Raw genomic sequence first — 144,179 nt, 5'->3', positions numbered from 1 at the left:
AGGATTAGAAGCGAAAGAGACGTAGTCATCCAGGGCCAGAGGAGGTGGCCCACCAAGGCTCTGATGGTGGGAAATCTGAACTGAGTAGGATGACATTGGGGACAGTGTTGGTGCAAATAGGAACTGAAAAATGGATGTAGGGGATCAGATTCCAGGTTTTTCTCATATCTCCTCCAGAGTTCTACTAGTTTCTATGATCCAGGTTGGGCTTCGGTGCGCTAAGTTCAATGGGAAACACCACCGAGCACATTAAATAGAATTGGGTCTTGTCTTCTATGCATTCTACTTTTACCCATCACTTCCATAAATGTGTGAAATCAACATTCGACCCTGTCATCCAGCTAGACTTGCTGAACTCCGTAAACTCTACTAGTAAGCCTGGCTCATTTTAGTCAGGATCTGGGACTGGGTGAAGAATTGGGAACAAGAATGGATACAGGTTGAAATTTGATATAAAAATGACTAAATTTAATCATAAGCCCTCATCATCACCATCCTGAACCTGTTATCGCAAGTCCACAAATAATTATTCTCACTGCAAAGGAAAAATCAGAGATCTTGTCAGAAATCATTTTGGGGATTCTGAAATGAAGATGTTTGAAAACAAGACCAGCAGGGTAATTAAATGCTATCCTTTCCTTGACCCTTGTATTACAGAAGCAACAGCTGATATACAATATTACCTCGGAGAGGAGGAAAAGACCTTGGAAAGTTCAATCCTGGGTATCCTTGGCCTGGCGTTGAATACTGAGGTGGAGCCCTGGCCTGCCCATGAGTTCTGCATGTTAATCCCCAAGTACTGCAACCACTCAGCCTAAGTCATTCCCCTGGTAATTACACCTCCCCGCGGCAGCGCCCGGAACTCACTGTTACATTAGGCAATTGCGGCAAGCCGGTAACCTGATAGCAGCACATTATGTAGTTTTGTGGGAACTCTGGTTCCTGGAACAGATTGAGGTTCCCAAGCTCTGGTCTTGTGCTGTTCGGGCGGGTCTTTCACGAAACACTCTTTCTGTAGAAAACAGACTAAAACTCTAACACCAGCTTTGGGATGTTTTTCAATAGCAGCGTGAAACTGACTCATTTCTTTCAAAGCATTCTTGCCAAAAAAGAGAAAAGTTGCTGAAAAGAATAAATAACTCTCTTTTGGGTCTGACATTTGTCACGTAGTTTGTTTAAATACTGTCCTTTTGGGTAAATTATTTTTTTATAAATTAAAGTGTAGTAAAATAATTCTCTGTCATCGACGCTAGTGGTACTTTGAACTCTTGATTCTTAAAGAACCCATTGAACCTGATAGGAAGGCTAAGTGTAACATTTCGGATTTAATAATGAAAATGGGCGGGGAAAGTAACGAAGGCTTAAGTCCCAGTTTTCACGCTTGTGATAAGAACCAAATTCCCTGTGCCTAGTCATCTACTCTTTACAAAAGCTGGCTTCAAAAAAACAACATGAAAGAAGGGAGAAGAAGCGTAGTAGAGCATCTTCATTATTCAACCTGAGGGACTTGTCATTCGATACTTAGAAAGAGAAGGAAAAGGAGAAATTGGATGTCTCGTCCCAGCGGCAGCCACATTGTCAATTTGGGTCTTACAAGTTGTACTTTCATGTTCCCAGAGGGAGGACTCTGATGATTTATGGAGATCTGGCTCCAGGAAGGTGACTCCTGAAGCCATGCTTGGGGAGTTAGAGAACATGGATTTACCATGACCAAGTGGAAGTGGGAGCTTGGGGAAGAGGACGAAAGGAGAGTGGAGAGATGATGAGAGAGAATTGCTGAGAGAATTGGAGGGGAAGGACTCAGAAAAGCTTGAGAGATTTTACTCTCTCTCTTCTGGATATGTGTAGAATTTTAGGCATGATTTGAAACATGAGACACACAATCTGAGAAAAGATAATTTCAGACAATATGTTTAATGTTTCTGTCAACAATTTGGCTTGGTCACACAGATGAGGAAGTGCCAGGTCCCTGGAATAGAGGGCAAGACCTGTCTTGGTCTACTTTCCTTGGGAGCTCCCTTGTCAAGCATGATTGTGCCTGTGTGTGGGGTGTGTGCAGGTGACACGCCTGAAGCTTGCTGCTCATCAAACTCTATGTACTGGTAAGATGGCTCCATTGTGGCACGTGACCCTTGGCAGCTCCCTCTTAAATGAGCTGGGGAAACAACTTGTGCTGCCATATCTCAGGAGCTTCCAGAGGAGAGATTTTAAAGTTTGGGATGATGTCACTTCAGAATTATTTGCCAACAGCTATCACATACAGGAAAATTTCCCAAGGAATGAGAGTGATCACTCAGGTACCCAAATTTTCACTAGAGGAAATTTCCAAGAACACTTTATATCATAGAATGTTATCTTTTTCGGACATATTAGTTGTATTTTTTTAAATTTCTCATTTAAAATAAGCATCCCAATATTTATATTTTTTATCAAACCCAGTGTGCTGCTGAGTTTGGAGCTATAAACCCTGGTCTACCTGCCTCCTAAGAGACGTATCCTTTAGTTGGTAGTGGCAGGCCCAGGAAGCCACAGAAGTTCCAAGTGGTGTGGCACTCCCTGCCACTGTCCAGTTGGACCAGCATGGACTCTGATTAAGGACAGCTCAGCCACAGGCAGCCCAGCGACCTATGGTCTGGTGAGAAAAGAGGTACTGGTCCCATTAGATTCCTTTCTTGAGATTTTTGGACTTGGGAAACTGAGATATTGACTTCCTAGCTATAAGAAGGTCATGTAGAATGGGGGGCTTGGATGTCCATTATGGGGCATGTGCTAAATGAGAACAAAACAGATGTAGAGAAAGGGAAGGGGAGGGGAGAGACAGGAGAGGAGAATACTCCTAAAAAGAGTGGATTGGGTTCCCAGTAACATTCTAGGCCATGAGTTCTTGCACTACTTCCTTTCTTATTTGTCAGTTCCTGGGACTCTCTTTGTTTCCTATCATCATGCTTCCCTGCCACCACTCCCAACAACTCTCCTTCCAAACTACCACCACCTCTGTGAGCGGGCTTGCCCGGCTCTCTATTCCTTCCAACCATGCAGACGAATGCCTGAAAAAACATCTCTCAAACACTGTCTGGGATTACCTTTAAAGCCACCAAACCAAGAGAAATACAAAGAGCCAAAAAAAGAAGAAAAGAAATATAAGTGAAAAAGAAGGAAGTAATCATAAACTAGCTGTAAGAGATCTGACCAAAACTTAACTAAATTTTGTTAAATTTAAACTTCTAAAGTTACAATTTAAACTAAAAAATGTCCCCCCTTAAAAAAAAAAAAGGAAGAATAAAAGAGGACAGAAGAGTAGAACAGGAAAAGACTGAAATTTTTTAAAAGAGTGAACAGTAAAAGAAAATAACTGGAGAGAACTCCGACATTCTTTCTGAGAGGAGAAATGCCAAAAGGAATACCTACTGTGTGCTGGTTGCTTTATGCACATTATCTTGTTAGATTTTCATAACCAGTCCTATTTTATAGGATTGCAGACAACAATTCAAAATACGTAAGTAACCTGCCAAAGTTGGAAAGCAAAAAGGAACAAAATCCCATGTCTGGCTGGCTCCAGAGCTGATGCTCTGAAGGAACGCTCTGGAGGAAAAACGTGTTTGTCTTAACAGTCTCCAATCGGGCAACTGTCTGAAAAGGCTCAAGCATATTGAGATAAAGTACCCTGGGAGGGACTGATCGTTAGCAGGTTTTCCCACCTGAAAGTCTTGGCAACAAAGAGTTGCGGATTCTAGTTGATGGAGTGTTCACAATTGTTGGGACTTTTCACACAGCTGGATCTTTTACAAAACAAATCCTGGCCTGGGACATGATTACCAAGAGAGACAGCTGTGGGGTGGGACGTGCATGTAGCCTCATCTGAGGTCAGAATTGAGCAAACAAGATCAGGCAAAAAGGAGGCATCTTGTAAAAAGCCTTGGTGATATTTACCAAAAGAGGAAACTGCCAATGAGAACAGCACAGCCTCGGTGGTGGGTAGCTTACAGTGCCCGGATGTAGGACATTCATCAGTGGAGGTGTCCTTCCTTTCTAGGCATTTGAAAGGGCGGATGTTATCTAGCACAATTAGGAAAACAATTCAGCTACAGAGTTGGAGACACAGATGCCCATGGATTTATCATAGCTGGTCAAGAGGCTTTACAGCTCAAAGCAGTTTTTTAACCCCTCTCCAAAAAATGATAACATTCTGTGAGATAGCCCTACGCTACAAGGCAGCAAATTGAGAGCAGAAAGATGGGAGTGAGTTATGCTAGATTATATATTGCAAGCCCAAGTCAGGCAAAAGCCAGGACCTGGAAATTCTGACTCCCAGGTGAATGTTTTGTGCTTTGATGCGCTTGCTTATAACACCCAAGGGGTCTTGCATGATCTCTTCCTTATTCTTTCGTTGGTCACATATATGTCTGGGATATGGAAGACATTTTGCCAAGTGCTAAAAAGTTCAAAGAAGAGGACGAAATCGTAGCCTTTGAGGGTGGATATTATGTACAGTAGTCCTCTATTACGAGACTGAGAAATACCACATCTAAATTCTCCATGGTAGGACTGGGAAAGTAGAAATGATTTTATACAAGTGTATTAAGTGCTATGTGAACACACAGGAAGAGAATGACTTTGGTCTGGAGGAGGCAAAGAATGCTTCATAGGGGAGGCAAAGAATAAGTCAATGTTTCATAGGAAGAAGAAAAGTAGATTCTAAATAACAGAAATAGTCTATGCATGGCTTTGAAAACAAGAAAGAGCAGGTATGTTTGAAAAATAGCAAATAACCTCATATGATGAATTATCATCATTGAGTTGGGTTGAGATTAGAAAAGTTACCAAGAGTCAAATCGTGAAAAATTTGGTGCGCTAACAGAAGGTTAGAATTAATGCTGTAGGCGGTGTGGTTCTATGAACAGATTTTAGAAAAGGGAGTGATATGATTATATTTTAGCTTTAGAAAACAATTATGATTCTAATTAAACATGAAAAATTAAAAATAGGCATTTATATTAACTCTCGATACGACCTACTGAAAAGGACAGGGAGAGAATTAATAAAGGTGTAAACCCAAGGACAAAAAGAGCTGTAGAGCAGACAGCAGACAAGAATTGTCAATGGCATTTTGGAAGATGGGAAGCTGAGAGAAGAGGAGTAGCTGACTGAGCAGAGGAGAGAAAGCTAATAAAAGCTAAAAGCCTAATAAAATCTAAGAAGGGGAAGCCAAGAAGCAGCAAGATGTGTTGCTCTAAAGAACTTTGGAAAGGTCAAGAATTGATGGTCCCTGGTGCTTGTGAAGATGAAGGGAATGGCTGGAGCAGAAAACAAAGAATTTGTTGAAAGTCTGCATAGTTATAGACCCTTCCCTCTGCCCAACAGCTGGGTGGGTGTCTCCCCCTTGCCCTGGTAGAAAGCAAGATGTTTGCTCTCTGGAGATGTTGAACCATAAGGGTTCTAAACTCAGTGATATGGGGGAGCCAGACAGAAACAGGATTAAGTGAAAGTCCACATTCTGCAGAGTGAGATTTGGAAAGCTTCCCTTAGCTCCATGAATGTTGACATCCAAGCTTATACTCCCCATGGAGGAGACAGGAAGGTCTTCTTTGCAGAAAGTGATCAGCCTCAAAATAAAACTCCTACCAATATTGACATGGGAGTCACCCAGAAAAATGCTTGGGTCCTACCTCATCACACTACAGAGAGGTTCACCAGCCAGTAAGTCCCACTGTCTCCTAAAAGACAACAGAGAAATGACTTTGAGATTCCATGACATTAGAATAGAGGTATTGTCAGATATGTCAAGTGTGGTAGACATTACTTATGCTCACCAGTATTTGTTTTTTCTTTCCTTCCTGGTGCACAGAAGCATTGAAGAGAGAGTTATGAGCTCCACGCTTTCTGCAGAGGTCTCATGTTGAGATGGTGGAGCCACAGGATTGAAGCAATTTGGGTCACTGAATCGCCACATGAAAGACAGCTGCCCTGGAGAGTTACCCGACCTCCAGCAGACCTGTGTGAACCAAAAGAGACTTGACATATTAAACCATTAAGATGCCAGGCTTGTTTGTTACTGTAGCATAGTTTAGCCTAACCTAATACACAACCTACCAAAAATACTTCTGACTGCACCCTTGCTCAAGAAGAAATGGCTACCCTATAACCCAGCAATTCTACTCATAGATGATATATGAGTACACATGTCCAAGAGAAGACAGGTACAAGACTCCTGGCAGCAGTTATATATCTCATATCTAAATACTTTACATTCATACACACACTATAGCAAAAAACAAACAAATAAACTACTGGTGCATACAACGGCGTGGATGACTCTCCTAAGCATAATGAAGCGTAAAAGAAAGCCAGATATAAAAGACTACATACTTTATGTTTCTCTTATATGAAGTTCAAGAACAGGCAAAACTAACGGATGGAGATAGAAGTCAGAACAGTGATTACCTTGTTGGCGGTGGTGGATGGTGGAGGGTATTGATTGGGAGGAGGCATGAGGGAGCCTGTGGAGTGCTTGAGATCGTCAATATCTAGATCTGGATGGTACTTACATGAATGTATATGTATACAAAAATGTGTTGGCCTGGACACTTAAGTTTAGTACATTTTACTAAATGTTTTTTATACCTCAATGGAAACCAAAAAACTACTGGATTCTGTGATTCACCAAAATGAGGATATAAGCCATAAGTAGGAAAGCATGGGATCCAGGCAATAGGAAATCCCCCAGAGGACTGAGATGAAAGGAATTCCTAAGAAGATGGTGACTCCCAGGATGGCAGCTGCACAGGAGGCCGGACAGCAGTCAGTCACAATTGGAGTTGGAGGCAGAGGAATCAGAGAGAAATGTCTAGAAAAAAGGAAAAAGAAAAGAAACTGATAGATTATCTTAGTGTTCAACTCTATTCAAGAGAGTGTTACTATTCTATCAAAGAATTTGGGAAGGAATTAATGATAAACACATGAAAAACTAAGCAACAACAAAAAAAGAAGCTATTATTAATGAAAAAAGTTACAGAAACATGTTACCATAGTATATGATATGGCTGAGCTATACATTTAGCCAAAATATTGTTACACAATTGCTTTGGGAAGATGGGAAGAAGGAAAGTGGTTTGGGAAGAGTGTGTGGCAAACGGATATGGTGAGAAAGCTGAATTCCGATCAGCTGCAGAAGAAAACCAGCAGAGAGGGCCTAAATTTGAGGAAAAAATAAGGAAATAGCTGCACATGCATATTACTTAGAAACATGAAAGCAAAGAAAATCATAAACAATTGAAAGTGCTTTAACTCAAGATGGACAGGGGTAGGCAGAGGACTGCTACTTTTCATCGCGCACCTTGTTAGGTCATTGACTTCTAAAGCCACATCATAAAGTATTTCAGCACCATGCTGAAGCAATTAAAAGACTCTCAGAAAACACTAAGAAATCTAAAATAAAATAATTCATTTCCAAGCACATTTTGATTCCAATTAATTTTTTTAAAGACACATTTATAGTCCCTAGTAATTTTCATTGGTAGAGGAGGGGTTTGTGAGAAGTTGTAAAATTGTGATGTAATCCCTTTAAGGATCCAAAAAGCTGGGACATCAAATTCTATCAATGCCAGGTATTTACTTCAAAGAAAACAGGGTCCTCAGAAAAAAATAAGTTCTGTCGGCTATCGGCTCTGTCATAGCTAACAGCATGATAATATTGTACCAGGTTTTAGAATTTTGGGACATAATCACTTTTCATCACTATTTGAAATCCTGATTGTGCAATTTAAATGTGCTTTAAAAAAAATAGGTTCTGTTAAAGGGAGCATGGTCCCTCTAAAACAAGGCAACCTATACCTAGAAGGAGCTAGTCTTGCAACTTCTGCGGGCCTATTAGAGGCGCCAATGTGGAAAAAAATAGGTACTGTGTTAGTTAAGAGGCTAAGAGTAGCGAGTAACCAAAAAACTCAACTCAGAGTGGCTTAAACAATAAAAAAAGAGTAATCATTCATCTAAAATGCTCAGAGATAGATACCAGACAAGGCTTCATCAAGGACGTCACCAAGCATCCAATTACCTTCTCTTACTTTTTGCTTCACATGCCACAGCGTCAGCGCCATCCTAGCCTGGCACCTCTCTTGGTTTTAAGATGGCTGCTACTCTCTGCTGGGGCTGATGCTTCCTTGTTTAAGTCCATTGGGAAAGAGTGAGCATCTTTGATAATTCCCTGCAGAAGTCTCAAATTTGCTTGCGTTGGACAAGATTTGGTGACGTGCCTACTGTTGAACCAATCATTGGCCAAGAGATGAAATGCACTGGAGTGCCAGGTGGACTCAACCTCCCTAGAGCCACGTTGATGTGCAATGGAAAGCAAGAGCTGTTGGGAGAGAAGGAGGGGTGAGATGGAGGAAAAACCATAAATGTCTCCAAAGGTACTTAAAAAGGGAAGGAAGCTCAGGATGTGTTGGCAGTTGTAAATGGACTGTCTTAAGATTGCCATGCAGGCCATATATCGCTACCTCAAAATTCTTATTTTTAAAATTCTTGTTGAAACTTGAAGAGAAAGTCAAGAAGAGCAAAATGTTTGGAAGGGCAAATGGGGACTTTCTCATGATAAGCTGTGTGTAGGGAAGAGCGTGTCTTTCATACTCAAATAAATACAAGGATACTGTAATGCTATGGTAAAACAAAGGCTTTGGGTTTTTCTTATTAGATCTAGTGATCTCAGAATAATAGGCAAACCCTAAGAAAGTCCCTAAATCAACTCAGCCTGGGGGAAAACCATGCATATCAAGCCATAACTTAAGAGTAGTTATGGCACAATCGAAACAGTTTGTTCAAAAGGTCAAAAGATGTAGGATTGGATTCTGAGATTCCTAGGTTGAGTTATTTATATTAAAAAAAGGGATAATAATGTCCAGCATACATAGTGGTCATGAGGATTAAAACAGATATTATTTGTTTTAAGTATGTATGAGGAGTAAGTATGAGGAGAATATGGATAACTGTTGAAGATTGAAAAAGCTAAGTTCGTAGTTTAAGATCTTTCTCTATTTTTTATATAGTAGGAAGTCTGATAAATGTTATACTTAGCTGTAAGTATGAGGCACTTGAAATGTAAAATTGTGTAACTGAGCGGAAAATTATACCACCTTTGACTCCTTTTATCACTCCTGAGGCAGGCCTGCCTGTGTAGACATTGACACACTATTTCAAGGGGCACGACTGCATCTATCCGAGGTCCACTGGAAATTCAACCCTAGTCCCAGCAGGAAATAAATCATATCTATAACACTGGCCTGACAAACTCAAATCAATGGGTGATGGAAAATGTCACACAGTGGAGGAAAAACACAGAAGGATTCGATAATTTGAACAAACACGAAAAAACACTATTCTGGTGTGCATATGTGTTCAAGAGAGATTGAGTGATCATTTTAAGATGTCTGAATTTTGTCATTTTATTCGGTTTGCACTACTTTGGTGAATGTGTTTGTCGTATATACTGCCGCTGAGTGTTTGGCTAGTAGCCCTGTTGTTAAGGCTGGCCTCTTGCCGCAGTAGAACCATAGCACTTAATTTGCCCTACTATTAATCAGATTATTTATATTAATCACATGACCTTTTAACCCATTAGCATTAAGACTTCTAGGCAATCTCAAATATGGTAGCAACGAACAAGGCTGTCCTGGGAGTATGTTGCATTTATCACTAGTCAATGCTTTACAAAATAATGGGGATATTTTAGACCAATTTTTAAAAAGGAGAGAACAAATGGCAAGTGAATACATTTCATTTTGCCCAATATCCCCTTATAGTCTCTCTTAAATGGGCAAATGCTTAACAATTGTTTTGCAAAATATCCTCTAGATTAATAGATGTTCTAAAGAAATTTTAAAATATTTTTATACCTATTACAAATATGAAGAATTTATAACAAGCAAGTTCATTGATTCTCGGGTTTGTATTAAGGTGATAGGACTAATCACAGACTAAATTCAAGATATATTTTCAGGTGCTTTAGTGACATAGCAAATCAACCCCAAATACTCAATTCTTTGCAAAGTTCTCATCAGACAAATATGACAGATGATATAAAAATGGCCAAAGATTTTAAGGAAATAATTGTCTGGTTTCATAATGATGATTATGATAGTAGATCCTATTAAACGCTTACCAGGGACTAGGCCCTGTGCTAAGAATTTTGCAAAGAGGATTTATTTACTCTTCCAAAAAAAGTAACATAAGCAATATAATTTCCCCCATTTTACCAGAAGAGGATACTGAAGCACAGAGAGGCTAATTAACTTACCCAAATACACAACTAGTAAGTGAGGGAGCTAAGGTTTGAACCAGGCAGTCTGAACTCAAAGCTCATACGTACAACTACTCTACAATAGAGCCAAGACTGCCATAACTTATGGGTTTTATTCTGAGTTTTCATCTTTTTCATTTGAAGGGTGTTTCTTTAAAACATGCTGGCTTTTAATTTTTTAATACTTTTCATTTTATTATATTGTATTATAGCTTTATATTAAAAAGTGGAAAGGGTGGTAAATCAGTTTCTAGTATTACTGCACTTCATTTTTATTTCTGTAAAAGGAAGACAGTAAAATAGCGTTTTGGACTACAGTATAGGAAAGAACATGTGTGTGATATAAATGCAATAAATCTTGATAATGCTATTTAAATCTCTTTAGATTCCACCCTGGAAAAGAAGGAATATCTCACGACAATGGGCAATAGGGGGAAGTTTGATAACCATGTTAGATTGAGTTTATAGCTGTGTGTTTCAGACCTTTAGAGAAAAAGTATTCCAGATCAGGGTGATGAATGCGTCTTTTCAGTCCCCAATTTTTTCTTTGTTACTGCCTATCACAGGCTCTTTATTAGAACAATATTTCTAGACTAAAGAAAAAGAACAGAGAACTACTTGATGGTAGTATTTTTATCAAATTCCGTCTACTCCAAATATTTAGAAAATTTTCATTAGCTGAGACTTTCAGAAAATTAGCAAAATTAGTGCTCTGAGATTACAAAAATTTATTCTACGACATCTTCAAATCAACCCGATCTACTCTCTTCAGGTTCCTATTCTCAAATTTCAAGATAAATATTTAGCAGTTGTCGATCTTTAAAAGCAAGAGATGTTCAGCGAGGTTTTTATTCTCATAATCGAAAAATACATTATGGAAAAATAGAAGTTAAACCAAAAGACAGAGAAAATGCTATCAAATAGCCACCTTTTTGGAAAAAAAGGGGACCATTGCTTGAGATTTTTTATTTTGGTGGTTCTTATGTTGCAGAATCGTTTGACAACCATTTAGATCTGGACATGTAAAGATTAGGCAACAGATATTTCTTCTCTTCTTTTACTTGCAATAGCAACACCATCTCTGCCACATAATGTGCGTTAGTTTGAAAATATGTTTTTTAAAATATGAATTATTTAGATAGAACACAGTAAATAAAAGCACATACGTCTTTGTATGGCTAGGTCAGTTTGAGAAATTATGTAAGTTTAGTAGAAACAAAATGGTCACCAAGTATTCACCTGTTTAATAATTTTAGTAACTTAGTAAAAAATCTCTTCCCGTTTATTATTTGTGACATTTGGGGAACGAACATGCTGCTAATTCTTTCGCAATGCTAACATGTATGCAGCAGGACCCTTTTCAAGATTGGGACCCTATGAGGCAGTAAAGCAAGCATTCATTTCTCTCACACTTGAGGTCACAAATTTTTGCAAGTCAAAAATGTTGAGCATGCCAAAAACATCACTCCGCACACTACCAAATAAAAGAACACTGTTATTCTTACAAGGAGAGGTTTGACAAGACAGGAAATAGGCAGGTCAGAGAAGTTTACTTAATACTGAGACACATTTAACCATCGTGAAGCCAAAATACAATGACAGTTAAAAAAAATAAACAAATGGCTGTTCCACAAAACAAAACCCCAGGATATATGCTCTCTACTGGAACTGATTATTAGATTTTTAGCAACTACAGGAAGTGGATAACCCCCAAGAACCCTCACAAAATTTCTAGACATCTTCCCCATTTCCTTTTGTTACATGCCTTCCACAGAGATAATGTGGATGAAAACAATTTTAATTGTGGGTAGATAGTTGAACAAAGAAAAATTGGTCTTAGAATGCTGCAAAATAACTTCATTAAAAGGGCAATCATTTTAAATTTGCATTCTCCTAAAAATGGGGAGCAAGAAAGAAGAAAAAAGAAAATGGAAGATAGGAAAAATCTAGCTGTTCATTACAATTTTCCATTTTTTGTTTAAACACAGCGGGAGGGCAAAGCTGCTGGCTTCTCTTCATCCTTGCAAATGCCAGGAGGGATTATGCAAACCCCGAAACCACCCAAATCTTATTTAAAGTTATAATCATTGTTCCCATTTAATGACTTTTGCCTGCTTTCACTCAAATATTGTTGCATCTTGTTTTCTGCCAGTTTGGACCCACTGGGAGTTGTGGATTCATAATTGCAGATAAACCTTTTTTTAAAAAAAAGAAAAGAAAAGAAATATGTTACCTTTACAAAAAAGCAAACATCAAGTGACATCTAGTGGATGTCTGGATATTATTTTCTAAGGCCTCTGAATAGCAACGTTCTCAACAATATATTGTCGTAAGATTGCTGACAATTTTTGTTTCCCAGATAGAGTCTCTGCCTTTTCCTCAGATAGAAAGACAAGTTATCCTATCAGACAGACAGGAAAGGTGTCATTTTCTGTTCTCAAAGGAAAAAATCTCTTTCATTAGCATATGAATAACAATTCTCAAGATAAAGTATCTTAGAAATAACTCACTTGTAACTCATAAACGTGCAAAAAAGCTCTTAGTACATCTAACATTGGAAATATTTGAGCAATTATCAAGTGTGAGGATGGTTCTTAAGAGAAGATGACATTTCAAGTCCCAAATTCCTCTGTTTATCTATAAACTTAAAGAGCATTATTAATTTGATGAATCTATATTTAGTCCAACTATGTCCCAATTTCCCTTGGAAATGCTGTGGGAGAATTGTGCAACTATCTAGGTCCAATTACCATGACCTTTGGTCATTTTTGCTGGTTCACCACAAGTTATTAAAGAACAGTGACTTAACCAGGGCTACTCAGAAAGAGTTGAAAACTTAATTGGGACTGGGATTGCATAACAACGCCTCTCCAGCGATTCCATGTGTCTTGGAGGCACTGATGTGTCGAGACTGCATTTGTGAAAAAGACAGAAAGGGAAATTACTGAGAAATTGAAAGATGGTGTTTAAATTTAGTATTTTCTTCCCTTTCAAGGAAAGGAAACTTGGAATATGCAACTGTAACCCAAATGCCAGCTGTCTGGCTGTCCCGAAGTCTTCCAGTCTTTTAGAGTCACTCTTCATTTTAATAATAAAACACACACACACACACACACACACAGCCCTGCATGAGCCCTCCTCCAACATCCTGTAGAAAATCTAACATCTGGGGCCAGCCTCGTTGCGTAGTAGTTAAGTTTGGCGTGCTTCACTTCAGCAGACCAGGTTCGTGGGTTGGGATCTCGGGCATGGACCTACACTGCTCATCAGCCATGCTGTGGCAGCAAACCACATATAAAACAGAGGAAGATTGTCACAGATACTAGCTTAGGGCTAATCTTCCTCAAAACAAAGAAAGAGGAAGGTTGGCAACAGATGTCAGCTCAGTGCAAATCTTCCTCGGTGAAAAAAAAAAAAAAGAGAGAGAGAGATAAAGAGAAAGAAAATCTAACATCCTCTCCTTCTCCATTCCCCCAATCATTTCAAGAATTCTTGGGAGCTCTGCTCATTCTTAATCTCAGCTCTGCATCAAGCTTCATACTACTGTCTTGTTCTTACCCACTTTGGCCCAAATGCAAACTTTTTTGCTTTCAGTCCCCCTCCAAAGTACCACTGACACTAAAGCAGTGTGTGTCATCAACTTTTTTGAAGTTCGGGTAATAGGAGGGAAGCTACAGCACAGATGGCTCGCTAAACAGATTAAAATGTAATCTATGCAGTGATACAATGTCTGGGATTTGTTTCAGGATAATTCATTGGGGGGTTGGGGATGGGGGAGGAGGTGGGGATATAGAAGAAACAAAATCAGCTATGAATTTTATCATTGTTGAAGCTGAGTGATGAGCACATGGGGTTCGTCATTTACCCACTCGACTTTCATACATGATTGGAATTTGCATAATAAATATTTAACAGAATAAGTTCCTTGGCGATCCCTGACGCAGGAAATTCCTCACTGGCTCTCATCCCTTCTCGGAGGAGCCTCCTACCACATTTTGGGACCCCTTCCCACAACTTCTGCGTCGCCCTGCCTCTCCTTGTTCTCAGGCTGCCCAAGCAAGCCTTGAGCTCTGGGGCTCCCTCTAATTCTTGAGTAGCCCATCAGAATGGCTGGCTGCCTCCCTAAAAAAGAAACTAGTTTTCTCCCCAAGAGGGATTCTGCCCCAGCTTTACAAAATATTCTGTCGAGGCAAAAACAACACAACTAGCATAGCACCCCAAGTAGAGAGCATTTCAACAGGTTAGTTCTCCTCCTCCGACTATTTGTATGCTAATTGCAGTTCTGACACTCAATTCTAACAAAATTTGACACAGATAATTATCTCAGGGCAAAGCAGTTTAAAAGATGATATTCTATGCCTACAAACAAGTCGGGGAGAAAGCACAAGCAAAATGTGGCAAACAGGTGGTTACTTTTGCCTTTTAAACAAAAGATGTTCCATGTAGACATTGTGTCATACATAAATAAAAGTATCTTTAAAAATAAACATATAGGTTTCTCTCTGCTACTCAACCGTACTGCAGTAGCCAAGGGCCGGCAGCTGTCACAGCTGGCTCATCGGAGGAGGTGCGCTGGGAGTCTGAGGAGTCACACTCCCCACCCCCCCAACACTATGAACTTGGGGAGAGGGGAGCGGGGAGCGGGAGGCCCTCGGGCACGCAGCCCAGGGTGATTAAGCCGCCTTGCTCCTATCTCAGTCAGCATCAACTGGCAACCGCTCCTTTAACTTGACTTTGTCTACTTTGGCCTAGAAAATGCAGGCTTAGCGAGCGCTGCTCTCAAGTCAGCTGACGTTAATGTTCAAACCCCCTAAAATGTGTGCTTAAGAAGAGAGGAAGTGAAGTTATGTAAGGAAAAAGGTTTTTCACTTCAAAATACAAGTGCAGGAAGAATAAGAGAATTCTCTCTGGATGATTATGCTAATAAAACAAAGGTGGAAACTGTGCCTGTTGTCCCCTTTTCACGTTCCCAAGCGTGAGGAAAAAGGATTCACAGATTTGGGGATGGGGCGGGAGTAGTAGCTGTGGCTTCTGCAGCCACTTGCCAAATGCCTCTGAGCAAGGGACTCGGAAAAGTGAACGTGTTACCATTGGCATGTGCCATTGTCCCCAAACACATGCGAGAAGATGTCAGCACTTACTTCTGGCTCTAAATTGAAAAAACACTTCCTCTCTTTCTGCCAGCGCCATTTTCCCTCCCACTCACCCCCGGAGTCTGACACAGTTTCCATTCCAAGGAGACCTGGTAATGATTCCAAGGAGACTGGGTAACATATTCCAGTGAAAGAGCTGGCGGACAGCGTGAGACGGGCACGGGGATCAGTTTAGGCTGAAATGAATCAGGAAACATTTTTAAGTTGCCCTTTGAAGTTTTTATTGCCTTATCATCAAACAGCTTCTCTTCTTTGGCTGTATATTGATTTTTCTGACTATGAAAAAGTGTTTCATCTCTCCTGTGATAACCAAACACAGTTTCAGTCAACAGGCACCTTCTTTTTTCTGCACCGTATTATTCTTCTTATCATGGAATTATCTTACTCTCCCCGATCAGACAGGACCCCTGTACAGCATTAGTCTTTTCCTGATATTATTTTCCTATCATCCCCAACAATATAATGTTTCCATTCCAAACATAGAGCTGCAGGGGATTATATCATTATTTGCCTTTGCTCTAGTCAAAGTATATTTTATGAGAGTTTCTTGTCATTTGTCCTGATCTATGCTACTATTTGTCAAAACATCACCTCTGAAATTGCCTGCTTCTCTAAGATGCCAGAAAAAAAAATTTATGTCAACTAAAAGTTAAGCCATTATAAATCCCATGGGGATTTCAAAATGGGGCACCCTTGGGATTTTATTTTCCTCTAAGTAAAATGCAGTTTCTAACACTCAAAGTGAGTGGACTTGTAGAAGAGTGGATTGTCATAAAATGTCCCCTCTAGCCCCTGGCACATTAGAAAATAGTCACAAAAAGTTTTTCTTGCCTATGTACTTGTATGGAGTGATGAGAAAGCCAATCTCATATTTGGTTCAGGGTTCATACCTGAGTGGAAAGTTAGGCCAACACGTTGCCTGGGTGGAGAAGACGTATTAAACCCTGACTCAGGAACCCTAGAGTCCAGTCCTACAACTGCTGTGGTTGGTTGTGTTCATGACACCAGCACGTCTTCATCTCCGTTTGTCTCAGGTAGTTCATTTGTAATCTAACAATGTCTTAAGTCATCTTAGACGCATTCTCAGCTTCATTTTTGCATTTCTCAGTGTCATTTCCACGCATCTTTCCTTTGCCATCTTCTGTGCTCATTACCTGGCTGTTTTGATGGTGGTCTCTTAACCTCATTGGCACAGACACTAGATTAATATCTATCTTCCCGAAGGTCAGCTCTGGGGATGTTACTCTTTGCCCCAAACTCGTCTAAGGTCGGCCATTGCTTCCCTGGTATTTAGGACCCTCCAGAGTGGACCTGCAACCTACCATTCCAGAATAATTACCAGCAACTTCCTAAAAACATATGTCTTTTATACTCCAGTTTGTTGGAACTTTGGTTTTGCCATTTTCTGAACATGCTTGTGCCTTGTTTGTATTTTCAAGGCATATCACAAACTGCACGGATTTCTGTATTTGTCTTATTTCCCCTACTGGATGGTAACTTTCCTGAAGATAACTGCTACCATTTATTGACCAAATGTTCTTTGCCATGGACTGTGTGAGATACTTTACATCCACCATCTCTAGATTTTCCAATAATGTAAGATGGATATTGTTTTTCAGATGGGAAGACAGAGACTCAAAAGTGACTAAACGATGTCCTCAAGGTCACGCAACTAGCATGTGACAGCTCACGTCTTATTTGTTTTCACCTCTATCATGTAGAAAAACACTAAACTGAATGAATGATGATGCTGGCACTTACCCAGCATATAGATTTAGGCAAATATAAACATGAATGAATAAATGACGATTTTAGACCGCAAATACAGTCCCCTCATGTTAGATAACTGCCGCTAGGTGGCAGTAGTTTGCTACAGCCATAAAGTCTGATCTTAAAATTCACAAAACAGAACAGAAGAGCAGCAAAAGACCCTGGAGATTATCTGATGTGCTCTCCTTATTTTAAGAAAATTGAGGCTCTGTAAGGTTATTTTATTTATTCAAGATCTTTTAGTTAGTAAAAGAACAGAATTTCAACTCAGGTCTAAAATTCCCAAAGCTAGTGCTTTTCCATAATACCAATGTGCATATGTTTTCTTCAAAATTTATAATTTATAGTCATAATTTTCCCACATATTTCCAATATTAAAAATACTTATTAAGATAGTGAATGTGATCAAAATTAAACAAATATTTTATCATAAAATTTTAAGCTTTTTTTTAACCTAGTAATATAGTTTTCATGTTAAAAAATGTTATAGATAATGCAAAAAGGAAAAAATTACCAGTAATTCCAACAGCCAGACATAATCATTATTTTGGCATATATTCTCTCAGAGGTTTCTTTACTCATCTGCTAGACCCATTTTTAAAAATTACGATCAAACCAAGACATTATTTAGTAACTTGTTAATCTTAAATTTTCTCTATAATTTACTTTCATAAATAGTAATTAGATATTTTGTTTAGGAGACCTTCTGGATCTTTTAAAATTCTCCCAATTTAACCATGCTTAGTTGCTAATAAGGGGAATCATTTTTAATATACTTCTTTATCTTTTCTTCATATACTTCTTGAGACTATTTCCTCAGTGGAAATTTTAGTTTCATTTATATATATTTTTCTCGTTCTCCTTTCAATAAGGAAAAGAGCAATGTCAAAACACTGTGTACATAATCCATCTCCAAATGGAAATGCGGTTTTTCAGCAGGAGAAATTTTATTTTCACCTTTGAGAAGTTATTCCTGCCAATCTCACCTTTCTTCTTAGGATGATTATACAATATAGCGGGTATTTCTCAGCTAAAAGGATCAGGTCAGTTATATAAAATAGCATATTTTACCCTACTGAAGAGAAGCTAAAATGGCTTTAAATGCCTGATCAAAGACCACACTATTATCGTTACCAGAATGATTGTATCCCTCTAAGCATGGGGTTTGCATGAACAGCTTTCTCCATCTCCAGGGATGCTCTCTGACTATAAATATTACGATGAATGTTATCACTGAATTTCGGCCCATGTGATTTCGATCCTCCTCTGCAAGCTGCCGTCCTTGTGACTGACAGTCTGTCACCATTGCCTCAGAGTATGCAGCAGACGTTAGCAGCAGGGAAAGGAAGTGGCGGGGCGGAGGTAAGTACAGACTATTGGTACTCTCCTAACTGGAGCCGCCGCTGGAGTTGAAGATGCAGAGGAAAAGAAGTGCAAAGAGAAACAGGACTGAGGGAGATCTGGGGATAGTCAAAGCAAGAGGACTGGGGTTCGAGCCTTCCTGAGAACGTTCTATGTGATAACTTGGACTCAGTACTCATGTACTTATGCCAATAGTGCAAGGCCCCTTGACCCGAAACTCTGATATATTCACTTCACAAAACTCCAAGTGCCTGCAGAGAATTAGCCCTCCAGCCTGCTGCCATTCTGCCATTCATAAAATGGAAAATGAATTTGAGGAAATTATCATTTGATATCTCCTGCCAGGTGGGATGGAGAAGCCATGTGGCAGGAAGTACTGTGCAGGGAAGGCACCCAGGCCCCCCATCCACCTAGGCCAAGGGTTAGTATGTGACTTCCTCTGCAGATAGCCACCAAGCTAAATTAACTGATGGAGCACCAGACTAGTTTGTAGGAGTCTCCCTGATTATTTCTCTTCTGATGTACACAGTAGCAAGGACAGGAGTGGACAGTGGGCATCATTAGCGAGTGAGGCAGAACTGTCAAGGAACAGGAAAACTGCCTGGTTTCTGCCTGGGAGGTTACTAAACTGATAGAGTGGTAATTGCTATTCAATTTGTAGTTAATCTGGAAATCATGAGGTGCAGCCTACATGTGAAAATGATGCTTCTCTTTGGCCATCTGTAAACAATTTTGTTTTCCTTTCTCATGGGGAGGAAGAACTTGCCCTTGTATAGGGATGCTCCCTGGTTTCCCTTTACCACCAACTGATTCCAGCGGACTGGAAGAAAACAAAGCTTATCAGCGTAAGGCTTTCGTCTCCTGGCAAACCAAACTAGAGCACTATTTAGGTGTGTCTTTTTTTTTCTTTTTTGAGGAAGCTTGCCCCCTAGCTAACATCTGTTGCCAATCTTCCTCTCTTTCCTTTTTTTCTCTCCAAAGCCCCAGGACATAGCTGTATATCCTAGTTGTACAGCCTTCTAGTTCTTCTATGTGGGATGGCTTGACGAATGGTGATAGGTCTGCACCCAGGATCTGAACTGATGAACCCTGGGCCACTGAAGTGGAGCGTGCGAACTTAACTGCTGCACCACTAGGCAGGCCCCTAGGTGCTTCTATTTTTGTAGTTATTCACTACATCATACTTTCCTAAATGTTATATTTCCCAATAAAACGAAGTAAAACTACTATAAAATATTCAAACTTTGCATATATAACATAGAAGATAGTCTCCAACAATCCCACTCCAGCAGACTGTATTGTACTCTTCCATATGGCATAGTCTTGCTTTTCTTCATTGAATTTGCTGTTTTAGAGAACCATGAGTCTGTCCTTATGCCACTGTAAAGGAAAAACTCAGCTTTTTTCCTTCCTTTGTAGAGAAAAACCCAATTCTTCCCTACTATGTCTTTCTTCCCTGTGAATCTCCTATACTACTCATATAAAACATTTCACTTCTGATCACCAAATGTGTGGAGGCTTTCTCCACACCAAACAATTTTCTGCAACACAAGTTGGGTGTCCTATGATTTCACTCAGTTCTGAGACTATCTATCAGAGATAGCGTCAGATCCCAAAGGTTAAGGGCTCAGTCCTAGACTGTTCCCTTCCCCACTTCAGATGCCAGCTGCCAAGTCCAGATTGTCACCTGTGCTTCTGACCAACTGGCTATCGATCGGAGATTCCAAACACCCTCTCCTTGTGTTTGGTTAATTTGCTAGAGCAGGTCACAGAACTCGGAAACTTACTTACAAGTTTATTAAAGGACATGATAAAGGATACACTTAGACATCCAGATGGAAGAGATGAGTAGGGCAAGGTAGGTGGGAAGGGGCGCAGAGCTTCTGTGCACTGTGGGTGCACCTCTCTCCCAGCACCTCCATGCGTTCAGACCAGGAAGCTCTCCGAACCCTGTACTTCTGAAATTTTATGGAGGTTTCATTATGTAGGCATGATCATCAATTCCATTTTCAGCCCTCCTCCCTTCTCAAGGAAAATGGGGGCAGGGCTGAAAATTCCAAGGTTCTAATCATGGCTTGATCTTTCTGGTAAACAGTCCTCATCCAGGAGCCAACCGGGAACCCACCTAGTCACCACATTAGGACAACACTCCCATCGTCTAGGAAATTACAAGGGTTTCAGGAGCTCTGTGTCAGAACAGAGGTCAACGACCAATATTAGAACAAGAGATCGTCCTCGTGCTCTTGTCACTTACTTAAGGAAATACAGGGGCTTTAGGAGCTGTGCCAGGAACAAGGGGCAGAGATCATTACATTATTTTCTATTCTCACTGCCACCATCTTGGTTGATTAAACCCGAGGATCCTAGTTCCAGTCCCTCAGGTCACAAATGACAATGACAATTCCGAGTCTTTAATATCTAAGAACATCTGTCATATCCCAGGGACCTTCTCTAACCACCCCTTCCTCCATATTCCTTGGATTCCCAACACACACACTTCTCGAAACATCCCCCCCCCAACCCCATCCAGGTCTCTCATCTATCCCCCAGGGATGTGGTTCCAAGCCTCTTTCAGAGTAGCTTCAGAGCATCCTCCTTTAAGTATGGTGCCCAGATGGAAATATATTCCAAGTATGAACAAAATAAGAGGACTTTCATTAACCATCACTTCCATTCTGTATTCGCTCTACCACTTGGAAAACTGAAGATACCACAAATACAATGGGCTTTGAAGCCATGGGATCCGAGTTTTAATAGTGGCCATCATTAACTGAAATGTGAAGCAAGTTACCAAATGTCTCTGAGCCCATTTTTGTCATCTATAAAACAAGTGTTTTATCTGTTCTCCCACAGGTATACTATGAGAAAGAAATAAGCAGGTTGTAAAAGTGCTTAAGGTAGTCGACTTTCAATAGTGGTAACTAACACTAAGAGAGTAAGCTAAGGCCGTATCTCTCGGTAGTTGATCAGACTATTTGTTCTTACTCATTTGTTAATATGTATTGGTCAGGGTTCAGGGAATAGAATCATTCTGGCTAGTTTAGCAGAAAAGAATTTATTTACATTTTATTGATTTCAGAAATAATTTACATCATGACAGTACACACGGGCACACATAAATGTTTAATTCAAACAATCTTCACAGTATTTACCCATCTGACATGTTTCTGCTTTTTCTATTCAATTTTTTTAAATGCTAGCTATGACCCACTGAGTTGACTTCATGACTCACTAATGAATTCTGACCCACAGATGGAAAATACTACATTGCAGGATATTAAATGGCCCAAGAATCACCGGAAGCACAGAAGACACTAACTCCAGCCTGTGCTTCTAGGAACTGGGTGGCCAAGTGAGCTGCCAGCTCCAGAAGCAGAGTCTTCATGACCCACCCTAGCAAAATGATGCTTCAGGAGTCTCACACTAGAGCATCTGATTGACAAAGCCTTAGTGATGCCCAAAGCCCTATGCAAAGGGGTCTGGGAAATACAGGAGAGGAAAGCACACCTGGAAGGTGATAACAGATGTTAATCAAGCTAATCCAGGGAATCAGCCCCTATCCACAATGAAATGCTGCTTAAACATATTTATTCAAAAGTAGCTGGCCTCGACATACCTAGTGGCCTAAACATCTATCATTACATGTATTTTATCCCTATTCAATCCCTAATTCAATATTTTCTTGGATACAGCCTATTATCGTTACTTCAGTGAAGGAAACTCATACAACTACAACTTGTACAATTTACTTGATGGAATGAAATTCAGAGGAACAAACCAACCGCAAATTCCCAAACTACATTTCCTTTCACAAACACACCTCTCCACCAGTCAACCCGGGGTCCACCGAAAGGAAGATTAAAAAAAACAAAGAGAACACTAAAAAAATACACTGAGGATTCTCTTCCTCCCACCTTCACAAAGCATCTTAAATACATAACAAAAATTGTTTTAGACCAATGAAGAGAAAAACAAAGAATAACTTTAACTTCTTTTTGTCATCTTTTAGTTCAGTTTATGCAATAAGTTGCATCTGTGAAAGAAATCAAATTTGTTGAATGAAAGGCACTGCTTATGATTTATAAAGCAATTGAAATAAAATAGCTTGCTGAAGTGAAGGGGTAGCATTCAGTGAGTAAAATCAGACAGTCTTTTTTGGATGTGCAAATAATGTACATCTGATTAACAAAACTGTCTGCATTAGGTCGCCACAGAGATTCATACAACAACCAAATGCAGAAAAACACAAGAAAGTAAGTTTCTCTGTGATTCCAACAGAGGTGCCCCTTCCCTGAAAAGAAGAGAACAAATATCTTTAGAAGTTAAAGCTATTAAGTCTACAGAAGTACAAAACACCAAACACGCTTTAAGAAAAAAGTACGTTTTCTCATTTTCTGTTCTTGGAATTTTAATTTTTTCCAGTGGAACCAAAACCTCCTGACCCCCTTTCAGTGACATCCAGAACCTGAAAAGACATAAAGGTGGTAAGCCATAGAGTTAATTTCAGACCCTCTTTCAGTTCTCTCCAGGGCCTAATTTGTAAGACTTACTATTGCTATCATATCTTTTCAAAAAGGAGATTACAAAAAGAAAATTAAATTTTTAAAAAGCTCCAGAAATTAAAATACTGGATAATTTTCAAAAAAGCCAGGGAAATCCTACAATTTCACAGTATAAATGATTATCCAAAGTAATACTATACAATAGCTATGAAAAACATTTCAAGAAATTCTAAAACTAAGATTTTAATTTTGCTTAAAATAGGACTAGTCCTATACACTACTATTTACTTACATACAGCATATAAATCCTCAAAATTATACTTTTCTCTTCCCTTAAGATGTTGCGTGGTTCATTCCCTACTCAGCTTTAAGATACTTACTTGAACTTCCTCTATTTCTGGATAAAAAATCCGTTCACAAATGAGCTGTGCAATTCGATCACCCTTTTTGACTTGAAAGGAAAAAAAAACCAAACAGTTTATTAGTGACACTTCATTGATGCATTCTCTATATTCTGCTTTGTGCAATGAGAATTAGGAGTCAGTATGTGTGGTCTATAGATACACAACCCAGAAAACTCACTGTGTTTACATGACTGTACGTATTTAACATACCTTCAAACTTTTCTTTGCCAAAATTAAACAGTACAACACCAACATTTCCTCTATAATCTTCATCTATGACACCAGCTGGGGAAAAGAAAAATATTAGTTTGATTTATGCTACCAAAACACTGACGGTGTAAGATTACCTCAAAATCATTCTTATCTAAGATTTTCATCCTTACAACTGAATAAGTGAATCTTGCTCTTGTACTATGTAAAGTCTCAGAGCTAAGAAATGTTATTACTAAAATGCAAATAAGAATTTAGAAAATGGTCCTAATTTTCCAACCTGTCATTCTTACACATGGTGACCATTTCCTACCCTAAACCCAGAGCAGGCACTTCTCATCTTGGACGGTTGTCCCAAATTGCTCTCTCTAAACCTACTGTCTATCTGTTGCGCACCTGCCAAAGACCAGAGATCTGCAGTGGAGTAAGTCAACGCTGACACTGTTAAGCAGCAGTCTGGCAAGTATCACAACGCTCATTTTTATAATCAAGATGGAACTGAACTTTTCAGTTCACATTCTTCCCCTCCTTTTAATCTGAGCCACTATCCCTTCTTAGAGCATGATCTCTCAGAAGACATTAGCACAAAGCTTAATAACGAGCGCACTTACAGAACTGCGTGTTATTAGTACCTGCTTGAGTTTATAAACACAAGGGCAGCACTTCTTTGCAGGAGAGAAACTGGAGCCAGGGCCCTGCCTTGGCCCAGCGAGGTATGTTTACCAGACTTGTTAGCATTTTCCTTTGTGCTAAGAACTTAAAATGTTTCCATAAACAGAAGCACAGATAATAGAGGTGCACCAGGGCTTCTCATTTCTTTTAATATTGAGACATAATTCACAATTCAACGGAAGTGTATTCAGAGTTGTGCAACCAATTTTACATTTTCATTACCCCGGAAAGAACCCCTCTACCTATTAGGGGTCACTCCTCATGCCCCTCCCCTCCACTGCCAATTTCCTTTCATACATGTCAATGCTTTTCTCTCAGTTTGTAAAATGCTGGATAGGATTCACGTGAACCTAAGTAAATGTAGCTTCATGTTACATCTTCTTATTAACACCCCATTTCCTAAAAAAAAACCCTTATCAAAAAAAAAAAGCGGGGGCCGGCCCTGTGGCCAAATGGTTAAGTTTGTGCGCTCTGCTTTGGCAGCCCTGGGTTTTGCCGGTTCAGATCCCCAGCATGGCCATGGCACTGCTCATCAGGCCATGCTGAGGCGGTGTCCCACACAGCACAAGCAGAGGCACTCACAACTAGAATATACAACTGTGCACTGGGGGGCTTTGGGGAGAAGAAGGAAAAAACAAAAGCTTGGCAACAGATGTTAGCTCAGGTGCCAATCTTTAAAAAAAACAAAAAGGAAATAATCAGGAATTTAGCTCAACCGGTACTAATGCTAGTAGGCCAGACTCATATTTGAAGGTCAAGTGAAAAGAAAATTTTTCCTTTTTACAGAACAAGGGTAAGTACTCCCTTTCAATTTTCTCATATAGGGAAAAAAAGCAAATTTTAAAAAAAGGTCTATCGTGGGGAAAAATACTCAGAAAAGCCATCATTTTAGATTTTTTCCAGTGGACTACAGTAGAAGTTTAAAAGGACACCTGTGCTTTATGAATGAATTACTAGGGATAAGTGAAATTGAATGTATGCACTTCTTAAAAGGCTCCTGACACATAGCTAAGAGTTTGAGTTAAAGATAAATAACTTTTTCCCAGTAAGAAGGGCAAGTACGGAAGCGGCTGAAGGGCAGCAGAGGTGGTTCCTGTCACGTCTAGACTGAAGGAAACTGTCTATTCTTTTCCAGTTGCAGAGCAACAACACTTTCCCGATCAAAGAATACTGAAGCCTGGTTCCTTTCCCTACTGCCATCTGACCATTAAATTAGTCCCTCGTATTTACTCAAAGAATTGATATAAAGATAGGACCAGCGGTTTCTACATTATCTATATGGAGAAAGTTCTGGCTGCAGATTCAAGGAAGAAAGCCCTCAGCAGAACACGTAACTCTATGCTGGAACAAACGCACAGAAGACATGGACTCTCCACGCTGGGAGAGCGGAAGCACAGCTAGTACTCATTTACCTGGAATGTGTTAGAGGAAGACTGACTTCTGAGCTCTTCTTTTTCTACTTTATTAGAAAAATGTTAGATTATCCAAATAGTGGAAATACATGTAAAGTAAAAGCTAATGATGTTCCCCTGCCCTCCCCTCAGGCAGCCAATGTCACAGTAATATATTTTACATATTACTTTCTTTCTTTCCTCACTTAATTATCATAAACACCTTTTGAGATTACTACATGTAAATCTTACTCATTCTTTTTAGATGCAAGATGTGGAAACACAGTACCAACATTTCCGTGTACGTCTTCTCTTACATATTATCAGACACTTGGGTTGCTTTCACGTTTTGCTATCATAAACAAAGCAGCCCTTTACCTATGTCCTTGTGTATCAGTGCTTTTTATTCTCATCAAATAGGTTCTAAAGATCACTTTGCTGGGTCAGAGGGTATGTACATTTTAAATTTTAATGGATATTGCTAGATAACTTTGCAAAAATGGGGTAGCAATTCACATTTCTATCAGCGATATTTAAGAATGCCCATTTCCCAAGTCCTTGCCAGCACCAGGTGGCAGTGATCTTTTTAATTCTGGCCAATGTGATGAGGGAAAAAGGGCATCTCACGGCTTTACTTTGCATTTCCCTGATGACTAGTGAGGCTGGACTTTTTCCCTCCATACATTTGTTGCACATTTGCATGTCCTCTTCTAGATTTTATGTTTTTTTAAGTCTCTTTGGGTATTTGACTCTTTTTCATGACTTCAAGTGTTTATTTTTTCACTTTATGGTATCTTCTACCACACAAAAACACTCCCTTTCTGTAGAGACCTTTGCTATAAATCTGTAAAGCAGTCCTATCCGGAATACTCAAATGGGTGAGTGTCTTGAATTCTGCAAAGCCAGGTGATCTACCAAGATTTTATGCTTGGCACACAGAAAGGTGAAAAGCTTTTAACCAAAAGAAACGAAGTCATTTGAAGTCAGTTAAAATGTATGGCAGAAAAAAAGGCCCTCAATTAACACTTTTTTTTTTTTAGCATGAATGCCAATAGTATAAAAAATCCAATAGTTCCAAGTTCATTTATTACTCAAAGGTGCTTTGACCTTCCAGAAAAACCCAAGGCTTATTCTTTTTCTATGTAAGGGGCATAAGCGTCAGGGATATTTCTCTTCATGAGAAAGCAGAAAGTATTTTGAAGTTATCACTGGAAAAATCATGCATTGGAACTGGCAGAGTGATTAACTGACTTCAGGCAAAAGTTTTACTGTGTCAAGACTTTGGCATGTCACTTGTTGGAAACCTTCTTTAGTGAAATCCATCCACACCTACCAGATGTGAATTCTGAACAGAATCCTGCATACTCAACTTTTCCCTTTGACCCTTATTTACAGCCTGGGATTCCTAACCTCTCTCTTCTGAAATAAAAACTGGGGCCAACTATGATAAACTTGTGCGTAAGAGACATTTTTAAGATACTCTGCATCCAAGAACACACCACAGGGCGATTTTATGAATAATACCACACCAACCACCAGGCAAACTAACTTTCCATGTATTTTACATGAATTTTTTGCAGAGCGTTGTTTTAGAGCAAAAATTAGTAACAAGGTCAGAAAAAAAGTTTCCACATTAAAAAAAAAAATCCATGAAGTCCCTAGGGGACAGCAAATACAACTTACAGGGTCTACTATGTGTCAAGCCGTGTTAGATGCTCCACATTATCATTTAACCCTCCTGCCCTTCAGAGACAAGCAGGCTAATTTTCATTTTACAGAGGAGGAAAGTGAGACTCAGAAAAGTTAAGTAATAACTAGCTAGTTGGTGACAAAGTTGGGACTCCAATCCAGTTGTTACTCCAAAGTCCATGTTCCTTTTACAACTCTGAAATTTCTTTAAAAATATATACAATCATTTATATCCTTAAGTTATAGTCCTAAATTACCATACTTGACCTTGTAAAAGTGTTTTTGAATATCAAGCATAACTGAGCCCTGGCGATGCTCAACCCAAGCGGGCTGACCATCCCTGCTGGGTCAAACTCAGCCCCTCTTCAGCCCCTAAGAACTACTTTTGGGCTCCTGTCTTGCCCCACAGCACCACCTAGTGACATCATAGGGGGACTGAAGGGCAGGCTGGAGACAGCCCAGGACAGGCCTGAGCCTGTGCTTAATCCCTGCAGTGCAGGTTACAGGGAGCTAACTGAGGACAGTGCTTGACTGCTGGAGCCAAAGGGCAGGGTGATCCACAGCCCTTAACTGCAATGCAAAGACCCAGGGGACTGGAATCATATGCATGGAGATTCCAGTTTTTAACTTGTCAACTTGGGCTCATTTCTCAGCCAGTTTCCTCATTTGCTAAAAAATAGCTTTGTAAAAACGGCGGCAGGCAGAGAATCCAGCATAGCCACTTATCTGAGGGCCAAGACGTTTTGCTAGTGAAGCACTTGCCATCAATGAGGATAAAGAAGGGTCAGGACACGGGGACCCCATCAGTGGGGTCTACACTCCAGTAAGGAGGGGATCCGAAGCAAGGAAGCCATATTAGGAAGGTGAGCATTTCGCTACAGTAAGGGCAGTTCAAGATCCTGCAGCAAGGGTGGCTAGCAGAGAAGGCTGGGACTCCTTCAGGAAAGAGACCCCGTGAGGAAGTAGTAAACTCTGGAAGACAGGAGAAAGGCTTGTTATAAGGGAAATAAGAGCCACTGAGGACTTGCTCAGCAAGAAATGGAGATGGGGGCCGCCCAGTGGCCGAGTGGTTCAAGTTCCATGCACTCTGGTTCAGTGGCCCAGATTTGCACGTTCAGATCCTGGGCGCAGACCTACTCCACTCATCAGCCATGCTGCGGAGGCGTCCCACGTACAAAATAGAGGAAGACTGGCACAGATGTTAGCTCAGAGCTAACCCTCTTCAAGAAAAAAAAACAAAAAAAAGAAATGTAGATAGGGAAGCACAGTTTTCTCTCCTGACTTTATGGAAAGATTCTCCTTTTATATTTTGCCAAACATGGCTGGCTTTCTTAGAGTTAAGAAAATTCTTACAACATAAATCTGCATTTCCTAGAACCTTTTGCTTAATTACTTAATAATTAATTACTATTATTAATAATTACTTAAGGAAAACACAATTGCTTAAATAATGACATAAAAGCTTTTTCTTCCCTTACAATAACAACTTTCTTCCATGAATAGTCATTTTTGGACTAAATGCAGATTATCACTAGACTAAAAATCTTACCCATCGAATAGTGTCTAGTTAGCCTATCAGTAAAATAACATGCATGTCACATAATGGTCACTTAAAATTTAGACATAACCAAATAGCATTTGAAACTCTATCATAATTGTCTTACTTCAGAGATGGAAATTTCTAAAAGCTAAGATACAACAAAATCATTTCCTTTTTCTGAAAATAAAAATAAAGTTTGTCACTTGATTACTACCTCTTAAGCAAAGATAAAGTAAATACTTACAAATATTTCCAGAATAAAAATGTAAATGTATTACCTCCTACATCTATGAAGTGTTTTGCAGCCAAGCCAGAACGTGGAGCTGAAAAACAAAAAGGAGAAATTGGCTCTTAAGGGGGAAGGGTGATATTGGATCCAAATGAGACAATTTAAGCGTGTCACTCTCATCTCCTGTAACACCTATGTCTTCTTCTTAACTTTAGCAGGTGGTTCCAAATTAAAGAATGTATTTATCACAATCTATCATCAAAGTAGAAGACAGTTTAGAAAATATTGACAAGGTTTAACTCAAAAGGAACTTAAATCACTCCCCCATGGCTGTAGTCGATGGAGGGCCTAAGGTGGTGCAGCCGTGGACTCTGGAATGAACTGAAAGGTGAGCAAGGGAGGACAAGCCTAGGCAGCTTTGTCCAGAAGGCTGTCCACAAAGGGAGGACTGTGGCTGGCAGGGACACAGGACTGAGGAAGAGGACTTTTGTTCTGAGACGGGAGTTCTGAGCATGTTGCACTGTAGATGGGAAGAAGTCAGAGAGAGTCAGGCACAAACCCAACCACGAGGAGCAGAGCTTAGCCTAGAACTTGGGACCCCTACTCATGATTCAGACGCCAAAAGACATGTCTATAGGAAACAAATGAAGCAGAAGAGAAAAGGCCTAAAAGCAGTCAAGCAAAATGCCAAAAACTCAACTTTAAACACCCAATTCCACTATGACTTTTTCTTTTGGTGAGGGAAATTGGCCCTGAGCTAACATCTGTGCCCATCTTCCTCTATTTTATGTGGGATACCCCCACAGTGTGGCTTGACTGAGTGGTGCCAAGTCCACACCTGGAATCCCAACCTGCAAACCCTGGGCCACCTTAAGCAGGGCACATGAACTTCACTACACCACCAGGCTAGCCCCAATTCCACTATGCTTTTTATTCTTAAAATGAAAAAAATAAAAAGCTAAATCTATAACTGATACTTGCTGACTTGAGCATTGGGCCTACCATTAATTATCCTAACTTCTAGTATTTTATTACGGGATAACTTAAATGAGGCACTTTGTCAATAAATGCTGCCCCTTCCTGCCTTTACTTTTATTTCACTCCATCTTCTGATTACCCCCGGCAAGAGACACTAAAAACTCGGTCAACGCTGCCAAAGAGATACGAAGAGAGAGCTCATCTTGTGTCTCTAAAGGCCAAAGTATCAGCAGTTCTCGCCCTCATGGCTAACAAGACAGTGGTAGTCTAGCCGCACCCCCACCCCCCCGGCTCACAGTTCCATTTGCTCCTTTACGTTTACTCTGAAGTTAGCTAGAAATTACACCCTTGAAAAGAAGTTCTAAACACTCTCGCCAGAGACAACTGACTCGCTCCAGAAAAGTCAAACCTACTGAGGTGCACTCCGTTTTGTCCTGGCCACTCCCACTCTGAGGGAGCTAGCACACTGAAGAGTCTCCCTTCCCCAACACCCCAGGGAGGACCCACAGCAGTTAGAAGTTTTACTCTTGTGATATATAATGCCATGTGCCATTATCCTAAGCCTGTGTCTATTCTTTTTTTTTTGCTGAGGAAGATTAGCCCTGAGCTAACATCTGTGCCAAATCTTCCTCTATTTCGTATGGGGGATGCTGCCACAGCATGGCTTGATGAGTGGGGGCATAGGTCTGTGCCTGGGATCTGAACTGGTGAACCTGGCCGAAGCAGAGCACACGGAACTTTAACCACTCAGCCATGGGGAGGGGCCCTCTATAGTCTCATATAACAAACATTAGCCATTCTCATCACCATCTTCACAAAGAAATTTGACTTCTTATGCAATCTGATTCTTGAAGGGAAAGTTAGTGGTTAACACTGGAAAAAGCTCCAGTTAAAAATCACCTATTTATATTTGCAGTTTTTCTCACAGCAAGGAGTTATGAGAACCTCCTGGGCCAATGTGAGCCTCCTAAAAGCTCAAGTAAGTAATCAGAAGGAAAAAAAGCAAAGAGAAGCAAAAGCAAACACATAAATGAAAGTTTTCAGATGGCTGCATTTGCCATCACAGATGACACCTCTTTATTTTAGGACACAGGCAGGGTCATATCCCTTCCTTCCTTTATAGCAGAAATGAAACTAAGCTGAAGGAATATATCACAAAGGAAGAGCCTGACACATAGTTACCTGTATCTTAAATCACTTACCTACTCTTCCATAGCATCCAGACGGAAGAGCTATCTGAATGTCGGTTTTCACAAGGGCTTTCTCCATAGGCGGTACCGTGTAATCATAGGCACTAGGAAGACAGTGGAAGAAAATAATTGGTAGTTAGATATAGTTAATTCTTTGTGAACTTGGGGGTGAACAAGGTGTCAACATGTAAATGTATTCTCCCTTGCACAAAATTTTGTTGGGAAATGGAGGTAATAATCTTGCAGGAGGGGGCAGAAAGGCAGAGACTTTTAAAGGGTGCATGCTTCACTAACATGGTATGAAAAGAGGAAGATAAAGAAAGAACCAAGAAAGAAGGGGAAATAATTGCTAATAATAGCTAACATTAAGCCCTTACCATGTGCCAGGCATAGTTCTAACTGCTTTATATAACTCATTTCATTCTCACAACAATCCTCTAAGCGATTAGGGAAAAACTGCAGAAGGAAAGGGGAAAATGAGTGGACAACACAAGGGGAGGGAGAAGCGTGTTGCGTCTACTCTGCTGGTCTTTGTAGTTTACCAAGCTTACCATGCTGTGGCCATGAACTTCACTGGCTGAGGAAGGGTGGGTCTCTGTGAACCACTGGAGATGGACACTGCTGAGGAACTGATTCTCTAAGGTCCACCCAGCAAATGCTGCTACCAGTGCTATTACTGTAGGCCCCTCCTTGATAGAAATGTACGAGATTTCACAAAAAGCAGGACTCGAAGTTACTTTGGAGACCTTAAGTAAGACTAGTAAAGGGGTACTATATTTTTACTTATTTCGTTAGAATTTCCTCTCTTCAAATAGCTAGATCCTAACTTATTAAAAAGACCGGTTATTATCATGTTTATTTCAGTATGCAGAAAGGCACCTGTGTTTTTAGGAGGATCCTTAAAGCACATTAAATCAAAGACTCTCCTAAGACTCACAACAGTGTTCAGATATGGTGTAGTAAAATTCCATCACTCTACGTTTATCCATGAAAGTTACAGCACTGAACTATACCCCTTTCAGCCACAATAGCCTTTAGCTCAATTTTGTTTTTCTTTCTTGTCTCCCTTACTATCATCACACACTCCTTTCTCCTTCTTCTGACTTAGACCGGTAGTTCTCACATTAGCATTACCTGACATGCTTTAAAATACATCCTAAGGCTCAGGATTTAGTCATGTAATAAACACTTTCTCTCTCCATTATCACTTTTCACCTACGTTAAAGGTTCTAAGAACTGGGCACAGTAGCCAAGAGGAAAAAGCACTGAATTCAGGGTCAAAAATTCTATTACCTTCCAGCCCTTGGGCAATCAATTCAACTCTTCACAAACTCCCTCATCTGTAAAAAGTAACACTCATCTTCTTCAAGATTGTTGCGAGGATTAAACTAAAGACTATATGGGGAAGTTTTGAGTACACGTAAAAAGTGCCGTACAAATGAAAGGGTGTGGTGGTATTATCAACATCTCCGATTTTCACTGTCGGACCCCTTGAAATTCCCAGTCCTTGGGATAAACTTGAATATGGACGTATAGAGAAATCTTACTAATCCTTGAAGCCAGAAGCAGTTGAGGTATTTTCCTACTCGTGGCTTTTCTTTCTACTGAGCACAGGATCACCCTCTGGCCACTCCCTGAAGGCCAAGGCGGGCCTTACTCATCTCCGCCTTCCGCGTGGAAAGGAGACAATGCATGCTGCAAGACTAACCACGTCTCAGTGCACATTTATTGATATTTAGCTACCAGTCTACACTCTTTGCCCAAATCCCTATTGAATTATGCTAAAAAGGAATGCTAAAATTTCCAACACCAAAAAGGGCAGAAATCCTATATATATCAAAAAGCGTTTGTTTCTGTGATCTTTGAAGAGAACGTTTCAAACCGTGGCTGCAGAGGGCCTGAATGTAAGCTACCAGGGCTGAGAGCTCTAGAACTCGGGAACTGGGCTTTCTCAGCGGGGGACCGAGATAGTAGAGGCGTAGGCAGCCGGTGGTCCCCACTCACCTGTACAGGTCGTAGCCCGCGGCGCGCGCGGACCCCTTGGTCGGGGCGGTGGCGTGCTCCGACAGCCGGGTAAAGCGGAGCCGCATGCCGCTGCCCTCGGCGGGCCGGGCCCGCTTGCTGGGGGAGATGGCGGGGGCCTCTTCAGAGCAGGGCATGGCAGAACCCGACGGGAGCCGAGGCGAGAGCGAGGGAACAAGAGAGCGCAGAGCGAGCGTGGGTTCAGGATCTCAACGAATTTTAAATTTCCCGCCAGCAACTCCCCGCCCCGCCACCCCCTCCTGGACGAGCCCACCGCTGTGGTTGAGAGGGGAGGCAGGATTCAAATTTGGGGCTGGAAATCGTTCTCAGAAAGCAGATTTGCGGTGGCAAACTACTGAGGCTTTTTACCCTTTCCAAACTCAGCGCACGGGTCTAATGTAGGCGGGCAGCTTCGGTGGCCTCCCCCTCATACAACAGAAAGCCACCGTGCTCCCTCCCCCCAACGAGGGAGCCCAAATGGACTCGCTCCCGCGCCATAGGGGCTGCGCGCCCTCTCGCATCCCCACGTCCCACACGCCGCGCGGCTTCCTGGGGACCGCCTGTTGCGCTCGTCTCGTCCCAGGCCTCGGGCGGGCGCGCGGACCCCGGCCGGCCTCCCCGCCTGCCCATGCCCTGGGAAGAGTGTCCTCCAGCCCGGGCCCCGACGTTACTGGCGCCGTGGCAGCCTCGGCTCCGGCTGCGCGCGCTGGACGGCTGCCGGAGCGCCCGGAACAGCGCAGGGCCTCTGGCAGGTGGGGCGAGGGGCGGGCCTGGCCGGAAGAGCCCCGCGGCGTGGGCCCTCGGCCGGGCGCCGGGCGCGTCTGGAAACACGGAACGGAGCAGAGACGGAAGGAGACGGCCGAGTGCGGGAGCAGGGCGGAGGGGAGGCATGGGCCCCGAGGTTTGAGCGCCGGTGGGCTCGTCCCCTCCTGCAGGCGCGCAGCGGGCCTGCGCCCTGCAGCCGCGTCCGGGACGGTGACCTCGGAAGCAGTCCCGGCAGCCGCCGGACGCTCAGGGGCGCGCAGAGGCCGCCCTCCCCCCCGGCGCAGGCCTGGGGCGTCGGAGCGCGGCGCCCTGCGTCCTGAATGCCGCCGCCGCGGCCGCCTCTGCATCCCTCCATCCCTCCCGAGACTCTCATCTTTGCTTTGGCGCGCGTTTTCCGAGACTGTCGGCGAGGCCCGCGGCCCCGGCCCTGCCCCTCAGCTCATTTACCTGGGGCCACGCCGCCCGCCGCCATGACGCCCCAGGTTCTAGTCTCAGCGGCCTCAAAGCAACGGAACCGACTTACGCTGCCGGTGACAGTCGCTACCGGCGACAGTTCCTGCGCTCCGTGCTCCGCCCTAGGCGCAGCAGCGTGTTCGATTTCCTTACCACGCCGAGAGCGTGAGACGGTGCATTGTTTCCTTTTAAAGCGGCGCGGGGGGCAGGGTCTTCGGCACAGTCGCCATGACAACTCAGTTGCAATCCTAGCACTGTTTCGGATGACCCCCCCCCCCCCCAAGCACAGAGGGGACCCCTGTGGCTGTGATGCGAAGAAACATCCTGGGCTACGCTGGTATAACTTAGAGTCGGGGGGAGTAACCTTCTAGCTAATTGTAAATGGATTTTTCCGGGATACAAATATCTCCAGAACTGAAGCAAAATCTGGAAACTAAATTGTAATGCACTTTGTTTAAATACACACTATAGGGCAGTTTTAGAAAAATGACACATAAAAATGTTAGGGAGTTGTTGGGAAGTCTTTGGACTTCCTTGCTGTGCCTTTCTTTTTCAGGCCCTACCTTTTCAGTGTCCTTTACTGACTCCTCCTGTGAGATGTTGGAATTCCTCTAGAGGAGGTTACGGGTTATGCTCTGTTTACACTGTCTTCCCATGGCTTTAAATATGTCCTAAGGCCTCCCTAAATTGATACCTCTAACAGGATCCCTGGTACTTCTCCAGCCTCACCGAGAGCCATCATTTAACAGTTTCTAGACTCACCAGACTTTCCTGCCTATAGAGTCTATACACATCGTTTCTTGGTTTACCCTTCTTGTGTTTCTAGTCTCAACTCGTCACAGAAAGGCCTTCCCTAAGTAGCTGCCCTGTCTTCCCCTCAGCACCATTTTCTATCACAGTAATTAATTTTTTTCTGTTCACACCACTTATTACTACCATCTGTGCTGCTTTTATGTGTTTATTTTCTTGTTCATTGTCTATTTGCTCAAGTAGGCATTGGTTCCCTGAGAGTAGGGACTGTGTATGTCTTCGTTCACCGTTGTATTCCTGGGGCCTAGCTTAGTGTCTAGCTGGGAAATGGAACGGTGCTTGATACATATTATAGGAATGAATGATAGACTTCTCGTCCGTTCCATCCTGCCCCTGTATATATCACTTCGCAAAGTCTTTTGATATTTCCGTCCACTCTTTTAATTTTTAATCAAAAGCTTTCTCCGTATAGTGCTTTTTCAAGACCTACAGTGAAATGCAGCAGTCCATGCCCTCCTTGTCCACCATCCCAGCCTCCCTAAGTCTCACTCCTCGGGCAATACTTCCAGCTTTCTTTGGCTCTTTCAGCTGGAATTTACCTCCGTTTCTACGTTGTATGTTGTTTTTTACGTGGCATAGAAGTTATCTTCTGAGTTAGAGTAGTTGGGGGTTAAGTCTCTGACCCCTCTGTCTACCCCATTCTGCAAATAGGTTTGTAATGGTTTTCGGATAAGTTAGCAGTTAGTATTTACTTCATCATGACTATAAATACCATTCACTGCTGGGAAAAGTAGTGTGATGTGATTATTTTTTACACCTGTCCCCCTCAAGTTAATAATTGCCTTGTTTTTGTCTTTGTCTTAGTACTGGTGTTTTTAATTCATCTATTGCTTGCTTTTTTCACTTCCTCCAGTGGACCCAATACCTCTCTTACATCAAATGAAAGACGGCAACTCCCGCATCAGTTCCTTCTTTCCTCTCCCTCCCTCCTCTAGCCTCTTGCTCCAATCTGTGCGGTGACCCTGCAGTCCTGCCGGATAGCTGTCATCCTGGGACTTCCCTCTGCCGCTCTCTTGTATTGGAATCCTGGTTTTATGGATCTAGTGTCTTCCGCTTAGTTTACGCCCTCATTTTGCTGAAGTGCTTTCTCTAGTAATTTCCTTCTAAGTTGATATTATAAATTGTTTTGAGTCCTTGCGTATCTTAAAGTAGAATGACAATAATGACTCCCTTTACCTAGACCCAGATAAAAAATCTCACTTCGTTCATGAAACTTCTTTGCAACCAGTAATGAGCTCTGCCTTATCTCTTATAACACTTACCGTATCATTCGTTAGCCATATACTCCCATTGTGTAATCGGCTCATGTGTACACATTTTATCTTTCATGTTAGTGAGTCATAAACTTTTATGACGGCTTCAAAGCATTTTATTTAGTGTTTTACACAAAGAGTATGCATTTGGCTCCATATAATATCTAACACCAAGAAGTGTTCAGCTATTTCTTCTGTTAAGGTGGATACAGAAAGTGTTTATTGTCATTTTTCATCTGAGGTTATTTTAGATGAAAGAGAGAAAAAGGCATAATCCAACTGGAAAAGAGTAAGAGGTTATGGGGCCTGCATGGTAGCACAGCGGTTAAGTGTGCACTTTCTGCTTTGATGGCCTGGGGTTCGCCAGTTCGGATCCCGGGTGTGGACATGGCACCGCTTGGCAAGCCATGCTGTGGTAGGCGTCCCACATATAAAGTAGAGGAGGATGGGCACGGATGTTAGCTCAGGGCCAGTCTTCCTCAGCAAAAAAGGAGGAGGATTGGCAGCAGATGTTAGCTCAGAGCTAATCTTCCTAAAAAAAAAAAAGAGTATAAGGTTAGAGTTCTGAACCAGTAAGCATTTAATAGGAGATTCCTTATGATAATTGAAATATAATCTGATTTAAGAATACACCTTAAATTCAAGATACTATAGTAAGAAAGAACTAGACATGTTCCACCCATAGTTTATTTCATGCTGTTTCTCCATCAGAAGATAGTTATGCTATCAGTCGTGCTGATTAGTTCAGTTACGTAAGTCTAGTGCCAGTTTGCACCTGCTAAGAATTCAAGTTGGTACTTTACAAGCAAAGTTGTCCTTCCTACCTTTGCCATTATGGGGACTTTTCTCTCTCCTTTTAACAAAGACGTGTTGATTACTTTATGCCAGGTATAATCTAAGTGCTTTATAAATACTGACACATTTAATCACAACAGCCAGAGGGAACAAGTGCCAAATATCCCCATTTTACACATGGGGAAACCAAAGCACAGAGAAGTTAAATAATTTGTCCAAGATCACACAATTCACAGCTAGAAAGAGATGGAGCCAGCACTCAACTTCAGGTAATTTGGCTTCAGAGTCCTTGCACTTAGCCACTCTACTCTGTAGGTTTATATGTGTCTATTGAGACTGTGATAACTGTTCTTAAGACTGAGCCTGCTGCTGGCGGTGTTCTTCAGGTCTAGGAAAAATGTTTGTAGTAAATTAACCAGGCTTTCTTAGTTTCACAGTTGATCACGCCGTCTGTGAAATCCATCTCCACCAGGCCACGCTCTGGTTTTCCTCCCGCCTCACTGGCTGTCTCTTCTCAGTTTCCTCTTCCCTTCTCAACCTCTACTTGCTCAGGATGAAAACCTTGGAGTCTTACTTCCTCTCTCTTTCCCTCAAATCTTCCCTTATTTGAAAACACTCTTTTCCTGGGCACCACCTAATGCTTTACCCTACTTGATTTTCTTCTCAGCACGAACTGCTGCATGAAACCACTTACTGGTTTCACTTGTTAGTTTTATGTTTCCTCCACTAGCACATAAGCTCCATGATGGACTTAAATCTGTCTTATTTGGGTTCTTTCCAGATGTTCTGCATTTCTTTCTACCTTTTCTTGCCTTCTTTTAAATTTTATTATTTGAAATTAATTATCTTATTTCACTTTTCCCTCAATTAATTTAGAAGTTTTACTCTCTGATTCTATTGTTTTAGATAAATTGAAACATGCATGCTGAATTTATCAGTATCTAAAATCTAAAACAAGATTATTGTCTTTCTCCTGGATAATGTAGGGCCTCAGAATCCTTTAAGTCCATGAACCTTTTGCTATATACGCAGTTACTGTCTGGTATTTAAGTGTATCTTTTTGAATCTCAATAAGCAGTTTTATTATCACTACTTTTTGCAGTCACTTTTGAAAATGTTTACCCAGACTTTTGTCATTTTCTTTGCTTTTCTTTCTGCAACTCAAACTTATATCTGGGAACGCTGTCCTTTTGCCCAGACTTCCTATGGAGAGGTTCTCCAGTAGGTGAACTTTCTCAGTTTTTGTCAGTTTGAACAAAACTCTTGAGGTTTTCCTCAGGGGGTGTGCATTCTTTGACAATCATTCAGGTATGGAAGAGGTGAGACCATTGATGGAAAACTATCATAATTCCCCATAACTGCATGGTTGTACTGTATCTAAATTGAGAACATTCCAGCATGGGCCAAACTGCCTCATTTATCATGCCAGAGTTTACCTTTACCGGATATATGTGTAAGCCAAGGAAAGACAGAAGCCATACTTTGAGTTCTGACGTAAAAATTGAGAAGTTCTCCTTTGTTTCAAGCCCAGAGTTTTTTACACCATGGACAAAGCACCAGAATAAGACTGAGGATGGATGAGAAGTATATCCATCTTTTGTAAAAGGGCAATTGAAATAAAAGATAGAAAAGGAGGACTACCACACAGCCAGATCAATTTCAGTAAAAAGTATATATGCATGTTGAAAGTTCATTTTTTAAAAGTCGTTTGGTCCAGAATACCATCAGGATACCTCCTGAAATGTCTTGTGTTTCCCCAGGAGTATCTGTAGGCCAATTTGAAAACACTAAAGTAGCATACAACTTGGGAAACCCGCAGAATGTTCCTCCCAGGCTTTTGGAAATAACACAAAGATCCGATAAATATGTGTGGCCTTTCAATTTCCTCTGAGCAGCACGTGTATCTTAAACCAGACAGGTAGCTCAGGAGATTGACACTAAGTTGAGTAGCAGTTAAACAGGTAAGGAGCTAGCAAATAGTCAACAAAACAAGCATTTATTGCTATAAAACTACTTTGGACTAACTCACAAATTACTGCCATATCATACTACAGAAGGTCAAGGGGATCGGAATAGTTAACATACAAACTCAGGACTACAGTTCTCACTAATGCACTGAATACCCAGTCTCTTAACTAACATAGTCATAGTGAAAAGCTGACTGAATTATGCCAGTGTGTAGGAGTACCAGGAGGTGAAATTTCTGTAATTACAATCTAGAGAAGGGCCATTGTTATTTCTTTTTAAAGCATCATTGAGTTTTCAGGAAGAAAATAAAAGCAGATGGCTTCAGAGCCAGAGTACATGAGAATCACAGAGAAAGCTTGGTTAAATGCACATGTCCAAACCCCCCTTCAAACTGACTGCTCGGACTCTCCAGGGTGGTTTTTATTGCCCACACTGGTTAAGGACCACTGCTTTAGGGGGTTTATTTCTAGAGAAGCTGCTGGCGTCAAGACAAGCTGGAAAGAATTCTTTTACATTTAACCAATATTACCAGCTTTACCAAAGCCACTATAGTCTGGACTCCATTACGTTAAATATAGAGGCATCCAGGGCCTCTGTTCTTAGCAATACATTCGTAATATAAATTTACTAAGAATAATTGCAGACGGGGCCGCATTCACAATATCTGCTTATTTCTTGGTTAAGCCAAATGGAGACAATTAAAGCAAGTCACAAAATGTGGCCCCACCAACAGTTAGGCTGAAACTTACTGCAGAGTATAAGTGAAATTTGGAGCAATAAGAAACTTGATATATTTGACAGATTTCATTGCAAGACTATACAAAAGTAAAAGGATTAGAGAGAGGGGGATTATATGGACTAAACTGGAAAGCTGTTCAAGAACTAATCAGCTCTTGACTTCCACCATCTCTACTGGCTCACATGACCGCTTTCAAATCATGTCTCCCTCTTTCATCTTTGAGAAGCATCCGACTGGACTGAAAATTAGCCATATAATTTATTTTAGTGTAACCATGTGCACTGACTAATCCCTGTTTCAGAGATTGTGTGACCCACTGGGACCAGAGTGGCAGAACTGGTTTCACTCCAGCACACCGACTGTTTTTATCAGCCGGGCAGTGTAACTGGCAAACACCGCAAGACTTCATAAACCGTCCAGTGTATTCCTATTGTTAAACATGTTTGTTGATGAAACACCTGGAAAATTCTGTTGACCAGTCTCCAAGGAATCTTTTCAGGTCATCAGCAATATTCACTAACTTTCCAGCCTGACCTTTGGCCAGTCCAGAGGAGGCACCTCAGATTTTCTGATGGTCGGAGGAGCTTAGTTTGAAAAAACTGCCGTTTGCAGGCCCTTGAATAGGGGAGTCAAATGAGTAGAGAGACAGTTGACAAGAGTTTGGTGGAATAAGAGTTTCTAAGGTGACCCAGAGACTGGACAGGCTGGAGAAATTAGAAACTTTTTATTGTGCTAATCCAAGCTTGAGGTGATGAAGACTATACGTTTTCTATTGCTGCTGTAACGAATGACCACAGCAAATTACCTTAGTGCTAAAACAATACGAATTTATTATTTTACAGTTCTTTAGGTCAGAAGCATGACACAAGTCTCACTGAGCTAAAATCAAGATGTTGGCAAGGCTACAATCCTTTCTAGAGGCTCTAAGAGAGAACTCGGTTCCTTGCCTTTTGCAGCCTCTAGAGGCTGACCACATTGCCTGCCTTGTGACTCCATCCTCCATCTTCAAAGATAGCAACAGCAGGTTGAGTCCTTAGGCTGCTGTCTCTCTGGGTCTCTGGTCTCTGATCACAGCTGGGAAGGGTTCTATGTGATTCCTGTGATTAGATTGGTCCCACCCAGATAATCCAGGATAATCTCTCTGTCTCAAGGTCAGTAATCTTAATCACCTCTGCGAAATCCCTTTTGCTATATAAGGTAATGTAGTCACAGGTTCCAGGGACAAGGTGTGGATGTCTTTGGGGGCTATTACTATGTCCAGCATAAACACCTAGAATAGATATTTTAAGCAATTAATAGGACCTCCCTTTGAGCTGGGTTGACGGTCCATAAAGTCAATTTGGTGTGGAAATGGGGTCAAAGAGGTAGAAGAAGATATTGAGATCAAGCATTAGTCATTTGGGTGCTTTTACTCCTTTTCAACCATTCTAAGACACATGAAGTTTTGTCTGCCTGCTGCCTTTAAGAGGAAAAACCTTGTAGTCACAAAACCATGCATTTCTTGGGGAAGCTTCTAGATCTGGGACCAACAAACCTTACAAAAGTGGGCCTGGTCTGTTCCTGAGTGTTCCCATGGATAGGCTTATTTTCTCACCTTCCCTGACAGCACTGGTGCCTCTCCCATGGCTCCCAGTTACCAGGGACCATCTGCCTCCTTCTGCTCTTCTTCCCCGATATGGGCCCCGTCTCAGTCAGGCTCACTTCCTGGATGAGCAAATGGAGCCAGGAAGCAGGTATGGAAGATGATTGCGGAAGCAGAAGCCAGTGTTGGAGCCACACTGTAATTGGTATGTGAGTGGACGCTCACTGGGTAGTTGATTTGGGTGCATGCAAACGTTGGGGCAGTCATTCTGAACAGAACGTGAGCATGAGAGCCTTTCTATACCATCGGGGGTGGCTCCGGGAGAAAGAATGCCTAGTTAAGACACTACCTCAGACAGCTTTGATCTCTTTATTTCTCAGTCTCATTGGTTGCACCTGATTTCCTCCATGACATTAACAACTGTTGTATGATTTTTTCTGTTGGTAGCACACAATTTTTCCAAATTAAAAAAAAAAAAAAAAGACAGGAACAAAAAGGTTATACTTTTCATCTCTGTCTGTGTAAACAAACCCAGTAATTACCATAACTCAAATTGCTGCTGAAACTCTCCATATTTTAATGTGCACACTGTCACTCTTGCTACTAAATCTCTGCATATATCCTGGGAAGTTAATCCTGAATTAGGAAACAGAAAAACTGATTAAAAAAAAATTGGGCCAAGTCCATGATTTTTATATTCATAAGATTCAAAGTTTCTGTGGGGAAATGTGCAATGCAAATGGAATTATCTTCCCGAGTAATAACAAAAAAAGGGAAACCAAAACAATGGTAAAATATGGGTATCCACGCAGAGAGATGTGTGAATTAGGCTCGCTGTGGTTTCGGGTGATTGTGATTCAATATTCTGCCCCTCTGAAGCAACCTTGTTGTACTAGGCTGCATGAACCCGATTCTCTTCAGTATCAAGTGGATATTACCCAGTTTTCATGTAGCAACGTTTCCTCAAATTTTACAATTTTACCAAAAGAGGTTTTTTATTGAACTTTGAAGATAGCATTAATAGTCCTCATAAGTGTTTTAATCACTGTCTTCCCTGATTGCCTTTAGCACAAAAGAGCAGTTGTAAATGTTCAGAGAAAAGTCAGGAGGGTGAAAGGCCATTCTTTTTGTGCCTATAGGCCTTGGCTAGTGAAATTGAGTATTCAGGAAATAATGTAGAAAAGTCAAGTCTCTATGTTTACTTTTAATAAATTGGACTAATTCGAACGTCTCTACTACAAATCTTTCTTTTTTCCCTCCAGACCCACTTTCCATCCCTCTTTGCCATGTTGTCTGCCCCAGTAGGCTGACCTGTATGGACCTCACCGATGAGCTCTCTTGTCCTCTGGCTTGCATTTGGGTTTGGACAATGGACAGCCCCAGCAGGAGGTCAGAGGGAGAGGGGAGGGTAAGGTCAGGGGCCCCTCTAGCTGACTATGTACCTCCACTAAAGGCCACTGCTCTACGTCAAGATCGGCCTTTTTTCCAGGCTCTGAAACTACTTTCTCCTCCTTTCCCCTCAGGCCTGGGGAAGGGAGTAACTTGGCACCATTATTGGTTTCAGGGTACTGCACTCTCCTTTGTGGTTTTGGTTTCCCTTTATTTTGCCCACACCTCTATAAATAGCTCCTTTAGTAAACTCTCCTCAAATTATCCTAATGTGACTGTCCTCTGTTTCATATTACAACCCGTACAGAGATAGAATCTGGTTCATCCCGTCCTATATCTAAATTCTCCCCGCATTCTGGGGACACTGTCATCTCTTACAGGACTACTAACTAATCTCCCTACTTCCTCTCTTTATAGCTCAAAATCTCCTAAGGGTTTCCCATCACAAAGATAATAAAATCCAAATTCCCTTCCATGGCCCAAGGCCCTGTGTGAGCAGGCTCTTATCATTGTTCAACGTCATCTTGAATCATATTATCTCCTAGGTTCTAGAACACACCAAGTTCTTTTTCGCTTGAGGAACTTTGTCCATGTTGTTCACTCTGCCTGGACTGCTCTGCTCCCCACTCTTCATATGGTTAGCACTGTCAAAGACAATAACCAATTCAGTAAGGAGATAGACTTTATTCAAGCTATTGCAATAGGGAAAGCACTCTGGCTCTGAAGGTTGGAGTGTGTGTTAGTTCCCTATGGGTGCTGTAACAAATTACCACAACGTTAATGACTTAAAACAACAGTTTATCCTCTTATACTTCTGGAGGCCAGGAGTCTGGAATGAGTCTTAAGTGGCTAAAAGTGAGGTGTCAGCAGGGCTTCACTGCCTCTGGACACTCTAGAACAGAATCTGTTTCCTTGTTTTTTCCCACAACTAGAGCTGAATTCCTTGGCTCCTGGTCCCTTCCTCTATCTTCAAAACCAGTGTTGTAGCATCTTCTTTCTGACTCTGCTTCTCTCTGCTTCCATCGCATGGCCGCCTTTTCTCCTGTCTGTAGTCTTCTCCTTCTGCTTCCCTATTCCAAGGATACTTGTGATTATATTTAGAGTCTACCCAGATAATCCAGGATAATTGCCCCATCTCAAGCTCCTTAATCACATCTGCAAAAGCCCTTTTTCCATATAAGATAACATTCATAGATTCCAGGGATTAGCACCTGGATATCTCTTAGGGGCCATTATTCAGCCTACTATAGTGTGTCTTAGCAGGGTGGTTTTGCCTTAGATTTGTATAGGGAGGGTAGACAAACTACACGTGTGATAATATGCAGTTGGGATTGTTTTTCAATCGAAGGAAGTTTCAGTGGAATAGGAAATGTTTATTTCTGTGTCTAGCTAGTTTCAGGGAGACCAACAATTCTAATCTCAGCTAATCATTCATGAGACAAAGAACAAAGGTGGAGGGTCTATGTCTGGCCTTGTCAGCAGATTCAGATAAAAAGGGAACAGTCTGGGTTTGGCCTTATTGCAGGTAAACACTGGAGTTGTCTACACGTCTTATGGGAGTCATGAGAAAGAGTGGACAGCAAGTGTTGTCTAAGTCATGTGGGGAATCGTGGGTGATTGCAGTTAGCCTTTTTGTAGATTACAAGAGGCTGTGGGATTTGGAAAAGAAGTTGTAGAGATTTCTTGACCATTGCTGTTTTCCAGGAGCATAGGGCTCAGGTAAAGTTCAGCATTGTCAGTACCTTCTCATCCTGAAATATGTTTTCGTAGATGCCCTCCCTGAATACCCTATCTGAGCGCCACCCTTTCCATCATTCTCTGTCATTGTTTCCTCTTTATTTCCTTCACAGTATTTTTCATAATCCATAATTATTTTGTGTACTTGTTTGCTTGTCTATCTAAACCATAAGCTTTTTGAGGTCAGGGAATATGGTGGTTATTTATCTTAAGAGCTTGGAACAATGTTTCTTTAGAGCCTGGTACATATTTGTTGAATTGACAAAAAAAGGAATACCAGATGGCCAATAAACTCATGAGAAACTGTTTAGTAATTACCTCATTGGTATTGAAATAAATGAGACAAATAACAGTGAGATAAACAAAAGAGAGTCAGAAATCCCAGGCAGGAGGACCCATATGTTAAGAGACGCACAGAAGTGTGTGTGGAATGTGGGGCATGGCTGGTGTGGGATGGGTTCTGAGAGGGGTGGGGTGAGGCTCCACAGTGAGCCGGAGACCAGACCCCAAAGGAGACTGGGCTTTATAAGTCCTGTTCCCCTCAGTGGCCTGCGTTCTTTCGTCCTTTCAACATATATCTGTTGGATGCAGTCCATATGCCAGACACTGGTCTAGAATTTGGGGACATAGCAGAGAACAGAACAGACAAAAATAAGTCTAACAGGAAATAGAAGTGATTAAAACAAGTAGTGCTGAGGGTTAAGGAGAAAAACAAAGCAGGAGAGTGTGAGATGTGGAATGTAGGCTTGTTTATAGATAATGGCCAGGGAAGGCCTCAGTGAGAAGATGCTCTCTGCCGGGTGTGGGGACGGGGGGCTGAAGGGAAATGGAGACACTATGGACAATAAGACCAAAGCAGTTTCTGGGCAGATATGACTCAGCATGTCTGCTGCAGGCAGCGCTTGTGCTGAACCGTGTATGTAAACATATCTTATGTAACCTGCCTACTGGCAGTGTTCCACTTTTGTGTGGAAGTCATATAAAAGCAGCCAGAGAAGCCACCAGGGGCTCCCTCCCGCTGCTGGCCGAAGAGAATAAAGCATGTCTACACTGCTATGGGCTCCGCGCATCTGTTTTCAGCTCCGGAGCCCCGTGGTCCAGCCCTCGGCCGTTCCCCTCCTGAATACAGGGGCAGAGGCCTTTAACCCAATTTGAAGGAAGTGACATCTTGGGAAAGGGCATTTCAGGGAAAAGGCACAGCAAACACTTAGGTCCCAAGGTGCAAACTCACCTGTCAGAAGGCCAGGGTGGTCTGAACACAGTGACAGAGAGGGTGTTCGGTTGTAGGCGGTCAGGTCACGGAAGTGGAGGAGGGAGTTGTAGTTGTAGGTCCTTGTAAGTATTTGTAAGGAAAGTGGCTTTTGCACTGAGTGAAATGGGAAGCCATTGGAAGATTTTGGTGGGAAGAGTGACATGCTCTATTTCATTTAACAGGATTGCTTTCGCTACTGGGCTGAAATGAGACAGAAAAGGATCAAGGTCCAACGCAGGAAGACCCTTTAAGAGGCTACTCAGGGATCCAGCTGAGAAATGATGGTGGTAGAGCAAATCGGGGAGGTAGTAGTGGAGAGCGTGGGAAGGGGTTAGTCTGGACATATTCAGAAGTCAGTAGGATTTGCTGATGGGTCAGATGTGAGGTGAGGGAGAGAAGTCAAGGATGAGTCCTAGATTTATGGCCAGGATTATCCATTTACCGAGGTTTGGAAGAGCACTAAAAGAGCAGCTTTGGGAAGGAAGATCAAGAGCTCAGTTTGGACACGTTAAGTCCAAAGTGCACAGGTAATGCTTTTTTTTTAAATAGAATTCATCTTTTAAATGTACCTGTGAGCGTTAGGAAATCATAGAACTGGTGATCATCTCTCCAATGTGCTGGTTTTATTAGCGGCCAGAGTAGTTTAACATCTTTCAAGACCTGTTACAGCTTGCTTCCCACCTTATTTGAGAATATTTCTACCACTTCTTTTTTGGGAGAAGTTCAACAGGAAAATTAGAAAATCTAAGTACACAATTGCTTTGGAAAAAATAATAGAGAAGTCCGTATATGAATTATTTCCTTTTCCTGATCTCTTGGGCATCTCAAAGAGCAGATGAACTGCATTCAGAAGCTCGGGAAAGGCACCAGCTTTGGGAGAAGAGCTGCATATCAGAACAGAGGCCCGTGCTTTGGCCCTCGGGGCTCTGCAGCTGAATCCACAGGGTGGCAGTTACCCATGTCTTTCTCTCAAAAGTCGACTCCGTGGCTTCAGCTGCAAACAGCCCTCTGCTGAGAGAGAGTGCAGGCAGAGAAGGCAAGCAGAGTCTCCTTGCTCCACATGTCATTGCTTGTCACCTTCTCTGAAGCAATGACATTCATACTGTGGATCTTAGCCCCAACCTCTGCATTCTCCTTCCACATTCCTCACTTGAACCACCCGACCTGAAAATACTCTTTAAGTCTCACGCAAGAGCGCCATACACTCTGCTTCACGGCGGAATCATTCCACGTAAGTTAATTTTCCAGATAACTGAAGCTTAGCTGTCCTTTGATGTCAACCATGTGAAGGAGAATTTTTCCGAGGATGAACTGAACATACTCTTGCTTTCTTAACCAGAGTACATAGAACAGAATTGAACTTTTCTGCCGTTAGGCTGTCTTCTCACAGTGGTGATGTTCTCAGGCTCTAGTGAGGTATGTAGAGTCTAGGCCTCCTACACTTATGACCTCAGACTGTTCTTGAGGCTAGTGTATCCTTTTAAAAAGTGTTTTTGATGTTTTGCTCCATCATCCCTACGGTCATTTATCACTAGTTACTGCTCATTTAACATGCCGGAAAACACTGGCTGAAAAACCGTGTAACCAGAATTGTTAAATATATGGTCTGAGAGCCCTGCTTTAGTGCTAGAGGATCTCTGAGGTCTTTTTCAGCTTTAACTTGTTTTTATGGTTCTAGATTTTCTGAAAAATGGGTGTGATTTATTGTGCATAGATAATGGGCTTTTATTTGGGTGCTTCACAGACCGTTTTGTAACTTATTATCTGATTCCCCACTTGCCTCTTAGTAGCTGATATATGATCTTCAGAAATGTGAGATAGCGTTTGTGGTTGGCAGAATTCTAAGATAGCCCCATGCCTCCCTCCTCCTAATGTTCATACCCATGAAATCTCCTCCCCTTGAGTCTGGGCGGGACCTATGAGTATGATGGGATGCCATTCCAATGATTAGGTTACCTTACACGTTTGCAAAGGTGAAGGTATTTGAATATGTAATTAAAGACCCTAATCAGTTGACTTTAAGTTAATCAACAGGGAGGTTGACCCAGGCAGGCCTGATTTAATCAGGAGAGACCTTTAAAAGAGGGCCTAGAGGTAAGAGGTTTTCTCTCCTGCTGGCCTTGAAGAAGCGAGCTGCCGTGAGTTCTATAGCAGCAACTGAATTAATTTGGCCAACAACCACGTGAACTTGGAAGAGGACCCTGAGCCCCAGAAGAGACCACAGCCCTGGCCAGGACCTTGACTACAGTGTTGTGAAACCCGGAGCAGAGTACCCAGTTAAGCTATGTCTGTGTTCTTGACCCATGGAAACTGTGAGATGATACATGGGTATTATTTAAGCTGATCAGTTTGTGCTAGTTTGTTGTACAGGGATAGAAAATTAATAGAGCATCCTATTTGGATTTTGTATGTAAAAGGGTGAAAGAGCATACTGCACTTGCAATGCATGGGTTCACACAAACTTAATAACTTGATTACGATTACCCTATCCTGCTATGGATAATATCAATTCTGAGTTTTATTCAGCCCAGGAAATAAAACCCCAGAGCCTATTAAGATTATACCTGTCCATTTCTGAGCTTCAGCAAACAAAATATGCAGGGCTGTAGTGGTAAATCCAACTCAACGTTTCTCTTCTTTATCACTTTTTTCATTCAGGGGGGAATCATATGTTAAAAAAAAAAATCTCATGTTTGAAAAAGCAAAACTAAACTTACCAGTGGGTGTGTGATGGGATCACCTTTTTTTTTAACAGAGATATTGTACTTATTTTACAAATAAGTGCAACAGAATATAATAATGGTATGATATCTTATATTTTTGAGCACTTTATAAAACTTTAAAAGTTGTTACATATGACCTTGACAATATATGTCACTTCAAACATGAGTTAATGATTAAAAACACCCTATGAGACTAGGAGTTTATTTATTTATGGATTTAATTTTAAAAATATTTTTGAGTAATTATTATTGGTATATAGGAAAAATTAAATCTCTCTCTCTCATACACCTGTGAGTTAAATGTGATTAATTAGATTGACTGATTTTCTAATAATAAGATACATGTGTATTTCTGAAATATCTGAATTCCTGATTATGGTGGATTATTGTGTGAATATATTGATATAATTGAGTTGCTAGTATTTTATTTTGGATTTTTCCATGTTTATTCATACAAGAAAGTGATTTGTACTTTTCAGTGTTTTGGTCTGTCATGTTTTGGTATTGAACTTATTCTAGTGTTGCAGAATAACTAAAGAAGAAAAAGAAAGTGTTTTATCTTGCTCTGATTAGCGATAGCTTAAATAGAATAGTAATTATCTTTTCTTTGAAAATTTAAAAGAAGTCACCTAGAAAAAATTCTTTGGGTTTTATTTTGACAATCTTTGCGTTTTATTCTGAAGTATTAGATTTTATCAGGTATTCTATTTCTTGTGTTAATTTTAGTCATTTGTATTTTACTAGAAATTGATATATTTCATTGGAATTTAAAAATTTACCAGTCTAGAGTTTTAAAGGGCGTTGTTCTCCAAAGTTGTACGATAGTTCCTTGCTCATTTGTAAATTTGAGGATTTATATTTTATCCTTTGATGTTCCTTTTTCTGTTTTTTTTAAGCAATAGCAGCAACCAGCACTTGAGTTTATCAGCTGTACTGTTGTTGTCTTTTCTGAAAATAATAATGTCTAACTCTGAGTTAAGTATTTACCATAAAGTGCTCAGCCAGGTACTGTGCTCAGCTATTAATACACATGAGCTCATTTCCATGCAATAGCCCTCACGGGGAGATCCTCTTAATAATCCTCATGTCAGGTAGGAGAAAATAGATTCTTCAGGAGGCTGGGTAATGAGCCCTCCGCTAGTCAGCAGGGAAACAGACTCACCATCTTTCTCTTTGACTCTAGAACCTCAGCTTTTAATTGTACTTTTCTGCTTTTTTTCCCTTAATTTCTTCTTCACGTTTTCCTGTAGTTACTTTGCACAGTTTCTAACTTCTTGAGTTGAATGTTAACTTTCGTTTGTCTTCTTATTTGGATAATAATAAATAATGAAGTTATTCTGTAACTCTACCTCTGAGTCCTTCTTTATCAGCATGAAATACATTTTGTTATGTGAAGTTCTCCGTGTCATTTTTGCTAAATAGTCTAAAATTGCATTCTTTCTTTCTTTTGTGACCTGAGTTATTTTGATGCTGTTGTTTATATATTCGTAAATGATGTTAGTTTATTGTGATGACAATGTGATATTTACTGTTTCTACGTTTTAGAATTTATTGAGGGGCCAGCCCTGTGGCCGAGTGGTTAAGCTCACGCGCTCTGCTACAGTGGCCCAGGGTTTTGCTGGTTCGGATCCTGGGCACGGACATGGCACCACTCATCAGGCCACGTTGAGGCGGTGTCCCATGTACAACAACTAGAAGGACTCACAACTAAAATATACAACGATATACTGGGGGGATTTGGGGAGCAAAAGCAGAAAGAAGAAAAAAAGATTGGCAACAGTTGTTAGCTTAGCCAATCTTTAAAAAAAAAAAAAAGAATTTCTTGAGTTACCTAATATATACTTTGCTTTTGTAAACATTCTATAGATTTCTAAAAGACAGTGTATTCTCCGTGGGTGAGTACTATTATACCTACTAAACCCATTTTTTTTTTTTACGTAGTTTGAATTCTCCTATACTTGCTCTGTCACAAGTGGTGAGGTAGGTGAGCTGTTTCCCAAGAAAATGGACTTTCTGTGACTCTCTCCTTTTGTTTCTAACAATTCTTGTATTATTTGTGTCAATACTATGCTATTTGTTTACATAAAGTTCCATTATTATAGCTATATATATTTTATAAATATAAAATGATACTCTCCTGTCCTCCCTGATTCTTTTAGTCTCAAACTTTGACATTAATATTGCCAACTCTATTCTTTTGTTTGAATGTTTCTGTATATTTTGTTTATTCTTTTGCTTTTAAACTTTTTTTTTTTAAAGATTTTATTTTTTCCTTTTTCTCCCTAAAGCCCCCAGGTACATAGTTGTATATTCTTTGTTGTGGGTCCTTCTAGTTGTGGTATGTGGGACGCTGCCTCAGCGTGGTTTGATGAGCAGTGCCATGTCCGCGCCCAGGATTCGAACCAACGAAACACTGGGCCGCCTGCAGCGGAGTTCGCGAACTTAACCACTTGGCCATGGGGCCAGCCCCTTGCTTTTAAACTTTTTAATATATAATTTAGCATATGATGCCAGCACTTTATTTTTTATTTATTTATTTATTTTAAAGATTTTATTTTTTTTCCTTTTTCTCCCCAAATCCCCCCAGTACATAGTTGTATATTCTTCGTTGTGGGTTCTTCTAGTTGTGGCATGTGGGATGCTGCCTCAGCCTGGTTTGATGAGCAGTGCCGTGTCTGTGCCCAGGATTTGAACCAACGAAACACTGGGCCGCCTGCAGAGGAGCACGCGAACTTAACCACTCTGAAAATTAGTGATTGAATATATAGACCTGAGACTTAGGGAAGATCTGAGTTAGAAATATAAATTTGGGAGACATCAGCATGTGGTGAAAGTCAACTCACAGTAACAGGCGAGATCACCCAGAGCAGTAGTTCCAAAACCTTGCGGCTCATCAGTCTCTCTCCCAGAGATTCTAATTTAGTAGTCCTATGCTAATTTCCAAGAATCTACAACCTTTTTAAAAAGCTTCTATTGAAAGATTTCTAAAATTGAGTATTAAGGGAAGAACTTTTAAGACAATACTCCCAGCATGGTCCTATTTATAGAGAAATGTACATGAATATGTTGTAGGGATGGAGGAAGGGTCATGTGGGGGCCTGGAATTGGCCACCCCAAGATATGTCTCTTTGACCTTATCTCTAGAAATTCTTAATCAATGGGGAAGGCAAGGACTTAAATCTGCATTTGTTTATTGTGCTTGTCTGGTAACCTCCTGTAACTGACTCCCCCCACCCCCAACATCCTCCTTTGTCTTCAGCTGAATATGATATTTCAGCTGTGGTGATTTCAGCCCTTTTGGCGAGTTGCTCAGCTTGCCTGAGCAACTCCCATCTATACATCAACAAATAGAAATGGCAAGCAACAGGATATATTGGAGTACATGAGGAAGCCATTTGGTGCAAACCTAATTTGGCCTGACTTTGCTATTTTTCCAAAAGGGCCTGACTGTGGCCATTGGGCACACATTGTATATCTGCTTTAAAACATTTACTATGGCAAGAACAAAGGCCCTTGAGATAAAGGTGCAACTTCCCTCCTGGCATTTCCTTAAGGATTAAGCATCTTTCCTTAGGCTAGGAACTGATTGCTGCGCTCACCTGTGACCACCCAGTTTGAGACAATAGACTTGCCTCCTGTTACACCCTCCGAGATAGCAGACCCCCTACCTGCTGTGTCCATCAAGTGCTGTGCCGACAGGGCAATCTTGTAACTATTGTGGGAGGGACATTTCAATCATATGTGAAACACCCTGTTTGGGGGTATATAACCACTCTGTGCACCCCACTTCTTCGGTACCCTTTCTTCCTTTGGGAAGGAAGGCCCCGGACCATGGTCCTCAGATTTTAGATAAAGCTTTGTTTAATTTTCTCCTGCTATTCTGTCTCATGTGAATTTAATTCGTTCTCCGGCCAGATGAACCCAGAGACGATAGAGGAAATGTCTTCCTCCCCTACAGTCATCAACTGAAACAGTGATGAAGATTTTGAAGTCGTTGTGAGGAAAGGGTGGGGATGCTGATGAGAAATGTGCACAGAGTGAGGGGACAAAGAAAGTTGGACACCAATGTACTTTCTCCTTCTTGCTCAGAAAGATGAGTGTAGACACGGAGATGGTAGGAGGTTGGTTAATGGAGTTGAGTGAAGCAAATGACAAGGGCAGGACACTGAGGGCCACAAAAATTGGCTGTATCAGACCATAGCCCCTATCCTTTCAATTTTCTGCAACCCTAACCGATTCCCAATACAGCTGCTCTTGACATCAGAATCTCCAGTCCCTTATTGCCGCCCATCCCTTTTCTCTCAGTCCATGTTCTCCTCCTTTGTTAACCTGAACCCAAGGGACATCGCTTCAGTCACTCTCTTGCCAGTAGCCCTCAGAAAATTAAGTAACTAGTTTAAGGTCAAACCAGTAATAAATGGTGAGACCAAGATCTGAACTCAGGCCAGTCTGAGGTGTTATTTTACCACTACCATGTAAGATTGACATGGTGATGTTCCCCCCAGACCCTGTTTAATGAAGGACTTCCTGCTCCAGCAGCTGGGAGTGCTGTCAGCAGACAGACGTGCACACTCAGGCCCTTCAGGGATGCCTCAGCTGCAGAGAGCTGCCTCACCCAAGTTCCCACCCCTTCCTGGGCAGCCAGCATCCAATGATGGATCAGTGCAGGAGTATAAAGGCCTGGCCCTCTTGGCCTTGCCTGGGACTACTCTGAAGGGACTTTCTATATCCAGAGCGCCCTGTTGGGTTGGCTGAGGCTGTCCTTGGGCTTGCATCACAGCTCACCTTTTCCTTCACCCTTCCTGCTTCTGGCCCCTCCCTTCCACAGGTGTTGACCCCAAGGGAACTCCCTAATAACTCTGCTCCACGCTAAATTCTCTCTCTGGGTCTGTTTCCTAGGGAACCCAACCTGCAACAGCCTCTCAGAGAAAGAAGAGCCAGACTTTCCTCTGACAGAAGTCATATTACTTCCCATATTTCCCAGAAACCCCCTCAAGAAGAGAAATGTCAGGCCCAGATGAAGCTGGGTGCTCCTTCCCCTGGTCACCAGGATGGTGTCTAGTCATTTGGATTTCAGGTACATAGGGCTCAAGAGAGACGGTTTAATCCAGGGCTGAGATGAGTGAAATGGGCCAGGATTTGGACTAGGGACAGCCAGCTGCTTAAACTTTGCTGACTGTTGCCCTTTTACTCCCTAGTCATCCTTCTGAGCTGAGTCTGTGCTTGGAAGTCCTAATTTTGAATCCCAGTTTTAGACAACCTGAAGATGAGGTAACTAATTGAAATTTTCAGGCTCACATCTGGTGTACCATCGCACTGTGATTTGGGTGACAGAAAAGTGAAGAAAGTACAAACTAGGCCAAAGCAAACAAATTTAAAGAATGCTTTTATTTTAGGTTTATTGATTCTCTTATATTTTATCAGTTAGAATAAACAGTCAAAACATAGCAGGAAAAAAAAATCAAACCATCCATCAGAAAAAAATTTTGTTGGTTTTTCAATGTGATTAAGCATTATAGGAATACTAACAAAGATGAAAAAAATCAATACTTGCATATTCCCAATTTTGCAAGTTTCTCCACTTCACATTTTAATTATTCTTTTAAATCCATATGATCACTATATAAAGTCACTAAGTATATGATTCAGGATATATAATAGTTTGAAAATTTGTGGTACTCAGTTTTCAATTAGACGCCTACGAAGATTTCATCTGTGCTAACCGCTTAATTAGAAAAAATATGTAAAGTAATACCATGATGGAAATTTCAAAATATTTAGTGGGAAGGACAATTAAAGTTTATATATTAAGAGTGGAATATATTTCATTTAGTTGGAATATATGTCACCTTCTAATCCAACTGATATAGTTTTCAGTCCACAACAAATTAAAGCTGTACATTATCAATGATCGCACAGATCAGTCTAATTATATAATCTGTGTTACATTAAATTACCTTATTTAGGTAAGTGCTTTAAACATTTTGTAGACTCAAGTACTTCTTAAAGTTTTCAGTTATTGATTTTCAAATCTTCTTTGTAGGTATAAGCCTCTCAGAAGGCCAAGCATAATCACGTTTCCAGCCCAGCTGGTCTTTTCCTTTGATGACCGCCCCTGGTGACTATACCAGCCCGTCAATAAGCATTAATGAGAACCTGCTGTGGGGCTGAAACCTGTACCAGGGCCTGGAAGCAAACAAAAGATTAGGTTTGCCTGGAGAAGCTTACAATCAAGTTGGTAGTTTTCATGAGCAGAAGCCGGCATGGGTTTGCTTAATTTTCCTGTTTATTAACAGTAATGACAAAAATGTTTTTCTAGTGCTAGCATTGGCTTTGACACCCCCTTAAGCTGATAGGGAAAAAAGCATCCGTTAACTAATAAAAAAAAAAGTGAAAGTTTATGTGGAATCCTGTAGGATAGTCTCCAGAGGTTTGCATATGCATAGATCAGATTTACAGCATAAAGTACTGTTTAAAAAGAGGCAGCAGGCCCAAAACGGAGTCATTTGCCCCCACAACAGCAAACCAAGACTTAATTGCAGTTTCGACCCCTCCCAGAAATGTAATCTTTAAAACAGTCAACTTGAAATTTCCTGATTAGCAGTAGTGAGGCAATCTGCATGACAAAATCCCCCCCCCCCCCCCCCCCCGCCCCCGTTGCTTCCCTGCCAAATGGAATGACCTAGCCTGAAACTAACCTTTCTTTTGCTAATAACTTCCTTGCCCCACCCTCCTTCCTATGAAAACCTTCCATTTTGTACAGTTCCTCAGGGTGCACTGCTGTTTGCTAGAGGGGATGCTGCCCATTTCATAGATGGTTGAATAAAGCCAATGAGATCTTCAGATTTACTCAGTGGAATATTTTGTTTTTTAACAGTACTGGAACATATTTCTTAATTATCCACATGTTAAGTTAATACGTGTTCCAGTTTTTCATGCTCTAAGAGTAAAATGTCAGGACGTTTTTGTGATTTCCTCTAACTAGCAAGACAGGAGGGAGGTTCTTCGTGAGGATTTCCAGCCAAGCCATGTACAGCCAATCAGATATAGATCCTTTTCTTGCCACTGGAAGGCTCCTGACAGCATGGAAGAAAAACAAAAAACGAAAGTGACTACAGGCACTGACATCACTAACATCACTAGTTCTCTGGGCTATTTAATAACCAGTGGTCTGAAACTTTTATACCCCTTCCCCCAAAATGAAAGTACTGAAATTATTTTGAAACAGATATTAAACTGATGTATTTCTCAGATAATGCAAATATCTATAAACCAGAAAAACAGACTTAGGCACTATAGAGTAGAGATAAAATACAACTATAAACGTTCACTCCTCTTTAAATAGAAAATTTGATCAACCAATACCTCTCCCCACTTTTTTGGCAGAAATTATTTTCCCCAATAGTTTAAAGCTGTTATATTTGGGAGAAAGCTCAGAAAACAGCTATTTGAATCCTAGCACCCGGTTCAGGAGAGCTTTCTACGTCTTGGATAGTCCTCCAGTCTAGACCCGGCTAAAGGCATGTTTACCTTCATACCTAGGAGGCAGGTCATGAGGATAAGTGTGAAATGGTTGGAGGTTTTCATGCTTACCTATCAATCTTTGGGTAAACAAACATTAATATTTTCAGGAGGTGCACCCCTAATATTTGTGGAATGGAGGGCAAAGAGTGGAAATGGAAAAGCCCACTGAATTTTTCTCCCACCTAGACCTCTTCCCACGTGGTAAGGACCCTCATGAATGTGCTATGAACTCCATACCTCAGGAGCAGCCACCTGGGGAAGGGGCCCATGAGCCTCTTGGTGGCCAGCATGGGGCTTGTTAGGCAGGGAATTCAAGAGTCAGGTTCCTGGAGCGTGAGGTTCCACGCTCATAGGGGAGTTGGGGTTCTAGGTGGGCACATGTGCCTGGCTCTGTGGGTGGGGCACACTTAGAGGAAAGTCCAAATGACGCCCTCTAACGCCCCTGGGCCCCAGTCGTCAGAATCTGAGGGTGATATTTATTTTCCTTCACTGTCTAAAATCCCACATCTTCTAAATTTTTAAAATCTTCCACCTGAATAGTTGTGAGCTTTTAAATTGATTAACTTACTTACCGAAGATTTCTTTGTAACGTTCTTAAATGTCTGCAATGATACTTACAGGACAATGAGATTAGCAGCTCTTGAGTGCTCCTGTAGGAGTTCATTTAGTCGAACTTGGCGATAACTCTGTGGAGGACATTCAGATTTTGTTGAGGGTGGTTCTCCCAGAATTATGAAGGACAATTTATCTTCCCTCAAATTATGAGCAAGTAGAAAAACCTCACTTTTTAAACAAAATGACAATTATTTCATTCAGGTTTGTAAATTTACAGTACTTTAAAAATTCATAAGAAATTTTATTTATTTATTTTCTTTGGTGAGGAGGATTGGCCCTGGGCTAACATCTGTTGCCAACCTTCCGCTTTTTTGCTTGAGGAAGATTGTCCCTGAGCTAACATCTGTGCCAGTCTTCTTCTATTTTGTATGTGGGATGCTGCCACAGCATGGCTTGATGTGTGTAGGTCCATGCCCAGGATTGGAACCCGTGAACCCTAGGCTGCTGAAGCAGAGCACGTGAACTTAACCACTATGCCACCAGGCTGGCCCCACAGAAGAAGTTTTGGAAGTGTAAAGAATAAGACCAGATTGTCATTGGGCTATGGTGGTTTATTAATTCTAGGGGAAAAAACAAGTAAACAACATGGATAGCAGTAAAAAAATGAGAATGTCCAGTTCTGGGGAACAGGTTTGTAGCTGAAGAAAACTAACCTCATCTTGACACCAATTTGATATTCTAAGAACATAGATCATATCCTAGTCTACCTTTCTTTAAGCTTTTTGAATATTTTATGTGCACAGGGACTGGTTTCGACTAAAAAGTCACCGAAAGACTCACTTGGAAAAATAACTACATTAACTATTTTGCTGTGATGAGAGTAATATTTATTATTATATTTCAGTGGTTCAGAAACCAAGGCTCAGATGTGTGATTTGCTCAATTACATGAAAAGTCTTTGTTAGAACTGGGCAGTTTATAACACACAGAGTTTATGATTCTTAGCTCAGTATTTTTTCCACTAAATTTGAAGGGCTTTTAGCATCTCTTGCTCCAAGTTCAGCTCCTAATGGAGTTTATTTAAATTTTGTAATTTAGGGGTGTAGGGGAGGAAGACATTTCCTCTACCCACTGTGGGTTCTTCTGGCTGGAGAATGAATTAAATTCACATGAGACAGAATAACAGGAGAAAATGAAACAATCTTTATAACATGTATACATGGGAGAGGCTCAGGCAACCTGGGTAACTCGCCAAAATGGCTGAGGCCACCGCCTTAAATATCCTCCTCAGCTAAAGACACAGGAGGATGTTGGCAGTGGGCGGAGTCAGTTACAGGAGGTTATCAGACAAGTACAGTAAAAAAAGATGCAGATTTAAGTCCTTGCCTTTGGCATTGATAAGAGTTTCTAGAGATAAGGTCATCCCCCTTCTTCCTGGTACAGAGAGGGAGACACTTTTACAGATGGAGATTTCCCTTACAAATGTAAATGTCTCTTAACAAAGGGTAAGTAAATTCTACTTTTCAGTTGCTTTCCTGTCTGCAGTTTATTAAAAGTAACCAGCCCCAAAGAATCCTCATGCCAAAGAGACACATCTTGGGGTGGCCAATTCCAGGCCCCCACAGGGGTTCTTGAGGTCCTTTTCCTTGAATGTCCAATCCAATTCAGACGTCAATTCTTCTGCCTAATTCTTGTGTCCCTGCCCCTTTCATTATCCTCACTATCACAACTTCATTCGGCTCAGGCCAGAATAGGGTAACTCCCATCTTACGGGCTCTCGTGAAAAGCACACCATTTTACATCCGTCCTACAGTGTGTCCACCCAACTTTCATGTTCATTGTCCCATTTACTTAGTTTCTCAGATCTCTTCGTTAGTGTTCATAGCTATCTTCACCAGGCTAAAATTCTTTGTTTTGGGTTAAATCATGAGTCAATCTACCTTTATTTACTTTGCACACATATTGACTTGACTTAAATTATTTTAGACTGATGGGTCTGTCTCCTGTTCTATAAAATTAAATTTAAAAGAAGACTTCACAATATGTGTCAATAACCTGTTTTTCTTACCTTTTAAAAAAGAATCGATTTTATCTTAAAAAAATGAAAAGTTTTCTAAATCTTCATATCCAGTAATATGATTGAAAAGCACTTGAAAAATGCAGAAATCCTGGGTCTTGAATAATGAAATTCTGTAATAGGACATTACCTCTTGATCTTTAAATCAACCACTGTTTTCTTTTTCAGCTAGTTAGAGAGAAAAGTGTAAAAATTAAGGAGGACAAGTCCTTACCTTTTCCTTGACTGCTTCCAGTTCTGCATCTGTAATTTTCCACGGAGTTTCTCTCTTTAATTTCTCAGCAGTCGTTAAATCTTTGCAGCTTTCATGGAGACGATATGGTTCAATCATTTCTTCAAAGACTTTCCAGCTGAAATTGGAATTATAAAGGAGCTTCACAGTGGGAAACTAACTCATTATTTCACAGATACTCCAGGTATGACTGGCACTGCTGGCTGCAGAATCAGAGCTGAATGTCATGCAAATCTTTTAAGAATTATCTTCGCTGGGGACTTACTGTGAGTAAAACCATGGCTACAGGACTGCCCCCCTGCCAAAGAAAGGCTTTAACACATTTGAGGCCTTGTCAGCTTATTAGGTATTAGATCCTCAATATAAACACACAAACGTATAGATAGTAATCATTCTGCAAATGCATTTTCTGCATAGTGTAGTCAAAGACACAGTTGTAATGTAGACACTTTAGCCCATAAATGAGTTTCCATTTGCTGAGATGAGTTTCCATCTGCCTACTGTACAGACTTTAAGGGAGACATTCGTGACTGAACGTAGGAGATGAACTAGGTTCCTTGGGAATTGGCTAGGGCTGCCCTCCTCCCCTTTAGTCCACACGACAGCTCCTACTTATAGCAGGAGGCTGTGCGCAGGGAGAAGGAGAACAGCAAGTCTAATGGCTATAGAACAATTTGGATGTTTGCTGCAAATAATGCAGCCTTTGTCCTTCTGGTGTCTGCTATTGCTGCTTGAGATTTTCAGTGAATACTGTTAAGGTGCACGTTAGAGGAGGAATAAAAATCATTACTATTTTAATGTCTAAAAATCGGAGGCCATTTTAGAGCAATTAAGAAGAAATCATTGAGTAGCAAACTAGCAGCAGTATCTCAGAGTTGTGAAACATTTTGAAGATTGCTGAGAAATCTCATTCTTGTCTTTCATAAGACTCTCATAAGATTTATTTTTAAAATGAAAGTACAAACAAGGCTTATAATTTATGAGATTAGTTGTCTTCGGAATGCTACTATAAGATAATGTCAAATATGAACAATTGTCTTTGGTTTTATATAATGTAGTTTACTTATAATTTAGTAGCTTTGGAAAGAGCGATAATTAGAAACAATGTGCTGTTAGGTTAAGAAATTAAAATACGATGCGATGAGTTCAATGATTTCATCAGTTGGCCTGATTTAGGATTTGCAGATCAAAATGCAGAGATTACAAAGGAGCAGGGTGTCCCTACCACTGTGCCTTTGTTAAGGCATGAAGAGATACTTAATGCAGTAGATTTCTGAGGCATTGACTTATTTAGAACGGTGGACAATGATAGGCAGGGAATAAGACTGATATGCCCTATTCTGCTTCCAACCACACAGTACATTTATTTGCTATTCCTTCCAACAGTGCCATGCCTTCAGAGACCTTTGGTGGTAATCAGTGCAAAGGTGCTGACTTAGGAGAGGAGAGCCTGGGTTCTCGCTCCAGCTCATACATTGTCTTTCTTGACCTGGATGACCTTGCCCATAAAAGGGGGTAATGATGGCTGTTCAGAGCTGGTGTGGGGATTGGTGTGAGGGTCAGTATGACGATTTGGGTGACAGTGCTCTGAAAAGTGTGCAGTGCCCTGTAAAACAAGGCATTCATTTTACTGAACAGCCACAGGAGTAAGGCTAGCAATTGAGAGGCTATCTGTGTAAGCTCTACGTATATTATTTTGATCAGGACAAGAGTTCTTTGCATCTCAGCCCAGGTGCTTATTAGAAAGACCAGTTCAAAAAATAGTTTCCTAAGAAATAGAAGGTGGAGTGAAGGTTGTTGGTTGTCTCCCTGGCATCCAACCTATGCTTCCCCACTGTAATTTGGTGGAATGACTCCATCCCCAGCATCAGCCAATCAGCACAATTCTATTCCTTCTGCTAGAGTGATTGGCCAGGATGGGAACATAACCCAGGCAAGCTTGGTCAACACCTAGTGTCAACATGTAGGTCGACAGGCACCTAGTGTTCCACTGATCACAATGAATGGCTCAGGTTGGTGCAACCTGAATGGAGCCCAGAACCTGAGTTCAAGACTGAGGAAGAGAAAAATTTCTCTCAACCAAACATAAATGAGCAAGTATGTAGTTTTAGTTGCTACTGGCAACCATCTTGTTTTTATAAGCTAAATCAACTTTGATTGCTGATTTTGTAATGGAAGGTAGAGTAGAGAGACTGAAAGAGAATTAGTCCTTAATTACAAATTTAACCTTCAAGTTTGCCTGAAAGCCAAAATACACTTGAACTTTTCAGTTATGTTTGATAATAATTTCCATTATTTAAGTCACTCTCAGTTAATTTTCCTTTTACTTGCAATTGAAACGTGCTAGGTGACACAGTAGGTTCTGATGAGGCTGTATTTGCCCATTTATTTTCTCTGAACTCTTACTGCTCCTTGTTCATCTTTGATTTCTTCATCCTAAGGCTCATCCTTGAGCTGGCCATTTTCCATTCTCCTAACTAGATGATCCAAAGGTAACTCAAGATTTCTATTTTGATTCTCATTAAATCTGATTTTTCTTACATTTTTTAATTGACTCTAGAATAGCCCAAGCATTACATGCTATTGAATATAAATGAGAATTAATTCAATTTAAAAAATTAACTTTAGCTGCCCTGCCTTCCCCATCCTTGTTCCTCATACTAATAAAGTTTAAAAATTTTTTCATTGCATAAAATTTTCCCCCTAAGTTCATGTAAGATTTCTTCTCTCAGATTAATGTACTAGTTGTTTTTGTGACCACTCCAGCATCTTTAAAGTAAATTATCTAGTTAATTGCTTCTAGTTTCTCTTTGATTTCTGTATAAAGATTGTTGTCTTTTTTGCCTATGACTTTTAATTCAGTCTATATAATAAAAAATGAAATTTAACCATAAGAGCTTGTTAGTTTCTCCTAGCTCAATTATTTTCTCATTAACTTTGCTTTTGTACTCCCTTTCACCCTTGGCCCACCATCTTTATAGATAATGCTTCTATGAGAAAATGTTTCCATCAAGACTTACTAATGTTTTATGGGTAGTTGAAAGATTTATTAAAGGCAATTTAAGGGCATCTAACATTAGCCTCCAACATGGAAATCATTGACAAACTATTTTCCACATAGTGTCACTTGGCCACCAAGAAAGAACAGTGATCAGGAGATAGTTGTTAATGGTAGATAAGGGCTGTCTGGCCAAGCAGGCCCATGTGGGAGCCGAAATTGAGCCAGCACTCTGAGCTTTGGGCCCTGGGCCTGGGGCTGCAACAGCCCAGAGGAAGAGTTCTCTTTCTCTAATTGAACCGCTCAGAGGAGTTGCCTTTTTAAAATCATCACAAAGGTGCCAGATGTGCTACCAGTGGCCATCTGTGAGATTTACTGAATGACCATCCTCTATTCTAAAATTTACCTTCATATATTGGAACAGCCATTGCCAACATTCGAAATGTGACTGTTTTATTAGGTAATATGGCATCACTTATAGCAGAAGGCTGAAGAGAGGAGTATGGCACTTCAGCACACCCCTTCTTGGTGGCCTTTTGTCTTCACACCAGGGTACAGTAACTGCAAGGGTTCTTTTATTCCAGTAAGAATGGATTTTTTTTTCTACATCTTCCTCAAGACCTTGAACTATCAGAGAGAAAATCTTCGAAACTGTGAGAAGTAATTCATTTTTTTCCTGAGAAAGTAGAACTTCTCATTGCAGGATCATGAAGATATGCAAGAAACATCAAATTAAGATGGTGTCTAAAATCAAACTTAGATACCAGGACAAAAGCAAAAATGCCTGGTCCTTCATTTCTTAACTACTGTCCATAGAATTTGTTCCCTGAAAGGGGGACACCATGGCACAAAGGTCAGGAGTAGTAAGATGGAGTGTCTAGACCATGATAGGCACTCAAGAATGAAGAGAATGGCTAGTGGAAGAGGTCCGTTGACACCCTTGGTGATAGGAAGGATGGAGATCTAGGGGGTGACCCTGGCAGCTGGGCGGAGACTAGCATGAAAGAAAGGGAAGGAACAAGGACTTGGGGACAGAAAATCAGATTGATGGATGAAGAGGCAAAGGATAAAGGAACAGATTAATCAGCAAGCACAGACAGTCCTTAATTGCTGAGAAGACAAACAACAGCAAGAAGAATTCTTTTACAAGAAGTAGGTGACTAATGTGTGCCTGGCATTGAGCCAGGGCTTAAAGAAAATCCAAAGTCAGTAGGGGACACCGTGACTACCCTCTAGACAAGAGTAAATGGCCCTCTACTTGCAGAGCACTGGCAGGCTCTGGCCTGTTGCTAAGTGGCACATCCTAGGAAAGCATTGGACCTGCTGTGTTTTGAAAGAGAATGCATGTCCACCAATTACAGTCAGAAGATGAGCCTGTTTGCTCACATCCCTACAAATGCCAAGGGGCACCAACTTAGGAATTAAACTTCTTCAAATGAAACGTGGAAGGCTACCAGAGATCATTACATGACAACCCAGCTCATAACAGAGTGCTAATTCCACTTAGCAAGGAGAATTAGAAATCTGTTCTTAATTTTCTGAAATATTTATAACTGTAGAAATATGGGAATGCAAGGGATTAGTGGTATAGATGATTTGAGGAAATATCACATGGTAATAACCCAACCCAGCTCAACTCTTTCGATTATAGCTTTCTTGTCACAGTTAAGGTGTTTTGTAAAGCCATTTTTAACACAGCCCTGCAGGAATCATGAATACCCTCAAACGACAGGAAATTTGAGGTGGTTGTTGGGTCAGTAAGAAGGCATCTTAAACAGAAATGAGAAGACGTCTGATGGGACAGCGAGGACCTAAGCCGTTCTGAGACCCTTGTGTCCCTCTGTACTCTCACCCTTGGAAGCCCCACTGCACACCAAGCCAAATGCATTAAATTGCATCCAGATGCAACAGTAAATATGATTTTGAACTGTAAACAATTGAAAACATTTTATAATTGCTAAACTATAGCTCTAAGTAGTTAATTTAATTTATAGTTGGCTAGAATTTCCAGACAATCTCCTTATACCTTTGAGAACACCTTTGAATCTCTAATCTATAAATTGTTTCCAAATATCATGAACTTGACAAATTTAACAATTAGTGAGGGTTAAAATGATGTCATGATTTAAAGACATTTATAAACGATTATTTCCATTTTGCCATTTAAAAATTTTGGAGCCAATACATTTCCTTGCCAGGATTCAGATAGTTTTAGACACCCATCAAAAGTTCATAGGCTCTAAGTGTTGGGTCCTTAGTGCCCCAAAGCTAAAATGGCCATGGAGGGTCGGTTCTGTCATTGTGCTGAGAAGACACAAGCTGTTTCCACATCTTCTCCATCAGAGCTCCCCATCCAGGATGCCCCTCCCAGTAACTTTAAATGATGAGAACTTGCCCTTATCACTCACGTCAGAGCCATCTGAACCTGCTACTCTTGCTACCACAGAAGGCAAGAACATTGAAGGGCAATTCTGAAGTGGTAACTAACCTGTGTTTCCACAATTCTCCCTCTCAAGCTCCTCTTCACTGTAAAAACTTTTCCTTCCATTAGAACATGCTTGATAGCTGTATGTCATGATTAATTGAAGTCCCTTTTTATTATATCTTATCAGAAAGCCACTGCAGTAAATACATACCATTTTTACCCTTTAATAATCAACACAAAAGAGAATGAGTACCACAGGTAAACAATGGATCTTGTTAAATGTTTCGTACCTTTCTTTGTTTGGCTTCACGTTGATGTCACCAATGATATGGATGTCTGCAAACTTTATCCTAAATTTGCTCAGAAGAGAAGCCATTCTGAAAACAAGAGAGAAACACGGGATCATCGCATATCTAACTATTTTCAGTTTTGGGTTTAAGATATCGAAAGCAATCCTGTCTTATTTCAGCTTAGCTTTCAGACAAAGGCTTTGGTTGCTGTTTGATTTTCATCATCGCACTTGATGGATTCGCTGAGTGTAGACCACGCTATTCCACTGAAGGAAAACAGCGATTCCTGTAGGTGCAGACACTGAAAACAGCAAACCCAGCTCTGCATTCAGGTTTCAGGGGAGGTAATGCAGAGCTGTTCATGCTCATCATTTGAAAAAGAGAGAACAAGTTTTAGTACTGATTGATTATTACCTTGCTGATAATTTTTATAGTGTTACTGACAAATTAATAATTATTATAGATTATATTTTGGAGGTTTTCTCCCCGGCAACTGAAAATTTTGATACAATTTCAAAATTACAGAAAAGTTGCAAGGATAGTGCAGAGAAATTCCACATTCACCGACTGCTTATATTTTGCCCCATTTGATTTATCATTCTCTCTCTTTATATATAACTTCATCTATCTATATATATCTTCATCTATCTATGCACATCTTTCTTTCCTTTTTTGTTTCTTTTTTTGCTTGCTTATTTGCTTTCTTTTTTCTACTTACTTACCTGCCTACCTACCTACCTAGCTGCCATTTTAAGTAAGTTTCAGATATAATGCCCCTTTACCTCTAAATACTTCGGTGGATATTTCCTAAGAACAAAGACATTGTTTTCTATACACAGACATCATTGCCAATCTTCCTCTTTTTGCGTGAGGAAGATTGTCCCTGAGCTAACATCTGTGCCTATCTTCCTCTATTTTGTATGTGGGATGCCACAGCATGGTTGATGAGCAATGTATAGGTCCGTGCCCAGGATCTGAACCCGCAAACCCTGGGCTGCTGAAGCAGAGCACGTGAACTTAACCACTACACCACTGGGCCGGCTCCCTACAGAGTGCAATTATTTTTGGGAGGAAGATTGTCCAAGAGCTAACATCCGTTGTCAATCTTCCTCCTTTTGCTTGAGGAAGATTGTTGCTGAGCTAACATCTGTGCCAGTATTCCTCTATTTTTCACATGGGATGCCGCCACAGCATGAGCGGTGCTAGATCCGCTCCCGGGATCCAAACCTGTGAACCCTAGGCCGCTGAAGTGGAGCACACGAACTTAACCACTACACCACTGGGCCAGCCCCCAGAGCACAATTTTTGAAATCAGGAAACTTAACACTGATGCCATACTATCATTTAATCCACCAACCATTTTAAAATTTTATCACATGTCCCAATAAGATACTGGACACTTTAAGAAAATATAAATTCTTATAGACATCATGTTAGTTTCCATTTTAATCTGACTCTTTAAATGGAATTGACAATATATAATATCCTCCTAAGAGGGGGGAGAAAAATGTGAAAAATTACTGAATAAAAGCCTGTTGTTATTTTGTGATTTCTGGAAGCAGTGGTTCCAGGAAGGGCTCAGAACTTAGGCGTGCCATGGGGGACCAAGGGCCGCCGAAGGTTGTTCTCCAGATTTCCACCAGAGACCTTCGGAGGCACCACATTCTCAGCATGCTTTTTGCTCTCACAACTACACACTCTCCATGTGTGTCCAGCTTTCCACGACTAAATTAATAAAAAAGATACGCACCTACACTGTGGGACTTTTTAGTTTAATTTTTCAAACTGGAAGTTTTCTCAACAGCCATCCATTTAAACTCTTTCAACTACAGATGAGAAACTGGGGACCCAGAAGTGTGTGGGGACTGTTGCTAACTCCTGCAGCTCGTTGGTGGCAGGGCTGGGACTAGGACCTGGTCCCCACAGCCTCTCAGTTCCCTGTTAAGTGTGCGTGTTCAAGGGGCTGCTGCATATTAACAGGTTTGAATCTCCCAGAAGAAACTATTGGACACAAACTCCTTAAGGCTTTTCCTTTCTTGGACACATTTACTAGTCAGAACAAAATAAACGTTATACAAGATATGGCTACTCTCATTCAAGATGTCAGGTCAAGCTTCAATGCCAGATCCCTTTTTGAAAGCATTTGTGGCAGGGGGTACAAGACTTGAAGACAGTGATTAGAAAAATTATGCAGATAATTTATTGACCAGAAAACCAAGTAAACATGAGGCCGACCACGGTGACTTTGTCTTTAAATCTATTGTGCCTCAAAGACACCTAGAATTTTTAAAATAAAAGCATGAAAACAGCAGACATCCGAAATGTTCCAACACATGAGTGATGTTACTTACGCAATTTTTTCTTCTTCAATGCGGTTGATCTTCCCTCCAACATAGATTCTTAATTTGCAGTCTTTCCATTTTTTTCTGAGAGTCAAGATATAGGGAATAAGGAGTGTTAACCCTGAAAGAAGAATAAATTATGACTGAAAGGATAAGTATATCTGACTGAAAGGAAATGAATGGCTTTACATCTTTATTCATTCCCACATTTGTAGCTCCTAAATAATTTAAAATCTTTGGAGAGCACAGAAATGTTACTCTTTAACTGGTATCGTTTTCATATACCTTCCCAAGCAGTTTGTTAGATTTATCAACATAGAAATTCTGCTCCCTAGTGTATATTCCGGAATTTTTTACCTCCATCATCAAACAACCACCAAACATCAATTGTGCCTTTTCCTTGCTTCTTTTTGAATTGGTTGCTGGCTTCCACCAGCTTCTGGTTGAACTCCCCGACATGCATCGACTGGATCGTGTTAATGCTGCTGTCTGTAAGGAGAGAGAAAGTAGTATATCTGTCTTTTGAGGAAAGAAACAAAACAACTTTCCAATAAATCTATTTGGGAAAATAGAGGAAGGGTCATGGACTTGTAAAGTTTTTAATACTTAAAGGTAAATAGCGAGCTCTATTCTCCAAAAAGGGGAGATAAAGGTGGAACCCCACAGTAATCTAGATGACCTTCAATAGTTCAAAGAAATTTGAGATTGGTTTTATGATTACAGTTTTCCTCAGGTCCTTAGTAATCTCTCTCTTCAGTGAAATGAATATTTAGACAATGTAACAATGCAAAATTATCTGATACAATAGTCAAAATGTCCCAATTTTTCCAAATTTCAGATATAACTCAACTTAATCATATTTTCAGATTTACTTGAAAGTGGTACATGTGGTGATCGGTTTTCTAGAGAAAAGCAATAGAATCAGAAATATTCCTTTGATAGACAATTCATTCACTTGAGCACAATTTTGGTGTCAATTCCATGAATGTCTAGATTATAAAGGTTGCCAAGGACCATATACATCTTCACTCTCTGTGACTCTTTGGTCCTAATGTCGGCCTGGCTTACTCCTGTTTTCTTTTTAAGGAATCTTGTGAAGCTAAGAAAAGCCATTTGAGCAATTTCAATCTTGGTGAATGAGATGAAAAAGCCAGGAAACATGGAAGGAAAATTCCTTTACTTGAGTTATAATTAAGGGCACACATAAAATATTTTAAAAAAATTTTTTTAATGCAATTTCCACCCTAACATGACACAATGAAAGTGTTCTAGGGAACTATGCCAGTGTTTGAATTGGACCCTTACTCCCATTTGTCAGTAGGGGTTTCTTTGCTACACTATATATGTTATTTCTCATTTCCACGTCTTTGAAAGTAGTGACTTCATTGCTCTATTTCAAAGAAATGGTGTTATCATAGTGCTTAGAGCAGAGCTGACAGCCTCCTCAGAGCTTCCTCTCTGATCTAAGTGGTTCTAAAGATGCTTTGTTCTGTCTTTCCCTGTTTCCATGTTTTAGGTCTGTTAATTCTGAAGCAATTATCTTATATTGTTTCTAGCTCCATAGGACTGCTGAGGGAGAAAGTAAATACATTTAGGAAATGGACCAAACCCTGCCCCCACTTACATGCAAACCAAAGCATCGAGAGGACTGTGTATGAGTGCCTGAGGCAGAGTCGGTCCTGACCTAGAACTCAAAAGTTGTCAACCCACGATAAGCCCAGAGCAGTAAAGGGCCCTACTTTAGAGCTGTGTTTGAAACTTAAGGTGTTGGAAATAAAACAGCATTATTTTGTTTTTCTGAATAATGAAACATATTGACTTTCAGAGGAGTACATTTTTGCCAAAAGTATTATGACGCAAAACAGGCTTCCAGAATAAATAACAAGTCCTCCTTTCATTAGCAAGGACATTAATGCTTCCCTCCTCCCCATCAGCTAGAACATAGTATTGGGCTATGACTTCTGCATTTTCCATTGCTTTTCCAGACTGTACCAGTGAAGAGAGCAAATTCAATGGATAGTTAACTCTTCTCACGAATAAAACAAATAAAAAAGAAAGAAAGGAAAGAAAATAGTAGTTAGCACACAGATGGTTTTATTCTGGTCTTATTCTAATGTTTACACCTGAAATTCCTGAGGTACCTCCAACTTCAGATTCAAACACATCATTTTCCTAGAAAATGTCATTTTAAGGGTGGTAATACATAGCAGTCTCTCCTATAGCCCATGGAATATTCCAGGTACCTGAGGGCATCTCTAGTATTTGAAGGGGGGAAATGTTTGGAGTATCCATCATTCTATGTAAATATATAAAAATAGTATATTACGCGTGAAATTTCATCCTTGGTCTATAGCTGGAAAATAAGCAAACAGCACCAAACCTTCTCCAGGGTAGCAGACAGCTTCTTTAAAAGACTGGATTCTGTCAACCTAGACCAGGAGCCTACTACGTCTCGATTTGGATCTTGCTATTTGACTTGGAGACTCTCCCAGAGAAATGATCTTTCTTGAGCCTCACACCAGCGAATGACTTCAGTAACTATAGGATTATTTGCACATGAAGGAAATGCATGTTAACATTCCAACTTTCCACCAGCAGAGGTCGCTGTGGACCTCATTAAACTCAAACCTGCAGTGTTTTGGAAAGAAAGCGATTTTCAAAAATAAGAAAATCAGATTTTTGAATCACCTGTTTATAAAACTTATAAGAAGCTTTCTCATTCTCTAGGTCTCCATTCCCTGGATGTACCGAGACATTCAGAGAAAAGTGTATCACTCAGCCAAAATCTACAGGTAACTAGTATGGATGAAGTTCCAAGTCCAGAATTCTGGTTTGTGATAAAGATGCATTTTTGAAATAAGAATTATAGCTGGATCCCTCATTTACATGTACTTGTCTACTTTCAATCTCCTGAAATGCCTGCAAGGTATATATGTATGGAGAGGTGTGTGTGTAGATAAATTAGTTTGGGTAATCTTAAAATTCTATCCCTTTCCTTATAGAAACTAAGAAATTTGTATTTTATGGCACTCAATCTGCTCCCAAACCAAATATTATACTTTAAAATAAAGTTTTTACCATAAGATGGTACAAAGGGTTTAACATTGTTGATAAATGACAATAGCTTCTAGCTTTTACCCATATCACCTTCTCAAGGGAAATGTCTTCCAGTCCTTACCCACGCTCAGTGCCCCTGACATCTCAGATGCTGACTTCTGACCCCTAGATACTCAAGTAATGGCTCATCTCTCAATATTTCTTGAAAATTTTAAAATTACTTACCTTTTTTAGGAGTTGGCTTAGTAATGGTCAACTTGCCAGCTTTTTTAAATAAGCCTCGGATGCCTCCACTTCCTTCTTCACATTCGTTATCTTTGATAGTGGCTTCCAAAGCCAGCCTTTCCTGTTCTAATTTCTCTAATTCATCTGATGAAAGAAGACAAAATCACTTAACTCAGAGTGACAAGGTTTTTAAGAACACTCTCATAAACTATTCTTTTCCTCTTTTTTTTGAGGAAGATTAGCCCTGAGCTAACATGTGCTGCTGCCAATCCTCCTCTTATTTTTTTTGCTGGGGAAGACTGGCCCTGAGCTAACATCCATGTCCATCTTCCTCTGTTTTGTGTGCGATGCCTGCCACAGGGTGGCTTGACAAGCATAGGTCTGCACCTAGGATCCAAACCAGTGAACCCCGGGCCACTGAAGTGGAACATGTGGACTCAACCACTGCACCACCAGGCTGGCCCCCATAAACTATTTTAATGCTAAAAATGGTGTATATGCCATAAAATCATTATTTGTAATAGGATTTTTCTGAGTGATTATTAAAAGTAACGTATGCCAGGATTTGTATTCAGAAAGTAATAACTAGCTCAGGAAAATAGCTCTATGTGTTGTTGTAATCCATGAAGTCACTGGGTTTTTATTTGTGAGGGCAAAGGGGGCTATGTAATGCCATCTTTATTTACTTTTGGCAAAAAAACAAAAAGGCAGATCCACCGTACATAAGATCTTACGCTGTAAACCAGTGACTTACTGACCTAAGCTACTGGGTCAGATATTTTACAAGGATAAGGGACAAAATTACAGAAGTATATGGGTATGTATCAGACACACAACCATGCCTCCTGAATTGAGACATAAAACTAGAGAGCAAGAATTAAGGAAAGATAACCAAATCTTCTAAAAAACTTTATGGGCTCCGAATACAAATTACCATGAAAAATATCCACCAACAATTCCTTCTGAGAAGCAAAATATTTTCTGGAGTGAGTGACCAAAGCGAAGGAAACCAAAGCTGAGATTTCTGTGTGCCTGCCATTTCTGAGAGTGCCTGTCAAAGCGCAAAGTGCTAAAAAGGGTTTCACGACACTGGAATCTGGAACAAGAGTCAAGCGGTGCGAAATTTCCTGTCCAGGGTGTAGACCCACCATCCAAGCTTTGGGGTTGCATCTGGCTGCTTTTTATCTTTTTTGGATTCTGATAGTGATGAAAAATTCCCAGCTGCTACCGAATGCCTCATGTTCCTCTCTGACCTCAACCTGCACGGGTAAATAAGACTTTAAAAGCAGTCGTATGACAGTGCTACAGAATGATGGGCATTCCTGCTTACAGTAGGCAAGGTGGCACTCTTGTCAGCTCCTCTTATCTTATTGCCTGCTGAGAATCGAGCCTTAGAAAATGAACAGTGTTCTGAGGAAGAGAGTAGAAAAGCTAGATTCACTGTTAGAAAACACTGGTAGGGCTTCTGTAAATGTCAACCCTCCAAGGCTGTTGCCTTATCTATCTGAGAAGCGGAGCTATACAAACCCTAGACTTATCAATTATGTACTAACTAAATCTGTCAGGACAGTCACATCCCTAGACGGGGCTGTTACTCAGCTACACAGAATTGTCTGGCCCCTTTCCAGGTCTTAGCAATTAATCTTTTGCCAGTGGCATGAGATTTAAGGTCAAATCACCCATGTGATTTCCCCAAAGCTTCAAAGGTTCTCAAGATCAGCAGCTATAGAAAATCTGAGAAATTAGACTGATGGTCTTAAAGCTCGGACGGGAGTTGCTTACCCCTGACTTTCGAAAGGTGAACATAAGCTGCATCGCACGGGGGGGTCATGACCGATTATAGCTCTGCCACTGGCTTTATGTGACATTAGGCAAGTCATTTACTTTTTCTATGCCTCTGATTTCCCATCTGTGAAATGGAAATGGCAACCCTTCCCCTTTCCCACCCTCCTAGCTTTGCAAAAAGAATAAACAACAGTTCCTGCAAAGTGCTTTGGAGCTTCTTAAAGGAGAAAGCAAGGAGTGCATTCTATAGGCAGTGTATTTATGCAACGTCTGGAAATGGGCTTAGTCATGCAAAGGAAATTGAGTATTTTGAGAAGCCTGGGAGTGATCTTAGTGGTTACCATGGATTGCACACTCTTTGGGTGCAAGGGACTGTGCTGCACATTATTCCTTCCCAAATAACTCTGAAACGGTTACTATTATTATCCTCATTTTGTAGACGAAGAAACTGAGGCTCAGAAAGGTTAAGTAACTTGTCTGATGTCACCCAGCAAATAACAGCGTTCAAATGCAAAGAGGTTTGCTCAACTTCAAATCCTGTATGCTTCCCACTATGAAGACATTTTTTTTCCTGAGGAAGATTAGCCCCCTGAGCTAACATCTCTTTTTGCTGAGGAAGCCTGGCCCTGAGCTAACATCCATGTCCATCCTCCTCTACTTTATATGAGGGACACCTGCCACAGCATGGCTTGATAAGCAGTGCTAGGTCTGCACCCCGGATTTGAACCGGCGATCCCCAGGCCACTGAAGTGGAACATGCGAACTTAACCACTGCACCACCAGGCTGGCCCCTGAAGCCCTTTTGCTTTTGGCTTATTACTCTTATTTCAGAGTTGTTTTATTAAGCTCCAACTCTTCATCATCAGATGAACCTAAACATGGCACCTGATATAATGCCAAGTTAATTCCCCCAAACCATGGCCCCTCAAACACGTCATTTTAAAGGGAGAACCCTAAAGATACAGGTACGTGAAGCAGGCTGCCCCAGAGCAACAGCATCGGAAGCATCCACTTTTTGGGGTGCTGCAGGGGTCAGCTGTGGAGTGTCCTGCACTTTGCAGTCATGTGGAAGGTACATTATTTGTGAGCTTCTTGGGGGCAACCGCAAGGGCTGCGCTGGGGAGGGAGTTCTCTGCTCTTCCTTTTCTGGCAGCCTCCAGCACACCCTGTGATTACCCATGAGCTGCCATCTTCTTTGTCTTCTAGTTTGGACAAAGGAGGAAAAAAGATAAATCCTCCTTTGTAACAGAGTCAGCTGGCTGAGTGAACCGGGAGCTACTCCAACAATTTGCTTGAAGGTATGTACACAGTCTGTCCCAGACAGAGCAAACTGCAAAATCCCAGGCCTGAGAGACAAAACCAGACTGTGCTGGAATGAGTCAGACTCAGCAGTTCCCTCCAAGACGGCAGAGACAGGCCGCAGACAGACTCCATTGTAAAGGCCAACAGCAGCTTGCACGGCCACCTCGGATTTTCAGATCCACATAGTGGTATGATCACTTGCACAGTGATTTTGCAAATTCTTAGTAGAGTTAATTCTTAATTATTCCCTTTGTGGGTGATCTAGGGCCTCCTTCTGTGCATCTCTCCTTTCCTCATTTCAGTGCTAAGTAGAAGCGATGTTTTGATTATCTGTTCTTCTGAATTATCTGTCTGGCGTACTGCTCGCCTCTGTTTCCACGTGCAATCAAAAGTAGACTTTGTCAAAACATTTCTTTCAACAGGAGGACTGGCTAGCTGACTTGCAAACGTGTACCATTAGCTGCCAGTAGGGTGAGCCAAGGCGGATGAATGGATAGATATAAACTGATTTCTACGAGGCTGAGATTAAAAATTACTCATTCCATCACGGCCACCACCACCACCACCACCATCACCACCACCACCACGTTTATGATGTTCAGGATTCATAAAGCCCTTTCCACATAGTATCTTGTTTGATCCCAACACCAATACTGGGATGCAGGCAGAACTAGTAGTGTTCTCCCCATTTTCCTGTGAAGGAAACTAGGGTTCAGACAGTTCAAACGATTTGTCCAAGGTTGCACAGCTGGTGACCCAGGTCTTCTGATTCCAAATCTTGTCTTCCTCCCTCTTCACCCCCCTTCTTCAGTGCTGTGCTCTGCCTGCCTACATCTGCCTGTTGAAGGAATACCCAGTCTGCATTTTTTGAAGAAACCATCCCCAAATTTCTCAATCAGAGAAATTTCCATAATATTTTACACTTCTGTAATACTCTGCTTCAGCCTGTATCCCAGTAACTATAACTGTGTGACACAGAATAGAGCTTTAAGATACATGTCTATTTTATCCCCACCAGACTGCAAATTCCTGGAGAGTAGCTTCTGTCATATTTCATTGCTACCATTGATTGAGAGGTTATTCTGTGCAAAGCACAATGCTAAACACTTTGCAGCCATCATATCCTTTCATCCAAATCAATACATCTGTGAGGCAGGTACTAGAATTATTCCACTCAAAAATGCGAAAAGTGAAACACAGAGAGGATGAGTAATTTGATTAAGGTCACATAGCCAAAAAGTGTCAAGGTGGAATTTGAACCCAGGTCTGTCTGATTCCAAAGCCTGTGCTTGCACTTCACATACTCCCTCTCCCAGCCTTAGTTGTGCCCACACCTGCCTGCTTTGCCTCCCACCATAATAAACACTCAAGAGGAGTTTGTTGAAATCAAAGAACAGGTCAATGCTGTTCAATGCATTTGAGAGTATTATCTCTACGAAGGAAGAAAAACAAGTGAATCGTTGTCAGGGATGGGGGTGTGTCAAGTATGTGTGTGGGGCTAGGTGCAAAAGACAATGTTTGCAAGGAGTGGAGTTAATGCTCTACCTAGAGTTAAAAAAAGAGGGGTTGATGGTATAAACCAGGCTGGAATGTGACAGAAGGTAGGACAGGCAGGATTAACAGAAGAATGAGAGGCAAAGAGAGGGGTCCTTTCCCTGGAAAGGGCCACCACCTGGGCATTAGGTGGGAATCTGTGTCTTCCGTATTAGATAATTCCATAGTGTGTCATGATTTACAAAGCCACAATGCTAGAGAGAGAGTAAAAGCCTGCCCTTCTCACGTCCCAAGATTAAGAGAATCCCTGAGGTTCTAATGATGGAAGAAAAAAGCTTAGACCTTTAGGTTCTCTCAGCTGAGTGGATTTCTAACCAATTCTTCACACGTATCCCCCAAGAGTTCTCATAATAAGAACAAAGAGTGAATCCTGAGCTGTATCTTCATGTAAATGCCAAAATTACTTGAACGGTAGTTACTCCACTTTCAAGTGCTTTATAAATTGGTTGTATGGTAACTGACTGGAGTGACTATATTTTGAAATTCAATTTAGTTGTCAAGATTGCCTCCAATGTTCTACCCCAACCTTTTTTTTTTTTTAAGATGTCTTTTAGAAATAGGTAGGAGTCTACACATTACAATTCCCTTTGAATCTTAACGATAGAGGGTAGTCGATTATCTGACAACAGAAGGGAGAGCGAGGGAACCCATTGAGGACTCGCATCCCCTCCCATTTCACAGCATCCTTTTTCTTTATTAATTATTAAATTATGATTCTTTCCTTGGTCAATCAACTCAAAGCTGTAAATGCTCACATGAATCAATGTGCTGAACCCCAGGTGAAGTCTAGTTGAATTGAAGGCAGGAAGCAAGCCTGCAGTGGTCGCCTTGCAATCAAGTAATTATTTACTACACTGCCATCTGTCTTTATTTTGCTAAGCCACTCCATCAGACACAGCAGAATCTCTGTGCTCTGAGATGGTCATAAATCGTGCAGTACTTACACGGAACACTTGACCGCAATATATTGCGAATCACGTTTCATCGCTTTATTTCCTACCAGTACAATTTGGACTCTTTATTGTAGTTGGCAAACTTGCTAAATACCCCTGGGAAGTCAACAATATGAAATACTGCGTCTTTTGTGTTGTCAGGCAATAAATTAATTTATTAAGAAAAACTATCAGCCGTCAATATTGGATGAATTGCTGCAGTATACAAGTTAGAATGTTATGAGCATCGATCTTCTTTATATAAAAAGTTATTCTCCTCACATAAGCCTGTGACACAGTATAGAAATAATTGTCCTTAGCTGGTAAATTACCTATAAAGCTGATTTCTATTCACTGCTTTATTAACTACAGTATATGGGCACTCTGAATTGCTAATATTTCCTTTACATTATAATCTGTGATGACACTGTGGTGCCTGTGTTGGAAAAGCTGTGACGATAATCATTAACACAGTTGTAATGCAATGCTTAAGATTTATCTGGCTCTTATTAAGCTCCATATTACAGTATAATATAATGAAACAGAAGCTTATTTCTTCCAATTCAAAATCTAATATGAGGGTTGTGTCATAAATTACATGAACTTCAAAACAATGCATGGGAATGTGGCGGAAAGTTAATTTCTATCATCACGCTGTTGTTTTTCTGCATGTTCTTCATGTATTTGTGCAATATTGTTTTCTGTTTACTCTAGATAATTGGTACTTATAATTATTTTATTAGCATCCCACTGTATTTTCCCTTTCTTGACGAAGAGGCAGAAATATTTCAAACATCAAAGTTGATATAAATTGGATACATCCCTTGGGAAATTAAAAGGGGATGCAGTTCACTGCCAGGATTCTTTCAGAAATAACACAGAATTTGCTTGCTGCATTGCTTTATAGAACTAAATTGATGGTGCATTTGGCGGATGGGGCAGCGAGGGGTGGAAGTAATAGTTCTCAGCCACATCACATCCTTCATCTTGAAGAGATCAACACAATGTACAAAGCAAATGTGTAATCTAAATACAAATTATATTTTGTATTCTCATTTTTGAGATGGAAAAACATTACAGCACAAAAGGCAAAAGAAGTTAAAGCAAAATGTGGAAAGTTAGCAACAGAACAGGTTTCTTAATACGAGGTTCTTGTCATTGTCTCAGTGTCACATCTATACTGTAGACAGGCAGGCCGTATGTTGAGTTTTTAAAGGAATGGATAAAAATAGCCTGTTTCATTCCCATATCTCAGATTTCACCATTGCCTTTCATTATGCAAGTCATTGTCCTCTCAAGCTCTCCTTTTTAAATGGTAGAAGAGTGGCTTCAAACAGACACAGGTTTGAATCTCAGCTCTACCAATTACTAGCCTTGTGAATCTTGGGTAAGCTTCCATTTTATTACCTGTAAAATGGGGACAATGACAGTACCTTCCTCACAGGGTAGTTGGGATGATAAATGTCATAATGTGAACATGAAGCTTAATATATGGCACATAATAAGTGCTCAAAGATGTTAGCTATTGTTACTATTAATGTATTATGTTATACCAGGAAGGAATACAAATTAACCATTAACACCAAGTGGGAATTAGTATATCTGATCGGGAGATATAAAAGGTCAAATAAAAGAGAAAGGGGGCATAAAAAAGGAAGGCTGAAAGCACCAAAACTAACCTTTATGCTACAATTTTGCATAGGATGGGTTCTACTCTCAGTTTTACTTTTTAAAGTTCTTCATACATAATCACAGAGTATTTGTATCAGATAGTGGTTCTCTATCCTATGCCAATGCTTGATCTCTAGTTTCTTCTTCTTTCTGCTCCTTTTCAACACACCAGAATGGGTGCATCAGAAAATCCTCCTAATACACTCATGTTCCCTTCTCTTATGATGGAAACAATCAAGAAACCTCTTCTGTTGCTAACTTTCTACATTTTACCTTAATTTTTTCTGCCCTTTGTGCTGTAATGTTTTCCATCTAAAAAATGAGAACATAAAATACCAATTGTCTTTCGATCACACATTTGCTCTCTATGTTATGTAGATCTCTTCAAGCTGAAACAGAACCTGGACCTATCGGGCATCTTACTCTCAAATCCCTCACAGGCCCTTCCTTTCTGCTGAACTCACCCAGAAAACACTGGTCTTCCTCTACCCTGGAGACCAAGTGCCTCTAAAGAAAAACTGGACAACTAGAGAAACTGCTCCAACTTCAGAGAGAGGATTGAGACTATTGTGCCTGATCTGCCTCAGTTTACGGCTCCACGTTTACAAGTCCACAGACCTCATCGTCAATCCTCACTTCCTTTGCTCTAATTTCAGAAGATGAAGCATTTTTCTTCTGTTTCAGGCCAACTCTCCCATCCCTGCCCTTTCCTTGGTTCTTCTTGTTCCTCCAGGATCTTACTCCATGGGTCTTCCCTTTTTTACCTTCATCTTCAATCTTTCCCACTCTCTTGGGCCCATTTCCTCAGTGCGGAAACAAGCCTCTCTCTCCCTTTTCAAGGTCTATAGCTCTCCATATAGTAAATCTCCTCAATTTCATTCCTCTCCTTGGCATCCAGACTTCTCATAATAGTTGGCCACATCCACATTCTCTGCTTCATCATCTCTATTCTTTCCTCAACCTACTGCAATCTGGATTCTGTCAATACTGCTCAACAGAAATCATTCTCACTAAGACTGTCTGTGCCATGTCAATTACATGTCATTCACAAGCTTACTGGTATTCTCTGCTGTATTTGATACTGTCGATAATTCTTCTCATTTTGAGCACTCTGCTCCCACGGCCTCCACGACACCACAGACTCCTGGTTCCTTTTCCTTTCCGACCACTCCCTCCCTGCTCCTTCTTTGGGGCCCTATTCCTGTGCCTTGAGGCTCTTGACTACACACACTCTTTGGGTTATATTTTCCAGCGTCATGGTTCCAATTTTCGCCTTAACCATGATGCCTCCTGTATTAGTTTGGTAGGGCGGCCAGAACATATATCACAGACGGGGTGGCTTAAACAACAGAAACTTATTTTCTCAGAGTTCTGGAGACTAGAAGTCCAAGATCAAGGTGTTGGCAGGGTTGGTTCATTCTGAGGCCTGTCTCTTTGGCTTGTAGATGGCCATCTTCTCCCTTTCCTCTGTGCTTGTCTGTGTCTTGATCTCCTCTTTTTATAAGGACACCAGTCACATTGGATTAGGGCCCACTCTAGTGATCTCATTTTACCTTACTTACTTCTTTAAAGACCCTCTCTCCAAACACCTTTGGAAGTTAGGACTTCAGCATATGAATTTTAGGGGGATACAATTTGACCCATAACGTCTCCTAAATCTACATCACCAGCTCACATTTCTTCTTTAAGACCGGGACTGGCTAACTGCCTACTGGACATTCCCTGTAGGATTTCCCACAGGAGATTGTTCAAAACTGAACCAGGCATCTCTTCATTAAACCTACTCTTCCTCTCCTGCTTCCCATTTCCATTGGTAGCCCCACCATTCATTTAGCCAGCCAAGGGCTGACTCCTCCCTCTCCCATATTCCACACATCCAACCAACCCCCAAATGCTGCTTTTCCTACCTCCAAATTACTTCTGTCCTTTTCTCTCCATCCCTAGCTCTAGTTCAGGCTGTCACCTTCTCTTGCTTTGATTATTATAAAATCTTATTGATTTGTCTCTCTATTTCCATTCTGGTCCTCTTTGAGTCCATGCCCTGTGTAACTGAAAGAGTATAAGATCTAAAACCCAAACACGACCATATTACTCCCTCATTTAAATCTCTTCATCGGCTCCTCATTGTCTATAGAATATGGTCTACACTTTTTAACATGACAAATGAGGCTTTTAAAATCAGGCTGTTATATCAGCAGCCTCGTATTTCACAACTGTCTGCTTCATACCTTTCACTTCAGTAACACTAATTTCACATTAGTGTTGGTTGCCCCTACATCCCATTCCTCTGTATTCCCACGTCTTCACATCTTTGCTAACGCTCTCCTCTTTCCCAGGAATGCTGTTCCCCAAACTCTCTCATTCTTCTCTCCCCCAACATTGCCTAGTTAACTCCTACTCATCCACTAGATCTCAAACCAAAGGTCATTTCCTCCAGGAAAGCTTCTTGGAGTTCAACGCCCCTTCTCTCATTCCCATGAGGCCCTATTGATATACCTATTATTACACTAATAATATGCCCATTTCCATTACTAGGCTGTGAGTCTCTTGAGGATACAGACAGACTCTTATTAGTCTTCGTCTATCCGGCACTGACACCTATGCCATGCTTGGTACATAAGACGTACCCAATTATATCCTTTTGTTCTAGTGTCATGTTGTCAGTGGACTCTATTGTGAAGTTCAGCTAAAGCCATAAGTCCTGTCCTAGTATATCAGTGACTCTTTAGATGTGTCTTTTATTTTATACACAAGAGGGTGTGTTTCAACTCTAAGACTAAACAAGTATACTAAATCCTCTATAGGGAAAAAACACAGCCACTCATCTGAATTAGTGTTTCTGCCTCCGACTTAGATTAGTGATTCACAGCATGATAATTCAGACTCATTTCCACGTTAGCTGCAAACCAGATCATAGTCTCTTAAAAACAAAATACATAGTTTTCCAAGGAAAGAATTAATCTTCATTTTCTGAAACATCTTGCAGAAATTAATTCAGCAGTTCAGTTTACCAAAGCTGTTTCTTTTCAGTGATGCTGGCTTTGTGTTTTTGTGATAAGAAGAATAACTGATGACTGCCCTGGATCATTCTATATTTCTGATTAGGAGGACAAAGGCCACTTGTGTTAGCAATGGGGACAACACTGGGGGAGCGTGCACACCTCAGGTCAGCAAAAGAACAGAAGCTCTATCGTTAGGGGGCTTGGTCTGCACTGTGCACTGCTCCATTCCCCCCCTTTAGAACAATGCCAGGCATGCAGCAGGTGCTCAGTAAATATTTGTTGGTTGAATAAAGAAAGTACATACCTTGCACCTGAAGAACTTGAGAGATGTCAAACCCTTGGCTGATTCTGACTATGACCACACCAATCTCAAAATCAAAGGCATCACTGAAAGTGGAAGAAAAGTGGTTAGTGATTAAATGACTTCTTTAATCCTCAAGCTTTGGACTAATATTAAATTGCTTCTAGGATTTTAATGTAATTAAATGATAAAAATTCACTTCAGAATATAGCCAAGAACTGATGCCTTTTCTGTTAGTTTGTTTGTTCTCCCTTTACACCAGTTAAAAACATTTTCTGGGTAAAGGTAACTAGCTCATTTACTCTGGAAGCAATTTATTCAAATAATACTATCAACTAGAATTTTCATTAAGAGCTTGTTACATAATTTTAAAATAATTGCTTGTTTTCTTATGTAAACAAAACAGTCACTGAAATATTTAGAACAGAGAGTTTCCAGGCTGCAAAGACCCTTTGAAATTATCAGCCAAATTCCCCATGCTTTGAGGAGAAATCCTACAACATTTTTGAGATAAGTTCCCATTTAAAAATGTCCCCAGCTCCTCCAGGGAACTTTCGCCATTGACTGTGGACAGACCCTTTGAGGCAACACTGTTTCAGGGCAACCCTAAGCAGTTGAAGTTGGGTGCTGTGCCTTCTCCACACCCAACCCAATGGAATTAGATTATCTGGAAGGGAAAGAAAGCCTCTCTTTTATCTCTGTTCTTGTAGAATATTTTTTCTCTGGCCCTAAGTATGGAACCAAATCAATTAATACTTTGAGTTCATTTAAAATTTTCTTCTTGGGAGTTCCTCTGTTTAATCTTCCATGGACCTAAAGCCCGGACCCCTTTCCGTTGGGTGGTGACCTTCCCCCAGAAACAATGCAGTTTGTGGTTGTCTCATCATATATCCTCAACAGACACATTTCCAGTAGCCAAAGTAAACCTGGATTTTCAAATAACGATTTAAATAAGTTCAATGTTATATGAATATCTATTCAAAATTCAAACCATAGTGATCTTCATTTAACAAAATAGATGCATTGTCGTAAAAGTTACCACCAAGTAAATTCCTGATAAATCTTGTTTCTAATTGTCCTTGAATATAAAATGTAGACAATGTGTTCCACAAAAAAAATATTTGGATTCTGTATCGGGCAGAATAATGGACCTCCAAAGATATCCACGTTCTATTCCATGCAACATGTGAATATGCTACTTTATATGACAAAGGGGACTCTGTGCATATGATTAGGTAGGACCTTGGGATTATGGAGATTATCCTGGATTATCCCCCTGGGCCTAGTGTAATTACCAGGGTCCTTAAGAGTGAAATTGGGAGGAAGGAGAGGAGATCAGAGTAAGGTGATGTGAGAAGAGCTTGATCAATCAGGGGCTTTGAGATGGAGGAAGGGGTCCATGAGCAGTGGACAGCCTCTGCAACCTAGCAAAAGTGAGGCCAGAATTCTCTCCCCAAGCCTCCAGAAGGAAATACAGCCAAACCCACACCTTGATTTTAGCCCAGTGAGTTGGTGTCAGACTTTTAACCCACATAACTGCAAGCTAATAAATTTGTGTTGTTTTAAGCCACTAACTTGGAGGTAATTTGCTATGGCAGCCAGCAAAACTAATACAGATTCTAATTAAAATTAAACCATACTCAAGAATATTACAGATATGTAAAATTTTTTTTTTTTTTTGAGGAAGATTAGCCCTGAGCTAACTACTGCCAGTCCTCCTCTTTTTTGTTGAGGAAGACTGGCCCTGAGCTAACATCCATGCTCATCTTCCTCTACTTTGTATGTGGGATGCCTACCACAGCATGGCATGCCAAGCAGTACCATGTCCGCACCTGGGATCCAAACCAGCGAACCCCGGGCCGCCGAAGCAGAACGTGCGAACTTAACTGCTGCGCCACCGGGCCAACCCCTAAAATATTTTATTCAAAGGAAAATGGTAAATACTATACCATTGTAATAACACCCCTACATTAACAATAATACTGTGCTTTGCTTTAAGTCATAAAACAAAACAAAACAAAAAATTCAGAAAGAGAAATACAGTACAGTTGTTATGACTGTCTTCCTTCTGTATTGACCCCATCGTTATGGCAGTAAAGTCATTTAACTTTACCAAGCCAGCTAAGTTTTATACTAGTACAAATTTGAGCCACCTTAACATTGAAATTTATTACCAAGAAGACCAATTATCAATTTGGTATAAAAGCCAGAAGTCTCCTCAAATCCATGTTACTGAGTTTGATTATCTTGGTCTCTTTGGATTTCTAGAATGTTTGGGATGGTGGGGAGGTTGGGAGACGATCCTAGGTAATTTTGTGCCAAATAACGGACTCTCTGAAGAGTTACATATTTCTTTCTATTTGCACCACCCCTATTTTTTCCCAAAGGTGAAGGTGAATTTTTTCCCCCTCCACCTCTTTTTTCCCCAAAGGTAAAGATGAAATTTTACTGAAGAATCTGAATAAGAGACAGCAAATCTAATCCATTTCCAAGAAGGTCTGGTCAGCAGCTGACTGTGATTCTAAATATATTAAAACGCTGTCTGCTGAGCTTGGCAAAATTCTGACCCAGATCACCTGGTTTAGCCTTCACCTCCTGAACTGAAAGCACAGCAGGAGCCAGATGGCAGCATGTGGCATCCAGGCTCTGGATGCTTGGGGAGCACAATTCAGGAGAATGCACTTAACATATAGGTTTCCTACGCTGGGAAGACTGTTAAGTGAATTTCTGTTTGTTCAGTAATGTATACAATTTCAGAAGATGAAAAGATTATTTTCTTATGCTTCTTTTCAATCAATAGAAGTAATATTAGAATGCTTTCGTTATGTTCCCTAAATCTCCCCCAAATGGACTTAGCTAACATTGCTCCCCTTGAGACAATTCTGGTTAAGTATTTTCAAGCCTGGAAGAAATGCTCCATTTTCTAAAATGATCACTGAGGATACTCTGTGCCTCTCCGAGAGCGTAGAATTTATTTCCTCTTATTCAGAAGGACTCAAGGCAGGTAATACTTTGGGTATGTATGTGCTTTTGGAGGCAGCATAGCATTGTGGTCAGAAGTTCAAACTTTGAATTTGGATGGTCCTGGGAATTCCAGCTCCGTCACTTACAAAACTCTGTCGTTTTCTGCATGTTACTTAGTTTTTAATATCTGTGTCTTGTAAATTGGGAACAGCAATAGCACTCACTCCAAAGCCTTCTTTAAATGGGAGAATTAAATGGGATAATTCACCTTAAGGATGTTAGCCTGGTGCCTACGAGTCCTTTAAAGACTACCATTATTATCCCATCCCAAGACTTTTCCAATATTTAGCTATTAGATGTCATGTACCACTTAAAACTCACTTTCTGTGCATAAATCAACACTGCTACATGTCAGAGGCACCTGGAATATGGGATCCTCATACCAGCAAAGGGAGATTCGAGGCTCTGGGCTAGCGACCACGTTAGCCAAGGCTCAGGAGATGACAATGACTGAATTGGGCATACCAGCCAACCCAAGATTCCACATGTTTTGAAAGAACAATTCCTTCCTTACCCAGCTGTCATCTGCTTTTAATCTTATAGATAGGTTTTAAGGTTGAACTCTTAATATTTACCCCTCTTTCTTTGACACCAAGTTGTCCGCCTCCCCAACCCCCGACACTCTGATTCCCTCAAGTTCTATTACTGGCAGTGTTTTTTCACTTTGTTAGAATTCAGAGTACAGGGGAATATCCTCTATCCAGGCAATTTAATCTGGTACAGCAGTGTCAGTTATGTACTGCCCTGGTTAATGCTTTATAAACACAAACACGTCTTGAAAGCCGTCACTTACTGTATGATTCCCACGTAGTTTTCAATCTCTGTCAAGGGAGCTTTCCTCCAGTTTTTTTTATATCCAATCACCAGAGTGTTTGGTTTCATTCGTCCTAAGCCCGAGGCCTAAACAGAGGAGAGAAACACACAGGCAATCCTTACCATACTGGGAAACCACCACTGCAAATGAGAAATAATGTCCAGAAGAGCACTGAAGTAATGTTCTGAAGCTCCTGAAGATTAGATTACATTTTCGTGCATGTCCTTCATGCCCGTACCCAAGCATAAAATAGAAAGATTAGTTCTAAATCATCTCAGCCATAAATGGATTTTAGATGACAGAAATGTAGCTTTTCTAAATTAGCAGTCATTTGCATTTCTTCTGACATACTCATTAAAATGGTTCAATAATTTAAAATCAAGTGAGGGTTGGTTTAACTGTTGGCATACGTGTTGTAACTTAGCGGTTCAGAGCTCATTTCCAACTGTTATATCCATAATGTCATTAGCAATAAAATCCATGTTTGGAAAATTCTTATATACAAGGATCACTGGAACTTCTCCTTATATTATTTATTGAAGAGTAACTGAGCTATGTTTCCAGAACCTAATCCTACATGACAGTATCATTAATAGCCATCTTCCATGTCAGAAGTTTCATGCCCCCATCCCCATTAGATGACAGGATATGGCTTCCAGTTAATTAAATTTAATTCGGCAATATTATCGAGCACCTATTGATTGCAAGGTGCTATGTTAGGTGCTGTGGGAGAGTAGTGAGGCATATTCTCTGGCCTTAGGGAGCTTAGAATAAGGCAAAGGAGACAAAATATACACAAATAATTTTAATTAAAGTACAAATGCAGTACTCATAGGAGCTCATATGAAAGCATAAAGGAAGAAAACTTGAATTTCAGATGAGGATTCATGGACAGCTTCATGGGAGAAGTGGCATTTGTTCTGGATCTTTCAGGTTGGTTAGATATTGACAAGTAAAGATAAGGAGAGCAGTGGGAGTGAAGGAAAGATATCCTGGGTCATAGGAATAGTGAAACAAATGACCAGAGTCAGACATTTTAGAGGGGACAGTAGCAAGTAGGAGACAGGTATTGATGGAGGGTTCCTGAAATAAACTTTGCCTCCACTACATTTGGTGTATTGCTCTTAGAAGTGCACAGATAGCAGAAAACAGCTCTTTAGAGCTGTCATTTTGCTGTCGGCAGATACACGGCAGTGTGGATGCAGTCTTTCCTATGACTACGGTTTGAGGATGTGGTCATTCATACCATAACTTCTTAGATGCAAAGAAGCCTTTATCCAAAATGGTGCAACTGTCAATGCTCCCCTTTAAGACCACTCTGTCCTGCCCTTTTGTCATGACACTCCTGTCCTCCACTTTTCTTTGGAGAAATTCAAGCTTCATGCGTTGTCAAATTTTTTTTACAATTTCTTTTGGATTAATATAAGAATTGTTTTCTATACCTATGTTTTTTCTCTCCCTGCTCTTATTCTATATCTGTCCTCCCATTCCTAGTTGAAAATTTTATTATTTTACCAATGTCCCATGATAATTTTACATTAAACTTGTAATCTTCCCAACGTATTTAACCAAAGAGCTACTGAAAAGTAACTGACTACTGAAAGAAAAATCAGCATCTTGCAATGACACGCATTTCCATGGTTTAGAAAATTAATGACAGATGAAAAGAGGCTCATTGGAGGTAATAGGTCTTTCAGAAATGATTTCTCTGCGTGTGCAGCTACTTTGATAGTGTTCTTTGGGGATATTAGAGACAGTAATGAATCAAATACTCTTAATCTCCAAAATATTACAGCTTAATCAATATTTTTCCTTTCCCACCTACATAAACATCAGAGTTACTTGGATGCAGTCCTGAATTTTTACATAACCTGTATATAGCAACTGTGAAAGCTAAATGCATCATCCGGTGTAGTACATAGAATCAGGACTTCTCAACCATATTAAAGCCAAATGATTACAAAGCCAAGCCCTACCATTTCTGAGGGTCTCCTGGATTGTTTTAAGAATTCTCGGGCACTCTAAATTACGAAGATCAGAACTAGGGAAGGATTCTGTGTGCTTACTATAGAAGGGGAGGAAGAAGGAAAGAAGAAGGGAGAAAAGATGGGAGAACTGTGGGCTTTCATGTTGAACCACAGAGATTATTACATTATATTTAACATTCTGGAAGTAATTTAGGAGGATGGGCATTTGTCGCCCAGATAATCACAGGTTTATTGAGTCGAGTCTTGCAGCCGCCCTCACACCATTTGCAAAAGAAAAAAGGAAAAGAATGCCTGACTTGAGCATTGCCATGTGCAATATGAGATGCAAAAATAGTTTGAGGTTTTAATAGGATCCTGAATGTCGCCAACCATCAGAACAAATTTGCATTTCAATAAGTACGGGGACAGAATGTATGCTGGTGGCCAAAGGCAACTTTATTTTCCATTTTCAGTGTATCACTCACAGTTCATTGTAATAGAACCTTTCCGCTCTTGTTTTAGCTTTGCCTGATTCCTAGGAATTCAAAATGAATCCCTTAATCATCTGCATTGATCTCTGACGCTGGACTGCCTAACTAGAGCCGTTCACTTCAGGAGCTTTATTAACATGGAGTGCTAATTGCCTTTGCCTCCGTACTCATTCCCTCAATGCCAGCCTTACCTGAAGGAGACTTCGGACACCATCTCGGAAACAATCTGCTGCCACTGCAGCATAAAAAGCCTTAATTTTGTTCTTTATAAGCCAGGCCTGCTTTTTTGCCATGCCACTGTTCATCTCTTTAACACACAGCTTGCGTGGTCCCTGTACAGCACAATGAAATATTGGTTAGATGCCCTGCTATTACACATCACACTGCTGTTGTTTTCTAAAGGACACAAATAGCCAGCAATGCCCCACTGGGTTAAGAACTGGGAAAGAGGGAAACACACCTCACTAAACAGGGTTCATGCAGATTCAACCCTTTGGAGGGGACCTGTGCTGCTCACATTATTCACTTTCCACACAGAATGGCTAGGCGTGTTAACACCTGCTTAATGAACTGCCTCATGCTGAATGAAAGAAAGAGCTGAGGGCATCATGGCACATGAGGAAAATACTGAAAATGTGATTGAAAAAGTTCAGGATAAATACACAATCAACCTTTCACTCAAAGGCGAGAGTTACCTTTAGGATGACCAAGGAACTCTAATCTAGAGCCCAATTTCAAGAAATGGACAGCACTCTTGGGAACCACATCCTGGAGAGCTGCAAATCGTGCCATGAACTACCACATCTTGATAATTCTATTAGGCCCATTCCTTGCTTTTTGTGTGTGGTCAAAATACCCTTGCACCACTTTTTGTTGTATAAGGTTGACATATTCCCATTCAAATAAATTAACATTTCCCTTTCACTCATTTGGTGGGAACAAAGGTTCATATACCTATGGCGCAGGAAGAACAGAAGAGGTTGAGAGAGAAGGAGGCAGGTGTTGTGGTGTTAGATGACACGTTATATAATTTCAAGATTTGAGTTCCGGAAACTCAATTTTAACTAAAAATTCCGTTCGTTTCTCTCTTTCTTTAAAGGTCCAATCTAGCTCTTTTCTTTGTTTATTTCAAATCAATCCAAGAGGTATTTCTGATTATCTACCATGTACCTGTCAGGCACAAATCTACTATTTTCCTAGGAAATTCTTTCAATTCATGGAAGATTTGGTATTTTGTTGCATTGTCTTAGATTTCTTACAAACTGCTTGGGATCTTGATAAAATGCAGTGTGTAGGTCTGGAATAAGGCTCAAGATTTTGCATTTCTAACAAACTCCCAGGTGACATGGATGCTGCTGGTTGCCAACCAAGCTTGGAGTTGCAGTCTTAGAGGATGTTGGACTGAAGAGAAAAGATGTCAAACTGGTTTCAAATCTAAGCTTGGCCACTTTGGAGGTAATTGATTATCTCTGAGGTTTGATATGTTATTCTGAAAACAGGATAAAAATCTCTCTCCTGGAAGGCTGTTTTAAGTAGTCATAAGAAAGTGCTGAATTCGGTATCTGGAATACAGTAGGTAGTGATCCAAAGTTGATTTTTATTATTGTTTTGGTGAGGAACATTGTCCCTGAGCTAACATCTGTGCCAATCTTCTTCCGTTTTGTATGCGGGACGCTGCCACAGCGTGTCTTGTTGAGTGGTGTGTAGGTCCACACCCAGGATCCAAACCAGCAAACCCCGGGCCGCTGAAGCAGAGTGCACAAACTTAACCACTATATAACCAGGTCAGCCCCAATTTTTGTCATCTTAAATGAATGCTCACAATCTCAGTGAAGCCCCTGACCTAATTCTCCCACTGTGTTTGTTCTACAACAGAGCTAAAAGAACGCTGACTGGAGCCAGAGTATTGAGTTTAGATCCAGCTCTGGCATTGATCAGCTAATACCCTGGGTCATTTGTCCTCTCTTGATGTAGGTTCTACATTTATAAGAATAAGGAAATTGTCTAGGTCATCACTGCCCACTATGACAGCCCTTACCCACATATTGCTATTGAGCATTTGAAAGGTGGCTGATCCACATCGAGATATGCTGGAAAAGCAAAATTCACACTGGATTTCAAAGCCTTAGTATGGAAAAAATAATGTAAAATATCTCATTAATACTTTTATATTGATTGCATATTGAAATAATATTTTGGATTCACTGCATTAAATAAAATATATTATTAAAATTAACTTTACCTATTTCTTTTTTAAATTGGCTACTATAAAATTTTAAATTACATATGTGGCACATATTATATTTCTATTACACAATACTAGATGCTGTATGAGATCTTTTTATTTTAATGTTATATTTAAATTGGATCATATTCTTTATGCACTTATTTTTACCAGTATATTTTCTAGAGCCTGCAGGTTTTTCAAAACAGTCTGGATGACTTACATTAAAGTTAAAAAACAAGAACCTTCAATGAAGATGGAGAAGGTAAAGTTACAGAGACAGTAGTTATTAAACCAGCAGATCTAGCCTGAAGAAAGATACGTCACTATGGATCAAATTTTGCTCAGGGTTCTAGACCGTCAATGCCTTTTGAACCATTAGTTGTTGTTGAGCATTCTAGACTTCATCAACTGCAACAGAAAGATGGAGTATTTTGTTCAAGGAAGCTCAATGGGAACAACAGCCAGGAGACAGAAGAATAACCAACAGTTAGGAAAGGTATAGGACTGTCAGTACATTGAGTTGTACCACACTGACTGTAAACCCTAGGAAAAGTGGCATTTATATAAATAAATACAGTCTAATGTATGTTTATTAGTATTACAAAAATCCAGATTAAACATTAATTGTGACAGAGATTTACTTTAATGCCTAAATTTGCCATATTGAGAAGTCATAAAAATATTTCATGCAGAATCTCTCTTTGCTAAAAGCCATTATAATATCCTTATAGCACATTTATTAATGTGAGCAAGGCTGCAATACAAATGTGGTAAGAAAAAAGTAAACTAACAAAGAAGGGATGCATACTGGAAAATAATTATTCAACACTCAAGTAGCCATAGTCACAACACTGGACTTTACCACTCAATTAAAATATTGTAGAGATTAGCTCAGTTAAGATTCAAAATATGAGTACATAAATTAATTCAGGATTTGAACAAAGAAGCTCTAAAATCTTGTATATATTATAACTTTGACATTGATTGAGAGTGGGGTAAAGAAATTCTAATTATTTAGTCTGGGGAAGAAGTTGATATGATGCTACTTCAAATAAATGAATCTTATGAAAAAGAATTTGCAAAGGACTTCCAATAATCATTAGGATCAAATACAGGAACTTGGGCCAAGGACAGTGTTCTTTCCAACTTTTATTCTTCAAAACATTGAGTCTTACTGCTCTGTCTTTGCTTGCATTGCCGTTCTGGTTGGAACTGTGGGAAAGAGAATTTTTGCCTTTCTGAGTTGGTCTCACTAGGCATCCTAGTGCCCATTTCATTTCATTCTTCCTGTATTTGGTCATGTCACTATTTTATTAACATCATGACAGAGACTCACTGACTAAAGAAGAAGAGATGTATCTAAAAGAAAATGCATTTTCCTTTTGGTAGACACAAAAGTCGAGATTAAGAGGAGGTTGGGGGCCCGTCCAGTGGCGCAGCGGTTAAGTTTGCAGTTCTGCTTCCCAGAGGCCTGGGTTTTCTCGGTTCACATCCCGGGTGCGGACATGGCACCGCTTGGCAAGCCATGCTGTGGTAGGCGTCCCACATATAAACTGGAGGAAGATGGGGTACGGATGTTAGCTCAGGGCCAGTCTTCCTTAGCAAAAAGAGGAGGATTGGCAGTAGTTAGCTCAGGGCTAATCTTCCTCGAAACAAACAAACAAAAGAAAAGAGGAGGTTGAAGATAAAAGAAAAAAATGAGAATTTTCATTTTCTCTGGGTTGTTTCTGCTTGAACTGCCCTCCATTGCGCCATAGAGTTAGGAGTTAGAGCTTCTTTGTATTCAAAGAAGGTTTAGGTTTTATAAGATACTTTATAAATTTTCAGGAAAAGAGAGAGGAAAACAGTAAGGGTGAAATTTTGTTAAAAGGAGGAAGATGATCAAAAGCTATCCCCTTTCCTCCTTTACAACAAGAGGAGAGGACAGGACAATCAAGATTTAAAGAACAAAAGAGCAGGAAAACATTAATCAGGACAGATCTACATCTTGGTACATGTATGTGAAATGACTGTACTCCCAATAAAACTCAGATAACACTGCTTTTGGAGAGAGAGTGCCATGGAGCTGGGTGGTTATAAAGGAGACGTTAGCTTGATCTGTAATGGTTTATTTCATTTAAAAAGTGAGTGGAAGCCACTATGACAAAAATATTAACAGTTATTATTTAGGAGAAGTAGAATATGGGTGTCATTTTATTTGATTTAATTTGCTCACATGAAATTGCCAGTGTTCAATAGTTTTTGACGTACAAAAGTATAAATTTCAGCCTCATGTTCTTCTTAATGTTTCAAAATAAAAAAGAGAAGCAATCTAAAAAAAACCTTTCTTTTTTAGCCACCAGCACAACACAATGTACTTAATAAAAGATGACGCTATAAACTTGAAAGCCTTTTGCAATTTTAGGACAAACCAAATTTAGAAAAGAGGTATGTGTTGCATTTCTGTCAATGATGGCTTTATCTAATTTGCATTCTAAATCCCAGATCAACTGGACCAACTTTCCATCTTTAAAGCACACTTGTTTTTGATTTGTTTTAAATAAAAAATACCCTGCCTTCAAACAAAAAGTTGAGAAGTATATGAGAGAGTGACTATTGAGAAAGATAAGTATGAACTGGCCCCATGAGATTTTAGAACAGAACCCAGTGTACTCAGAGAATTAAGAGGACATAAATCCAAACTAAGTTATCTGCAATGATTGGTTTTACTATCTTTCCAACTGCTATGAATAAATTTGGAAACTGATTGACAAAGAAAGGCAGTGTTTTTTTATGCCATGGTACACAGGATAAGAATTGGTGGAGACTGCAACCCTTAATACATGCCTTTTGCTGAACACACTGAATTTGGCTGTGCTTGGAAATATGAGAGGGTACCAGAAGGTAGAGTCCTCCTCCCTCTAGTCTTCCTACGATGGTGGGAACGAGGCACAAAAGAAGAAGAAAATTACTTACGTGGTGAACGTACAGCCTCTTGGGATATGAGTATGTGTCATTGACTTATTATAGGGTAATTCAAAGGAGAAGAATAGACATTATTTTAAGTTACCACACTGGATTCCTTAAAAAGCATTCCCAAATTTGTCTTGATAAAGGGTTCCTCATTTGAAATCTTTAGGCTGAGTAGGAAAAAGGCAAGAGGGAGGAAGAGGCTCTGATGGGTGAGGGTAAGAGTTCGTTGGATAGCCGGCAGGCTGCAGTGTGGGCTGGAGGCCAAGCAGAAAGAATAACTCAGTTTCAATTTCAACAACTTTGAGGGCCATGATATCTAGTCCTTTAGACCTCTGTTGCAGGAGGTGGCAGCTGTAGCCCCATGTTTTTCATCTACCCACTAGCATTGAAATGCCAGTGAGCTCTGAGTTTTGCTCGTTCCTTCTAAGTGTAACAGCACTTCAAGCTCACACTTCAGATAACTAAAGGCCAGCGGAGGGCCAGAGCACAGAGCCTGCTGCCCTGTGATTACTCGCACAGGAGTGCCTATCTCACTGCTCCATCATGATCAAGCTGTTGGATACCTAAAAAGTCCAAGATCCACTGTCTGGACCTGGTTTCTCTAAGAGAGGGTGCTTTAGGGTTCTGTTGAAGGGGATATATTTTTGGAATGAAAATGGCAACTAGGGAATACCAAAAATAATGATAATGATAATAGCAATATCAAAAATAACAACTAAAATTAGTTGAGCGTTTACTATTTGACAGACACTGAGCTGAGCACTAGCAAGCTTACCTTAAGGAATTCTCACAACAACTCTGTAACATAGGTGCTATTATTATAATTATTATTCCCATTTTATAACTGAGAAAAGTGAGGCATAGGGAAACTAAATTATGTGCCTAAGGGACTCATAGCCGATAGGTGGCAAAACTGATTCAGAACTTGACTGTGTGTCTTGAAAGCCCATGAGCACCAGCTCCCTAGAGTTGAAAATTAAATTGCCGTCTCTTAACACCATCGTTACTATTTAACCTTTTCCACCAGGTTGGCCTAACCACCAACTACTGTGCTTTTGGAAAACATTTTCTAATGGGATGTCAACTTTCCCCACATCCCCTTCCATCTGTTTCTTTGCAAAGATGATTGACGACTGAGCATGGAGGTGAAAAATGCTGACAGCATCTGCAGCCCTGGGAGCTCACGGAAAGGAACTAACTGGAAAGTCGTTAACTGATGCAGTAACTATTCTCTGCCCCCAAGAGAACCTCGGCGCCCGGGAGCAAGACTCTTGGGCCTTATTTGGGGAGACCAGCACAGTGCTATATAACAGGTCAATATACATGTCAAATAACCAGGCCATTGGAGGCACAGATTTAAGTACCTACTTCACACGAAATGATATTCCAGAATCATACTCTTTTATTATAGTTAAAGCAGCCAAGGGTTAATTAAAAGCAATATCTCCTGTCTCTATAAAAAGACCTTTTCTCCTTTGCCAGTATATGACTGTTTATACTCCTGACTCATTTCTCCTGTCCTAAAGATATTTTATTGCCTGCTAAACTAAGTTTTCTCTAAATTGCTAGAGAAGAAAAACACCCCAAACTGCTTATTCCATCAAAACTCGCTCCTGTATTATATTGGCCAAAATGAAATCCACTAATCCAGGGCACCAAAGTTGATAATACGAAGGAAGGGTGCTTGATAAGATTTTAAAAAATTCTCTGGAGTCATAGTTGGTTATTACTTAACCTGTCAATCTTATGTAGTCAGTAGGATTCCCGCCACCTCCTATCAGATAATTGCATTGAGTTATGTTGTCTGCGTAACTATCATATAAGCACTGAGAGGAAAGAGAATATGACCAACTTGCCTCATATAGCATTTAGAGTGTTGCCAAGTGTAAAAGATGCTTAAGCGCTGGTCATGATGACATGTGGTAAATTAGTCCTTTCATCATGGCACAGTTGCCTGGCCCCACGGTTACACAGCTCCCTCACAGCCCTATTCCCTGGTGTGTATTAGAAGTTTAGGTAGTGGCACCCCATTCTAACAGCGCTTCCAGGGCTATGAGTCTGCTAAGGGTTTCTCCTTATGATTTAACACAGCACAATTGGGTGACCTGGACCGACATCCTGGTTCTGGCACCTTCTTGTCATGTGACCCTTTGCAATAATTTAATTTTCCTGAATCTCACGTTTCCAATCAGTAAATTGAGAACAGGATTTCTTTTTCCCTTCTGCCTCACTAGGCTGTTTACATAGATCAACTAAGACAAACTGTAAGAAAATGCTTTGAAGAATAGCTAAGTACTCTAAAAAGACATCTAAGTAGCTGAGGATTTTGAGTGGGGTGTGTGTGCATGAGAGAGACAGATGGAAAGTTATGGGAACATAAGTAGAGGCAGGCTGGTGTAGAGGACTCAGACTTATTGTTTTGTTATAATTTTAATACTTTCTCCTGACTTTAGAGATTGGTCAACTAAATTATGGTTAAATTTTTAGCATCTATTTTGAATACCTCCTGGGAAAACCACCAATAAGTTATTAAAAGTCTACCACATATTTCCTGAACAAAAAGGAACTCATTCAGCTCTGGATGTTTATCTAAGGCAAGGAAAACTTGGTTGAATTACCTAGATATCTGTAGTGTCATCAAGGTTATCCAAATATTTAATCTAAATTTTACGTGCTGTCATTTAAGGCCATTATGTCTAGTTCTCTCCTCATCAGTTAATCCATATAATAGTGCTTTCTGATTCAGCCCATCCTTTTATCTTTCTGTAGACGGTTATCACCCCAAATGCCTTCATTTTATTTCTGAGCCAGTTCTCTTTTTCTTGACTCAAAGACCATCATTTGGAAATATTTATCACTTTTAGTTGGTCTCCCGTGAAATCTGAAACACATTTTATCCACTCGTTTAAATTCAGGATCACGGGCTCTTGCTAGTCTTTGCTGTATGAATCAAGGAAAAGCGCTCTTGTCCACACTCCCTTGCCGGTCTCCTATCACTACATGCAGCTGCTTGGCTCACGTAAAACAACACAAGGTGAGCAGGGAGGAAAAAGCACCTTTCTGGGAGGAAGAGGCTCTTACCACGAAGACTTCACAGCAGATGCAAAGGCCACTGTTTTTGGTAAAGGCATGAGTTATGTCCAAGAGAGCAGGTCTTGTCATGGGACCCCCTGTTAAGACAATGCACTGGGGCCTGGAAGTGGAGAAAAGATGTGAGAACTGGCTATCGCAAGAAGCCTATGAGCCTAAAACCACCCCATGTGGCACAGAAAGTTGTGCAAAATGAGACAAATTCTCCCCTAAATATTTCTTGGGTTTCTCACCAGAAGTCTTGAATCATCTTGCCTGTCCATCTTTGTATTCTTAGTTTAGTTGGTGATGACAAAAATGTGAAGGAAAAGGTAGTTCCCTGTCTTTTGTTCTCTGGACACTACCCTATCCCAAATCCCCAACACAACCTGTCCTTCTCCAACCAGTATTTTTATGCTATTTTCCTTTATCCTTCTTGAAAATCTTGTGTTTTGAGCTTCCATTAAAAAATGAGATAGGGGCTGGCCCCGTGGCCGAGTGGTTAAGTTCGCGCGCTCCGCTGCAGGCGGCCCAGTGTTTCGTCGGTCCGAATCCTGGGCGCGGACATGGCACTGCTCGTCAGACCACGCTGAGGCAGCGTCCCACATGCCACAACTAGAGGAACCCACAACGAAGAATACACAACTATGTACCGGGGGGGCTTTGGGGAGAAAAAGGAAAAAATAAAAATCTTTAAAAAAAAAAAAAAAAAATGAGATATAACTAATGAAGAGCTTAAAGCGTAACTTCTCCCGAGAGAATTCAATAAACCACCAAGCTAAAGCCGAATGGAGACAGCAACGATGATTAAGGTGTGTGGGGATTTGGGGACATCACCCTGACATCATGTCACTTAGATCACCTCTCTATCTCTGTGCATGGAACGTGACTGCCAGCACTATGAGGGTTTGTAGTTGGGGTGGGCATAGCTCAGAGTGGAAGCAAGGAAGTACTCATCATGAAAATGTGGCAGTTTTGTATGACTGCTTATTCTTAGAAGATACTCATAAAGCATATAACTACTCTAATGCATTTGTGTCCCATAAAGGAAAGCCACTGCTAATGTGGAACACCACAGGATGCTTGAGAAGCCAATTTTACCTGAAATTTTTCACATGGTCTTCCACTGTAGTTAATTCCAGAGCGTTGTCTAAAGCGCTCACGTAGGAAAGAGCCTGTGTGGAGGAGCCCCAGTTCACATCTGTGGATGAAGGAGGAATTTGGCATAAAAAGCATTGACCTTCCTTCTGTATACTGTGAATAATTTTTATAAGCCATTCCCTTCCACGATTTTTCTTGGCTATGTCAGCAGTGACAAGTGCCCGAATTAGAGAAAACATAATGTAGTATTTCCTGGAAAGAGCATTGTGTGTGTCCTTCTACGGACACTTCGTGAATTCTTGGAAGTGAGACCTCTCCTTCCAGCTAAGGATTATAAAGCTGCAGCTCTAGAAATCTAGCCTGTGGCGAGAGGCTGTGTGATAACGACATCGCAGGCAGACAGACTTGGGGAAAATGGTCAGCCCCTGAATAAATTCAAGGGGTCTTCACAAATACCTAATCTGAAAAGAAAAGACGCATTTCTGCATACACAGATAGTGTGCAGTAATCTTTGTATTTTCAATAGTAAAACTGAATAGCTCAGGAATTCTTATTTCTGGATGTCCATGAAGAGGGTCAATCTTTAGCAAGCATTTTAGTCCATCTTTTAGAACTTAATCTTCATAATAAGGAAGGGAAGCACTATCATTCTCTGCCATTTTTTAAAACAAATTAAATATTAGATAGATCCTCTAAATCTTCTAAGAGAAAGTCCCCAGTGGGAATGTGCAGATTCATCCCAGATGGCAGCCAGAGCCATCTCCCCAATCTTGCTTAGAAGAGTCAGGGAAATGATGTGGGATAATGATCTGGAGATAAAGAAGATTAATATTGATTAAGTGCTGACTATGTAGGAGGCATTTAGCATACTTTAAGTTGTTTTATTCTTAAAAAAATCCTACCAGTCAATTGGATATTTACGTGTCAAACATAAATTTTGAACCACTCCTCATAGCATACACAAAAATTAACTCAGAATGGGGGATAATAGACATCAATTTAAAATCTAAAGCATTGAAACTTCTACAAGAAGTTTGTGACCTTGGATTAAAGAAAGACAAAAAATGATAAATTAGACTTTATGGAAATTAAGGATGTCTGCTCTTCAAAAAAACTGTAAGGAAAATGAAAGGACAAGTCATAGAGCTGCAGAAAATATTTGCAAAAGATGTACTGCTAAAGGATTTGCAACCAGAATGTATAAGGAACTTTCACAGCCGAATAATAAGAAAACAGACAACTCAAAAAATAGGCAAAACATTTAAACAGATACTTGACTAAAGAAGCTATATGGATGGCAAATAAGATGTTCAACATCATTAGTTATTGGGAGAATGTAAACCAAACCACAGTAAGATAGTACTCTACATCTATTACAATGTTTTTAAAAAAATCAACTGACAATACTAAGTGCTGACAAGGAAGTGAAGCAACTAGGACTTTCATTCATTGCTGGTAGGAATGGAAAACAATACTGCTACTGTGCAAAACAGTTTGGCAGTTTCTTATAAGGTTTTATATATATATATATATACTTATATAATCAGAAATCCCACTTCTAGAGAAATGAAAACACAGGTCCACATAAAGTCCTGTGTGTCAATGTTTACAGCAGCTTTATATGTAATCACCCCAAGCTGGAAACAACCCAAATGTCAATCAACTGGTGAAGATATTTTTAAGAAATTTGAGATATATTCATACAATGGAATACTACTCCACTACAATACAGAACAAACGACTTATACATGCAACAACACGGATGAATCTAAAAGCATCATGCTAAGTGAAAGGAAGCACACACAAAGGCTACATACTATATGATTCTATATAAAATTCTGGAAAAGGCAAAGCTATAGGGACAGAAATCAGAAAAGTGGTTGCTGGGGGCTAAGTTGGGGAAAGAGGTTGACTACATAGGAACTTTTAGCGATGATGGAAATGTCCTCTATCTTGATTACAAGTGGTTACAAGACTGCGTAAGTTTGTCAAAACTTAGAGATAGTACACATAAAGGGAGTGAATTTTACCATACGCAAATTGTGCCTGATGTTAAAAATGCATAAAGTGATAAAGAAAAACAACAATGAAGCCACTTTGAGGTACTTAGTGCCTTCTCTACTTTACTTGCAGACTACACGCAAGAGGAGAGGGAGGGTGGCTCGGCACCTGTCTGGCTCCTGAGACTGGACCTCTCTGTGCTACACTCTGTGGTCTCTAGCCCCTCCCAGCTTCCATGCATCCTTATCACTGATTCTAAAGCTAACATTCAAAGTTCAGATCCAGTTGAATAATTTATGGCAGCTTTCTGTTGCTCACAATATCCAGAATCTTTTTTTGTTATTACCATCACCAATATATATATATATTTTATACTACCATTTTTTTATTGAGGTATAATTGACATACAACATTATATTAGTTTCAGGTGTAGAACATAATGATTTGATATTTGTATATATTGCAAAATGATTACCACGGTAAGTCTAGTTAACGTCTGTCACTATACACAGTTACAAATTTTTTTTCTTATGATGAGCATTTTCTTTTGCTATTATAAATGCTATTTTTTTAGATTTTAATTTTCAATTATTCACTGCTCATATATGGAAATACAATTGATTTTTATATATTGACATTGTATGCTTTGACTATGCTAAATTAACTTACTAGTTCTAGCAGATTTGATTTTTTTTCAATTATTTTATTGAGGTCATAATGGTTTATAATATTGTGTAATTTCATGTGTGTACATTATTATTTATCGGTTTCTGTATAAACTGCATTGTGCTCACCACTAATAGTCTAATTTTTATCCGACACCATGTATATGGATCCCTTTACCCCTTTTGCCCACCCCAACCCCTTTCCCCTATGGTAACTGCTAATCTATTCTCTTTATCTGTGTTTGTTTATCTTCCACATATGAGTGAGATCATACATGTTTGTCTTTCTCTGTCTGGCTCATTTCGCTTAACGTAATACCCTCAAGATCCATCCATGTTGTTGAAAATGGGACAATTTTGTGTCTTTCATGGCTGACTACTATTCCATTGTGTATATATATATACACCAACTCTTCCTTCTTTAGCATGTCATTTAAATTTCTTATTTGTCTGGCCCCAACCTACCCTTCCAGGCTCACCTCCTGCCCATTGTCCTTAGCACTCAAGAACTCTTTCCATGCTAAAGGCCTTGAAGCTTCCTAAATATGTCATGCACTTGCATGCTTCCTAATTTCACTCATGCTTTTCCTTTTGCCTAGAATAACCTTCCCTGCTCTATCCAATTAACCAACCCTAGCCTCTTGCCTTATTTTTTTTTAAAATAGCTTATTTGTTTGTTCAAAACATATTTATTAAGTTCTGACTGAGTGTGTGGCCCAGGAACAAGCCATGAGCCAGGAAAGTTTTCTCGGACAACTCTAATCAGAGTTAATCACGCCCTCTCCTTTTTTCAGTAATTCATTCACGTCACTCTCGTGGTGCTTACCATATTGTATTATAGTTAGCTGCTTCTGCGTGGGTCTGGGAACTCCTTGAGGACAGGGATGATATCTCATTTATAAGACTTTAGAAGGTGATATATTGGAAAGCTTGTGGGGTTTGGTATCATACACACTCTAACTAAAATGTTGACTCAGTCACATCCTGACTGTTACCTCAGCAAGTGGTCAACTCTTTGAACTCCAGTTTCTTCATCTGTAAAATGGGACTAATAGCACTTAATATACAGCATTAATGTGAGGATTAAATGAGTGCATGCTATATAATAGGTGCTCAACAAGGTTAACTATTGTTATTGTTATATGACATTATATTATTACTATCCTCCATCCACATGTCATACATAAGCACACAGAAGCTGCTCAATAAATGTTTGTTGAATGAACAGGTGGCTGGAGTGCTTTGGAAGCCCCTTCCTATACAGTCCTTCTTATCTTACCTGGCTTCTTATAAGTCACATAGACATAGAGGAAGAACTCAATGACATAGGTGATGACAGCTGCCCACCAGTTGATGACAAACATGACCGCACAGCACAAAACAGCTCCAAAGAGAGACACCCACATATTGTAAACTCCATACGCAGGTCTCCATCCTGAAGGTAAAAAAACCCAAAAAAACAAAAAAATACTGTGTGCACAGGAAAACTTCCACACTACCACTATCATATCATTGCATATTATTAGAATGCAGGCAGTATGTTTTTTTCTAGCATAAAAATCATAACTTTTAGGTCAAGTTTCTAACTCTGTTATTAGTTTTCTGTGATCTTGGGCCCCTGGCCTATGAAGGTGTAATTATACCAAATAATTATGCTGAGAAATATAGAAAATGTGTCACTCGTGGCCCCTCCACACTTCCTGCCTGCCCCTGGTGGTCTTCTCAAACTACGAAAACTTAAGCATCTGATACCTATGCCATCAGGAGTTGAAAGGAGGCAGGAGGGATGGAAAGAGTGGGGTCTAGCAGGGAGGGGTGGAAAGAACTCCTTGGTGTCCCAAGAAAGAGAAGGTTAAGACGATGGGCTTATGTTCCCATGGAGGAGGCAGAGTGGTCATCACAGTCATCAAAAGTCAATCCACTGACCTCCTGCTGGCTCTTCCTTTACCCTTAGAGCACAGGGCCTGCCCTTTCAGAAATAATAATTTATGTGAAAAGAGGGAGACAATTTTCAGCAATGGCTTCTTAAATCCGATGCATTAATATGTCATGCATTTTGCAATGAAAATATTTCTCTCAAGGTTCATATATGCATGGGGGTTTCCGTGTCCTATTAGTTCCCCGAAATGAAAGAAGCTGGGAGACAGTACGATCAGGATGGGGAGGCTCTGATTTAAAGGGCACGTTTGGTCTGTGGGGGAAGTACGTTTTAAACTGGAGTTGCCAAAACACAACAGAGCTTTCAGAATCTTTAAGAGCAGTTTCCTAAATGGCCACAAGATGGAAACAGCATTTCGAGAACATCAGTGGAAATGCCCGTATTTTAATCTGAGTCTGTCTTTCTCTGTTTGTGTGTGTGAAAGAGAGAGAGAGTCACCTTCTGAGTCTGTGTATCTGTGTGTCTCCCTCTGTGTGTTGTTCTATCTTTCCTCTCTCTTTTTCTCTCTTCCTCCTTCCCGCCTTCCTTTTCACTCTTTCCTCTGCCCACTTTATCACTTCACCTTGTTTTTAAAAAGTGAACATAACATGGCATGGAGGCACACATTTCTATGATCTGTTGTATTCTCCAACTAGAACTTTCTGTTCTCTGCTTAAAACAAGACAACAAAACAGAAACAAAAAGTCCTCAGTATCTTCTGGAGCCTAGTGACCTTGGGTGAACAAAGGCTTCCCTTCCATTTGTATTTGCCTTATTGGCAGCAGGTTTTCCAAAGGAAGCTCGAGATCACGGCAGGCCCTCAAAGAGTGGCAACGTTTCCATCCCTGATAAAAGTCCTCATGGTGAAGAACTTTCTGAAGGTCGATAATGACAAGTCTCTATTCTGGTGAAAAGGCAGAAGAAATTCTATTGGCCAATGGAAGCAAAGAAGAGGTGGGGGTGACCAGACAGGCGAAGGTTCTTTGGTGTGAAATTTTGCACCACTTGAAACCACAGCCTGAGAGTGCAGGAATGCCGCCAGCTTCAACGTGAATCTGCACCGACTACACTCAGCAGGTAATTATGGGAACTACTCATTCTTCTCTTCTGCACCACGGGCAGAAAACAAATTGATAGTAAGGAAGTTTCAAATACATACATTTATTCCACTTCTGTGGTCACTTTCACCCTGGAAATAAATAGAGGTGTTTTTCTACTGCTGAAATAAATGTGGTTTCTCTTGCAATGAATAATTTATTGCCGCAGGAGAAAATTGACTTTACGGTTGGTCAAAAAGGCCATTGCTCAAATGATTCTTTTTCTATTTCAGAAGTCACCCCCCAACTCACCAAAATAAAGTGGATTACACTGCCCACGAGGATATAAGGAAACAATAAACACAGATTGATCACTTTTTGACGGACTTCTTTCATTTCATTGAGACAAAGTAACTGTTTGCTTAGGCTTACTTTAGTTTTGAAAAGTCAACTTACCTGGAGATTTGGCATAAGAAGCATGGAAGCAAGAGAAATTAATAAGTGCGTACGAGGCCAGGAAAAAGTTGGAGATGATGGGCGCGATGGTGTTCAGTTCCGCTGTGAACAAAGCAGAATTGAGCATGTAGATATGAGTGAGGAGACTAGGGGCTGAACAGCTGTTATAGCCTGGAAACCTGACTTTATTTGGAAATTAAAAACAGCTAGCATCTATTAAAGTTTAAGAAATTAGTGATTTTTCTTTGGGGATGCATTCATTTAAAAAATATATTCTTAGCCAGAGTTTCTTTTCAATAAGGTGAGAAGCAAGAGAACCTACCAATCAGAAAATAGACAAGAGCTCTACCTACAAAAAATTCTAGTGGAGTGGGTAGAGGGTTTGGGGACTGAGCAGACGATAAATTCCCTTATGGCTATTCCAGAGGCACCAAATGCTGTGTTCTTCATCTACTATGTATACAAGCAAAAGGCTCTGGAGGGCAACACATTAAATACTGGTGCACCAGGAACACCTGCTTGGAAATCTCTCTGCATGTAACAACTTGCTCTCTCTGACTTTCAGAACTCTTGTTAGTCATTTACACTTTTCTACATCTCTAGAGAGTTCTACCTCTCAACATTTGCCAAGAAAGTTTTACCTCAGGAGCTAAATATCCAGGATGATTTAATCCCAGTTGGATTATTTATTTTGCAATATAAGAAATGATTTAGAGACCTTCCTATTTATCTGAAGGTCAGACGTCTATTAACCTCAGTGATGCAAATGCAGATAGATGGCAGCTGGGTGTGATTCTAGAACATGGATGCCAGCAAGGACGTAGGCAAAAATAGCTGCCACAAAGCTGGTGCCGTGAAGCTAATCTGTGTTGTTGTGAAAGAGTGATTTTTTTTAAGGATATTATTTATTTTATAAAACTTTTGAAACTTGGGCTATTTGATTACTTAAATGCAGTATGGGGCAATGACTTGAAGTCTTAAAGCTTTAATTACATAATTGAAACTTATCTGTACATAATTATTTCTTAAAAATCTAACAAACATAGGGAGTCATGTTTTTCCCTCTTCAACCTTGTAGAAATTTCATGAGGACTCATGAATTAGCATCACTTCCTGAATGTATGTGATGAGGAGGAGTCCTCATTGTTTGGCACCACTGGGCTGGGGAAGGCTCTGCTCGCCTGTGCGTAATTACCAACCCATCGTCCTTGCCTATTGCTTCTTTTCCTCTGCTATGCTCACCAACAAAGGTGGTACCTTAGGGAGAAGTAAGGAATGTGCAGGCTAAAGTTGATAAAGGTGCCTCTCCAAGATTATGTAGCAGTTTCTATACTGCTTGGGGAGAGGAGCCTGAGATTATAGTCTAGGTAGGTGGTTCTCCAACATTAGTGGTCTATGAAACTCTCAAGGAACCTGTAAAAATGTGGATTCCTTATCCCCAGAGATTCTAATTCTAATTCTGGGGTTAGGCTTGAAAAATCTGCACTTTAACAGGCCTGCAGGTGATTTGAATTCTGACACGTTTGGTCAACGGACCACATTTTGAGAACGGACACTTCAATTCTGCTGGCTGCCAGGCCAGGAGATGTAAAGACAGGTGGCAGCTAAGGGGTACTCTGCTATTAGACAATATCAGGCAGGCTGGAGGAAGGATTCAGTTGCATTTGGTTGGATGGATTTCCAAGATTCAGATTCGAAGACTACCTTGAGTCCTCAAAGGCCCTCTACACACCAGGATTTCTCATTTCCTTCTTAGACAGACTCCAATATTCCCCAATGGCACATTAAACATAAAACAGGTAATTTCTTAAGCTAAAAGAAAAAGCCTATGAGTAATCAGAAGAATTCTTTGGCTTTCAGTAAGAACAAGAAAACGACGAACCAATAAGAATGAAGGCCATGGCTATGACGAAGGTGAGGATATATCCCCTCAGGGGTTCATTGTTCTTCCCATAGCCCTTTGCAAAGAACTGGAGAGCTTTATAGATGTTGTCCTTGCACAGCGCCTAATGGAAAAGAAGAGGAGAGATTCGTCATTTCTGTCTACGCATAGTCATTTTCTCTAGGTGATTCGAACGAGAAGATCTGGGCAAAGATGAAGTGATACACAATATGAGGCACAAGTTAATACTGCAGTTCATCACTCTTTGATTATTTGAATCGATCTTGACTATGTGGCAGACATAGCATTTGAGCCAGATGCAAACATTAAACTGTTTCAGAAAATGATGGAAGATGATTGCCGGTGAGAATGAGTATTTCAGCTTGATGGCTGTTCAGCGGCAACGGCAGTGGGGAGAGCGCACGCTCTTGTGGCTGCATCACCTGGAACACCTTGGGTGCGCTGACGAGGGAGGCCAGGGCCGAGGAGAGCGTTGCAGAAAAGATGCCAGCAGTGATGAGGGGGCCAAACCCTGACACCATGCTCATGACCTTGAGAAGAGAGGTTCAAGTAAGAAGACCCATCCAACAGATGATTAAAAAAAAAAGTTCAGCCAAATTTTTATGCAAATGCTTCTCTTTCCACTTCCTGTGATTTGGAATCTCCCTTATAAGCAATTCGCTTCAAACCAGATTTTTTCCCCCTGTTTCATTCTCAAATTCTTAATATTTGTCTCTTCAAAATGGAAATGGCCTTTTTGTTATTGTTGTTTATAAAAATAATAAATGCTCACCACAATACATCCAGAAGATTCTGGAAAGAATAAAGAAGGAAATGGTTTCAAGGATTCTGACAACATTTTCCCCCTCTGTCCTTTGTGGCATATGTTTCTTTGATTATGGGAAATTCTATCCAGCAGAAAGTGTTATTTTAATAAGGTTTGAGGAGGGACTGAGCTGTTTACTAATCTTTTTGAAGGCGTTAGCCTTTCTGGTTCTTCCTGCACACAGAGGCTTTTCAAAGCTTTACTTTTTCTGTGCTCATTAAACACAATTTTAGATCTGAGCCATGATGAGATTCTATCAATTTAAGTCATATTTTGGAGTAATGACTTCAGCTGAGTTAATTTCTCTTTGTTGGTTGTTAAAATAGATGAATGAAGCCTTCACATAAATTTGCTTCTCCTTCTGCTCACCAATCATTCAGACAAATTAATATGTTTCAAGTCCTACAGTTTTCCCAACTTCCCTTGTTCCTTCCCCTTCATTTACCTCCCCCTCTACCACTCACAGTTTCCCTCTTGGCCTGGCCTTATAGGAGCTCCAGGACCACCACTCAGGCTCTTCCTAAGCTGAAGCCCGAGCTCGAAATGCATTCCAAGTGCTAATGGATCTAAGTCTCTCCTTCCTCCCACCATGAAATCTTGCACAACTGATTGGAAGTTACATAATGTCGGGCAGTAATCTTTCCCTGGTGATGCAGTTCATACAACTGCCTATTCTCTCCCCATCACAGTAAATGCAACCACAGGATGTGCTACCACATAATGCCTGAATGATTCCCTTCCCTCCCACGGGAATCACCCCTTGCTGAATTCAAATCCATTAATAATCAATCAGTTGCCAAGTCAGAAGTTTCATTATATATGATGTTCTAAAAATGAAACAACAGCAATAAACATTATATATTTATATTTTTTGCAGTTCGAACCTGGAAATTGTTCATCAGCCCGTACTGACATGGTTCATGTCGACATCTTGAGAAGTCGTAGCCCAACACGCAGGCTGCTGAACCATTGCAGTTAATCCCAGAAATGATGGTGTCATTCAGGTTCCCAGTAGCATCGCGGACCACACAGGCTCCTGGGGAAATAACAATGGCTTGTCATTTCTTTATAGGAAGGATTCTGCTCCCTTAGGGTTTACTTTGAGTCTGGGCAGGTCCGCTGCCTATTGTGTCTTCACTCTTAACACTTCCTGGGATGTGGTACCTGCAGATTCCTATCTTCTGAGGCCTGGGAGTGCCCCCTGTCTCTAAGAGGCTGCCACTTCTGCTGCCTTGGGTGGTTTCGGTCCCAACTCTTGCCTGCCTCTGTAAGACACTTGGGGGTTGGGACCCTCTTACTTTCTGATCTCTTCAAATACACATTTCAGCGCTTTGCACATAATACATACTCAATTCATATTTCTGGCTTAGTGCTACTGACTGGGTGTTTTTCAAGTAGAATAATTTATTTTCTCATCTATGAAAGAACAACGAGATAGCATTATTAAGTTCTAGCAATTAAGAGAACTGAATGCTTGTTTACAACTAATGATATTCCTTGCATAATTTTTTAAACAGTTATAATTCCACTTTACATAACATTTTAATGGTTTAAATACTACAGAAAATATTTTGGGATAAAATATTAAGATTTCCTAGGTAACATTAATGGTCAAATAATATTCTATCAAATATTTATCTCAGTTTATTCCATTATTTTTATACATTTGGGTATTTCTGTTATTTTCCTATTATAGGCATTCTATGAAACGTTTGTACATAAAATTTTTCTTTTGTATTTCAAAGTATTTCTCTGGGATAGATTCCCAGAAATGGAGTTATGAACTTTTTAAAGATCTGATATATATTTTAATCACTGACATTCCTTATGAATTTTTCTAACTGCAATCTCTGCTATTATGTATTTGATAAGATTATTGAAATATATGAATATAAGTGTGAAATATATACGAAATTTTCTGAACTACCTGAAGGATAAATACTTTACAAACTAAATGCCAACCAATAAAACCGTTTATTTTGCTTTTCAAACTCCAGCCAGGGTGAGTTCTCATTTCTTGCTGACAACTTTAAGAGAGGTCCCAGTGACAAGTACTAAAGGGACCCTCAACTTTAGCTATGGAATTCATATTCTTTGAACCTTGGGAAGACCTAAAAATCATAGAATCTTCGAGTTGAAAGAATCATTTAAAATAATCAGTGCAAGAATCCTTTTCATATAGCCCTGAGACGTGGTCGGCAAGCCTCTGCTTAAACACTAGAAATTATAGATGTTGGTTACCAAGCAAAACTATCTATTCCAGATTTTACCTTTTTGCATTCTTGATTCACGTTGAGCTGAGTTTTCTAAACTATGTATTTTGACTTCTGGATAATAGAACTCCCCAAATTCCCATGAAGCCATTATTGGCACCCATCAGGGGCAAAAACTAGAAGAATCTCTGAAGTCAGCCTATAACTTTACCTATTCCTTCATTTTTACTTTGTGCGAGAAAGAAAACCATTTGGGGAATTTAACTTTAGGTGATTTCAATGTCATTTAAAAACGTGTTGATTTCCTAAAGCATTGAAATAAAATCTCTTTACTTGTAGCTCAACTTGGAAATGCATAACAATACAGTTAACAACATTATCCAATTTCCTCAAATAAGAAGCAGTGAGAGAAGTGAGAATCTAAGTTAATTGTTTTGCTTTTTTCTCTAGAAACCAACTCAAGATATATGTACTTTCCCAATTTCCTTCATAGTAAGATGAGGACCACTGGGATGTGCCCTTTGGTAAAATGGTCATCCGGGTTTCTGTGGTGGTCCAGCCTGGAGCTGTATTCCCTAGTGTGCACAGAAAGAAGTTTTCTTGTCTGAATGTTCCACATTTATTTTTCTCCTATAATGCATAAGCAAGAGGTGACCCCCAACTAGGAGGAGGTGTGGCTGCAGGCAGCAGGTGGAAAAAAAAGTCAGCTTAGGAACAGCAGGCAAATCCTTCTATTTTCTGCTCACTGAGCAATGTGGGGGCTGGCCGCCCACAATGCTGGCAGCTGGCTCTTGTTCTGATTTCTTGCCAATTGGTGGCAGTGACATTTCCATATTAGGGACAGCAGTGCAAGGAGGAGGCACAGTCATCAATTCTACATCTTTCATACTTTCCTAGGGCTTTTTTGGTTGTTTTTGTTTGTTTTGGGCTTTTTTTCCTGTTGTTCTGTTTTCCACCTGTCTCCCAGGGCAAGGGAGGTGGGTGCTGGAAATGGTGGCTTCCTTAGCAGTGGGTTTATCACCCAGAGTAGCAAAATGGGACCCTCTTTGTGTTCAGGTACAATGACAATCTGATTAGTGCTACCCTAGCCCAGATCCAGAGACATCTGTGTTACAGCTTTATTGCATTCAAACACGTAGAGCATCCAAGAAGGGAATTAAAATTGTTGCCTTTTAAAATACTTTCTACTTTTGTTCCATTGAAAGCCCACTGGACATAAAAAACAACTGCACCTCTTATAATTCTGGCATTTTGACACCAGGACACATACAACTCACCTACACAAATGGCAACTCCTAAGTAGGCGACAGTGGTGATGAAAATAGCCAGCATGGTTCCTCTGGGGATGGCATCTTGGGGATCCTTTGAAAAAAATAATGTGGAGGAACAAGGAGACAGGGTAGGATAAGAAACAGAGATTACTTGGAGTTATTTCCATATTTTCAAATTTTTAGGCTACCCTTCCTGAGGCAAGTTCTAAAGAAAAGAAGCAAATGACAGTGGTGAGCTCGAATTCTTTTTGGACAAAGACAAGGTGTTTAAAGTGAATAAACAAATCTGTAGAACTTGGCACTGAATAGAAGAGATCTCTAACTGTCCAGGAGGGAGGTTTTATAGAAAAATATATGAATTAGTTCACTCACTAACCTCTCTCCCTTCCCTTTATCTCCTGTGAATTTCATGCAGATATGTCAGACCTGAAAGTATTAGGGGAAATATACCAACATACCCAGCACATTGACGATATCTGTGTGTACACATTTGTTTTCTACTAAGCTTACGCTTGCCTTTACAAAAAAATCACTTTTGACTGAGCAAAAAGGATGACCTACTAAATTCTCCAATCCCTCAAATTTCCCATTTGAGATCCGGTTCAGGAATAACTGCAATGGGATCTTTTTAATTTCCATAAACAGGCATAAAGAAAGAGGCAAATTTAAGGTTATACCAGAAAATGGGTTTTTCTCTTGCTTATAAATATATATAAATTCACTGAACTGAGCTCACATTATATATAATACACCATTTTATATCCTATCTTGGGGGCTAAATGGTATCATAATCAATTTCCAAGGAGCATAACTTCTGAATAACTGAAGTTAACTTAATGGGGATTATTAAATAGAGATTTTAATGTATTCATTGCTTATACGGGACAGTGCCTGGCATACAGTAGGAGTCAATAAATATTGTATTGAGGGAAGCACAATCTCAGTAGGCATTAGTTCCCCCACCAGAGAACATGAGACTCATCAATACAAAGAAGCAATCAATGCAGTCAAACAAAGCTTGAACCTTCTTTTTTTTTAATTTAAATCTGCTGCTCAAATCCACCAGAAAGGTCAAATCATGCTGAATGTAGATTCAACCTGACAGCTAGAAATGATAACTAAACCAAGCGAATCTGCCCTCACGAGGGAGTAAGCCAGCCCTGTGGAGCCACTGTGTGATCATTAATTCCTTCCCACTCTTCTGGAATACCTGCACACGGGGTTTGTTCTGATACATACATGCCCAGCCTGTTCCTTCCAAACTATTGTCTCCGAAAGTGTGCAATTGAGCAGCACATAGAAGGAAAAAGAAGGCAATCGAGGCTGCAATGAAGTCCGCTCAATCTCCCAATTCATGATATGTTTCAAATTTTATTTTATTGATTAAGGGTTTCTTGGGATCTGAGTGAAATATGAAGAACTCATTTAAGTGGGAAGAAAGGAAATATATATAAAGATAAGCAATATAAGAAGGAAGGCAGTCTTGTACCTAAAACACAAAAACTTCATTTTTATTTACAACTATCTGCTGCAAGCTCTAAAATTACTTTTTTAGAACACACAGGAGGGCCTAATTTGACCCAACATAAATTGAGATGCCAATATCTTACTGTATGATCATATCTTCACGTTGTCTAGTCTGGCCATGTCTCCCCCAGACAGAGCTCAGGACTTTGACAAAGTCTTAGTTTTCACTCTAAATATTAGTTTCCATCTCCCCAGCAGTAACACACAATCTAACTTTCTTTCATCTTTCTTCACTAAATATTATATTTTTTTCTTAAGATTGATTTTATAAGCAACCTATTAGATTGCTGCTTTTTCATGTCAATCACGTCCTAATCTTGCATCCCTGAAACTGCATCTTGACTCTCTTGATTAGACTTGGGTATCGCCCAAATCTTTTCCCAGGCACATGTTTACAGATCATCAATTGATGTGTTAACAAATAGAAGGTTCAGGAATTTTGCAGCACCCCCTTGTGCCAACCCTCATTGACTGTCACTGGCAACCTGAAGTGCCCTCCTGGGAAGGATTCTGAGGTTGTGAGCAGAGGTAGCACCTTGCATATCCCTAGTATGTAAACAATAAATGTTTGCTAAGTTGAACTGAATCAATTATGTTTTGATTATTGCTAGTTTCACTCTGAGAGAGAAATAATATCTATAAATACTGAAGCTTCCTTGTCACTTCCCAATATGTGGTCACCTCTCAGTCCTCAACGTGCTTGACCACTCTGGCTTTCAATCATGTTAATTATTACTTCTCAAAGCAGTCTCCTTTCTTGACTCTCATGATCCCACTCTCTCTTGGTTTCCCCTATCTCTTAGAGAGCTCTTTCTCTTTCTTCTTTCTAGACTCCTTTTCTACCATTAATATTTGAATATCTTTTCCATGGTTACTGCCTCAGTCCTCTTCACTCCTCCCTCTTGCGTAGACCTGGATAAACTCATCCATGCCATGCCTTCTAGTCCTGCCCTAGTTCCTTTCCAGAGCTCCAGACTCACAAATCTAGCTACCCACTAGACATCTCCACTCTGATGTCGTTCTGCCATTTCAACCTCAATGGCCAAATCCAAGCTTCCTTTTCCTCATCTACTACACCATGCAATCAATTCAGGAGGTTGCAACCAGCATTCAAAGAATACAATGGAATAGAACTGATGTGAAAATATCACAAGACATCGTTTGTAATAAAGTAAAGAACTATTTGGGGAAAATTTTGTATGTGTTCACTCGGTTGTGATGTATGATGTTTTCTTACTGCAGAGCATAATAAAAAACATGCCTTCCATTTCCTCTCCTAACTGTAACAGAAGCTGATCGCTTTGATTCATGTCCCCTGCCATGGCCTTAATTCAGGTTCATGTCATTTCTTGCCCAGACTACTGTGATATCTTCTAACTGATCCTTCTGCCTCCAGTCTCCCTACCTATCACCCTGCACCCTCTAATCCATCCTTCACAAGCTGCTGGCAGGCTCTCTCTAAAACACATATCTCATCTTGGTACTCCCTGATCTCACCTCCTTAGTGTCTCTGGCTAGTTTTGGGGTAATATTCAAACTCCATTGTCTATAGTTTAAAGGATCTCTGAGTTCTTTTCAATAGTATAGAAGTGTAGGTGCTAAAAATTAAGCTTAATTGCAAAATCACCAGAGTATTTCTAGATAGAAAGAGTGTAACTTTTTACAATAACACTATGAGCACATGTGCCCTGAAAATCATTACAGGACACATTCTGCATTTTTTTGACGTGTAAACTCAGAGATGTCTCAGTACTAATTGATAGATAAAATAAAATTCTTTACTGATATAGCAACCCTAAATTAGGTCAGCATTTACCTTGGAAGAAAGGAAATTTAAGTCTTGTCTTTTTAGATAGGAATATCTTCTAGTTCTTTGCTTACTCCCTGAGTGCCTTGGACACATAGAGGATCCTTTCTAAATATGTTTATTAATACAGTGATGAAAAGATTTGCATACCCCACACCACATGTAAAATAATTTCCATCATGAGCAACTTTCTCTGTGACTTTTTACATTCCACGCCTTCTGTTCCAAATGTCCCTCTCTTCTTTGTTCTGCTGATGAACTTCTATTCATCCCTTGAAATCTAGATTGAGTTTCCCCTCCTCTGAAAGCCTTCTCTTACTTCTCTGGGGACAGACAATTACTGTTTCCTCTCTCCCTTGCACATGATTCTGTTCTTGCTGCTTATGACTCATATGGGGTTAGTCTGTCTCCCTCTTAGACCATGAGCTCCTTGAAGGAAGGATCGAGCTCTTCCTTGCTTCTCTAGTGCCTGGTGTCAGTAGTAAGTATTGGCTGAGCTGAACTGACTACGAGGCGCCTAATAATAAAAACTTGTTTGTAAGGAGTCTAAGGAAAGTACAATATTCTTTATTTAAATGTGTGCTTACAGTTTGCAGAAATTTAAATCAATGACCCCTGATACATTTCCAAATCTGAGAAACCGGAAGCTCAACGTCTATAGCTAAATTTCATTAAGCAGTAATACTTACCACTTGAATCATTTTGAACAAGTTGCTTAATTTTTCTGAGCCTCAGAATAATCTTTTTTATGCCATATCTCTGCTCAAGAATTTGCCATGGCACTATGGTCCTTAATATAACAAATCTAAATGCCTTTATACATTCGCTCAATAAATATGGATTGAAGCCTTGCTACCTCCGAGGATACAGCAACAAACGAAGCCAAAGGCATAGTCCCCTCTTTCAGAGGGTGATAATCCAGGACAAGCACCTCTCATTCAGCTCCCTCCAACGGCTGTTTCCCTTTGCCTTGTAAGGTTATCCAGCCTCATTCAGGCCTTTTCCAGTTAAACCGTGAGAGACTTTTGTCTTCTCTGCCTGGAATGCTCTTCCAGTTCCTGACCAATTGGCAGCATCTAGCTTTTGCTTTAAGGTCATGCTCAAAAGTTCCTTCCTTGAGGAAATCAAGGGATTTGGAATCGATCCTAACAGAAGCAGTATTTCTGCTCCGTGTGCTGCTCACCAACCATACCACCACCTCCCAGAGTGCCTTGGACACACAGAAGGTCCTTTATGGATATGTTTATTAATACAAATGCAGAGAAAACAACATACCTCCAGATCTCCTGAGATATTGGCACCTGCGAGAATCCCAGTAGCTGCTGGGAAGAAAATGGCAAAGACAGAGAAGAAGCCTTCGCCTTTCGTGAAGCTTGGCCCAAAGTTTTCCGCAAATATTGATGCTGCAACACAAATAATGAGAAAATTATCATGTAGACTTTCTTTACAGAGTAAGAGATAAAGTTACCTTTGGCTTCTATAGCCCCAAATGCAAATGTGTCCCTATATTCTAAATGGAAAGAACTTGAAGATGTTGGTGTACTCCCGATGAATCTCATGTTAATATTTGCCAAGAGTCAAAAACATGTATCACAAGGTTTTAGATCTCTAGGACATAGCTCTGAAAATTCAGTTACTTTTGTGCCAACAGAGACCCAGGCTGCCTGACTTCTTCAAATCTAGAAGATTCAAAAAGAAGGAAATGGAGAATTTTCTCATGACCATGTTGGCATACTTATAAAAATACCACACACATAATTGCCCTACACACATACAACTACATATTCACATGCATAAATACCTGCTTTCAACACACTGCTTTTCTATGCTTTTTTTTTTTTGATCGGTGGAGAACCTCATGGGTGAGTTTTGCTACTAATGTTCTAACCTCCTCGCCCCTCATTTCCAGAGATTGGATCTTAAATCCTTATACCAATGTCTTACGTCTGAGAGACTAATATCCTGAGAAGCTTTGGTCATAAGATAATACTATCCCACAGGCTGTCATCAAATTACTTAAATTAAGAGGAAATAATCTAGAAGAAAAACAGAAAGGAAAAAGAAGAAGGAAAGAAGAGGAAGGAAGAAAAATGTGATCAAAAGAATGTAGGATGATGCAAAAATAGGGAAAGAAAATTTAAATTATCAGAAAAAATACAACAGGAGCTGGAATGAGGGAAAAGAATAGAAAGGAAAAGGATGTTAACATGCAAAGCAAAAAAGACAATCTTTACAAAGAAAAAGAATTGAAGAAAGAGGCGATGTGATATAAAAAGGAAAGAAATACTCACAACTGACTAAATAGTGAAGAGAAATATAAAAAAATCTCAGCAGTGGATTCTGGGTAAGCTAGAGTGGAAAGCTAGGAAAGAGTGGATAGGCGGAGGAGAATGGGCGAGAGAAGTCAGATTTCATGCTTAGTGATGTTATCACAGGATGCTACACTAAGTAACTCCTATGATCTTTTATGCTTGAAAACCTGACAGTGATGCTTAACTAGGTGATGCTACAGGAAAGCAAGGTGCAAAAAGGCCTAGCAGGAAAAAAAATGACTGTGTTTGACTTTAGTGCTGTCAATGGTTGAACAAATTGTCTGAGCTGTGTTCTCTTTCCTTGCAGGTGCACTCTACTTCTACTATTTGACAGTGACAACAATTTGTCCAGGACTTCAAGGTTTTCAAAGCACTTTTACATCCACTATCTTATTTACTTCTCAAAAATCCCCTCAGGAAGTAATTATTATCACCCACACTTTAGCAGGAAAATCTGAGCCCCAAACGTGTTAGGTGACCCATCTAGCTGATGAGCATCAGGGTTTAGACTCATTCTGGATCTCCTGACACCAATGGAGGCTATTCCCTGGACCACACTGGGATTCCAGTGGCTAGAATGGGGGTCACAGGGGTGGTAATGGAGGCAGACAATGGAGAATCATTTATTGCAACTAATTTGTCATACATACCTTGGTAATTAAAGAAACCTCTGGACTTCTTCTCATTGTTGGATGGAATGACTGTTCCAATGAAGAAGTTTGCAATAGCAATGAGAAGAATGATCAGAAGAATCACCTGAGCCTGGAATGGCAAAGTAAAAGGAGGCCAAATTAGATTTCTTTAACTACTTTTTATATAATTATAAAAGTTATATGTCCACTGGAGAAAGACTTTACCCGATTATTCTAGTTAAGATTCTACTATCCAGAGTAGGTAGTAAGTGTAACCTTATAGAATGGCGTCTTAATAAGCCTTACTTGACCTGAGAGTAGATGTTACATTTTCAATGAGAGCATGTGGTTGGGCACTTGAAGGTGACATTTCAAGAACACTCCAAGTACTAGGTGGGTAACCTACTGCAGTGTCCTCAGGAATATAAATGAAGCCAAAAGTTTCAACACTAATAGAGTTTATTTCTTTTCTAGGCAAAGCATCTATGGATTCCTCCTCTTCTAAGTGCTAACTGCAGAAGGAGTACAAGAACACAGAACGATTCATAGAATTCCCATGATGCCTAGTGCATCAGATGTTGGGTTACCAATGTGTGCCCAGCACAAGCAGTCTGCAAGGCTGACCAGCCAGATCATCTTTTTTTAGTCCCTCCTACATTTCATGGAGTTTAATGGCTTGGCCTTGCCATATGCCGTTCTCTCTGCTGGGAACGCTCTTCTCCCTTCTCTTTGCATAACTATCTCCTTCTCATCCTTTAAGTCTTAGTTATCTCCTCAGAGAGTCCTTTCCTGACCTCTGAATTTAAATAATAACAACTAATGTTCGCTGAGGGCTTACAATATGACAGATGCAGATTTAACTTCAGCAGTGCAGTAGTTCCCTTATTCACAGGGGATTCTAAGTGACTAATGGGCGGGTGGGCAGCTAGCATATACAGCGTGGATATGCTGGACAAAGGGATGATTCACATCCTGGGTGGGATGGGGCAGAACCTCGAGAGATCTCATCACAGTATTCAGAACAGTGCCCAAGTTCAAAGTAATGAATTCTTTATTTCTAGAATTTCCAATTTAATATTTTCAGACCATTGTTGACCAAGGAACCACAGAACCCTTAACTGAAATCACAGAAAGTGAAATCGTGGATAAAGGGGAACTACTGTATTCTTTCAGATAAATAATACCACCAATAACCACAGGCATTAGGTAACATGATTAGCATCATTTTAAAGATAAAGAAACTGAGGCACAGAAAGGTTAACCAATTTACTGAAGGTCATATGGATATAAACCATCTTCAAATCCAGGCTCTCTAACAACAATCCTGGAGCTTTAAACTTTACCCCCTACTGCCATGAAACGACCTTTTCTCCCTAAGGAAATAAAGTCACCAAAACTAGGTTCCCCGTTATTTTCTATCTCAGTGCTCTGTTTATTTCCTTTACAATTTACCATTTTATATTTACTAGTTTATGTACTTGATTACTACTCATATCCACATAGACCATATGCTCAACTAGGACAGGGATTGGCCTATTTTCGTCACAGCTGAATATGCAGCGTCTGGCAGAATGCCCAGCACATGATAAGCACGTCATCAATTTTTGTTTAATGTGTGAATGCATAATCCACAAATAAGTGCCATGTAGGAATGTTTCCTATCGCCTTACACAGGTGGGAGCCTTCGCCCATCTTTCCATTTCTGGTGACCACTTAGGTCTAGTCACCGCATCTCCAGGCACATGTGACCAGTTTCAATTGCACGAGTCACTGTAGAGAACTACAAAGCCAGCAGAAGACATGCTCCCCATCCCTCAGAAATTTACTGACGGTATTACTACTAGCTAAATCCAGATATTCTCTAGTTCCAGGGCCTATGATATGGCCTCAAATTTGTTGCTGAAGTACTGGGTTTCAGAGGAGAAGGATAGTTCCTGCCTCTATTACCTTCTCCCAACACACTTGTCAGTTCTTTTGGGCTTCAGCACCCACAGCCAACTTGACAGGGGATACAGGGATGTGACTGAGAGACACAGGCTTCCAGCATGTGCTCATCATAGGGGTCTGTGAGTGAATATGGCAGCAACCTTGGTGGCTGTGTCACTGTGATGGTAGCAAAAGAAAGACAAAGCACAGGCCTGATCATGTGACACATGAGCTGTGAGTCATGACTGCCTGGACCTCATGCTTTGAGGGCTTGATGTCCTACCTAGCACTAACCTGCAACTTTTGCTATAGCAAGTAATAACAGCAATTCTTTCCGAATATAGGGTTCTTTCTATTCCTGCAATTTGTTCAGGACCTGACCAGCAGTTGTTGGTAACATCATTTTGAGAAATTTACCTTAGCTTCCCATTCCATTCCAGCTACTGAAATTCCTAAAAGAATCACCACTGTGATGGAGCCTATTATCCGAATGTCATTGGTTGGATCCACCATCATTGAATCAGTCTCCTGGAACAAAAAATTACTAAAATAGTTAGAGATGGAGCTTTTTTGCCTATATGTCTTATTGTAGCATTTAACAGTAAGAAGAGATATTGTTTACTAACATCTGGGACCATACAGGATAATAGAAAAATAAAGTGCTCACAAATTTGAGAAGATAAGGAGCTAACATTACTTTCTACTGTGATAATAGGCCTTTGATAGCCATGATTATGAGTTGGAAATTTTAGAGATTCATTCTAGTCACAGCTTTTGAAGCTACTGTAGCACTAAGTAAATGTATGTGTACATACATATATCATGTTTTGTTTCAGAAGAATGAGTAGGTATTTTTGTGTGTCAAGAGGAATCCCAGAGAAACACAAATGAGTGGTTTCCAATGTGAACATTGGAAAATAAGTGCCATCCAACTAAAGAACAAACTATACAAACCAGATAATGAATGTCTTGAAGATAACATACCTTGTGAACTATACAATCCACTCATTTATTCATCTAACTTTCTAATAGAGGTACTGTTACCAATAGAATTCAGCGAATGCTATCACTACCAGGAGAAGAGGACTAGAAGGTAGTTCATATACCAGTCAGTTAATGTGCTCACATGTATACCATCCAGCCGGGACACATAAACTAAGAAACACCTAGTTTTCTGCAGTGAGTTATTCTAATGTTTGGACTTTCCTTCCCTTTGGAAATCTATAACCATAATAGTAATATTGCTGCTGATAATAATGCCCATTATTTCTCTTTTGTTTCATATTTTATGCAGTATTTCATGTACATTGTTTCATTTGATTTGCACCACATTTCCATGAAATATGTGGCACAGTATTATGAGCCCATATTAGAGATTTGGAAAACAAGATTCAGATGAATAGAGGGACTGGTCCAAAACCTCTCAGTTGGCAAATGTGAGAGTCAGGATTCCAAGTCAGTTCTGATGTCAAGCCTAGGGCTCCTTCAACTGTATTCAACTTCCACATTCTGCAGAATAAATCTATTTCCTCTCATCTTGTCATAATGATATCCCCTAGTGCCCTGAAAGAGCAAGTTGACCCAAATTATCTTGCTTGGTTGAAGAAAAGAAAAGCTTTCAATTACCTTAAGAAGGTCTACCACAGTCTCAGCAAATCCCACCACATACATAGCAACAGCCACTGCATTGGCAAAAGCAAAGATCAAGCCTATAGACCCACCAAACTCGGGCCCTAAGCTTCTGGAAATTAGATAGTAGGCCCCACCTGAAACAAGAAATGGACATGTTTTACAGGGAGGAACTGCCAAGGGATTTAGTTTATATGATCAGATAACTTTGAACATTTGAGAACATTTGAAATATTAACTATTCTAATATCTGTATTATAATTTCCTAATAATTTTAGGAATCTTGTGTCACCTGAATAAATAACTTAGCCCTTCCTTGTACTCTATATATAATCTGCAATAGAACTATCCTAACTTAATAAAATCCAAGTTTTTGAAATTTAATTGAGCACAAATGCTACAAATAAGAATACAGCAAACTTTACCCCAAAAATGCTTTGTCTTTAAAAAAATTCATTGAAGAGTTCAAATCAATACAGTAACTGAAATAAAATTTTATGTCTGAAATTTCCAGGAACAGGCAGGCCTAGGCAAAAAATGCAGCAGGTGAAGTTTATCATTGTTCTTCTAACTTCTTTTCTGGTGTAATTGTCTAGTATATATTAGCTACATATAAAGGGTATCTGTATAGTGCTTTGTATTATCCATCCTATAAATCACATTTGGTTTTCCATGTTTTTAGTTCAAGAAAGCACGATTATTGCCAAATACCCATACGCGTATGGGGGTGGCAAATAGAAGAAAGGTGGGGAGGGCTTGGAACAGTTGCTTCTCCCTTGGACCTTGAAAAGGCCGTTCTATACATGGCTGTGTGCTTCTGTGCACAGGAAAGACTGAGCTGGGCTCGTTAACTGCCTAGAGTGGACTGAGCAGGTTACTGAAGGTAAAAACGACTAGAAGTTGAGAGGCCTGGATAGCTAGATGTCATCACAGACCATAGTAAATTAACGACTTTCTATACTGAGCTAGTCTTAGAGGTGGACAGAGTTGGTAGGCAAATGACACTGTAAAAATACCTGAAAACAAAACAGAACTATCTTTTACTGAAAACAAATTTCCTCCACTATAGACATGCCTTTGGGTTAAAGGGTCAAAGCCCTCTCTAACAATGTAACCTATTGTTTGGGTGGGGCATATCCCATTATTTCCTCTGTCCAGATTACATTCAACAAATTAGTTAGCCAGTCACTCAGGCTTGGTCAAAAGAAGAGCCAGGCAGACGCTGTGAGAGGCATATGTTGTAGGCAGGCTGGTGTTTTAGAAGGCCCAGGGCAGGGAGACCTGGATAAGGTAACCCAAGTAGAGACTTGAGGAGCCAAAGCAGAATGCAAGGGGGAAGAAAGGAAGTTAGAACAATAATTAACTTCAGCCACTTCATTTTCTGCCTAGTCCTGTTTGTTCCTGGATGATCTGAAAGGAACTCTTTGTTTTGTCTATTTTTATTTTCTTTTTAAGGATCGTCTCCTGCTTGTTGGCCACCGGGACCACAGTGTTGGGGTGAAGTCTGAGGGTTGCTGAGTAGAAGTGTCAGCAGTGTCAGCCGGGGCACTGAGAAGACCCATGCTGAGGGGCCTGGGAGAGAGCCAATGGGGCCCATCCAAGGCACAAAGAAACCATTTATGTTACTGTAATACTCTATGCCTTCCTTCTAGACACATTCCTTCCTCTCTACTTTATAAACGTGTTGAATCACAGGAAATGGATCAAAGAAGTCCTTTTTGGAGATCTCAATTTTCATTGAGAAGAATTTTGCCTTGCTGTCTAAATTTTGGGTTATTTTATTCTATTTTCAGGTTTTGGGGAGTAATTATCAATATAAAACTTTTACTTTCAATGTTAAACCAACTCTAGACATTATCACATGATCAAAGCTTGTGGTCATAAGTAAATGAATTGGCTTACCTCCTCTTACTACTCCATTTGTGCAAATAGCAGACATAGAAATACCTGTGAGTGTTGTCACTACCACACTCAGTCCAATGATGACGAATCCAAGACCTGCAAAATCCCCCAAGAAAGGTGTTTGGCTCCAATACTTCAAGAAGTCACCAGTAATTCAGGAGGCAGCAGTCTGAATCTTGTCATAGAAAGATCAGGCTCCCCACGAAAAACCTGAAATGTTCTATAAGATCTCATTCCGTGAAGGTCTAGGAAGCACCTGAAATGTACTGAACTGTAAAATTAAAGCCATGTCCAGGAATCATTTTCCAGGAAACACGAGCAAGAGGTGTGCAGACTAGCCTGAAAAATAAAACATTTACCCAAGGAATTTGAGCATCTGGAAACCATGACCTGCAACGTGCCAGAAAGGTCCATTACAAAAGAGACCATATCTGACCAGAGTAGACCAGGACCACACTCACAGTACCTTATGCTTCCTTTTGCATCCAGCTCATCCAAATAGTTAGCCAGGCTTCAAACATTGGGCTACTTTCTTGTTCCAATCAAAAAAGAAATATATAAAAAGTTTTTGCCTACCCGTAGCAAGTGATGAGAGCATTAGATATCTTAGAAATTTTACCTCCACGAACAAACCCGTTAGTTGCTATTGCAGAAGTTGACAACCCAGTAATAGAAGTTACCATGGTGGAAAGAAGAATTATGAGAACTCCAAGACCTGTTGGTAACGAAAGATAGAAGATATTATGTTTTACTTTTCTTCTTTGGATTCCCTACTGCTGTAAACTATACTGCCTTTAATTTAAGTTTTCACGTCCATGCCTTGGGTCCCCACAGAGTTCCTTTGTGCTAAGGAGAAACTGGTGTGCCTGGCATAAAGATCAAGTCGGAGAACTGCTCATTATGATGAAGGATGGTTTCCAAAAGTAAACACAATCTGAAATGCAGCCCTGGAAAGGAAAAGTTGACTTGTGCTGGTGTCCTGGGAGAGAAAATACCCTGGCTGTGAAAAGAGAAAACATGGCATTTGACCTTCTCTCTTGCTTGAGAGGAACCTGAATAAGAAAGTTGGGGGTTTGACAAAGGTTAAATCCTTCCCCATTTCTCTTGCATCTCTCTTGCCTGGGGAGGAAAAAAAGGAACCAACTTGGATTACCTTTGAAAACACTCCAGAAAGGTCAATGGTGAACTATTTGAGCCTGTGTTGCCTTTACCTTACAAATGATCGTGCGGGTCCCAAGTTTAATTACCTCCTCTGACATATCCATTTGTGGCAATAGCAGAGGTGGATAAACCAGTGATACCCGTCACTGTCACGGCTAAGCCGATGATAATCACACCAAGACCTCAGTTGAGAGAGGAAAAATAAAGGCAATTAAACAGTGGAACAATCCATTAGGTGGTTTACATCAAAGCCAGCAAGTCTAAGGTAATCACCAAAGGGCCGCATTTCAGTTAACAAGATGGCCTGGAAATCACCATAGAGTAAATGCTCAGCTTTGAAGTTTTCTACCCTTAGAATCAGAGATCCTAGAAACTCAAGGGCTAAGATGCGCAGTGCAAAGCTGCACACAACTGGGCAACTATGGCTGGTCAAAATTTAATTCGAACCCCCTATTTTTGATGAAGTTCTAGACACCTATAAACATAATAATTGGGCTATAGAATTCCAAGCTGTTAATATAACTAGAGAGTAAATGTTCATCCTTCCAGGTAACAATCTTTTTATGTACATTTGGTTGTGTAGGAGTGGAAAATGACATACAATATAGCAAATTGTTCATTGTTCAAGTGGAAAGAATCAAATTGAACTACATTCACTTATTGGCTATGTGACCTCTGGCAAGTTACTTATTTTCTGAGCCAAAACTGGCCATGAAATTAGAAAGAAAATGTGTAAAGTGGCTAGCGTGGCAGATAAAACACAGTACATTATCAGTGGCACTGCTTTTTTTTTTTTTTTATCATATCCACAATAGTCATAACAGCTATTGTTTATTAAAAGCCTACTATATATCCAGCTATGTGTTTAGGTAGTATGAGAAATGCAAGGAACAGACGAAATGAAATTTTAAAAGCTGCCCTCAACAATCTTATGTGTAGAAAGTCAGTGATTGTGAGAGGGAGGGAGAAAGTGGTAAGCCAGAATTCAGAGGTGGGCAAGGCTGCTTTTAGCTTCAAGAAATACACAGCCAGGAGGATAGTGAGGGGTCGAAGAATATACCACCCCAAAATATGCCACCTTAGCATAAAGATTATTTTGAGTTAAAGGGAATTGAAAAGAAGCAGACACCTCCCCCTATTTGCCTAAAAACAGGGCATAAATTTATAAAGGTGTCTCCCTTTTCCCCTATACCAGGAAGAACAGAAGTTAGTCACCAGAGACAATTCTAGACCCTTATCAGCTGGAGACAGCACCAGAGGAACCTACGTAACGAACGTTACTTATCTTCCATTAGTTCTCCCATCTACTTGCCTTCCCAGGGTTTGTCGCCCTAGAATCTCAGTCCTTTTCCTCTGCCTTGCACTTCTCTCAAAATGCATTGTTATCTTGTTAAGATGCTATACAGGCCCAAGTTCTAATAACCACTCTGAGTTACTTATTGCAGTCTTCCCATGTGTAGGCATGATGCACATGTTAATAAACTTCTGACTGTTTTTCTTTTGCTAATCTGTCTTCTGTCAGTCTAATTCATGGGGCCTTAGCCAATGAGCCTAATATGGGTAGAAAGAAAACAGTTTTACCTCTCCTACAATAGCTTCCTCAATGGAGGCTGACCCAGAATTCAGGGAGAAGTTGTGGGGTCACAGGCACTGAAATCACCCTGGCTCCAGCCGGAATGCTCTTGCCTGGGCCTGTTTGGTATGCTCTCCTACATAAAGTGGATGCTTCATAACTGTTATTGGTAGGCTTCTCGTCCAAAGGATGATTAGAAGGGTAATTAGGCAGGAGAGGCTGTGATCTCTCTGGCCATCCCCTGAATGAAGGCAAAGTGGAGGGAGATTAAGGACAGAAATGGGAACGAGGTACCAGAGGCTGGCTCTTTGGCTGCTTCCAGCTATATCTTGGCTCTAGAGGAAATCTCTAGGCTATTTTATAGGTTAAAGTGCAGGGAAGTGCACAATTAGGAAGCAGCTTACTGTGGACACAAGGTGCAAACTTGGACCACATTGCTTTGGCCCCTATGGACTCTTAAAAGTTTGGTGTTGTAAGAAATAGTTGCCGTAAATTCTTCTTATCTATTGCAGGGCTCCTATTGTGAGCATCACCTCTACATTACCACGTGGCCTCAGTTCTTTGTACCCCTAAAGGTGATTTCTTTTCACTTTTTGCACACTATTTTGTTCTTGACTTTCTTTTGAAGAAGTTTGATATCAAATGTTTAGCTCACTCCAGCAACTGTACAGAATCATTTAGTTTGCATTTCAGGACATCAAACCTACTCTGACTTTATTATTTCCCCACCCTTATTTTCCCTTTGCCTCTATTTTCCCAGTAATTCTTAGTTTATCCTTCTGCATTGTATACATCTTTGTAAACCATTTGAAATCCTGGAACAAAGTTTTATACATTTAAATAGCAAGGGATTTGCTTCACTCTCACAACCAAACATAAACTCCCGGGGTGAAAGGCAGCTTAGAGAACATTCACTGCATAGTTTTCTCCAAGTTTGGTCCTCGAACCACCTGCTTCAGGAAAGGCCTGGGGTCTTTTTTAAAAATGCCCAGACCTACTGAGTTTGGATCTTTCCAAGTGAATCCCAGGATTCTGCAGTGTCATAACCTAACTTCCCAGATAATTCTTATGCACCCCACAGTGTGAAGACTATTGTGCTGCTCTCAGCCTGTCTCAGTTTGTGCCTGCCTGTTCAGCAAGGTTCTTTAGATTTATCTTCAGAGAATTGGTTGGGAAACAATCCAGCCCCCTCATTTTCAGATGAGAAAGTGAAACTCACGGAGCATAAATGACTTACTTCAGGCCATACCTGCTTTTCGTACCCTTCATCCCTGTCTGATGAGTAAGTTTATTGGAAACCTTTTTGCTCCAAGACAGAGAAGAACAACTAGACGGCATTATCGATTCATTCTACCATTTGCTTTTGGGGACAAGACAACCAAAACCCATGGCCTCAGAATGGTTACTCAAGGGCTGTGACCATTTACTATTTACTGTTTACTCCTGGCTCCAGCTTCCTTCTGGCTTTGTTTCCAGGGTCTGGGCTGGAAAGTGTATTCAGCTTTCTTCCCCAAACTAGCCCCAAAGCAAGAAGAAGCTATTTGTATTTGTTTCTTTTCTTACCTAATAAGAGAACCCAAACGAGACCCAGATGGCAACTCAGTCAACTCATTTAGCTTTAAGTTCACAGCCAAGGCCAGTAAAACTGAGTGAGGGTGGTAACAAGTTTCTACTACTCACTAAAGTTTATTTTCTGAGATTTAAAAAACAACAACAAATATCTCCATTCAAAGGAAACCCACTGGACACTCATTTAGGGAGAACTCTATACCCTTCTAAAGTAGGATTTGACTGCTTAAATAAAAGGACCTTATTAAAACAATACTGATCTCTGAAAGTTCAATAAACACTGTAGTAGAAGACAGGATTCTTCATATTTCACAATTTTGCAATAAACATGAAAGTGGATTGACTGTGAAGAGTAATGTAGGATCTGATTAAACTTCAGATTATTGCCCAAACATATGGATGTTAAATAAGTTGCATTAAAAAGAATTACTCTTGCCCTTGGCTATGCTCACACCTCCAAACAAAGTAATGTTTCTTGATGATCTCAATAAGTTACTAAACTGCCCTTAAAAACCTAATTTTGCATGAAACCCTGGAGCTAAAACTTGGCAATATTAAGCTGCAGGTTTTCCACGGAACAGCATATACTTATTTTGGCCCCTGCGGCTGTGAGCACTCATTTGCTATGCACCATAAAGCCGGCAAGCAGCCCTTTGTCAGGAACCCAGCAGTTGCCAAACACGAAACATGGAAAAACTATGGGAACTGGTTCCAGATTTTCAATTTACAACTCAGCCCTTTATTTTTGCGAGTTAGTCTTCTAGTGATTCTGAATGTGTTTAGGAACGAAGGCAGTAAATAATGGCCAAGTACCTTTTCAGTGTGAATTGAAATACATTCTGGCATATCTGAATCTCCGTTCTTGATTCTAATGATTTATATGTCTTCCCTAAAAGTGAATCTATACTGTATTTTCCATAGATCGAGCACTACATCATTCATTTTTATCACACCAAATCAAGATCATTGATAAAATTCAAATAAATCTTTCATACAAATTTTACTAATATACTCTTAACAACAAAGATTTGCCACAGGAAATAATACTTTAAATGGAATATACTATCTAAAAACATTAAATAACTGATCAAAATAATTTCAACATCATCCATTTTCCATTTAGAAAAATTATCTTAGTCATCTTGTCTATCATTTTAAGCGTCTATCTGGCAATACTTTATTATCCTTTGTTTTCTTAGTGCCGATACCTGAAAGTAACACAGTTATTTTCTTTGGAAAATGTTCAACCATTCAGCATTTTTAGCAGTCAGGTCACATTTTCACTAGTTTTCCCACAAGTTATTTTTGTTTAGTGAAGCTTTGCCGATAATCATAAGGGAGATACTCTGATAAATGTCAGTATGTCCCAAAATATGAATACTATTATTTAAAATGAACATGTCTCTATATACTTGTACATGTACAACTCTATGAAAAGAGAGAAATATTTACTTGAGCTTGCCTCTGGTTGGCAAGCTGGAAAATTCCAGTCTCCTGGGAGTTAACGCTTCACCTTTACTCTCTGACAAACATTGTCAAGAGGCCAAGTAAAAGAGCCTCAGTGCAGACCATTTCTGTGACCTTCATCTCACATTCAGCATTAATGGTGAAAATGAGCTGCCTATTGAGTTTCCATCGAAAGTTATATAGGAGGGAAAAAATGCTCACCGATTCCAGCTTCTCCAACAATCCAGGAGAGGCGTATGAAGAGCATGACACCCCAGATATTCAGCATGCATCTTACCTGTGGAGTAAAGGATCATGGAAAGGGGCATGAGAAGTGACAATGGGGCAAAACCCAGCTGTCTTTGTAACTCTGGTGTTCAGGCCTTGCTAACACTTAGTTCACCAGAACATTGAATGAATAGTTCTCATTGGTAAACACAGGAGCTTTCTTACCAGCACACCTTTCACCCATCCGAACTTCACGGCACCGCCTTTATTTTCTTCTTCCTTGTTTTCAGCTTGTTCATCTCCAGGCATCCCATCACCGTTAGCAACCCTGTCGGCTGAACCCGGGGCCACTGCTACACTCTGCATTTTCACAGAGAGCAAAAAAAGCACAGTACTTGGTCAACAAACACATGGTTCCATAAAACTTTTAAAGGCAAATCAAAACAATTGACATAAAACTTTAGACAAAAAAAGAAAGCATGTTCTAGTCACTTTAATAAGATAGTATTTCTTGCCCTGAGAGCCGATGGGTTTGTGTTGTGAGTAATTTTAGGCACTGCTAAGACTGCAGGGGTGATGAAGGAGCTTGGTCAATCCTTCCAGCGTGAGAATATTACCTTAGGGGAAAATGGTCGGATTTGGATAAGTTTAGAACACAAAGGGAACAAAAGAGAAAAGAAGGGGTGCAAGGTAGGGAGGAAAGCCTGTCAAGAGTGAATGAGGGTCTTTTAGAAGGCAGATAAGTGGTCCAGAAAGTTAACCTTCCTCACTAACGCAGAGTGTCTAGTCTTCTTTCCATTAACCTCCCTGGTGTTCATTTTCTTCATCTAAAATAATGATGATAAAACTTCTCTACTCACCTCAGAGTATCTTTGAGAAGGATCATGTAGAAGTGTTTTCTTCAAAAAAAAAAAAGTTTAAAGTATTCTAAAAAGATTTAAAGGCATTGCGTGGCTACAGGAATGCCTTCCTGTAGGGGAAGTTTCTTTCAGATTCAAAAAGTTTTGAATTTGCCTGAGAGTTGTTGGATGTGCTAGTAGTATTGTAGAGAAGGGAGTAAGTGTTATGACTGACCACTAGAAAGATAGGCAGAGTAGAAAGAATTAAGTAATATTAAAAATTGGTTAAAATGTTTATTTAGTTTTTTCTGCAGCCTCCTTTTCCTCTCAGTGAGATAGTCTCTGAATTCAATGGGGGAGGAAATAGCTGTTTCGCTCAAGTTAAGAACAATTCTCTAATTTCTCTTTTAGATATGACTTTGGATAATTTCAGGAGTACCCACTTAATTTAGCCTATCTGGCACCAATGTGACTCATCAATGGTTAGACTCCACCCCATTGAGCTCCCCCAAAGCCATCTTTTCCAGTAAGGGTTTTGAAACCATTGGGGAAGTCTCTTAGATTCAGCATTCAATTATCACAGTTAAAGAACAACTTTTTCTTAAGTGGACTGCATTGGTTTAAGCCTAGAATGAGATGTTCTGATGTTACTAGGGTAAGAGGTCTTGGGCAAGGCATTTTTTTTTTCCCTCTAAAATGAAACTGGTATAAAATAAATATTCGGTATTTATTATAAGGACTTTATTTGGGGAGGGTCTAAGTTCTTGCCCTTGCCACACTGAAGGACTCTGGGCTTTGGTGTACTGTTAGCACGCCCATTGTAATTGACTTGTTTACGTGCTTCGGGCAGAAAACCCCAATTTTGTGCAGTAACAGTGTGACACTTGGGTAACCAATGTAATATAGTGTGAAAAGAGTCCTAGTATGACAGCTGAATTGGAGGAAGACAGGGGTGTAAGTTACTTTTCAATGCCAACCAAGGGCCTGCCATGCAGCAGGTCATTGATAATCGACATTAAATCCATAAAGTGGACTTGAAGGCCACCTGATCAATACCACTTAGGGGCAGATGGCCTAGTTTCTTATCCATTCTTGCCTCCTATTTCTTTTCCCTCCCTTCCTTATTTTGTATTCTTTTTCTCATTGTTTCCTCTATGCAGCCCACATTAAAAAAGAGAAAGGAAGGGAAGGAATCCCAAGCCAGATCATCTCATTATTTTCTAACAGCATTGGGGAAAAAACTGAATGACAAAGGAAACTGAAATTAATAGTTAAAATTTAGTTTTGAATTACCTGCGGAATATCTTAATCTTAGGCATCGTCAGTCCCTATTTGCACAGATAATTGAAAGCTGACATCACATATTCATATCAGTGTAGGATATGGACAAACAAAGTCCATAGAAATTTAAGCTGAACTAGCAGGGCAGAAACCGGCCATCTATACCAGCCGCAAATGCAAATCATGTATATAATTCAAAATTTTCCAGTAGTTACTTTAAAAAAAAGTAAAAAGAAGCTAGTGAAATAACTTGGGTACAGATATAGACCCTTAAATGTTGAACATATATTAAATTTTTGTAGAATGTCATATTTCTAATATTTGCAATGTAAATATTCATTAACAGTAATGGTACCCCATCTTGTAAGAGGGACCTGAATCATGACTGTTTTAATAATATATTTTACTTAAGTATATAAAATATTATCATTTCAACACATGATCACTATAAAAATATTAATGAGATATTTTACTTTCTTTTTTTCATACTATGTCTTTGAAATCCAGTGTGTATTTTACACTGACATCACATCTCAGTTTGGACTAGCCATGTTTCAAGTGCTCAGTAGCCACATGTGACTGGTGGCTACCATACTGGATGGTACATATTACACAATACAGCCAATTACAGATGGGTGAAACATTTGAGGTCGTTCTCCAATCAATTAAAAATTCTACTTTTGTTTGAAAGGATTCTACACACATAAGGCAGCTGAGTGGGTCAAATGGAACTTTCATTTTCCATAACTGAAAAACAGTGAGAGTAGGGAAGTGTTAAAATGTCCATGAATGTTGAAGAGATTATTTTGTTAGGAGATTCATTTATTTGACCTGCTTTGAGAAAAACTTTGTAATTTGTAAAAAACAATGTTCTAGTTAATCAACATCCCACGGCCATCAGTAGCTACTCATTCAGGGAGAAGGCAATTTCCTTTTCCTGAATTAATTGGGGATCTCATGAGACAGAGCCTTAGTCATTTGCTTTTTAAAAGCAGTCTTGGGAATAAAATCTATGTTTTCTGATTAAACCTGAACTTGAGGGTTTGGTCCAGGAAATTGATCTGCCCTCTGATGAACTCTGATGGTAACTGTGACCCTTAGATCTAGATGAATGAGAATACCAATGACTGTAAAAAACATCTTACAAAGTTGGCTAAAGGATGAATAGGATATTTAAAATTTCTCCTTAAATCAACATTTCTATCTGATGAATGCCCTTGTGGTCACAGTTTAACAATTCTTCAATTTATCACCAGGACATCACAATATGAAGCAAAAAAGAATATTCTATGAGGGCCTGTCAGGGAAATCATTATACATGGAAATTAGTAAGGCAATAATTTTCTAAATTATTTAAAAATAGAGTCCATGTCTAATGTTCAACTCTCCCTTAGGTAAATATGTTCAACCTGATACAGTTTCAAAAATTTAAATATATTTATATCATAGAGGGGAAAAAACTCGTGAATGTATATTTCTTCTGTTGACTATAAAGGTCTGATAGTAAATTTACAAGTACAAATCTGTTTCTATTGCATACTCTCGTCGGGATGTGAAGAATTGCTACACGACATAAACTAGGAGTCTTGGACTCTAGTTTTGGCTATGCAATTAGTTCAGGATGTGTCCTCCAACAAGTGACTTAACCTTCCCTGGATACTGCCAATGAGAATAAATCCCATAGGTTTTCTGAAAATCTTCCTTTGAATCAGTTTACTCTAAGGCAAAATCATTTTTCTATGTTTGCCATCTTCCTCTTCTAACAAGGCAAAGCAAAACTTGATTTCACTCTTTAATAAATGCCTCCTTTGTAAGCCCAAACAGCAATTATAAAGCCAACTTATCATCAAAGTACTGAACAAGACTTTGGGTCGAGAGTTTGTGGTGATTCGATGGCTGTGAGCTATAACCAGCGGCTGGCAGACTCCTGGCTGATGCATGTTCTTGGGACCGAAGTCTTAAAGACTAAAAGTTTTATGATTGCTGCCTGAAACCAGTTTTTTCATTCCCACTTTGAATTAATTTGTTGGTTCACACTCTATTACCATAAATGATGACCCACAACCTTTCCTAAATGCATTTTAAATTGCATACCTTTAGGGAATGGCTATTTATTTACCAAGAGTTTCACCTGTGCATTAAGCATTCAGAGAAGCTAAAATAAAGTGCATTTTAAAAGAAAGAAAGAGAGAGCAAGAAAGAGAGAGAGAGAAAGAAAGGAAGGAAGGAAGAAAGAAAGAGAAAGAAAGGAAGGAAGGAAGAAAAAGAAAGGCTTAAGGGGTAAATTCCTAATGGGTTTTTCTAGATGATGAAAGATAATTATTTTATTTAACATAAAATATATGATTTTTCAAATCCCAGAAAAATAACAAATGCCTTTCTAGCTATCATCAAAGCAGAAGAAAAGAAATGTACTTATTCTTTAAGTTCCAACTAGATGATACTTGCTACTATACATGTTTTCAAGTTTTCAGCCTTTAATCTCAACATGGTAGAAATCTTAGACCATCATTAAGACATAGTTCCATAAATATTTAGGTCTAGATGATCCCTTCCTCATTGTTTTAAACTTTCTTTTATTATTGACATATTTAAATAGTTGTAACAATAGGGAGAAAAATATATTTCATGTACCCATCACTCAGCTTCAACAATTAGCAACATATGGGTCGAAAGTATTCCACTTAATCCTCTCACACCCATGCCACTGGATTATCTTAAAGCCAGTCCCAGTCAGAACCTGATAATTCCTAAGGTTCATTTCAGAATGAAAAACATATGATTCTAATCATCTTTGTCTTTCTTGTTGATCAATGTTCACACATTTTTAACCCTTTGTTATAAGGGGGAGTATTTTAAATCATGAAAAAGAGAGGATTTTTTTTTCTTGTTTTAAAAGTTACTATAAACCGTGCCTCTCAATGACTACGAACGGTCACAGTTTATAATTGCAGTATTCTCACTATATCTGAAAACATATAGCTCACATGCAAGTTGGCTTATATTTTGGATAACTTAGGCCAAATGGTAGCTATGTGTAATAAACCAGCATTAAGACTATAAAACTAAAAGATTCTTAATATTTTCGAAGTCATACTTTAAGGGAAATCTCACTCTACTCACCATCTATCTCTGAACTATTTATAATGAAAAATTAATCTTTCTTTTGTTTTTTGTCTTGTTTCTACAGATTATTTTAATAGTATGAGCTCCCAGATGTGGCCTTGGGTGCTAAAAACTCTAACAATCACTAGAATGTCCCTCTAGCTGCAGAGTTTCACTACAACCAATATTTTAGGCGTGGCTTCTGATCATCAATGGTCTTCAAAGCATTTGTTGCCTCAATTTTAATGTCTATTTTATTTAGCTTGGTGACTGTTTCTAATTTTGGATATCCCCAATTTGAGTGCTAAAGTTCCAAATTTGAGCTTTGAAACTATTTAGAAAAGATTATTTTCTAGAGAACGCATTTGTAAATTTTTGGTTATCTTTTTACAGAAGGTAAGCATTTATACATTGATCTACGTGGTTTAATGTTTGTTAACCTGACGACATGTTCTTTAGCTCTACCCATAACAATGACATTTGACTTACAATATAAAATTCTAGAGAGTAGAGGTCAAATCTCTTTAATTCACTTTATATGGTAGCTCTTGTAAATAAATGGCTAATAAATTCTTTTGATGACGACAATGAAAATAATTGAGACCTACAATTAATTCTGTAGGAGAAGCAACATGATCTCTTGGCACAGTCCCCAAAACAAGAAAGGAATTGGGATCTCCTGCTCAGTGCCTTGTGACGGGGGTGCCATTTCTTACCATTTTCTATAATGGTTGAACAAACTGAGGCAAAGTGCTGTGGGAGAGTAGGCTGAGAATGGAAAATAGTGATAAAGAACATGGACTCTGGAGTCAAGCAGACATGGGCTCAACTTATTAGCCATGTGACCTGGGCTTCTTGGCCTTGGAAGTTTATTGACTTCTCTGAGTCATTATTTTCTCTTCTAAATGATCCATAGGATTTTACAAAACTTTCGCCATCAATAAAACAGCAATGGTAACAGTACCTACCCTGAAGGACTGTTATAAAGATCGAATGAGAATTTGTCAGGTGTGAGCACTGTGTCTGACACATAAAAAATTCTCAATAAAAAGTTTTTATTATATCACAGTCACTCCTAATGTTCTTATTTACAAATTATTTTTAGTTGCTAACAGGCTAAAGACCCAAATATGAAGTCATTTCTTTATTTTGTTTTGGATCAGTTTCTAAACAGTTGACTTCTTTAAGAATAATATTTGCATCTTACTTTTTTTAGCATTTAATACTTTTCATAGACAGTTTATTTCAATGACATCAGAACACTGACTTTGATAGAAAGGCTATATATTTTCCTGATTTCTTTGTAATTACATTTTTCTGAAATGCCGACAACAATGGTAGTTAGCAAGGCTGAAAAGGAGTTCCATTTTGGTTAGCCCTGTAGTTAGGAATTGTGTATAAAAAGGTAGCCACAAGAACTAGGCTGGATACTAAAAGTAGAATTATTTTTACAAAGTAAAAATACTAGATTCATTTTTGCCAGATGTCTAATAATCATTATACATGTTTTGATATAGAAAGATCTCTAACGCATATTGTTTAGTGAAAACAGTAGAGTGCAGAGCAACATTGTAAAACACGTCCCAATATGTGTTTGAAAAAGGATACAAACAAAAAGTTAGACAGATAGAAATATAGATATTTATAGAAGTATATGTATGTTTGTATAGGCATAGAAAACTTCTGGAAGGATTTATAAGAAACTGTCAGTAACATTGCCCCAGAGGGAATAACTAAAAATTTATGTTAGGTAAGAGACATTTCCTTATATACATTTTTAGCACTTGTTAAATATTTTATCAGTGTATATTTTACTTTTTAAATAAAAATTAGCTAGCATAAAAATTACCATCATCATCATCAACAACCATTTATTGAGCTCCTACCCATTGCAGGCAATGTGCTAGACATCATAATATAAACTCTAATATTCACAAGCATCCTGCAAAATCAGTCAAAGTTATATAGCTTGTACAACATTGCAGAGCATGTAAGGGATGGTGTCACTTTTTTCTGCTTTTAACTAGAGTCTTCAGAAATCTGTAATTCATAGTCACTAGTATAGGCATTTAGCTCTTTACTACATAGAAAATGAAAAGGATTTCTTCAACTATGATCTCAAATCATTGAGATTACAAATTCTGTCAATATCCATCACTCCTAGAGTTTCATTTAAGGTAAAGATTTAAAATAATGTCTTTCAAACCTATTTTTCATTTTACCTATTAGGACAACCTTGTCATGTAATTTTTTTTCTGTCTTTGAAGTTATAACCAGGATTTGCACAAAATCCAACTGCTTTCTGACAAATATGTTCTGTCATTTAGTATGAATGTATCATTTTTTTATATGGTTTTTAAAGCATTATAATCAGGGGTACAAAAAATATCGCCTAACCTGTACTATGTCAATTACTTTCTACTTTTAAATTAAGTAAACACTGTTATTTATCATTTTTTTGCATCCAAAATCTGTGATGTGTCCAAATACAATGTTTGTTCTACTGATCATTTCTAGTTGTGATTTGAGGAACTACCGTAATGTGTCAAGGGCCACAAGGAGGTGGCAGCATAGCTACCTCACATTAAAGGTTTTCATCTTTTATTTGGGGGGGGAAAGCAGGAGGAACAGCAGTAGCAAATTCACTAGGAAGGAAGAAAGAAGCGAACTGAAGAAGGTCCGGACTGTGAATGCCTGAAGGATGGCACAGACGTAGAACATGTGATGGATTGGTCCCTACAACTTTAGTGACACCGAATGGTCCTGGCTGTAGGAATGTGCCCATTGTAGATTCCGTGGTCGTATTTGAATTCTGCTCCCAATTTGGCCGTGTGGATACTTCTGTATGATTTAATCAAGATGAAGTATCCTAGGTAAGTAAGGGTCCAGTTCATAAAAAAAAGAGTAACTTATTACTATGCTCATTCAGAATGATTATTCAGGGCATTGAGCCTAAACCTAATTTTCAATCTATTTAATTTGCTGTTCCTTTGTATCTGAGAAAAAAAAATGCTTTAAATCTGGGTTAAGTCCTTAATCTCATTTTATCTTTTCAAAAATAATATGATATTGCAAACAGCTGTCAAATCTGTCAAATGCTGCTATTGCATTCCTACTGTGTGGATATTCAGATGGCTTCCTCACATAGGGCCCACAGAGCTTTTCTCCCCTTACATAAAGATTTATAGAAGTCATGGCTTTAGAAATTATGTCAGCTACTTTTCTCTCTCTAGAATATCAGTCCTAAGAACAATGTGAGTTTACTCCATTTCCTTTTTAAAGGAGTTAAAATTTTATTTTCCTTTCTTGTAAGTTGAGAGAAGGGGAGAATATTTGTTTTGATCACAATTTTAACAAAGGACATGGCTTTAAAAATTACCATGTGTAATGAGGTAGAGTATGGTGGGATCGAATTTCAGGTCTTTTTTTAGAAGACTTGGGTTCCTTTCCCTTCTTCAGTATAAATGGAAATCTCTTCATAATACCCTAAATCTCTCTTTCTGCCTTTCCTACATCTGGGAAGCTCCTTGTGCCCCCTTCTCTCAACCTTCTTTTTCCCCTCTTCCTTTTCTTTCTTCTCCTTTCCTCTCCCCTTACACAGAAAAGGAAAGCGACACCTCAGTCTGATTTCAGGAGCTTCAAATGGGCCCCCTTCTCAAAAATCTTCATGGGAGCTGCCACTGTGTCTGAAATTACCACATTGCTAACTTCTTTTGGTTAAAGCACCAAATATCCAGAAAAAGTCTAAATCTTATGCCTATAAAGAAACCAGCCATTTAGCAGTGTTGCCTATATAGTACCTAGGACAAGTGACTTGGTGGGGAGAGAAGATAAGGGAACAGAGCCTGGGCTTCTCCTCAGGAAGTCACTCAATCTCTGGTGGTAGGACCCAGAGACAAGCACCCTGAGCAGCCAAGGGCTGTAAGCTTTGGAGACGGGTTTCCCTGGGGAAAGAAGGATGAGCAGAAACTAACGAGAGATTTTCACCTTTATTAGCATCTTTTGTGAGAGCGGTATTCCTAGAATCCCCAGGGTGAGCAATTATTTAATAATAAAAGTGTTGAATGAACGAACGAATATGAAAGAAATTGCTCCAATCCATTTTTTTTCTTACCTCAAAACTTGGACAAGAGTAAACTACATTTGGATATGTGACAGCTAATTATTCTTCTCAGCAAGTAATTATATTCTATAAAGAATGATATTCATTCCAAACGGTGTTCCAGAAGAGCAGGAAGATAAAGTGCATCAATGTATTTTAGAGCAAGTTATGGAAGAAGAAATCTACTTAGCTCATAAATGATTTGCCACATGATTGGAAAAAGTGCTGCCTCACGCTTCTAGCTCATTTGGGAACCCTGGCTATATTCCTTAAATAATGAAAAGTTTAGCCACTTCTGCTGCTTCTGTACTTAAATTTAATTTGTTACTTTTATATGGTTAAGTGCATTCAGGAACCACAGGCAAAGTTTTGAAAGGGAAGGGATAAAATGCTGAGTCTTATAAATCTCTGCTCTCGCTTTAAAGAATATAAAAAATACCCATGTGCTCTAAAGGCTGGCACCAAGCATTAACGATGTAAGCAACAGTGATTTTTTTTTTTTTTACCACTGTTGTGGAGGCATTAATACTAAGGGGAAACCAGCTTAGTATTCAGTTTGACATCTTTAACCAAGCATGAATTGAACAGACTATAATTGTAAAGAAGATACAATATATTGCCTAACTTTTAGAGTTAATTCTTTAGTTTCCTGTGCTCAGTCAGTAGACATCCGTGGAATGCTTTTTGTGTATTTTCTGTTTATTGGGAACTAGGGATTGTCGTGTAATTAAGATGAGCCATTTGGAATAGACCTATTCACTGGATGCTTTTACATTCATGGTGTTACTAAAGAGCAGGAACTCACCTGAAAGAGTAAGAGAAGATACTTGCCTGTGCCTTAAGCTTACCTTTGCAAATTGCTCATGAATCTCCAGCAGGCTGGGTCGGCTGACCTTGGGCCCACTGACGCTGCCGGTGTTGCGATAGTACTCTATCTTGGGAATGGCATCCACCGTGTTGTGGCCAAAGGTTTGCAGGTAGTATGTGTTTGTGTGAGAATCATAAGCGTGAAAACTGGTATCTGTTTTAGCAGTTTCTCCATTGTGGAGGAAATTGTCATAGCACTCCTGGTTCCCAGGCCTAAAGCTGACTCTGAATCTGTTCTGGGCTGCATCCCCAAAGGAGGTCTCCTCGTAATGTGGAGGGTCGGCGTTGTCCTCCGCGGCCGCACTGCTTTCATGGCTCTCATTTATGACATTAACTTGAAAGCGATTGGTATTACTGGGCACTGAATCCGGAAATACACTGGAAGAGTTGTTCAGTGACATCTTCCAAAATGGGTTTTTTTTACTAAGCTTTCTACTTTATGCCTTTTTTTTTGAAAAAAAAATCTATTTTCTCCTCAGAATAAACACTAATGTATTTTTCTCCTAGCTTTTGTTCTAGAAGAACTCCATAGATTCTTGATGTATTGTCTCCTATACAATCTTCAGATTGTTCTTCAAAGCTGTCATTGAAAAGGAAAATTAAACTTGTTTCAAGTAAAATAAATAGACTTAAGTAGGGGTAGGGATGTGAGGAACAGTTTTCTTTCACAAGACGTGCGATTTAAATTCATTTCATTAAAAATTACCTGTCTAGGAACCTAAGTCACCTGAGCAATTAAATCCCATAATAAATAACTGGGAACCTGCTTCAGCAAACAGAGTTTCCAATGGAGTCATTAAAAGGTTGCCTGAGTTTGTAGTCTTTGCCTGGACTCAGTGCAGTTGGAGTCAATATGACTTTAGAAAAGATATAACTACTAATTGAGTAGAGTAAGAGCTGAGGAGAATTTTCTTAGCCTAAAACACAGTTCATCAACAGTACTAAATGTTGAAACTGCAAAGAATTTTATGATAAATGTCAATATATTATATGATGAATAAAATAAAAATATTTTTTAAAAATACGTTCTTGTTAGTTTATAAAAATATGTCCTGGCAAGAAGATGTCTTTGTAAATTCCTGGATCTTTTGCCAGCCTTCAAAATGTTTCATTTGCTCATACATTTGTTGGTTTTACAAATGCTGTTATGGAACCTTTAAACAAAGTTTGAGAATTCAGAGTAAGGGAATAAGTCACAGCCCTTAATGAAGTCGTATGCTATATTTAAGTAAAATAATCATGCTCTTCTGATTCCTTTTAATGAAATATTGTCAATATGCATTGAGAGGTTTACATTTGACTGTGAGATAAACAGACTACATAACCATTTTCATGATATACATTATGAGCCCACCTTAGAACAGTATTTCATTAGAATAATATCTCTTTATTGATACCTTAAAATTTGGCTTTTCAAGGAAAGTTCTAGAAAGATAGATAAACGCAAACAAAAACTTGCCTCTCTCTTGTAGTTATTAAAGCTATTTCTTTGAATTAAAAGAAAATCTCAACTTCAACTCTCAAATAAACTTTCCTGGGGAAATCGTAAGCGAAGCTGTTCTCTCTCTAGTTTTTACAGAACATCCCACTTCGCTTTGTAGTCCTTGACATCTTTGCCTTTACTGCACACCTTAGAATCAACTTTATGACATAATACTAAGTGTGATTTTTATCCTTCCCAGAAATGTTTAACTTACCGCTCAGGAGCCTTCCCAGAAAGCGTAACCTGCTTCAGCATCACCCAGGCATATATGTGGCCCTTAGCTTTCAGCCTAGAGCCTTAGATTTCCTCTTATTGGTTAGAATCTTCCTTGAGAGAGATCACTGATCAATGATTGGCTTGGAATAATATTGTAGGCTCCACCCAGTTATTAGCCCTGAGAAACCTTAGGTACTAAATCAACTAGTAACTAGTAGTAAACCATTAATCCTTTTAGACAGAAAGTAAAATAAAGTTTCTTTAATTCATAAGGGAAGTTGGATTGCTCAACAGCAATCATCCCACAAAATAGGAGCGGCACTTCAGTTGTTTGGGGATAAATAAATTGAATTCCATCATCTCATTTCACGTGATTCCTAGTGATCTCCTATTGTTCAGTATGTGCAGCAAAACATAGTCCTCCAGAGATGATTTCTATGCTTTGTAACTAGAAAAAGGTATTTGAGATGATTTTACCTTGCTTATAGTAGATATTACCTTGACTCTTCTCTGCTTGGGAGGTGAGTAGATTGAGAGTAGAATCAGTGACTTATTAAAAATATTTCTACCTAGAAGGAAAATTTTTCAAGCAGGACTCCAGCTGTGGGGAAGTTTCCCAGTGGCACTGCTAAATGACCTGTTCGTCTCCACCTGGCAAAACGTTTTTATCCAACCCAATTTTTGAGTTTTGTTGAGGGAAAGGTTTTGCTCATATCTGTGTGGTGGTGATTATTAAGGCAGCACAAACAATTCCTGCGTGCAGGTTCTGTCATTGGTTTTCAGTCAGGATGATTGAATGAGTCCTCCTGTTTTATAAGAAACTATCCAAGTGAGTTCCAGTTGCCTGAGCAGCACGGTTGTGGGATCATAGAGAGGGTAGGAGCAAGTCCCTGGAGTCAGGAATCTCCATTCGCAGCCCAGCCCTGTCACTTCCCATCTGTGTGAAGTCTGACAAGTTACTCAGACTTTCCGTGTCTTAACTTTCTCATTTGTGCAGTGCAGTTGTGGGTAATAACGTTACCTATCTTGTTGTAGAGTTATCGTGAGGATTAAATGAGTTAATTTGTGGATAGGATTTAGAATAGCACCAGTTTGTACTTAACATTTGCTTTTACTATTTTGACAATGTTTGCAACTGACTAGTGACTTTTACTTAGACATATCCATGATTCTTGGGTGAATTATTAGAGATTGGAATAGGTACTATGCCTATTAAAATGGGGAGGAAGTTTGGTTGGTGAACAGATACTGGATTGTAGAAAGGGATCTGGCGGTACCTGAGTAAAACCCCTTTGATGCTCTTAGGTAAATGCCATTCTAATCAGTCAGGCTCATGTCATGAGGCTGTATCAGAAATAGAGACAGAATTACAGTATGTGACCGTAACTCATTCTGCTCTTAATGGCCACTGATACAAGGCATTTGTTTGAAAAAGGCTTCTGACTCTCCATATAGAAAGTGGTCAGGCAGAGGAATTAGTCACATTTTAGATTCAACTGGGTGAGGCTGGTTATTCAAACCAGCTACGAGGGGGCTGTGGCGCCAAAGAAGTCCCATTCACCAGCCCTGGCCAACAACTGTGAATTTCGCTTGCAGTTATTTCTGCCATCTCTAGTCTCCCCTTTTGAATCAGTCCCTGAACCCCAGCCCCCTTTCAGGAGCCCACCTATTTATTCTTTTACCTTTTTCCTCGACCAAAGACTGTGAATGCCTGCCTCTGAGAGCAGTCAATTTCCTTTTTCCTTGCTGACTGACTGCCTGACTGCGGTGTAGTGTGAATTAGTTTTAGTCTTGGTCTTACATCAACCAGACTTTTTCATTCTAAGCCTTTTATCTCTAACTGTGAAATGAAAGTCTCTGGTCTATTAAGGGGATTCACACATTCTGGGGCAGATGGGAGATGGTTTTGGGAGATGGAGCAAATTGCACCATCCATAAAGCCAACCTTGAAAGGTAAACCTGATTTAGGCCTTTGAGACAGGAGAAGAAGGTAAGAGGGGGAAACCGTGTGGAGGTATACTCCTCCTTTACCTTTGCTCTTGTCCTCCCTGACAGGGCTCTTGGGAAGGAGCAGCTGGGGGTTGACCTGGCTATGACATTGGACATCTATTCCTAGAAGGATAAGCACTTAATGAAACTTCCATGTTGTATCTGTACTATAACTGTCCTTTGTAACTTTTATATTGTTTCTGTTTCTGAAAATACAGAAACAAAAACTCCTCTTCCCCGTAAAAAAGTCTAAGATGCACAATAGGCCATGAATAAATGTCATGAATGAAGACACTTTTGGTTGAAATAATTTCTCTTTACTGGGATTGGAAATAACATTATGGTGGAGTTGGTGACATCTGAGAAGCTTGTGGGTGTTGAACTTTCAGAAACAATGCTCATATTTCATAAAAGTTTCTTATCTTTCAGTTTTGGGAGCCTTTTTTTCTTTTTGAAATAAAGATCTGGCCTTGTTGTATTCTAGTCACCAAAATGGAGGGTCTTGTTGGATGTCTTCTCTAGGAGACAAATGGAGCATCTGGTACTTGAGCGTATATCTTAGCGAAGACTTTAAAAGACTGGGTCATAGAAGAGGTACCTAGTGTCCTGAACATATACAACTTTCAGTGTGTCCAGCTGACTTGGCTCAATGAGATGCTCTTGGGGCAAGTTGCTAACTGGCTACAAGATGTCCCAGGTCAACACTCCTGTACCTACTGGGGTTTAAAGAGCCTCCTTGTGGTATGGGTTTGGTCCAGAAAATCCATAGCCTACTCAGAGTTCTAAATCTACTAGGAGATGGAAAGCATCAGGGAATTTCACTGAGACAGCTGGTTTTGGAGTGCCATAGACCTGAGCAGCAATCATATTTGTAAGATATGTAAAAGCACTGAGGATAATGTCTGGGAGTACAGCAGGATGTTTAAAAACAAGGACTTTATGGGGCCGGCCCCATGGTCGAGTGATTAAGTTCGAGTGCTCTGTTTTGGCGGCCCAGGGTTCGGATCCTGGGCATGGACATGGCACTGCTCATTAGACCATGTTGAGGCGGTATCCCACATGCCACAACTAGAAGGACCCACAACTAAAATATACAACTATGTACTGGGGGGATTTGGGGAGAAAAAAAAAACAGGAAAAAAAAGAAGATTGGCAACAGTTGTTAGCTCAGGTGCCAATCTTTAAAAAAAAACAGGACTTGGACGTTCGACTGCCCAAGTTCAATCCCTAAGACAACCACTCCCCAGCTTGGTGACCTTGGGAAGTTATTTAATCTCTCTCACCTTGACTTCTTCATCTGTGAAATTGAGATAATAAAATGGAAATAATAGTATTGAACTTGAAGGATTGATAAGAGTATCAAATCACATAATAAATGGAAAACATCTAATTTAGTGCTAACTCTCAGTAAATATTAGTCATTCCTTTTTGGTATGTTTGGCAGTTCTGTGTTTTCAAACAACACAAATATTTTTGTTTTAATTTATCTCCTGCTATATTCCTCCAATCAGTGATAATGGACAGTCAGAATTTTGTAGCTGGAAAGAATTTTAGAATTATATAATACTATCTTTTCACTTATCAAATGAAGAGAATGAAGATTGGGGAGGCTGAATAACTTACACTAAGCCGTTGCTTCTTAAGGTGTGAGAATCTCTATTACGGTTACCAATGAGGAGAAGAAATAATGATAGCAAAGTATGTTTACAGTGTTCGATGGTTTTCAAATTGCTTTCACATTCATTACATGTCACTTGGTCCTCTCAACATTCCTACAAGATAAGCAGGGTGGGTTTCTTTATCCTTGTTTTGCAGATGAGGAGAATAAGTTCCCTTAGGTTACTTTCTAGGTCATAACGCTGGTTCTTGGTTAGGCCAACATGAGAATTCAAATCTCTGAGTCTCCTCGATTGAAAAACTTTTCATGACTTCTTAAATCCTCATTTATCCCAGATCTCTGGGTTTACAAATATGTTTGTAGAGTTCATAGGACACAGAATTAAAAGGAGCTTTAGGGGCTGGCCCCGTGGCCGAGTGGTTAAGTTTGTGCGCTCCGCTGCAGGCGGCCCAGTGTTTTGTTGGTTCGAATCCTCGGTGCAGACTGCTCATCAAACCACGCTGAGGCAGCGTCCCACATGCCACAACTAGAAGGACTCACAACGAAGAAGATACAACTATGCACCGGGGGGCTTTGGGGAGAAAAAGGAAAAAAATAAAATCTTAAAAAAAAAAAAAAAAAAAGGAACTTTAAAATCCTCTGACTAACTTCCTCACTGAAGTCCACAGAGATTAGATGACTTGCCCAAGGTTGCAAAGCTCTAACGGTGACAGAGTGGAGACTGGACTTCTTGATTCTGGTAGAGCACCCTTTCCACTCCCTTTCTAATGCTGCTTATAAAAGGGAAGGAGGAGTGAGTATTAGTATGAAGCAAGTCTGGTATGGACCCCAAGCTAGGGAATTTTATCGCAAGAGATTCTAGAAGGAGGAGAATGAGAAGGGTCAAGTTGAGAGATTTGGGCAACTTTAGGGCCTGTGGCTACTTGTAGGGTTTGTGTGTTAGTTTTTCGAGATGTCTTTCATCTGTGAACATTTTCGATCAATGGCTATTACTAGGAAAATCATGTTCTGTTTGTTCTTTTGACTGAAGTTCCATTATGTTTAAAACAACTGATTTACTAAAGCTGGGGGACCAAGGTCAGGAATGTGGAAGGGTATCTGGGCATTGCAGCGGGGCAGAAGGGAGGAAGCTGGGAGTCTCTATTGCAGTTCATTGGCACAGAAAGGAAGCAGAGATTCAAGGCAGATATTCGAGATAAGAATAGAGATGTTATATATGGCTGGAGCAATCCTTACGCTCTATTCATTAGAAACCTCGATGTGGGGACAGAGGAAAGTGAAGAACCCCAACAACAGCTTATCATACAGCATGGTGGTTAACTTAACCACACACATTTATTGAATTCAATGAGTGAAATGACACTCTCCAGCACACTCAAGGTAATTACAATTGTGTTCACCACATGTCCCAGTGGCATAACCCTAAAAAGCATAAAGCTGGTACTCTCATGCAAGTGCATATTCAAAAGTCCCTTTATCAAACTCTTCAACTTCATCTTCCCATGTAGAGGAAGGCATGCTACTGTATGGGTCCAAGAGGATTTTGAAGCATCTGATAATAAGAAGTCCCAAGAAGATACACAAAATCCCAACAAAAGCAAAGCCAGTTTTTTGCTCCAGAGTTAATGAGAAAGATGATACTTCGTTGACACTCATCTTAGCCGAGGAGTTGCCACAGTAGGTACTACTCATTATTCACTGTCGCATCATTGTGGCTCTTCAGAATTCCTGCTGGAGTCGCCTCTTGGCCTAGATACAAAATTGGACTCTGTTTAGTTTTATCCACGTATGGTATTGGGCAGGTAATTGTTTTACAAAATCTGGCATTTTTCAAACTCTCACAAACTCACGAAAGATGTTTGAAAGCACCATCATATACGGATCAGAATCAAATTATCATTGGAGATGCTACTTC

The 144,179-nt window shown here is 40.0% G+C and overlaps 2 protein-coding genes across 6 annotated transcripts; both read right to left on the bottom strand.

The window, feature by feature from the left end:
* Nucleotides 1-21,612: 21,612 nt before the first annotated feature.
* DUT (deoxyuridine triphosphatase) lies at nt 21,613-34,765 on the bottom strand. 3 transcript variants are annotated; one of them, XM_046654732.1, is made up of 7 exons: nt 34,613-34,765; nt 33,383-33,521; nt 31,391-31,482; nt 29,260-29,304; nt 23,690-23,764; nt 23,456-23,526; nt 21,613-23,038 (listed from the first exon to the last, which is right to left on the bottom strand). In XM_046654732.1, exons 1-7 carry the CDS (start codon nt 34,635-34,637, stop codon nt 22,982-22,984), a joined length of 504 nt encoding a protein of 167 aa, XP_046510688.1. In that variant the 5' UTR covers nt 34,638-34,765; the 3' UTR covers nt 21,613-22,981. The 3 variants fall into 3 exon arrangements, with proteins under 3 accessions (XP_046510688.1, XP_046510685.1, XP_046510687.1); XM_046654729.1 differs by lacking the exon at nt 34,613-34,765 and adding an exon at nt 34,027-34,489; XM_046654731.1 differs by lacking the exon at nt 34,613-34,765 and adding an exon at nt 34,072-34,482.
* A 19,470-nt stretch (nt 34,766-54,235) lies between these two features.
* On the bottom strand, nt 54,236-138,768 carry SLC12A1 (solute carrier family 12 member 1). Of its 3 annotated transcripts, XM_046654228.1 has the most exons (29): nt 138,656-138,768; nt 136,940-137,538; nt 126,990-127,124; nt 126,759-126,834; nt 121,407-121,502; nt 120,788-120,883; nt 118,883-119,022; nt 117,674-117,784; nt 115,349-115,460; nt 113,662-113,789; nt 109,059-109,143; nt 106,453-106,604; nt 105,186-105,293; nt 104,743-104,866; nt 102,861-102,962; nt 100,729-100,884; nt 96,784-96,883; nt 95,695-95,806; nt 87,626-87,766; nt 84,956-85,062; nt 81,142-81,224; nt 70,592-70,735; nt 67,667-67,798; nt 67,319-67,430; nt 64,968-65,054; nt 59,237-59,372; nt 57,009-57,076; nt 55,565-55,942; nt 54,236-55,052 (listed from the first exon to the last, which is right to left on the bottom strand). In XM_046654228.1, exons 2-28 carry the CDS (start codon nt 137,357-137,359, stop codon nt 55,807-55,809), a joined length of 3,399 nt encoding a protein of 1,132 aa, XP_046510184.1. In that variant the 5' UTR covers nt 137,360-137,538; nt 138,656-138,768; the 3' UTR covers nt 54,236-55,052; nt 55,565-55,806. The 3 variants fall into 3 exon arrangements, with proteins under 3 accessions (XP_046510184.1, XP_046510185.1, XP_046510187.1); XM_046654229.1 differs by lacking the exon at nt 120,788-120,883; XM_046654231.1 differs by lacking the exon at nt 121,407-121,502.
* Nucleotides 138,769-144,179: the final 5,411 nt, after the last annotated feature.

Source organism: Equus quagga, chromosome 2 (assembly GCF_021613505.1).
Source record: "Equus quagga isolate Etosha38 chromosome 2, UCLA_HA_Equagga_1.0, whole genome shotgun sequence".
NCBI lineage: Eukaryota > Metazoa > Chordata > Mammalia > Perissodactyla > Equidae > Equus > Equus quagga.
Note: the sequence above shows the minus strand (reverse complement) of the source record. Positions and strands in the feature narration are given on the sequence as shown.

Excerpts from the sequence above, each read along its gene's own strand:
- DUT (XM_046654729.1), bottom strand. The coding sequence starts at position 34,291 with ATGCCTCCCCTCCGCCCTGCTCCCGCACTCGGCCGTCTCCTTCCGTCT. Across the intron at positions 29,305-31,390 it reads TGGATGCTATGGAAGAGTAG|CTCCACGTTCTGGCTTGGCT; the intron begins GTAAGTGATTTA and ends TTTGTTTTTCAG. Across the intron at positions 23,039-23,455 it reads CAGAAATAGAGGAAGTTCAA|GTTCTGGATGTCACTGAAAG; the intron begins GTAAGTATCTTA and ends ATGTCTTTTCAG.
- SLC12A1 (XM_046654228.1), bottom strand. The coding sequence starts at position 137,359 with ATGTCACTGAACAACTCTTCCAGTGTATTTCCGGATTCAGTGCCCAGT. Across the intron at positions 126,835-126,989 it reads GATGGGTGAAAGGTGTGCTG|GTAAGATGCATGCTGAATAT; the intron begins GTAAGAAAGCTC and ends TTTACTCCACAG. Across the intron at positions 120,884-121,406 it reads TAACGGGTTTGTTCGTGGAG|GTCTTGGATTCGTCATCATT; the intron begins GTAAAATTTCTA and ends GGGATTTTGCAG.